The sequence below is a fragment of the Dasypus novemcinctus genome, chromosome 1, assembly GCF_030445035.2.
Source record: "Dasypus novemcinctus isolate mDasNov1 chromosome 1, mDasNov1.1.hap2, whole genome shotgun sequence".
NCBI classification, from domain to species: Eukaryota; Metazoa; Chordata; class Mammalia; order Cingulata; family Dasypodidae; genus Dasypus; species Dasypus novemcinctus.
The window spans coordinates 161,153,776-161,297,954 of NC_080673.1; the positions used below are offsets into that span (position 1 = coordinate 161,153,776).

The 144,179-nt window shown below is 35.5% G+C and overlaps 4 protein-coding genes, 1 long non-coding RNA gene and 1 pseudogene across 11 annotated transcripts; 4 read left to right on the forward strand and 2 right to left on the reverse strand.

Moving 5' to 3' along the window:
* Window positions 1-15,579: 15,579 nt before the first annotated feature.
* GNPDA2 (glucosamine-6-phosphate deaminase 2) lies at window positions 15,580-52,792 on the forward strand. 4 transcript variants are annotated; one of them, XM_004481335.4, is made up of 7 exons: window positions 15,584-15,719; window positions 17,763-17,924; window positions 21,592-21,693; window positions 22,690-22,872; window positions 27,927-28,111; window positions 33,773-33,947; window positions 49,049-52,792. In XM_004481335.4, the coding sequence occupies exons 2-7, from the start codon at window positions 17,801-17,803 to the stop codon at window positions 49,108-49,110; spliced, it is 831 nt and encodes a 276-aa protein (XP_004481392.1). In that variant the 5' UTR covers window positions 15,584-15,719; window positions 17,763-17,800; the 3' UTR covers window positions 49,111-52,792. The 4 variants fall into 4 exon arrangements, with proteins under 4 accessions (XP_004481393.1, XP_004481392.1, XP_012376213.1 ...); XM_012520759.4 differs by having other exon boundaries at window positions 15,630-15,741; window positions 49,049-50,052; XM_058299159.2 differs by lacking the exon at window positions 15,584-15,719 and adding an exon at window positions 15,969-16,087 and having other exon boundaries at window positions 49,049-50,052.
* On the reverse strand, window positions 49,128-71,644 carry GUF1 (GTP binding elongation factor GUF1). 4 transcript variants are annotated; one of them, XM_071216665.1, is made up of 18 exons: window positions 71,262-71,642; window positions 69,082-69,193; window positions 68,823-68,971; window positions 68,508-68,588; window positions 67,211-67,288; window positions 66,587-66,670; window positions 63,155-63,219; window positions 62,425-62,562; window positions 60,896-61,035; window positions 59,374-59,497; window positions 58,885-59,017; window positions 57,941-58,084; window positions 56,910-57,043; window positions 55,148-55,249; window positions 54,260-54,379; window positions 52,876-52,912; window positions 51,961-52,121; window positions 49,128-49,376 (listed from the first exon to the last, which is right to left on the reverse strand). In XM_071216665.1, exons 1-17 carry the CDS (start codon window positions 71,421-71,423, stop codon window positions 51,987-51,989), a joined length of 1,938 nt encoding a protein of 645 aa, XP_071072766.1. In that variant the 5' UTR covers window positions 71,424-71,642; the 3' UTR covers window positions 49,128-49,376; window positions 51,961-51,986. The 4 variants fall into 4 exon arrangements, with proteins under 4 accessions (XP_071072766.1, XP_058155120.1, XP_058155125.1 ...); XM_058299137.2 differs by having other exon boundaries at window positions 62,425-62,628; XM_058299142.1 differs by lacking the exon at window positions 49,128-49,376 and having other exon boundaries at window positions 50,203-52,121; window positions 71,262-71,644.
* Window positions 71,645-82,864: 11,220 nt separating this feature from the next.
* Window positions 82,865-89,246, forward strand: LOC139439490 (uncharacterized). The gene is made up of 3 exons (XR_011649382.1): window positions 82,865-82,992; window positions 85,317-85,400; window positions 89,123-89,246. It is a non-coding gene; the product is annotated as an uncharacterized lncRNA (long non-coding RNA).
* A 4,496-nt stretch (window positions 89,247-93,742) lies between these two features.
* LOC111761347 (U2 spliceosomal RNA) lies at window positions 93,743-93,872 on the reverse strand (annotated as a pseudogene).
* An 8,357-nt stretch (window positions 93,873-102,229) lies between these two features.
* LOC139439491 (protein YIPF7-like) lies at window positions 102,230-117,317 on the forward strand. Its single transcript, XM_071216672.1, has 3 exons — window positions 102,230-102,337; window positions 103,516-103,632; window positions 116,129-117,317. Exons 2-3 carry the CDS (start codon window positions 103,517-103,519, stop codon window positions 116,301-116,303), a joined length of 291 nt encoding a protein of 96 aa, XP_071072773.1. The 5' UTR covers window positions 102,230-102,337; window position 103,516; the 3' UTR covers window positions 116,304-117,317.
* A 4,706-nt stretch (window positions 117,318-122,023) lies between these two features.
* LOC101443256 (protein YIPF7) lies at window positions 122,024-134,685 on the forward strand. The gene is made up of 5 exons (XM_071213270.1): window positions 122,024-122,051; window positions 124,699-124,926; window positions 125,681-125,826; window positions 131,395-131,576; window positions 134,273-134,685. The coding sequence occupies exons 1-5, from the start codon at window positions 122,024-122,026 to the stop codon at window positions 134,433-134,435; spliced, it is 747 nt and encodes a 248-aa protein (XP_071069371.1). The 3' UTR covers window positions 134,436-134,685.
* Window positions 134,686-144,179: the final 9,494 nt, after the last annotated feature.

Genomic DNA, 144,179 nt, shown 5'->3' on the forward strand with positions numbered 1-144,179 from the left:
TGGCTGAGGTGGAGATGGAAATTCTCTCCTGACTGCTGAAATCATCACTTCTCTTCATAAAGCCTTCGCCTGACTGGATAAGACATCTCAAATTGCTGAAGGCAAACTCTCAGTTGATTATAGATGTATTCAGCCATAGATAAAACCAACTTTTTGATAACTTAGGAAGAGGCCATACATGTGGGCTGGGAAAGAGATGGTAATATGGTGAAAGTGGGGGCAATGGGCATTTGGACCACTTCCTCATGTAATGTACTCATGCCTTCAGAAATTACTTGAGCCTTATCTCATATATACCACTTCCTTTATTTATTTATTTACTTTTAATTCTTTTTTTAAAAGATATATAGATCACAAAAAATGTTACATTAAAAAATACAAGAGGTTCCCATATACCTTACACCCCACCGCGAGCAGCAAAAGAAAAAACAGATAAATGGGACCTGTTGGGGTTCAGAAGCGGGAAGAGTCTTGTCCAGCAAGACTCAGACACATGAAGAGAGCACACACATACACGCTGTTGTATGCTCAAAGAAGAAGCCTCCTTTTATTAGTTTTTACCCAGTATATATACTTCTCAGATTCTTAGCTATGATGTAGAATTGACAAGTGATTATGACTTAGCAATTTGTTTTCCTGGTTAATCATAAGTATTTCTGACCTAGCACAGCTCATGATTAAATGTCTCATTGTATGTTTATAGCAGGCTATGTTCTGAATATTACAGTTGCTTTCACGCCCTTGCATACTCAACAAATTTTCCTGGGTACTATGTGACTTACAAGGCTTCCTATGATGGCACCAGTATGCTCTAGGCTTTACCGACAGCCAGGATTAGCTATCTCAGCCAAGGTTAGGGCCTTACAGAGGCAGCCTGGTAGGCCACAGGGACTACAACTGTTGGAGAGGATGTGGAGGAATGGAAACACTTATCCACTGCTGGTGGAAATGGAGAAGGATCCAGTCATTCTGGAAGACAGTTTGGCAGTTCCTCAAAACACTAGACATAGATTTGCCATATGACCTAGCAATTCCACTGCTGGGTATATACCCAGAAGAACTGAAAACAAGGACAAAAATCAATATATGCCTACCAATGTTCATAGCGGCATTATTCACTATTGCCAAAAGTTGGAATCAACCCAAATGCCCATACCACTTTCTTTTGATGATGAAGTGCTGCTTGCATGACCAACTTGATGGTTTGGTGGGTCAGACATCACCCAGTTCATGATAGGCAATTCAGGTCTCATGATAACTTTGAGGCCCATGATCAAGTATTCAGTCTCTACTAAGGCCCAGTAGCAGGCCAAAAGCTGTTTCTCAAAAGAATTGTTTTCTGCAGAGGATGGAAAAGCTGTGCTACAAAATCCTAAAGGTTTGCATTGTGCTTCTCATATAGGGGCCTGCTAAAGCCTCCAGACAACTTCTGGTACTTCTAGCATCACTGAATCTGAAGTAGCAGAGCAGCTTGAACAGCAGCCCAGACCTATTGCCAAGTCTCCTTTTATGCCAGTGCCCCCTCAAAAGTAGCAGCTTTTCAGGTCACTCAGTAAAGGAATTAGAGTATCACATCCAAATGAGGAATATGCTACCTCCAAAATCCAAAGAAGCCAACTAGGCACTCTGCCATTTTTTGGTTATAGGAGAGGCCAGATGCAACATTTTATTCTTTACCTTAGAAGGTATATCTCATCATGCCCACCCCATTGGACACCTAGAAATTTCACTGAGGTGAAAGGCCATTTTGGATTTTATCTTTCACCCTCTGATACACAAATACCTTTCCAACAAATCTAGAGTACTTGTTATTTCTTTCTCACTAGGTTAAATCAACCTAATATCATAATATAATGAACCAGTGTGTTATCTACTGGGAGGAAGAGATAATCAAGGTCCCTAGAGACTAGATTGACTTGGGCTATGCTAGAGAGTGATATACCCATGAGGAAGGCCAGCTGAAAGCAAATTGTTTCTGGTGGTTTTTTACCAACAGCAATTGAGAAAAAGGCATTTGCCAGATCAATAGCCATGTACCCATACCAGGGTATGTGTTGATTTGTTCAAACAATGATACCACATCTGGAACCGGTATGATTAGAGTCAATACCTGGTTAAGTTTATGATAATCTACCAAGATCCATCTGTTTTCTACACAGGACAAATATGAAAATTGACAGGAGATGTGTTTGGAACCAACAACCCTGCATATATCTACAATCAACTGAGGAGATTACCTTCAACAATGAGAGAAGTCTGATCCAAATGGTTGATGGCTTTTAAAGGAGAAGTGATTTCAGCAGGCAGAAGAGAGAATTTTCATCTCCACTTCAACCAGCCAGCTTCACCTGGGGAATTCACTGAAAACCTTCATCGGAGTTCCTAGATTATGACCTGCCTTATGGAATTTGGACTTGCCCATTTCCATAGTCATGTGAGATAATTCTTACAAAACTTTAATAATATTTTCAGATACCTTGTATATAGGGTTCTGTTTCCTTGAGAACCCTGACTAATCCAGCTTTGGTACTAGAAGAGAAACGGAATGTAAGGATTAATTTTCTGAACTGGTTCTGGGTTTTTCTTTTTTAATTGATTTATCTGATTAGATTTAAAGGCACTAATGACTCTGTTTCCAACAGTCAAATAGCACTGGTAGCTGACCTTAAAATAAGGAATTTATTCTGGATTACCCAGGTATGTCCAATATAATCATAAGGGTTCCTTAAATGTGGATGAGGCAGGCAGGAGAGTTAGAGCCAGGAAGATGGCATCACAAGAAAGACTCAACCAGCCACTTCAGGCATTGAAGATGAAAGGGGACATATTCAAAAGAATTCAAACAGGGTCTATAAACTGAAAAAGGCAAGAAATCAGATTCTCCCCTAGAAGCTCCAGGAAGGAACAGAGCCATGTCCACCCCTTGATTTTAGTCCAGTGAAATTCATTTCAGACTTCTAACCTCCAGACCTGTAAGATAATAAAATTATATTATTTGAAGCCCTAAATGTGTGTTAATTTGTTAGAGAAGGAATGAAACTAATACACCCACCAAAATTATTCTAATCTTCCCCAAAGGCCCAGAAACTGCAACCTCCTTTCCAAATATCTTTCCTATTGCAGTCACCTGTCATTACCCCAAACTTACTTTATTTGGAAAGATTATAATTTGATAAGATACTGATGTTTTCTATAAATTGCTATGTCAAAACAATTACTAGGAAAGATATTAGCAAAGACTTAATGAATATTTAAGTCATGATTATACAGTTATTTTTATTAATGTCATTTCAGACACCAATTTAGAAGCAAAATTTATTTTTAAATCCTCAATTTGCAAGTAATAATTTTATAAGACTTTTTTTAATTTTTGAGAAAACAAATTTGCTGTATTGTCAGTTGATCTCTCTTTCAAAAACAGACTATTTCAGAAAACCAGGCATTGTTTGTTTGCTCTTCCTATAATAGGTATGTAAGTAAAGCATAAGGGAATGAGGAGAATAAAGGTGCATAATTTCTTATGCAATTTCACCAAGATATTAAGAATATATTTAAAGGACCAAGGTCAACACAATTGGAAATTAAAGAACTCAAATTAATGTTAATGGCTATATAGATTGTTTCTGTTTCTAACATGTTTTTATCTTAGTACCTTTTAGAAAATATGAAACATTTTAATCTAAACACAAAAAAGTCATCAACAGAAAAGATATGCCAGTGTATTGAGAAAAGCTTAGAGTGTGAGTTCCTGTAAATTTCCATTTTCTCTTTATGTAACAGAAAGATGATTTTACCCAGCCTAGTTCCTATATTGGTGGATTCTGATGATCAAATGAGATAGTGTGTTCAAAGTAACTTGTAATCTGCCAAGTCACTCTTTTACCCAGCTCCTAAATACATGCCAAACACCAAGCTAGGCACGTAAACAAGAACAGACAAGTTGCTGTTCAAACAACAAAATCAACAACTAATGTACAGTATGACATACAATGCCATGATAGTCCACTGCCAATGCAAATTGGAAAAGGGTGGTGAGATACTCCAGTATCTAGGGAATAAGAGTGCCTACCATGGGTCAGGTACCATACATACTATGTATTCTACATACATTGCATCATTCCACACTTACAGTAATCCGGTGACATAGTTTTACTGTGTTTCCTTTTCTACCAATGAGAAAAATGAGGACTAGAAGGTTAACTAACTTTTCCGAGGTCTGATAGCAATAAGTGGTGGAGCCAAGGCTCACTCATTTATTTATTCACTTAACATATAATTATTAGGCAACTACTTGTATACTAGACATTGTTCTAGATGCTGGGGTGATTACAGTGAACAAAATAGATAAAATTACCTGCCTTCAATGAACATATTCAGAAAATAAATAGGATAAAAGCAAAATAAAATGTGTAGGATGATAGATAGTAACAAATGCCCAATAAATTAATGAAGAATGGAAAGAGAAGAGGGATGGAGACTGAAATTTTAAATAAGATGATCAGAGACAACCTCATGTTGAATGTTATGTTTGACATGCCTATCAGACAAGCAAATGAACTTGTCAATTAGGCAGTGAATAGATGGGAGAAGGCAACATTTGAGAAATGGCCTGAAGGCAGTGAGAGGGTTGACCTTGCAGACATTTAAGGGGAAAGCATTTCAGGGAGAGTACAAAGCAAAGGTCCTAAGAAAGGAGGCTGGTATGGTTGGAGATAAGTGAGAGAAGGGGAGGGCATCAGAAGATGAAGTCAGGATGGCAATGGGAGAGGAGAGCAGATTATGTAGGGCCTTGTAGATTGAAGTCAACTCTTTTTTGCTTCTAATAAGAAAGTGCGGTTTTGATCCCAAGAGGACAAATTTAAACAGGATCACTTTGGTTACTATACTGAGAACAATCTGAAGGAAGACAAGAGAGGAAGCAGATAAACTGGTTAGAACACATCTTCAATAATCCAGAGAGCAGAAAATGGCAGTTTACATGAGTGTGATAACTAAAAAGGAATGACAAATTGTCAGATTCTTAATATATTTGGAAATAGAGCCAACAGGATTTGCAGATGGATTGAATATGGGTATAACAGAAAGAAAAGAGTCAAAAATAATAGCAAGTTTCAGAAGCTGAGCACCAGAAAGAAAAGTTGTCATTAATATTTGGCAGAAAAAGTTTGGTGGAAAATACAAAGGGGCTTATATCTAGACATGGCAAATTGAATATTCTTATTAGATGTCCAAGTATATTTGGCAAATAAGAAGTTGAATATATCAGACTGTTTGAGAGAAAAGCCATGACTGGAGAAATATATTTGGAAGCCACATACATATAAACGCAATTCCAGATCTGTTTGATTCCCATACCTACCTTCTAACTATGAGAGAAATTGTCATTTCCATTTCTACATGTATTAGATTGTCTTTTCAAGAGTGTTTGTATGGCAAACATCCTAGGAAACTAGAGAGTGACTCCCTCCAACCAGAGACAAGATTTGTTTCCTAATAAGGATAATAAAGATAATGCCTCCTGAGGGGAAAAGATTGCACATGTTGGCTTATAGCCCCTTTAAAAGACTGGTTTCCTAAACATCATGTTTCTCTTCTATCACACAAACCTATAATGGCAGGTTGAATTATGTACCCTAACAAATGCATGTTCTTCATCTTAATCCGCATTCCTTTGGATATGAATCCATTGTAAATAGAACATTTTGCAGATGTTATTATTAGTCAAGGTGTGGAGAACTGAACCAGAGTGGGATTTAATCCAGATTACTGGGGGCCTTATAAAGAAAATTTGGAAGTCAAAGAACCAGAAAGGAAAGGACATAGCCAAGAGATGGCTGAGACAGAGATACAAGCCAAAGAACTTCAAGGATTACCACACCCAGCACCAGAATGTTACAGGCTCTGGGAGAAAGCAGGCCCTACCAGTATCTTGATTTTGGACTTCTTGTAGCTGGAAAACTGTGAGACAATAAAATCCTGTTATTTAAGTCAACACATTGTATGGTATTTGTCATAGCACATTGGCAAACTAAGAAAACTATTGTGTATGTAGTATGTAACATCCACCTGAGCCCACTTTGCATCAACCCCATGAGACTGGTGGGCAGGGGACAATAAAACTATGATGCTCACGCTGCTGCGCATGAGTAATGAATTGTCTAAATTCTTTAGTTTCATTGTTTTCTTCCTGATAAAATTCATGGAAGTGTGTGGGAAGTGAGGTAACCTTGCAGCTGAAATAGTAGCTTTTGCTTAGGGCTGCTTAATTGTATTGCAATAACCACTACTCTTTTATGCTACCTAGAAGACAAAACTGAATATTGAGGGATTAGAAAATGATCAGAAGGGTGCAGGGAGAGAATGGAAAGAACATTCCAAACAGAAAAAACAGCATACATAAAGACCTGGAGAAAATTGAGAGGTTTAAAAAAAAATCACAACTATCATTCCTAAGGCCTTCATCCAAGATCTTTATATACTCCAAATTATATCATGTAATTCTATTTGGCGCTAAGACCAAACTTTATCTCCCTATATGATTTTTGCTTACATTAAAACTATCTAAGAATAAATAATCTTTTTGAGAGCAAATGCTAGGCATGCGAATTGACTCAGGTAATAGGATTGCAAATTTCAGCTTCAAGTGTAATGAAAATTATCTCATTAAAACTACAGTTAGTGCACATCTGATGGCTAAAATGAGAAATGTTAAACAGAGTAGCTCAGTATGGCCAGTACATATTGAGGCTAAAAGAGATAGGCAGGAAGAAATTCAGGATGGGACCTTTTATGTCCTACTGTTAAAGAAGTTGAATTTTCTCCTGGAGATTAAGAGGAACCATTGAAATATTTATAACAAAGGCAGATATATGATCTGATTTTGAGGTTTGATTATGAGGTTTGAAAATAAAACCTTTCTGATACCAGAGGGAACTTTGGACTGGAGAAAAAGAAACAAGAGTAGAATAAGATAAATCAGCCAGATAAGCCATGCAGGCAATGATAAAGGCCTTAGCAAAGGAGATTGAAAGGAGACAGATTTAAGAGAGAATTAGGAGCTAAAATTAATTGACCTTAAAGTTAAAGTTGTATTTTTACAACTTTAAGTTAGAATAATTTCAATTATAAGTAACAGAACAATTTTGGGTCATTTTCTCAAATAAGAAATATGGAGATAGGCAAGGTAGCAACAGGGCCTTAGGGATGTCAGAACTCTGTGTTGACTTCTCCATGATGCTGTCTCTCTTCCATGGTCTCACAGGACTTCCCCTCAGGCCCATTGACCAGGATTGGTCAATGCTGACACCATAGAGGCAAGAAAAATTGAATAAGATCTGGCCCCTTTAGTCTCTCTAATATGATGTAGACTCCAACAGTAAGGAAAAGAAGGCTGGGACTGGCTATTAAAGAAGCAACCAGTTGTGTCTGCCAGGGTAGTTATTAGATTGCAGGGAGCCCGAGAATGAAGAAGTCAAACGACTTCTTAAATACCTGGCTTGGGCCATTGGCCCAATGGTATTGGCATTCACTGAACTAAACAATGCAAGAGGAACCAGGTTGGAATAGGGAGTGATAAGTTCTCTTTGAACATGTTTGAACTGTCAGTTGGAAAGCCCAGAGCTCAGTTTGATAAGGAGTCTAGAGTTCAAGAGTGAGAGCTAAACTGGAGCTATAAGTTTGAGACAATTATATCTGAAGCCAAAGAGCAGACATGTTTGTTCAGAGGCAATGTGTAAAGTGATAAGCAAAGACAGCCAAAGAAGTACTCCTAGAAAGAGAAACCCATTTAAGACATAAAAAGAAAAGTCTATAGAGGTAAGAAGGGAGGCAGTAGAGAGCAAATTTTTCTTTTTTAAAGATTTATTTTTTATTTATTTCTCTCCTCTTCCCCCCAGCCACCCCCCACCCCCAGTTGTCTGCTCTCTGTGCCCATTTGCTATGTGTTCTTCTGTGTCTGCTTGTATTCTTGTCAGCAGCACCAGGAATCTGTGTCTCTTTTTGTTGCATCATCTTGCTGCGTCAGCTCTCCAGGTGTGTGGCACCACTCCTGGGCAGGCTGCACTTTTTTCATATGGGGCGGCTCTCCTTACGGGCTGCACTGCTTGCGCATGGGGGCTCCCCTACACGGGGGACACCCCTGCATGGCAGGGCACTCCTTGCACGCATCAGCATTGTGCATGGGCCAGCTCATCACACGGGTCAGGAGGCACTGGGTTTGAACCTTGGACCTCCCATGTAGTAGGTGGACACCCCATCTGTTAAGTCGAATCCACTTCCTAAGTTAGCAATTTTTAATATGGAAGAGTGATCAGTGGTATTAACATACTCCCAGGAGTGGAGTGGGTGTAGCTCAGTGGTTGGGTATATGCTTCACATGTTCGAGGTCCCAGGTTCAATCTCTGGTACCTCCTCAAAAAAAAAAAAAAAAAAAAAGTGCTTCCAGGAGATCAAATTAGAAGAAAATGAAGAATGTCCATCACTTTTAGCACAAATGTGACTGGGTAACCATTGCCAAGAAAGAAAATATCTAGGAACATAGTTACAGAGAAAGAATTTTTGGTTGTTTGTTACGTTCCTTATTTTTGGAGGTGAGCAAAGTGAGCTCATAGGGAGAGACATGGTAGACAGGAGGAAAAGTATGTGCAACAGCTCCAGTAACATTTAATTGTCAGAAAGTGTCTGTGTCTTGGATCTTTGTAGAACCAACACAGTCACCTACTGACTATCCAAGATGGTCACTAAAGTTGCCTCCACCTCCCCAATATATAACAAATTAGAAGCAATTTCTAATTTCATAACTTCCTCATTATTGCTGTTTCCTTCTTTTAAGAATACGTGTTATCTATCAAGGCTAAGTTTTTGACGCTTATTTGCTTTATTGTTTTACTTGTTACAATGGGAAAAAATGAAATTTAATGGATATAGTATCTAAAGAAAAGAACGTATCTTGTGGCAGTGACCTAAGGCAGGGTCCCAGTTGGTGTGGAAGAGTCCCTATTAAAGAAAAATTCCCAAACTTTTTTATCACTCTATTTTGTATTTTTCTTTTTCAGTTATATCAAAATTTTAAATGAAATTTAAATGAAATTTTTAAATGGAAGTAGATGCTGATTTACATTGTAGTATATTTCAGGTTAATGTATTTTTTATTGTCTTTGCTGTCTGTTACATCTATTCTATAGGTCAGCCAGAGTGACCCACTTTCCATAAAGAACTATTGGGAAAAAACAAAATCCACATTCTAAAGAAAATACAGTACATGCAGTGTAGCCTATCTTACAGTTCAGGTTAAATTCTGCCATCTTGTGTTTGAATGTAGCATAGCAGCTCTCATTTTAAACTTAAATACTATACAATGAACAAAACTAAGCACCCACTGTGTGCCAAGATCTACCCTATGTGCTCAGCAGATAGCTGGGGACAAGACCACCAAAGTCCCTAATCTCATGGGGATTATAAAATACTTACTTTAATTATTATAGACATTTAAATCCATTTCAAAACCTCTCTTTATAAAGATTACACATTTCATTAAGTGGTACAACTTATTTTTTATTGGTAAAAAAGATTGTCAATAACTTCTTTAGTCTATCACCTTAAATTATTGATCTATTTGCTCCTAAACTTTTCTCCCTAATTTTCAATGGCAAAAATTTTAGAATGCAATGATTCAGTTTTACAGCTACTATTGACAAAATGTATTTTTCAATGGTACACATTGTAATGTTTAACTCTAAATCTCTTACTTAGTGTTGTCATTTGAGAAGCCTCTGAAGCTATAATTTCATAGTTTATGATCCCAGGAAACTTTCTTTTTTAAATTACAGATGAGACAGTGCTTTATTCTAAGCTACTAAAATTGAAATTCCCTAAATCTCATTATATCGTCTTACCATCTACATTTTAAAATTTCTTATCTAAAGAAATATGAAAATCTCAGTGCTGCTATAAATTCCTCAAATTTCACTGTCTGACTTTTGTAGCTTCCAAAAAGTTTTTGTTTTAATTTAAGGGAACAGTGATTCAACTGTAACTGCTGCGTACAGGTGATGTGTTAGTGGTCCAGAATGAGCCTTCCTATAATGAATGCAAATATGATAAGATGTAAATCATGGGGGGCAGCTATAAGAAAATTTGCTTTTAAAGAAACTTTTAGGTTAATAATCATCCATTCCAGCTTTTGATTATACTAGACTATTGTTTTACCCTTGACAACCTGTGTCAAGAGATTGTCTCCACATTCCTATGTGTGAAGACCACTGCAAGTTTCTCATTTAATAAATTGCCTCCTCTCTTTCAGTAAGCTAATATTGTAAACTTACCATGATAAGTTTTAATGTTTTTGGAGTTAGAGGTAGCTGGTAAAATAGGGCATTAGCCACAATCCCCAACTTTATCAGCCTCCAATGACCCCAAATAAACCCAAATCTAATTAAAAACAATGAGGATGCTATGTAAATGTAGCTTCAAACCAAGTTCCCTGGTCTCTACTTAAAACCAGATGGCTCACTTGAAGCCCCACTTACATTAAAAAACTTAATGTTCCCACTTCCCTACTCAGATTATATATTGTATTTTCTTTCAGAAATGGATGCTGTGAGCATATTCCACTTTCCCCCACGAAGGCATTTACCCCATCTGATTACATATTTGAATATCTGGATAAAATTATGAATAAATCTTATCACACATTTAGGCACCCTGCATTGCCTATACGGAATGCAAAAGCCAAAGACCCTTTTCTTAGCAATGTTTGCTCCTGCGTGATGAAAAAGATGGGCAACACCTTTACTCAGAAGTCATGAAATGCACCTCAGCAAATATATCCAACATCTCTGAGGGCCTTCTCATTCTGCTGGAGGATGGAATATAGCAAATGATTACACCTTTCCCCCTATGCATTACAACATCTATGTACTAGCTAGCAATTATTACAAAAATAGTATGGAATAAACTACCCAAAGTCTCAATCATATTAGAAAGGGTGTGGATACAAGAAGTGATAGAGAATTTTGCCATCAGTATACCCACAAGTCATCTAGTAATGATGGCTATAAAATTATCTGCAGTCTGAGTCTAATCTGACATTACTTTTGCTTTTATTATACATTCTGACCAAGGAAAGCTAAAACATACACATTTATACACAGTTTCCTTTTTTTTTTTTTTTTTTAAAAGATTTATTTATTTATTTATTTCCCCCCCTCCCCTGGTTGTCTGTTCTTGGTGTCTATTTGCTGCGTCTTGTTTCTTTGTCCGCTTCTGTTGTCGTCAGCGGCACGGGAAGTGTGGGCGGCGCCATTCCTGGGCAGGCTGCTCTTTCTTTTCACGCTGGGCGGCTTTCCTCATGGGCGGCACTCCTTGCGCGTGGGGCTCCCCCACGGGGGGACACCCTTGCGTGGCACAGCACTCCTTGCGCGCATCAGCACTGCACATGGCCAGCTCCACACGGGTCAAGGAGGTCCGGGGTTTGAACCGCGGACCTCCCATATGGTAGACGGACGCCCTAACCACTGGGCCAAAGTCCGTTTCCCAATATACACAGTTTCTTGATGCCCCCTATCAATACTCATGAGCTTACTCACTCACACCAATATATATCACTAGTTCCCCCTTCTGGCTGACTGCACAAGAGTCCTCCAAGACTTAGACTTACTTCCAGTTGAGTGCTTACAAATATTTTTTATATTTCAGAAAATATCATATGTATACAGCACACTAAGGTAAACCAGAGGAGTCTTATTTTTTAGGAGGTACCAGGATTGAATCAGGACCTTGAACATATGATGCAGGTACTCAACTACTAAGCTACACCTGCTCCATGAAACCAGAGGAGTTTTGAGAGCATCTACATCAAGCATCTATGTCAGTGGTTATATGTCAGGCTAGTTTATTAATTTCACCCTATTACCTAACTAAGACAAAAAATGAAATTCAAGGTATTAAGAAATATAATACATTCTAAATTTCTATGAAATTTCCAAATTAAATATTTTAAATTTTTTTCCTGCGGAATTTGAATTTGATTCATGAACATACCACTATTTTCTAATAGATTTTATACTTGACATGGCAATAAGCAATTCCTGATAATGCTCTTTTTAATGGAGATCCCTCAGGAAGTTTTAGTCACATTCTATAAAAAGCAAATAAGTTATAACAACAGGGAGAGGAAAATTTATTGGTTTTCCACCAACTACAACAACTCACTTTATAGTATTAAACAGAATTTGGATAATAAGATTTCATTAAATTGTATTTCATGGATTTAACTATTCTCTAAATCTAGCTGATATGCAGTAAGAAGGATCTGATTTACCACTTTGGTTGAAATAACTGAAATACTGTCCCAATAATGTCCTTGCAAGCCTTTTTTCCTCCTTGGTAGATCTCATCGAGGATCCTAGTATATGTGGGGACCCAGGCCCCCTTAAGCCCTCACCATGTAGCCACCTGTGTGACCTAGGAGGCATAAGTTAAAGGATAACAACACTCCCCACAGCAGAGAGAATGTATAGATGTTACTATAAACTATAATCCTCCCAAAGCAGTAAATGTCCTTGGTAAATGTAATGAAAATATCACTACACCCCATTTGTTCACTTCCCCTGACCCTAGCAGGAACTCTGTTCTTATATCCTGTGGAATGGCCTTGTTCTAAAACCCTTTATACATCACCCCTCATTTACTCATCTCTTTGCAGAGCGCTATCTTCATTCTTTGACCAGCTGCCATAAAATAAGTCTCTACTGTTTATAAGTCCCAATAAAGCTTATGTCTGATCCTCTGCCCATTGCATTCTTTCCTCTCGTGGCCTCACCAACTGGTGCCCTTCAGGAGTTGGGTTGTTACAATATGCAACATTGTACTACAAGTTCTAGACAATTCAATTCCAGAAGACAAAGAAATAAAAAGCATCCAAATTGGAAAACAATTCCATATACAAAAGCAAATAAAATATTCCTATGTCTAGGCATAAATTTAAACAAGTATATGAAGGACATGTACACGGAAAACTATATAACATTGCTGAAAAAAATTTTAAAAGCCTAAATAAATGGAAAGGCATTCCATGTTCATGTATTGGAAAATGACTAAATATTGTTAAGATGTCAATATATGCAAAACAATTTACCGATTCAATGCAATCCCAATCAAAATTCCAACTACAAAAGGCAAGTATCCCCATATATCCAAAACAAGAACAAAGTGAGAGGACTCATAGTTCCCTATCTTAAAATTTATTACAATGATATAGTATTCAAAAGTGTGGCACTGGCACAATGGCAGAAATTTAGACCCATAGACTAGAAATGAAAATTCAGAAATAAAACTTTCTTATCTCTGGAAATACGGTTTTGATAAGGGGTTGAATTCACTCAGTGGGGAAAGAATAGTGTCTTCAACAAATGGTGCTAGGAAAACCAGATGGCCACAGGCAAACGAATGAAAGCAGATCTCTACTGCACACTATATACAAAAATTAATTCAAAATGGTTCATACCTAAATATAAGAACTAAAACTATAAAATTCCTATAAGAAAATATAAGGGAATATCTTCAGGACCTCATATTGGGCAAAAGAAAATACAGATAGATTAGATTTGAAGTACTTGATGGTCATGATGGTAGCATAACACTGCAATTAGCTAAACTGTATACATGAAAGTGGTTATTTTGAGAAATTTTATCTTGTATATATGATACCAAAAAACAAATTTTATAAATAACTTATAGAACTGTACAACACAGAGTGACACCTAATATAAACTATGGCCTATAGTTAGTAATACAATTATAATAATAATAGTTTATCAATTTTAACAAAGGTATCACAGTAATGCAGAATGTTAATAATAGGGAAAACTGTGTGTGAGGGGGTGTATTTGGGAATCTTGTATTTTCTGTATGATTTTTCTGTAAACTTAAAACTGCTCTAATAAATATATTTTTTTTTAAATCTCTTCTACCAAACCTTCAACCAAAACGCTGATTCAGAACTTTTCTGTTAATCTTGCCACTTCTTGGGCCTTTATTTGGAGGACAAGACATGGGTCCTTTCTATGTTCAGGTCATCCCTAAATATAAGGGAAATATCTCTATTGGAGTCTCGTGACTAGGAATACTTTATTAGGATTCACTGGGTGATAGGGGAGGGTGATTTACATCTGTATCCCACAATACACTTAATTCACTGAGGCCAGGATATTTGTTCTACTCATATTGGTGTATAGAGCATAATATAGGCTCTGAGTAAATGTTTATTAAATGAACAAACAACTGACTCAGCTTACATATCCCTCACTTTGTGAAAAGCATTTTTTCTGTCTAGTATTAAAGATTTTGCTTTTGACTACATTACCTTCTTGGTTAAACTGACACTGAGTGTCAGATGGATTGCAAAAGGTGGGAAACACCAATTTAAGAGGGAAGAGAAGACAGAACATGATACACTGCAATTAAAGTAGAATTAACCATGGTCAGTATTTATAGCAAGGCCAGAACTTATTTTCCTAGTTTTAGAAACACATAAAGAAGTAACACCATTGAGAAAGTACACATTTCACAAAAGTCCCTCTGTGCTCCAGTACTATTCTCTGAAAAGTTGGTTTTGTTATTCTCAGTTCATTTTTTTTTTTAATCACAGTAGGTGCACTCTAGATGTTTACTAGATAAGTGATAGTACTGGGAAGGTGTTAAAAACTACTTTTGTAAAACTAAGTCAAGGGTGCAGTGCTTAGCCACCTTATAGACTATGAAAAACTCTGCTGTTTGAAGTCCTTTAGTGATACTGAAACATCCCCCTCTTACCTAAAGGATCCAAGCCGTGGAGGTCGATTGAGCCAGAGAAGCAGCCTGGATTTATAACCCAGGTGCAAAACTTCAGATAAGAGATTTGGGAACAAAGCATTTCACATTTCTCTTAACTTTATAGTTTCTAAGGAACAGGACCATGAGTCTGCTTCTTCAACGTGCTGGTTATCTGGCTGAATTGTAACAGAATCTTAAAGAATGTTTCTGATAGGATATGGTCTAAGCCTCACAACCCTCGTCCTTTTGAGTGATTGCTACTTCATTAACAATAACCTCTCCAGTCCGGTTTTCTTCCTCCCACCTACTGAGCAAAGGCTTGGGGAATTCAGGGATGATTCTCCCTTCCTTTATCCCTTTACTAGAATCATTCAACATAGCCCATACCCCACAAAAAGCCCCTCTCGATATCCCCATATTGAGACGTACCAAGGTTCCCTATGGTATTCGGTTTGTCCTTCTCCAATACGTTAACAATCTTTGATGAGCTTTATTGATTCAAAGCACTTGTTGCCATCATGCTTGCAAAGTAGGCGGTCAATAACTCGCCATTATAAGCAACAAAGTAATGATTTGTTGTGGTCACTGCATTTCCTACATGCTAAATCTCATAAAAGTGTCTACCGCAATTCAACCTTTGAGAGGTGAATAAGAGAGTAACTGCAGGGCGATGCCGCAGAAACTGGAAACTCTGGGTTTCCGGAGGCGCGAACTTCTTCTCCTGCGCTTCGCTTTTCATCCAGAACCACTGAGCGTCAACGCGCATGCGCAGCGCCGCAGGCTTCGCTTCTGTCCCTTCCTGCACCTCGGTTTCCATCCGGGTCCCTGGGCTTCGCGCTCTCCGGTGCCTGCCCGGGTAGTTCCAGGGTTGCTTAATGCTGGTTGTTCCCGCTGGCCCAGCGTCGGAAGTACGTATTGAACTTTGAGCCGGTGAGCCTAAGGGGACAGCGAGGAGATAAGGTGTCGGGCGGAGACCCGCCTGGCAGTTGCTCCAGAGCTTTGTGCAATAACGGGGACGGAGTACCGGACGGGATTAGGGTTCCGGAAGCATCGGGGAGGGAGGTGGGAGGTGTCACTGATCTTTCTCCCCAAACCTTCCTGGTCGACCTCTCCGGAATTGGAGCTTCATGGTTTCCCTGTCCCTTCTTCTCTAAGCACCTTTCTCCTGAACCTCTCCCCACACTTCTTAAGAATTCGTAACAATCATCCTTATTTGCCCCGCGATTGGGCCTGGAAGCCATGCAGATGAAGTGGGTCAGCAGCCCCCGCGGAGCGGGTAGGGATTGCAGTCTTCTCTGCTGCTTCCCAACCCTCCTCCGGGTCAGCCATCCACATGAGCGGCCTGACCACCCCTGCCCCGCGCGCCCCTTCCACATCCGAGCCCCAGAGATTTTCAAGGTTATGTGCATAGTGTAGGGGAAAAGCTCAGAGCAGGGATTCGGGACGTCCTGGTCCTACCACTAACTAGGTTTGTGACCTAAGCGGTGTAGAAGTTCCCATCCGGCTCTGAAGTTCTGAAATTTTTGTTTCCGCAAGCGATGCTCATCCAGAATGAATCAGCACCAGCAGGAAGAATGAGGAAAGTGCTCTGTCATTTTTTTTAATACTATTTGAGCGTGATGCCATCGTCCAAAGCAGTTTGGATCTATGAGGAATGATCAAAATTGGAAAGGGCAAAATATTTTTATATGAGTAAATGTAATGAAGATATTTCTTTTCCTCTGGGTGAGGTGATCCATTTGGGACTTCTGGATTTGAAATCTGAATCCTGTAAAGAGTTTTGTTTTGTCTAAGAGTTGCTTGAATGTCCTTGCAATGAAGTCACCATATTTGGAGTTCTTTTTCAAATTTAACCTGATTGTAAGAATCACCAAAATCTGTAATTTAATTGGTTTTTAGTCGGAAATGGCCACATGCAAAAGGTGAAGTCACTCTAGCTAGTTTCAGTAATTTCGGGTATTAACCCTTTTGGCTAATTTTAAAAGCATCTATATAATACTTCAATCAACATAATTATTTGTTAATTCTTAACCTTTAGTTACACTTTTTTGAGCAGTGAGCTAGGCCATTTACTAATCCTTTATATAGGAAATATATATAGGTAAATATAATGTTTAGGTAAATATAATGCCCAGTTTTCAATGAGGGAAAGTGTAACGAGGTATAAGAATTAACAAATAATAATGATTATTTAACCATTCCATTACAGAGATGACTTTATATTATAAAATAGTAAAAGGTTAATTCCTGAAATTACTGAAGCTGGGTAGGGTAGTCCCACCCCTGTTTATGGTTACTCTAGACTTAACCTCACTCCTGTGTATGCTTACTATTGGGATGGTAACCACTCCACCTACCTTGTAACTGACCTTAGCTCTGTATATCTTTATCCCAAATCCTTGTGACTGACCCTGGTTTGGTATCCCACCCCTATCCGTCCTGTTCAGTACCTTAATGTTTATTAATGAAGGAACCTCTGTTCAGCTCCAGCCACCCCAGTTATTCATTAGTACCCCAATGTTATAAAATATTAGAATGTCTGCAAATCTGGGAGACAGTTTAGGGACATGAGGCCAATGTGCTCCATTGTTTCCACAACCAATGAAACTCTTTCTCTTTGAGACCCCGGTGTCTCAAGAATTGGCTTTAAAAAGGCGTTGAGCGGGGAGCCAGTTGTGGCTCAGCGGTTGAGTGCCCACTTCCCACATATAGGTCCCATATTCAATGTGCAACCCTGGTACCTCGAAAAAAAAAATCCATCAGGAGGAAGAAACCTGCCTTTGCTTAGTATCAACAGCGTTACTACTGTTGAAGTACAGGTGTGACTGAATGTATTTGTATATATACATGTCCTTTTTTAAGTAATGCCCTTTTTAAAGTCATCAGTATATTACACTACTGTTTGAGTGACTGTAAATTACTTAAAGTGCTCTACAATGGAATTTTCTCAGGTTTGAACTTCTTGTCTTGGAAGCGGTTCATCGCCATAATGAGGCTTGTAATTCTTGATAACTATGACTTGGCTAGTGAATGGGCAGCCAAATACATCTGCAATTGCATCATTCAGTTCAAACCAGGACAGGACAGATATTTTACACTGGGTTTACCAACAGGTAATAAATTACTTTTACCCTTTCAGATAGTCAACGTTGTGGGATTATAGGGTTTCGTCTTAAAATATTTCTCCCACTTATTTTTTGCCATATCACTGATTGACCATATGATAAAAAAAAATAAAAAATAAATACACATTTATTATCTAATTTAGTTACTATTTTCATGTGTTAAGATTCTATTTCACCTTCCACTCCAAAATGCAATAGGAAATATCCTAATTTAAGTGATAACCTACTTGATTTCTCTAGTGGTCTTTTGTTTGTTTTTAGGGACATCACTATCTCTATTCATATAATTTCTTAGTAGATTACCCTTCTTATTAATCATTAAGAAGCACCTAAAATATGTACTGTTGCTTCTTAATTTTACTTCATATACCTCATATTCTCTGATTAGCCCTGTACTATTTCTGTGATTATTTTCCTTCTGGAAGTATTGCAAGTGAAAAATGTGAAGACTTACCAGTCTTCAAATTATGTTTTTATCAGAATAAACATGAGCATTAATTACATATTTGCTGGATTTAATTGTCATTGGCCTTGTGGCATTTTATTTGATATTGCTGGTGACCGCAAGGCACTTATGCTACATTTAACCTTAGTTTCCTTGTTTATAAGAAAGATAAGGATAGTAATAATTTACAGTGCTGTTTTGAGGCTTAAATATGATAGGGTATGTACAAGTCCAATTCTGTAAATACCATATAAGTTTAAGGTTCCTATAAATGTGTTTTATTTAACCAGAATATTTTCTCCTCCTGCTGCTCCTCCCATACATGCCAGCATATGAAAGTTACAAAATCATAATTTCTTTCAACTTAATTGAAAAGAAGTAATTTCCATGAATGGCGCAGTTTAGGTCACCAAATTGTTTCCTGGTTTGGGTTTTGTTTTTTGATACTGGGTAGTAGATCTTGGTGAGAGGAGTACAGGGAGATTTTTAAAAATTATGCACATTAGTACTCTACCCTCTCACCATTCTCATGTCCTAGTATCAGTTGGTGTACTGTAAACCTGACTTATACTCAAGATAGCTCCTCTGATTACTCCCATCTTAATTATGATGTGGAGATCAGAATTATAAATGTCCATAGCATTTAACATGCTTTAATGGAAAGCTGCAACTTATGCTTTCTTTTAAATAATATAACTGCCTAGTAATATAACTGTCAAAGGAAAAATCTCTATGAAACCTTTCTTGATATTCTCCTCTACTCTTCTTCATTGATGACTGATAGTTAAATAACCTCTCCCTCACTTTGAATCTTGAGCATGCATATCTGTAACAGCAAGGAGCAGCCTATGTTTATTTATCCCCACCACCACCAAGCACAATTTCTGGGAAATGTCTGTTCAATATATATTAATTTAATTGATCTTAACAAGCCTGGCATTTAAAGGCCTCCATTTTGTAGGCCTAATGTGCCTTTCTTCCCACCAATCCCTTACACTGACTCTTGCAAGGCAAATTGGACTGCTTGCAATTCAAAGAGTAGGTCTTAACTTGTTGAAATTCTTTATTTCGACTCCTGTTATGTAGTAGAAACTATGTGAGGTCTGGAATTAAGCAGATCTAGATTTGAATCCTAAGCTTCATTGCCCAATTAGCAGTGGCCCAATTCTTCTGTCTTCAAAATGGGAGAGAGAATGCCATTTTCCCCTAGGTTTTGTGAAGTTTACATGAAATAATATATAAAAACGTACCCACATAGCATCTAGCTCATGGTAGGCATGGAAATGTCATCTTTGAACTCACACATCTCTTCCGTATTCTCAATTACATCTTATCCCATCATTGACTTTTGAAATTCCACCCCTTCTTCAAGACTCAATTGTAATGCCGTCTACTTTGATCCTTCCTGAAATAAGCAAGTATAGTTTTTTTCTACTTTGATATACAACAGTACTCCAGACTGTTTTTGGGTTATTTATGTTTTTCCTTGTGTCATGGTTATTTTGTACTTGCTTTATCCTTGTATTGTGAGTTCTTCTAGGTCAGAAACAGTCTTAATAATCTTTGTTTCATTTGAATCACATTAATTATTGGCTTAATGTTGATTATGTTAGTAAATGAGATTGCAAAGCAAATATTAAAATGAAATTTCTTTAACAAGTTTACCAACTACCATATTGTTCGTTTTTTCTTTAACATAGTGATTAAAAAGTAGAAAATGAAACTGTTCTTTATTACATTCATTGTGTCAGTTTTTAACTTTTTAAATTCATGTATCCTTAAATTGAGGTATTCCTGAAACTGTTTTCTTGACACTGAAAGAGAGACGTAAGATTCATTTATTAAGGACGACAGAAAAGCTTACTTATAATATAGCTGTGTTTCATGTAAGCGGGCTATAATTCTTGGAGAAGGAATTATAAAATTTGACCACATAAGTTTTAAATTATTAATTGTGGTTTAAAGCAACATATGTGCTCAGCTTTGTTCACTAAATCTATCTATGTCGTAATTGATATTGATAGACACTTTTGTAACTCAGTTCAAATGAGAAGTCCTCTTTTTACTGCTCTTGAATGTTCTTTTTGTTTTTGTTTTTGCCAGAGACTGTTTAGTTCTGTCAGATTTCTGCCTGCTATTTCAGTAGAAATTTTTTTGTGCAGGCTATTTTCTGTTTTTGTTTTGTTTTTTCGATTTTGAGATGGTATATGAAATAGCAATCAAAACTTGAAATTTATAACATTAATAAAATATCCCATGTAGTCCAGAGAGGATTGTGAGAGCCAGGTTGCTTGTTATTAAGAGTAAAGTCTGTCTAGCCTCCCAGTGTGGAGATGAAGTGAGAAGATATAGCAAATTTATAAAACAAAAGGGAAATCCGTTTCCAAATGACTAAATTCATTTATTTTTATTGTGCCATATTAGCACCAATAAACAAGTATTGTTTCAAAAATTTATTAAACATATAAATGAATCACATTATAAAACAGTAAAACCAAGAACCCAGATGAAGTATCCAAAGCCAAGATCCTGTTTCCTAGAAGTCATTTCTATCTTTAAACAAATCATACTTCTCTTTCTCAGTTTACATTATACATTTTAGCTGATATATGCTGAAGATAACACAAACTGAGATATAGGAGCTCCAGTTAAAAAGCTGTAAAGGCTAATAAAGTTCCTCACTCAATCCTGGCCAGTTTCAGAATCTATTTTGAAAGAAGAAAGAGTATTTAAATTTAGCTCTGATTTCCCTTTTGATTTCATTCAAAAGTCAGCACTTGACCTATTTATTTATCCATTTATGCTAGAAATCCTTCTCTAAATAATATTTTCTCAAAAGATTGCATCTATTTTTCTTTTAATTCAGATCTGTTCTCTAGAAATTTCTAATCTTGGAATTTGCAATAGTAATTACAAATACCCAACAACTCAGGAATAATTTTCCAAGCTGTCATTTCCTTTGACAGATTTCCAAGTTTCTTCAGCAAATTCTAGTTTATTGACATTTCACGGTACCTTGTAAAGAGAAAAATTTGTTCAACATATACTTGTTAATCATATATTTAAATTAATAACTGCCTAATGAATTAAAAATGTAGACATTAATATATAATATATAAATATATAATTGCATGAGAATGAAGTTAATATAAACATTTAAAAAACAGATTTTCAAGTGATTTTAGAAAATGGAATCTTTATCTCTTTTAGGGAGTACACCTTTAGGATGCTATAAAAAACTAATAGAATATCACAAAAGTGGAGACCTTTCTTTTAAATATGTGAAGACATTTAACATGGATGAATACGTAGGTAAGCTCTTTGATTTGAAAGGGTTGCCTATATTATTTGGATATAGATAGTATATATTTCAAAATATGAATGTATTTTTAGAATATTGATGTATTTTTAAATTTGTTATATTTTGAATTTTAATATAAACATTTCTAGAATATGATGTACTGCTTTGTGATGAGGTTAGGAGTTGATATAAAAAATCTGTATTGTGTTGACAACATGGTATAATAGAAGGAATGTTGGACTAGGAATCAGAAGATCTGCAGTCATCTTTTGTTGTGCCACTTAAAAATCTAACTTTGAACCAATCCATACACCTTTCTTCCTCTTGCTCTTTTTTTTTTTGGTGTTGTTTCTTAAGGCCAGGTGTAAAACCAGTGTTGTTGTGAGGATAATTTAAGGAATTTGTATTTAAAAGTCATTAGTAAAATCAAGACTTTTAAAAATTTAAGGTTGTTGTTTTTATTTATACCCATATAGCTTTTCTAATTCTTTGAGTGTTAACTTGCTTAACTGGAACAGACCTGTAATGTGTAGAAACTCTGTGTTAAAATTTAAATAAAATACGTTTTCAGTTTGTATGCTGGGAGGATTGTTGACAAGAAAAATATACTAACATACATTAAGTGATAAATGCTTATAGGCATTGTTAGTGTAAATGATAGCTGAAGAACTGTTTGTGATTTAGTACAATGTATATGTATGTAGGAAGAGTAGAGGGAGAACATGGACCAATATTTCCATTGATTGGCTACTTAATTTATATTGGGCTTAACACATGAATTGTTGTGTTAATATCTCCATAACTGTTATGCAAAATAAATCACATGTAATGTGATTAAAGAATGCCTGGCATGTAAGAAGTATATATTCCCTATAAAAATCCTTTTATATTGAATATGGTATAGAAAGATTTGTATATTTTAAAGCATTTGTGACTTAATCATAAAAATAAACTTTAGATTTATTCCTGGAAATAGTTACATCTTTATTTATTAACTTCATGTTTAGGACTTCCAAGAAATCATCCTGAAAGCTACCATTCTTATATGTGGAATAACTTTTTTAAGCACATTGATATAGATCCTAATAATGCCCATATCCTTGATGGGAATGCTGCAGATTTACAAGCAGAATGTGATGCGTTTGAAAAGAAAATAAAAGAAGCTGGAGGGATAGATCTTTTTGTTGGAGGTATGTAAAATATTTTTCGTTAATATTTAGTTAATGTTTGAATTAGGTGTTTTAAAATAAAAAAAAAAATCTTACCATTACGTGAGTATAAACAGCACTTGTAACAGTCTAAAATACCCATTTAATTAACTATTGATTTCCATTTTATTTTCATCAGAAATAATCGTAAGATTGTAACAGTTAAAATTGTTTAAATCATAACTTGAGAGGAAGGTCCCAATCCCTCCTAAATTATTCTAATTATATCTTTAGTATTGATAGTTTAGCACATCTTTCATAAAGAATGATCTGTTTCCTTTCCTCAATGGGAGTCTTATCCTTTTAATGTTTCTTTAAAACTCCACAGCCTTCTTATCAAATTACAGGATTATCTAACATTTTGCACGTGGAAGAGGAGGATTTTAGCACTTTTCTAGTGATGACTTAAATAGCGTCATCTCACTGAGAAATAATTAAGAAAAGCATAAGGCTATCATCAGCCTTTGGTTAACATGAATTCCAAAGTGAATATATATTTAATTGTCCAAATTTCACTTGTAAATATTATATTTATATGTATATATTGATTGATCATTTATATTTTAGATGAGTTAGGTATGTGAGCCATCACTGAAAATGGGAGGAAGAATTTCTTCCTTTATGTTTACAACATAGTTTCTTGTTATCAGTATGAAGCAGATGAAGCAGCTAGCTAATATACATCAGAATAGTACAATATCAACTAAGCCAAAGCCAAATTTTTTTTTGATTGATTCTTTAGTGTTCAACTAAAAATACTAAAACTCTAAGTTATCTAGCTAAATTTATAATTTATTTATTAGGAGACTGCCGTTTAATAGAGCTGCATTGAAGCTAATTTATGGTTGAGGTGGCCAAGTAGAAATGGCTTTTTTGGGGGAAAAATAGGGCTCTGCAGTCATATAATTTTGCATCTTGTTTTGGCCATTTAACTATCTGTATCACCTTGAGAAATGTAATCAGTATAATTAACTCATCTGTAAAACAGGGTTAATATTTACCAAGCCAGAACTGTGAGAATTAACTGAGGTATAATATGTATAAAATGTCTTGCATAGTTCTTAGTATATAGGTGCTAGTCCGTAAGTGTTACCTCAACCTCCTCTTAGAAATATGGATACTGGAATAATCTTTCCTTGCTTTAAGGAATTTTCTCCTGGGGTTTTGACTGAATTACCTCTCAGGGCATTCCAGTGAGACTGAAATCTTCTCTTTGAGGAAGTTTTTATTCCTGCCAAGTAAAACCAATGCCATTTATTCCCCTGTGTGGATGAAATAATTATTTATCTGAGCAAAACATGAAGTGAGACTCTTTTCCATTCGAGGTAAAAAGTTATCTGATGTTTTAAATTAAATTTACTAAAATTTCTTCAATATTCCTAGAGAACCAGTGTTGTCCAGATAGCTCAATTTTACCATTTTGCACCTGCCAAAATCAAGGCTAAGAAAACAGATGTTTGAGAACATTTAAGAAGTGCACAAACCATTCTTTAGATTTTCTACACTCTGTGCTGGAATCTGATAGAATTGAGGGAATATAATATAGACTATTGATAATATAAGAATTACTTTCACTGATTTACCATTAGGCAAAGAGCTGTGTGGACATTTTTTTTTAAGGTCTTCAATTAGTAACTTTTTCTGTTAATTTATTGACCTTATGTAAGGATCTTTGTGGCCTTCCATGCCAGGAAATAGACTTTACTGGAAAAAGCCAAACTAATGACTGTAACTCCATTTTGTTTGTTTGCCTGTTTCCAGAAAACGTCCATAGCTTTATGTAATGTCTAAGGTTATTACTTTCTTATCCACAATTTCTATTAGAACTGCGTTCTTTCTTCATAGCTTTAATAAATCATTTCTCATTTCTCTTTTTAAATACTTTTGGTATGTTTGCTCATGATAAGTCATCCCAGTTTTCCCTTTGAAGTAGTTGGAGCATAAAATATAATTGTTTGTGTTTATCGCTGACTCATAGACTAAAATGAACTTGATTTTATTTTTTAACAAATTTTTGGTTTAAGTTTCCTGGAGTTTTTTCCCAAAAACAAATAAGTTTTAAGAAGATTCCTTTGCCTGCTCCGTTAGCATCTTCGCTGTAGTCGTATGATGATCTAGGATCAGAAATTTTTCTATGTACCGTCTAAAGGACATAATTATTTTGTGCATAGGGAGAGAGGCATTAACTTACTGAATTTTCCCTTCAGCTTTTTCCTATTTGTGTTACCTTATTTTTGCACTTGTACTCATAAAAGAATCTCATTTGATTCTTTGTGTTTGTTGGTATAGGTTTGGTATCATTGGATATTCAAGATGAGGCTTGGTATCTGGGTCTTACTACTTACCCTTCTTTTGTTCCAGGGTTTGGTTAATAAAAACAGTAAGAACCAAGCCAAATGGGATCAAAATTTCAGCTCTATTAAAGGTAAAGTTGGATTAGAGAATGAGGGTTGGGCTTAAGGCCAGAATGAGGTGTCATACTCCATCCCTCTGAATTAGAAACAGTAGAGTGAAAAAGAAAAAGAGCTTAAAAATGTTAATCCACTATTGCTTACTCCTGGGAAATGGAACAGGATTTTCCTTCCCTCTGAGGAAAAGAGGAAATACTACTCTGAAAATTCTCACTCCTCACTGATGCCAGAAGTAATTAGGGAAAGGGTAAGGAGTATCGTGCAATCCCCCCACCCACCACCAACAATAAAGTATACAAACATAAAATTTATAGATAGAATCTAAAGGCATTATTAACTTAAAAATTATCTTTAAGTATTGGTTTTTTAAAAATAAAAATATTAATAAACAGTGGAGAAAACTTTAGCCTTCAGATTCAATTACATGATTGGATTTTTTGATTTGCAAATAACAGAAACCAACCAACAAAGGAAGAAGACTAAGTTTATTGGAATGATTCTGTAGTAACTCAGAACTGAAGGAAGGAGTAGTTAAAACAACTAAGTTTTTGGAAGGAAAAGAACCAGGAAACCTCAGATCTCAGAAATAGGAACTCATCAATCTTCCTCTAGTGTTATCAGTAAATGTCTCCATTATAGTTGCCTTCTTTCTTTCTATATATTTGGTCAAGTTTCAGAGTTGATCTTAGTACAGTTTCTGGAACTTTGATTTTCCTGGTTCTGTATTTTCCTCTTTATAAATATGTATAGTAATACAAATAAATGTGTTTTGACAGATGTATGCTTGAGAAACAGAACACTTTTACAAATCTAGGCAGAAATGCATAGCTATAATTTAAAACTTTTATTTATAAGTGAGAACATACTTAATAGTGGAAACAGAACATCCATATGTATTAGTCACATGTAGGTCTGGCTTTATGTCCCCATATTAAAAATTCCTAGATTGTTGTGCTTTGGTCATCTGTATTTGCTTCACAGGTTTTCCTTTCTTCCTTCAAATGTAGTGTATTGTTTGCCATATTTCACTTTGGTGTAGCCTAAGGAAAATTTGTTAGAATTGTATGTTAAGAGTCAGTAAAATACAAATATTTTATCATTAAGGCAAATATGCAGAGTGTAACTGTAAGAGATATTTTAATGACTCTGAAAGAACTTGGAGATGTTTTTTGATTGATGTTGCCAGAAATCTGACAGATGAATAGGGTACATGTATATAAAACGTTATTTATTTATGTCATAGAAAGATTCTTGACTTTAAGAAGATTTACTTCCATTTCCTTTAAATAAAGAATGCCATGTTCTTATCTATGTTTTAGAGGCAATCCTAGAAAATTAGAGCTGACAATAAGTAGGTCTTTTAAAGTAGTGTTTTTCAAACGGCGGGTTGTCACCCATTACTACGTCATGAAATCAGTATCCATCCAGCATTTCCTTTTTCTTTTGTTAATGAAATTGAATGTAATAAAAAATAACTTTTATTGTTCTTAGTATGGATAAGTATTGCTTTATGCAACCTTTCTTTTCATTGTATTTATATGTGTATTTATATACTAGATTTCAATATTAAATGAACTTCTTACAATAGATTATATTTCAAAAATTTGGGAAAGAACACTTTTCTAGATATTGTCCAATCTGCATATGTTTAAGTGAGAAAACTGCAGTATAGCGAGATCTACTAATTAATTGTCCCATCATCACTAGAGCCAAGCAAGTTAAAATGTGAGTATCAAGACCACTGAATTAGGAATCAGAAGATTTTAGATTTGAATCCTGTAATAGTGTCTTAATTTGCCGTAACAAAGTAACATGAACTAGATTCTCAAAACAATAGAAATTTATTGTTGCACAGTTCTGGATGTTAGAAGTTCTAAATCAAAGTGTGAGCAGGGACACACCTCTGAAATCTGTAGGGGAGAATCCTTTGCCTCTCTGGCTTCTGGTATTTGCTTGCAATCATTCATGTTCCTTGACTTGTTGACTGCTTCTTCACCTGACTGCCTTCTGTCTGTCTCCTGTACTTGTAAGGACACCAGTTATATTGGATTAGGGCCCTCTCTAACCCAGTTTGGCCTCATTTGAACCAATCACATCTTCATAGACTCTATTTCAAAATAGTCACTCTCCTAGGACTGGGAGTTAAGACGTCAACATATCTTTTGGGGGTATAAAATTCAACTCATAACAAGTCTGTCTTGGTATTTACTAACTTGTGATCTTGAACAAGTTACTTCTTATCCTTGAACATCAACGTTTCCTTTGATAAGGGGAGTAGATATACCTAACTTGACCAAGGTTATTAAATATATCTGTTGTTGCAATGATGTATGTGAAAGTGTTTTATAAATTTTCTAATATAGTGATACATATTTTTACTGTTATTGTTAGAAATGGTAACCCAAATGCTAAGCATATAGAAAACATTGTAGTAATTCTTGAATCAATTATAAGAACAAATATTTTAATGCAAAATTAGGAACCCAGCTATTAAATAAAATAAGGTAAGTGTCTTATTTCTTTGCTGTTAAAACTATGTTGAACTTTAAGAAATCTTATTTTCTTGACATGAGAAATCTTATTTACTTTATGTGTGTATGTGTATATATATATTTCTTTTTAAAGGAATTGGTCCAGATGGTCATATTGCTTTCAATGAGCCAGGATCCAGTTTAGTATCAAGGACAAGATTAAAGACACTAGCAATGGACACCATTTTGGCAAATGCTAAATATTTTGATGGAGATTTATCAAAAGTACCAACTATGGCTCTTACAGTTGGTGTGGGGACAGTGATGGATGCTAGAGAAGTAAGAATTAAATGTTCTTTAATGTTTATATGTTTTAGAGGGTTTATGTTGTTATGTAAGTGATATTTTGATTATGTCCTGTTCATAATATAATTTTTTTCCAGCTTTCAGCAAATAACTTCTCTCAGTCTCATTGACTTCTTTAGGATTCAACTAAATTAAGTCTAGTCTTTTGGAGTTACAAATTAAGATTCATGTACCACCTCCTTTGGGTATTGCTTTGCTTTCCTAGTCCTGCTTTGTAGTTTGAACTGAGGTTCTAAAATCATACTGATCAGATGGTCTGTTTTTAAGTAAAATAGTCTTTATAAAAGGCCTTCTGGACAAAGATAACAATGCTAGTTACACTAGTTTTGGATCCCTCAGGTAATTTAGTATGAAGTGCTTTTTGATTGCAGAAGGATAGCCCAGTTGGTTCCCAGCAGAAAAGGAACTATTCTAGAGCTGGATCTATTCTAAATTTGGCATGTTTAAAAAACAAGAGCTTTGACTGTTGGCCTTGCCTCGTTTTAAAAATTTTAATTGGGTCATCTATTCCTTCCCTGTAATAACAAAACAAATTATAATCAGTTCATGATTGAAAGTTGTTAAAATATATGGAAACCTGGAATTCCATTCCTTTCTGGTGATAGAACTGAACAGATTCAGAGGAAAAAGCACATGGTAAATAAGTAAGTGATCTTGACATTAATATATCCAGACTTGAATGTACAAGTAGAACTGTCATTCAAAATATAGTCGTTCTTCATTGTCTAAAAATCATCAGTATCTAAAAAAAGACCTTTCAAGGACTGAAATACCATAGTAGTTAATAGATTGAGAAAAAGATTTCTAAAATATGGAAGTGAAAGTTATACAGATAAATTTACTTTTAATAGGATTTAAGTTTTATAATGTAACCATATAGCTAATCCTTAAAATTTTTCAAATATTGATTTTTCTTTTGGTCAATTTTTCCATCAAAATTACAAGATGCCCTTCATCTCACACTATTCATTTGCAACATGAGTATAAAGAAAATCATCATGGCAAAACTCTTCTAGGATTACATTGTTTCCCAAGGGCCTTAGTGCTTTGATTTTTCACAGCATTCTTTGAAACAAGTATTAAGATATCATCCTTAATAATTTTCTTATCTTCAGTTGTAATGGGGTAAATTTGGATTCTCATTTGCTGATGGTTTTATCTGTGATGTGAGCTATTCTTCATTATCATTTGATTAATAATAAATATAAATTTCAAATCCATGTGTGGACCAAGTGCTACTGTTAAATGGAAAGAAGGCTTGAGTGGGGAACTCAATTTTTAAATAGTGATTTAGTTTATCAGTAAACATTTTTGCATTTTGGCAACTCAGATAATTAGGACCTTCTGTACACACCTTGGAACTTATTACAGGTTTTCTTAAGACTTGGGAATTTTCCACTAAATGAGGAACCAAGCAGGTCATTAACCTCAGTTATCAAATTCTTTCCTTGAGATGAGGCCTTCATATTCATGGTATTTCTGCAATGCTCTATTATTTTCACTTCTTTATTGGCTAAAACTACACTATTTAGTTTTCAGTTTTAAGAGTGTCCTTTCCTGACCATCAGCCTCCTAATCAAAATTCTTTCCCACTTTCATGTCACTCTGTTCTTTCCTTTTTAGCACTTGTCATAATTTATAATTACTTTTGTATACTTACCATCAGTTTCCTCATTAATTTATAATTTCCATGAGTTTATGGATCATTTATATCTACACCTAACAATGCCTGTCACATAACAGATCCTCAACAACTGTTGGAAATTCCTTCATAAAACTCCCATTATTTTTCGTTTCTGAGCAATCCTTCTTAGTCTACTTCCTTGACTCTTCTTCCTCCATATGCCTTTTGAACATTGGTGTTCCCTAGACTTTCATCCTACCACTGGTTATTCACTATGCATACTCTTCTTGGGCAGTATTCTCCATGACCACTTTTTAAAAATTAACTGTGACAGTCAATACCAGTTAACACTTTGGAACATTCTTTTCAATAGATTTAACACTTTAAAAAGTCAACTACTATCAATACAGTAGTAACTACCAATGCATATCTTAAGCCCAGTCCTCTTTCTGAAGTCCAGGCTTCATATTTCAAACTGCCTGTTGATAATCCTTATACTTACACTATCCAAAATTTAAATTCATTTTTTCTACCAAAATTGCCTTTCTTATAAATATTTGTTCCCTTGGTGAATAGCTAATCTCTCCATGAAAATATTCTGAGCTTGAAACTTGTGTATCACTCATTCTTAGCTTCTTCCTCTTCCTTTTCTCCCCATTCAATCAGTCACTAAGTACCACCCATTTAAAAAATAACTTATTATTTATATGCATCCATTTAACAATAACTTATTTATATATATATGTGTGTGTGTATATAAATATATATATATGTATCCACCTCCCCCCAACACTATTGCCTTAATCCAAGTTTACATTTTTTTAAATTTTCTCAAGTATTGCAAACTCATCCTATATCTTGGCTATCTTCATTCTTTACCTGTCCCATTCTCCATGCTACTGTCTGAATTATTTTTCAAAAAACCTTGTTTGGTTTATGACTTATATAAGTAAGAGCCTCTCAGTCCCTATTACTCCATCACAAGACAAGGTCTAGCCTCTTAGCTTGGCATACAAGACTTTGTATTATTACCCTTCAGCCAAATTCCAAATATCCATGTACCTTATGCTCCAGATTTTCAAAACTTCTTTTTTATTAACTACCCTATACCTGGGGACTTTTCTGCTTATTCTTAAGACTTGGCTTCAAATAGGAGCCACTCTATAAGCCTTTTTCCAACTCCTCCAGAGAGTGGATCTACCTTCATGACATCATTATATTTGATTATTTTGTATGTGTTGTATATATTTTGTATATTTTTGTGCAACAATTTTTATACATGTCTGTTATTTTACTGTACTTGGCATCTTAAAGCTGTATCATGGTAAGAGCTCTGATACTTGGAGCTGAAAATCCTATATACTTCACATGCTAGCTTTATGACCTATGACAAGTCATTCAACTTCTCTAAGATATAATTTCCTCATTTATAAAATGATTAAAATATATCTACCAGGAAGGGATGTTGAGGATTAATAATGTGGTTATAGATTTTTGGGATTCATTCACATCTGTTTGTTTATGGAATGGTTAATGAAGTGTTGATTGCTACACTTTCAAATCAGCTTATTCCATTACTTTTTTTTAAAGTAGTGGTATTATTGCTTAACATTTATGTATTTATTTACGTAGCAGAAAACTATTATATCCCAGCAACATTTTCCTGACAACTGGTTCTCAAACAGCAGTGTACATAAGAATCACCTGGTCTCCATACCTAGCGACTGAGTCTTTACATTTAGAGTTTCTGCAGTTTGAACAAGCATCACAGATTATTTTGATGCATGTCATCCTTTTCCAAAATATAAGTCATGTTCTCCTTGAGAATAGTGGGGCAGGCATATTAGAACTAAAGAATATCAGTGTGAAATTGTTTTCTGGTGGCTTTTTTTTCCCCCCAGTTGGCTACTTTTGTAGGTATTCTTAATTATCAATGAAATATTGTTACCTGTGCACTAGCCATAGAGAAACGTAAGTAATCCTTTATGTGACCCCAAGTTTCCACTAGCATCTTCCTTCCATTCCCCTCAAAATGCTACTGCCAACATCAATATGTACTTTCCCTTTCTCTTCAGTAAAAGTTGGGTTGTCTTTTCATTGTTTTTTCTCAGGATACATTTGATGTTGAGGTTTGTTGCCATTTTTCCCATTACTTTTTGTTGTTTGCTTCAGTAGTGAAAGGCTCTTAGCCCATGGTGTCCATTTTGTAGATCTTTTAGAGTGTCCCTGTCTCTGAAGAGATAGCATAATGTAGTATTTAAGAGTGTAGACCCTGGCATCAAATCACTTGTTCATTCTTAGCTCTACCTAGATCTTGGGCAAGATAATCTCTCTATGGCTTAGTTTCCTTATCTGTAATTAGGAATAAAGTTAGTATTTATCTTATAGTGTTGTTTTGAGGATTAAATGAGATAATTCAAAGAAAGTGCTTTGTTCAGTATTTATCTTTTGAACTATCAAATTTTATTTTAAAACTGTCCTGATATAAATTAAGCTTAAGAAAATATCCTGCAGTAGGTATTCTTAGTTTAATGTGGTATGTGCTAAAGTAGCGTTATAGAGATTCTTCAAATGCTGATCCAAGGACTTCTGCCAGATTGACTGCAGATAAACGTGCAAGGGGTCCTGATTCCTATATCCTAATTCCAAAGATTCTGCATTAGAAGATCTGGGATTGAGCCATGAACCTGTATGTTTAAAAAGCAAAACAAAACAAAAAGGCTTCTCCTCCTGGAACACATATATCTTAAGGAAAAATCTAATTAATAATGTTCAGCAAGGAAAAATAATTAGCAAATTCGTCAGTCAATGTTTTGCTTACTTTATTACATCAAACATAGTTAATTTTTGTTTTAAACTATGAATGTTTTTAATTACGGGTGATAGCATATTAAATTCTTCATTGAACCTAGATCCCTATAATTAAGAACAAGAAGTATCAGTAAAAATGCTAGTGAAAATGTATACTTATATTAATTCATTATTGGCTTTGAATTCAATCAAGATGTAATTTCAACATGAAAATGAAAAGGTAAATCTTAATAAAAGAAATGTACTACTATACTGATTTCATTTTTTCCCTGACAGACGGTATAGTTATAAAATATGCAATATGTTATAGATGTTTAAACTTAAACAAACATTTTAACATTCATTTTTTACTCAACAGTTGTGATGAGCAAAAAAATCATGTTCAGAGGTCTATTATTTTACATAAAATGTGTATCCATAAGTTGAGTTGTAAAATAGAATTGATTTACTTCTAAGAGATGATAAAGAACATTTTCATTCTGACATAGACGTACCTATATTCGCACATATTCTTTGAATTATATAAGTTAAAGAGCCTGAGGTTTCTGGAATTTATAAGCATTTTTTCAGTAATATGTTCTTATATGACAGATCCCATATTTGAATAGATCCCTAATTATTTAAGTACAGTTTGGTTCCAAGACAACTTTAGACTGCACATGTTAGTAAAACAATCTTCAGGTTTCTTTCTCTAAGATGGCTCTTTCAATATCTGATTTTTTAAAGAATCTTTTGCTTTTCTAAAGTAATATCTGTTGCTTCTCTGGACTGAGGCAACTTGATGTATCGTTCCAGATTATATAAATTACTTGTCTGTTGACTTGTAACTGTGTTTTTTCAAAACAGCCTTTTTGTAATTTTTTTTTTTCTTTCTTCTAGATATCTTCTCCACATCAGTATTTACTGTGTTAATCAGGATAAGGATAGGCATTATGGCATATTCACTAATACCCCATAAGATATTTTGCTTTATTAAACCAGGAGAAGGCATATGCTTGTCTTTTACCTTAAAAGGTAGAAATAACCCAAACTGTGAAAAAGTGTGGAGCTATTTGTTTTCATTTTACTCTTTGAAGAATATTATGCTAAAGTCCTCATTTATTAAAAAAAACAGAAGGAAAGAGGAAGAGAGAAAAAGAGCATCTTAGTCATTTGGAACATGTTTTAATTATTAACAGGTGATGTTCCTGGTTTTTCAGGTAATGATCCTCATAACAGGTGCACACAAAGCATTTGCCCTGTACAAAGCAATAGAAGAAGGAGTTAATCACATGTGGACTGTTTCAGCTTTTCAGCAGCATCCCAGAACTATTTTTGTATGTGACGAAGATGCTACTTTAGAATTAAGAGTTAAAACTGTGAAATACTTTAAAGGTGAGCATTGAAATTCAAAAAAAGACTGTAAGAATGTTCCATTATAGATGGTAATTAAAACTTAATATGACTGTGGAGTTAGATTCAGCACTATGGCCTCTTGAGAACTGGCATTGTGCTGACACAGTAGCCAGTTCTTTCAAGGAATAGAAATTTCTCACCTTAGAAAATAATAGCCGTCAAAGTAGTGTCCTGTTTTTCTTTTCATGAAGAGAATCTCTTCAATCTGTATTGCCAGTAAACACAATTTTTCTTGAAACCTATAATTTAGTAAAATATATTCTTTTCATCTTGAATATGCAAGATTGAATAACCCAAAAAGAAATGTTTATAGGTCATTTCTGGTTTTTTTTGCATTGTTTACCTACTTCATTCTCATCCCCCAAGCAAATTTAGATATACTCAGTGGATAAAATGGATTTCCTACTATCTCATTTAATCCTCACAATTTCAGACAAATCTGTTTCTATATATTAAGGTTATAATGGCTAAATATTAAAACAGAATGGGATAAGCTCTACAAGTAAGCATGAGCCTGTCTCCTGTTCAAATTAAGTATAAAATAAGCATCCAGGTTATTTTTAAAGCATAATAGTTTGCCCATACATCTGCACATAGGCTGTTCTTTTGCTTCTTCCTCCATTTCAATAAAACTTCTTACTGTACCAGGTTGTATATAGAAAACCACATATGGTGACTTATGAGATTTCCAAGGGATATTTTGGTTATGCTCAATTTAAAAACTATTCCTTTCTTGACTGAAGTCCACTAATACAATACGTATGTACACATGAATAAGCTTTATAAAGCACCTATAGTTATATAAAAACACTATCACTTTTTGGCCATACCTATAGGTCAGTGATTCACAAGGTATGTAGTATGTGTACCACTGGTATTACATGACTGAATATAGTTAAGTTTTTTATTCTGGTAACCAGCTGCTTATCTGTATTTTGGGAAAAAAATACTGAACAAGTCAAATCTGTATTTATGGATATCATTGCTTAAGACAAGGCTAAAGAAGCTATTCTATTTGTTGCTTCTAAAACATCTTCACATTTATCATGTCTGGAAATTAATATGTGTATTAAAATTGGTGTCATGTCATAGCATATCAGGTAGTATTTTTTTTGGTTGTACATTAAATAATGGTGTGTCTTGGAGTCCACAGTATTTCATATTTATGAAATATAGTATATTAAACTTAAAAATTATAAGTCAAAGGAAACCATTAACTCATGGTTGATGTAAATATGTGAATATAGCAAAATTTTTGAAGTGAAATACAAATAATTCATATTTGGGAAACACTGAAAATGTTCTTTTTTTTAAACAGGCTGTAGGTTTACAGAAAAATCTTGCAGGAAATACAGACATAAGCTTCCCATATATGCCTCCTCACATACACAGTTTTCTCAGTTATTAACCCTTTGCATTAGTGTGGTAATTGATCAAACAATATTATTATATTATTAGCCATAGTCTGTACTTTACAGTAGGGTTCACATCTGTGTTGTTTGTGTGTGTTTTTAAACTTTTATTCTAGTAAAATATGTACAACCTAAAATTTCCCCTTTTTACCATGTTCAAATATATAATTCAGTGGTGTTAATTACATTCACAAGGTTGTGAATGTTGCGAATCACCAACATCTGTACCAATTAACCATTAATTCTCCATTAACATGTCTATCCCTGGTAGCTTGCATTCTAGTTTGACTCTTTGAATTTGCTTATTGTAATTATTTCTTATCAGTGAGAGCATGCGTTGAAGTTTGTCATTTTGTGTCTTATTTGTCATTTTGTGCCTTATTTCACTCAAAGTGATGTCTTCAGTTTTCATCCATGTTGTTGCATGTATCAGAATTTCATTCCTTTAATAGAGATGAGTAATATTTCTTGTATCTATAAACCACATTTTGTTTTTCCATTCATCTGTTGATGGACACTTGGGTTGCTTCCATCTTTTGGCAATTGTGAATAATGCCACTATGAACCATCAGAGTTCAAATACCTGTTTGAGTACCTGCTTTCAATTCTTTTGGGTATATACCTTGAAGTAGGATTGCCAGGCTAGATGGTAATTTTATGCTTAAATTTCTGGGGAAATATCAAACTGTTTTCCACAATGGCTGCACCATTCTACATTCCCACAAACAATGAAGGTATGTTCTTATTCATCCACATCCTCTCCAACACTGACTATTTTCCATATTTGGAATCCTAGCCTTTCTAGTGAGTATGAAATGGTAGCATCTCATTGTTATTTTTTTTCCCTTTATTAGAGAAATTGTGGGTTTACAGAACTACCATGCATAAAATACCAGATTCCTATATACCACCCTATTATTAACATCTTGAATTGTTTTGGAAAAATTGGAACAATTGATGATAGCACGTTTTTTAAATTGTGCTGTTAACTATAGTCCATGATTTAACTTAGGATTCGCTGTATGCAGATCCATTGATTTTTATTCTGTTACCATATATACAATCTAACATTTCCTCTTTTAATCACATTCAGATCTGTCTGTCCATGCTGTTAATTACCTTCACAATGTTCTTTTTTTAAATATATTTTTTTACTGAATTATATCATTTATACGTGAGCATGCATAAACAGTAAGTATATAGTAAAGATTGTAAACTTACACAGTAAACATATATAACATACAGGGGTTTTATACATCACCCCTCCACCAACACTTGCATTATTGTGAAACATTTATTATATAAACTATGCAAGAGCATTGTCAAAATATTACTAACTATAGTCCCTATCTTACATTTGGTGTATTTTTCCCCCAACCCACCTATTTTTAAAAATGTGTTTTTATTACAGAGGTTGTGAACTTACAAAATAATCATGCACATGTATAGAATTGCCAGAGAACACCCCATCACCAACACATCACACCGTGGCAGAACATTTGTTACAGATTATAAGATAATATCATCAAAATATTATCATCCATGATGGTCCATAGTGTTCATTTGGCCCACTTTTTCTGTACATATCCATTATCAACACAGTACATCTTTGGCATTGATGCTAGAATATTATATTGCTGTTAACCACTGTCTATAGGTCACACCAACTGTAGTTTTCCCATGCTTCTCCATATTCCCACCACCCTGCAATACTGATGTACATCTGCTCCAGCCCACAGGATACTCTTGCATTTGTACCCTCAGTTTAACCACAATTCTCATCCACCTCTGGGTTCACTTTGTTATTCAGTCCTTAGATTATTCTTTGCCTTTCTTTCCATTGACATTTACTTCCCCATACTACCTTTTTCAGCCACAATCCCATTTATAAACAAGATGCTATCACTATAATATGTTACCATAAACTCTATACATTTCCACACTTTTACAGTCTACATACATTAAGCATCAGTTCCTCTCAACCATCTTATCTCCTTATATCCTATACTCTAGGTTTTAACTCCATGTGTTTATTCTTCATATTTAGTTCATATTAATGAGACTATACAATATTTATCCTTTTGTATCTGGCTTACTTTGCTTAGTATAATATCTTCAAGATTTATCCATGTTATCATATGTGTCCCAATTTTATTTATTATTGCATCATAGTATTCCATTGTATGTATATAGCACATTTTATTTATCCATTCATGGTTGATGGACACTTGGATTGTTTCTGTCTTTTGGCAGTTGGAAATAATGCCACTGTGAACATCAGTGTGCAGATACCTGTTCATGTCACAGTTTTTAGTTCTTCTGGATATACTTCTAGTAGAGGAATTGCTGGGTCATACAGTTTAGCTTCCTGAGGAACCGCCAGACTGTCTTCCACAGAGGCTGCACCATTTTACAATCCCACCAATAGTGAAGGAGTGTTCCTATTTCTCCACATCCTCTCTAGCAGTTATTGTTGACTGTTTTTTAAATCATGGCCGTTCTATGTGGTGTTAGATGGTATCTCATCGTTGGTTTGATTTGCATTTCAAATCAAATGGCTAGTGATATTGAAAATTTATTCATGTGCTTTTTGGCCATTTGTATTTCCTCTTTAAAGGAATGTATATTTAAGTCTTTTGTCTGTTTTTTAATTGGATTGCTTGCTCTTTTATTTTTGAGTTTTATGATCTCTTTATGAGCATAAAAATCAAACCCTTGTCAGATATGTGGTTTTTAAATATATTCTCCCATTGAGTGGGCTGCCTTTTCACCTAGATGAAGTCCTTTGAATCACAGAATTGTTTTAAGTTTGAGGAGATCCCATTTATCCATGTTTTCTTTCATTGCTCATGCTTTCGGTGTAAGGTATAAGAATCTACCACCTACCACCAGGTCTTGAAAATGTTTCCCTACATATTCTTCTAGGAGCTTTATGGTATTTGCTTATATTTAGGTCTTTGATCCATTTTGAGTTGATTTTTGTATAAGGTCTGAGATAGGGATCTTATTTCTTTCTTTCAGTTATGAATATCCAGTTTTCCCAGCATCATTTGTTGAATAGACTGTTCTGTCCCAGCTGGGTGGGTTTGACAGGCTTGTCAGAAATAAAAAATCACAGATGTGAGGATCTATTTCTGAACCATCGGTTCATTTCCTTTGGTCTATGTGTCTTTCTTTACGTCAATACCTTTCTGTTTTTACCACTGTAGGTAGGTAATATGATTTAAAATCTGGAAGTGAGAGGCCTTCAACTTCACTTTTCCTTTTTAAGATGTTTCTGGCAATTCAGGACCTCTTACCCTTCCATATAAATTTGATAATTGTACTTTTTTCCATTTGCTTAAAAAATGCTGTTGCAAGTTTTATTGGGATTGCATTGATTCTGTATATCAATTTGGGTAGTGTTGACATCTTAATGATATTTAGTCTTCCAACCCATGAACATGGAATGTTCTTCCAATTATTTAGGTCTTTTTTTGATTCATTTAGCAATGCATTATAGTTTTCTGAATACAGGTGCTTTACTTCCTTGGTTAAGTTTATTCCTAAATATTTGATTCTTTTACTTGCTAATATAAATGGGAATTTTTTCCCTGACTTCCTCCTCAGATTGCACATTATAATTGTACAGAAGCACCACTGTTTTTGCATATTGATCTTGTGTCCTGGCACTACTGAAACCATTTATTAGCAAATAGTAAAAGTTTTACTTCTGATTTGGATGCCTTTTATTTCTTTTTCTTGCCTGATTGTCTAGCTAGAACCCCTAAGACTATACTGAACAACAATTGTGACAGTGGGCATCCTTGTCTTGTCCCTGATCTCAACTAGAAAGCTTTCAGTCTTTCACCGTTGAGTAAAGTGTTAGCTATGGGTTTTTCATATATGACCTTTATCATGTTGAGAAAGTTACCTTCAAGTCCTATCTTTTGTAGTATTTTTATCAAAAAAGGGTGATGTATTTTGTCAAATGCCTTTTCTGCGTCAATCAGTAAAATCATGTGCTTTTTCCTCTTTATTAGTGTGGTGTATAATGCGGATTGATTTTATTATGTTGAATCAATCTTGCGTGCCTGGTATAAAACCCACTTGATCATGATAAATAATTCTTTTATGTGTTGTTGGATTCAGTTAGCAAGTATTTTATTGAGGAGTTTTGTATCTATATTCATTAGAGAAATGGGTCTGTAATTTTCTTTTTTCATAATATATTTATTTGGCTTTGGTATTAGGGTGATATAGTCTTCATAGGATGAGTTTGGTAGCATTGTTTAATTTTTTGGAAGAGCTTGTGTAAGATTGGTATTAAATCTTCTTTGAATGCTTGGTAGAACTCACCTGTGAAACTGTCTGGTCATGGGCTTTTCATTTTGGGGAGCTGTTTGATGACTGTTTCAATCTCTTTACTTGTGATTGGTTTTTTGAGGTCTTTCATTTCTTCTAGGGTCAGTGTAGGTTGTTTGTATGTTGCTAGGAATTTTTCCATTTCATCTACATTGTCTAGTTTTTTGGCATAAAGTCATTCATAGTATACTCTTATGATTTCTCTTAATTTCAGTGGGGACAGTAATGTTACCAGTTTCATTTTTTAATTCAATTTTTTGCATCTTTCTTTTTTTCTTAGCTAGCTAAGGGTTTGTTAGTTTTGTTAGTCTTCTCGAAGAACCAACTTTTGGTTTTGTTCATTCTATTTTTTGTTCTCAATTTCATTTATTTCTGCTCTGATCTTTGTTAAAATTCCTTCTCCTTGCTTTGGGATTAGTTTGCTGTTCTTTTTCTAGTTCCTCTAGCTGTATATTTAGGTCATTGATTTTAGCTCTTTTAATATTAGCATTGAAGGCTATACATTTTCCTCTCAATACTGCCTTTGCTGCATCTGATAGGTTCTGAGATGTTGTGTTCTCATCGTTATTTGTCTTGCAGTATTTATTGATTTCTCTTGAAATTTCTTCTTTGATCCACTGATTATTTAAGAGTGTATTGTTTAATCTCTCTATATATGTGCATTTTCCCTTTTTCTGCCACTTGTTGATTTCTAGCTTTATTCCATTATGATCAGAGAAAGTGCTTTGTATAATTTCAGTTTTGTTGAATTTATTGAGATCTGCTTTGTGACCCTACATAAGGTCTTTTCCTGGAGAAAGATCCATGTGCACTTGAAAAGAATGTATATCCTGCTGTTTTGGGCTGCAGTGTTCTGTATGTGTCTATTAGGTTTAGTCCATTTATCATATTATTCAATCTATCTTTCTTTATTGATCCTCTGCCCAGATGTTCTAAACAGTGCTGAGAGTAGTGTGTTGAAGTTTCCAACTGTTATTGCAGAGATGTTTGTTTCTCCCTTCAACTTTGCCAGTGTTTGCCGCATGTACTTTGGGCCATCCTGGTGAGTCTCTTGCAGACAGCATATGGATGGCTCATATTTTCCTATCCATTCCACCAATCTGTGTCTTTTGATTGGGGAGTTTAATCATTAACATTTAATATTATTACTATAAAGGCAGTTCTTATTTCACCCATTTTGTCTTTGGGTTTTATCTGTCATTTATTTTTACCATATTTCTTTGACACTTTTAGTTACTGTTACTGATATAGTCATCATTTCTAGACTGTCTTCCAAGCCTCTCTCTCCTGTCTTTTTAGGCTGTAACACTCCCCTCCCTTTAGTATTTCCTGCAAAGCCAGGCTTTTTGTTATAAACTCTGTAAGTTTCTGTATATCTGCGAATAATCTCACCATCATGTTTGAAAGCCTATCTTGCCGGATATAAAATTCTTTGCTAATAGTTTTTCTCTTGCAGTATCTTAAATATATCATACCTGCCTTTTGCCTCCATGGTTTCTAATGAGAAATCAGCACTTAATCTTATTTGGTATCCCTTATATGTTATGCATTACTTTTACTCTTGCTGCTTTTAAAATTCTTTGTTTTTGGCATTTGACATTCTGATTGGTATATTTCAATTATTGTGGTCTTTAACCCTAGTAGTGTTGGTTTGTATTTAAAATTTCTGTCTCTTTGAGGCTATCATATCGCTTGTTTTTCTTGTATTTTTTAGTTCTTACTGTTTTCCTTTGTCTCCTTGAGCATATTGAAGATCCTTTTTTTTAATGTTTTATTTTTAAGATAATCTTTGCCCAGTTTTTCCAAAGTTGTCTTCATTAATTGTTTCCTGGTTGTTATCTTGTACCTTTGGATGGACATCAGACATCAGTGCCTGTTTTTTATTTTTTTTGTGTTTTTTTTGTCTTGTAATATTTTGTTGCATACTGTAATTTTTAATATTTTATATTGTTTACTCTGGGATTTAGTCTCTGACCTGTCTGTTCATTAAGTTTGTATCTGCCTAGCTATAGAACAGTGCAAAAATTGCCTTTCACCATCTTTGCAAATTGGTACTCTGCATTGGGTGGTACTTTTCTTCAGAATTTAGCCAAGAAGATTCAGCTTGAGGCAAATGTGTAGTGCAAGGTCCTCTCTGTCTTTTCAGAGCCTGTCTTGTCCTGGACTTGTACTTGCTCCTGGCCTCATGAATTCCCACGTTTACAGGAATTCAGATGCCCCCTGTACTCCCAATGAAATAGATTTTCTCCACCTCCTGGATGCTTTATTATATGACTTAAAGCAAGTAGTTCTTTGCCTCAGGCTGCTCTGATTCATTTGTTTCTTATGCTGCTTTAGGTGTCAACAAGCTGCTTCTGCCTACAGGGCAAGTTCTGGGACGCCAAGCCAGAGAAAAATTTCCTGGTTCTGTCTTTCATACTGCTACCTGATATATTTGTACAGACTTACGGCCATTCCAGTATGTGCATAGGGATTACTCTGCATCTCTGGAATAAGGCTAGGAACCCATGATGGGCATGCAGGCCTGCCCTACACTGTGGGGGAAGGGATGAGGGAGGAGCAATAAGAGCATTAATAGCATCTCCTACCATTTTTTTAAAGCTGTGTTGTCTTGATTTGGCGCACACCCAGTTATTGCAACCCTTTATCTGTGTTCTGGATTTCTGAGGAATACTTCTGTCTCCTTTTGCTAGTTCACAGATTCTGGAGGGAAATGTTACCCTGGAGAGTCTTATAGCACCATCTTGGTCTACTGTAAACCAGCCTTCATATTTATAAAACAAAATTTTATAATGATATATATGTAGTTTTGCTTTTTCACTTATGTATTACAAGTATTTTCACATTTTACTAAACATTCTTTTAAAACAATTTTAATGGTTACATAATCAAGTAGATATATCATAATTTAAATATATTCCTATTGTTGAAGCACATTATTTCCAGTCATTTATATTTTTTTCAGTTTACTCTATTTTTGCCAACCCACAAATACAACAACAAATTAAACTGAAAAATGTTAGTCTCTTTATAATTTAATGAATAGCGGAAGGGGAATACTACAGTGATGAGTTGTAAATCAGACCTCTTGTAGTTTTCCCTATATTTTTCTATGTGGTCCTTACTATTTCATGACAAATATTAGATTTCTTGAAAAATTAATAAAAGGAATCCTCATCCATAAATTTAACACCACTTTTAAGGAAATTGATTAACATGGCCATTTTTTGATATCTGTAATACCCAGATTAACTCCTGTGTTAGACTGATTTTTGGCAGCTTGCTTTTAATCATAACATTTTTACATTTTAGTGAAGTAAATATTTAATAATAACAGCCAATATTTATATGGCCAGCTGTTATTTTAAGTGCATTATACTTACTGACTGACTTAAATAAGTCACTGAGCCAGATTCACACAGCTAACATGTGAGCAGAGCTGGGTAACTGAAACCAGGCTTGTCAGGAGTCTGGGTTTTTGACCACTTTGTTATACTGCCTCCCAGAAGAAGACTAAATTCTCATATTTTCATTCTGTGCTATATGTAGACCTCATTTTTTCCCATACCAAAAGGTATAGGCATGTTGAAGATAATTTAAAACAAAGAAAGTAGATGCTTATGTGTATTTCTTTGTTTCATCTGTCCAGATTCTAAGCTCAAACATTTTGAAGTGCAGACTTTTCTCATTGCTGCATTGTCTTTTTGAGGACACTGTATTTTCCACTTAAAAAAAAAAGGTTCAGGATAATAGGCTTTCATCAGGATGCCTTCTTTAAAATGGAAGAACATGGAATTGAGATATCATTCTGGACTACATGTAGGCTTCATTTTACAGTATAAAGTTATACATGTTTTAAATGTAGTTTTACATATTTCCCATATCCTCTTGAGTTATATGACTTAAAAATGTACTTGAGGGTAATTCATTAGGTGCCATTTGTAATTCTTCAAATTCCACCCATCACTACCCATTTTTCTGCCATGCCTAAAAAGTGCCATTAGAAATCTTAAAAGGATTCTAATTATTTAACTAAAGTAAAATATAGATTAAATAGGTTCAAAAAGAAGAGTCATTAGTAACTGGAAGTTTATTTCAGTATATATCATTTGAAAGATGTAAGTACATTACAGGAAAAGAAGTTTAATACTTGGGAGTTTGTTTTATTTGGTTTATTTTTGCTTTTTAAATAAATCTTTCCATCCTTGAGTTAGTATATCATCGAAACAGAAACATCATGATCAATGTTTTTTTGTTTCATCCTCTTTTCGGCCTCACCTTGAAAGAGGTTGAATGAATTCAGATTGAGCCAAAACAATGTTATTTTAAAAAGACATTGACATTTAGAATCTGTAGTTAACTCTTCTTTTGGCAACATGTCAGGAAGTCTGATGCAATTTTATCAATACTCTTTAAAAGAGCATTCTTATCACTGTTTCTGACTTTAGTGGCAATGAAGAATTTTCATCAAATTATTGTAGAAAGTCATCACTTTCTACTTTGTCATAGTGTATTCTTGGTTTCTTATCCAAGGATCAATTAATAGCATTTTAAAGGTAAATTATAGTTTGGAAACAACCTTATCTTACATATAAAAGTCATGTCCAATGTTTATGGGGAAAAAACTTAGTAAAGGGAGTTAAATTTTTACTATTTTCCAGATGTTTTAACTTGTGTTATTAAAAGCTCTCTAATATATTTTCTTTGGTTGCGGTTAGCAAATGATGAATTGTATCAAGTAGAAAAATGATCTTCTAAAAATTCTTTCAATGATATTACATCTCCTAAATAACGTGACTGAAATTACTTTCTTCTTTGTCCTTTCTCCTCCTGGGTCTCTTTTTGTTTCCATTTTATTGTTTATTACATAGTGGTTGTTGAAAGTGGATTAAATTTATTTAAAATGGAATTTGTTCTGTTTGCAGAAATTATCTGGTAAATCTTCATTAGCAAATATTTCTTTTGCATTACAAAAATCCTTAGTAATTGGGTATTTTCCAGTTAGTGTTATCAGCCTATAATCATTGGTTAAGGTGCCTTCAAGCAGCGTTTCACACTGAGTCAAAAGAAATATTAGAAATATCCCTGTCTGAAAGTAGTTGATATATGCTTGATAAAAATTTGGCTTATTAACATGAACTGATTTGAGAAAATAAAATGCAATAAATTACATTAAAATGAAGGTAGGGAATTTAGTTTTGTTTGTTACATTATTTCAGCATTTAAAAGTGTGCCTGGCACATTGATAAATTGGTTGGGCTGGCCGATGGATGAATACATGATTATCAAGTCTAAAGGAAATTAAATAAGGAAGAGATTAGTTGAAGTAAACTTTAATTGAGCTAATGAGATTGAGAACCCTGGAAGTAGCATTTAGATTAAAAGGTAACAGCATTCAGAATAGCACTGATATAAGGATGAGATCAGCATAGGGGCAGAAAAGTTTTCTTTTTATAGAGGATAGTTAACTGTATTGATAAAATGGGGCTAAATTTTTTATTAAAAACAAAAGGGAATTTATAGATGAAAAGAAAATGGTAAAACAGGGTTAATATGTGTCATTACACATTTTTTGGGTAACAGACCACTTTAAGGATCTGGTGAAGAGAACTTCAAAAAATTAAACGTATACATATGCAAGCACAGACACACATATATGTGCATACACATAAATGTGCATATTAATTTGGGGGATCCAGGGATTCCTTGAGCCTTCTTTAACTCTAGTATATCCATGAATTCTGTTAGAAGATGGTGCTGTACCTAATTTCTACCAGGTGCACAGGTTCCAAGTGTCATCTGTCTTAAAATCAAGAGATGACTGGTGGTGAATGCTTGGCTTTTTATTGTATTCTAGTTTAATTCATTTGTCAGGTTTAAATAAACGAGTACTGTTTAACTTTTTAAATGATAGTGCTTAGGTTTTTTTTTTAGCCTGGAAATATCAATATTAGAATGTAGGCCAGGGACAGAAGACTCAAAAGTTAGTGTAATTTAAAACTAGCCTCCATGAAGAAAATGAAGAATGCTCACTGACAGAATGCTCATGGATTAATTCTGCTCCAGCTTCCCTCAGAATCCTTGCACTTGAACATCCAAGAGCTGTGCTTTTCTATGAGGGTTTGAAATTAATTACAGCAGCCTTTGTATAGCACCAAAATGGTATAGGGAAATTTATTAGTCTTGTGAAAAATATTTTTGCATGTTAACATTTTGAGCAAAGAACAGATGTCAATAAGCCAGATAACAAATCTAGCCACAGCAACAGCTCTGCGTAAAATCTAGTGAGTAAAATATTCATTGGTTTGTCCATTATTCATGGATTTTTATCATAAGTACACTGTATTCCACAGTGTGAGGGGGTATATAACTATAGGAAGTATCATTATAGAAACATTCAAGTATTGGAAATTAATTATCTGAGGTATATTATAGCAGTTTGATACTAATGAATTCCAAAAAGAAATATTTGATTATGTTTGTAAACTGATCTTTTCCTCTGGGCTTATTAGAGTGTATTGGAACACAGCAGCTGAGCTTGGAGAGAAATGGAGCCCCACAGAGAGAGGAACCCAAGAACCCTTAACTCTTGGTAGACATAGGCAGCCATCTTGCCCCAACACATGGCAATAGACTTTGGTGAGGGAAGTAACTTATGCTTCATGGCTTGGTAACTGTAAGCTACTGTTCCAGATAAATAAATACCCTTTAGAAAAGCCCACAGATTTCTGGTATTTTCCACCAGCACCCCTTTGGCTAATATACATATATAAACGAAATGGTGTAAAACTAAAGAGACTATTAGGCAATATTTTGAGTTAAGTTGCTTTGTTTTGAATTATACAATTTTTGATCTGAGATTCCTCCATTCTACAGGTAAATGCCAGAAATTAAGTGGCTGCTATACATCCAAGGTGTCACTAGAACGCTCAAGTGCATTTGTGTTCAATTTGAAATTTTTATACATAAGTCCTTTTTTTCTCCAGGTCAGCTATTTTCATACTTTTCCCATTACCAACATCAACCCTTTAACCCTCTTTTCCTATAAGGGAGGCTTAATCTCTGTTCCTCCAGTCCTACCAGCAGTTAGTCTTTTCTTCTCCTTTAAGGTCCTGGCCAGTCGTGTGATACCTTTGACTCCTTTTTGTTCTATCTTGAAGACCTTGAGTGACAAGTTTCTTTCCTGTTTCCCTCTTCTCCTCCTTTCTTTCTCTTTCCTTTCAACATATGATCTACATATCCCATTTTTGGCTGCTGTGTTGAAACTGAATTATGGGGGAAGGCAAAAGAGTGAAAGTAGGATTACTGAGTCACGCGAGTAGTCAGGTTAGAGATCACTGTGACTTGGACTATTGTGGTAGCAGTGGAGATGAACTATGGCCATTTTGGTATACATATTGATACTGAAAAGTAGTACCTAACAGTTAAGAGCCAGCTGGTCTTGCTGCTGAATAAAATGAGGAAACATGAAAAAAAAAAATCTACCTTGGCTTTAGCAGCTCAGTGAATGGTGACAATCACGTATAGATCTTCAAAGAAATTGTTTGAAGGGGCAAAAAATGAGTCTTGACCTTAAGTTTGAGGTGCCATTAAGTGTTGTAGGGTGTAGTTAGCATTTTTTCACTTTTAGTTTCATAAGTTTGTTTCCCCACCCCACCCCCTCCTTTTCAACTTATTCTGTTTTTATTTCTCCTGCACTAACACTTACCACCGTTTGCATGTTCTTTTCCCTCTTATCCCGTGAAAGTGGGTTTTCCTCTGGGTTTGGATTTTAGAATGCTTTCGCAGGCTTTCTGACAATCCAGAAATCCCATGTTCTTAAATACCTGGAACATTTTCCTGATTGAATTCTGTATTAGTTAGCCAGAGGGGTGCCGATGCAAAGTACCAGAAATCTGTTGGCTTTTATAAATGTTATTTGGGGTAGAAGCTCACAGTTACCAGGTCATAAAGTAAGTTATTTCTCCCACCAAAGTCTGTTGCCACATGTTGGAGTAAGATGGGTGCCAGTGTCTGCAAGGGTTCAAGCTTCCTTTTCTTCTTAAGGCTCCACGATCCCAGCTTCTTCCAATATTACCTGTAGGCTGGGATAAGCCTAGTCTCTTCCGAGTCTTCTCTCCAGGCTCAGCTGCTCTGCTCTCTCCACAAGGCCAGCTGTAAACTATCAGGCGAATAGTTCATCTCTCTAGCCATGTCTCTCCAGGGGCCTCTGCCATGTCTAATGGAGCTTTCTCTTTATCCACATATCTCCTTCTCTGTTTACTTCCTGGGACTTCATCATTAAAACTCCAACCTCCCTTCTTTGCAGTGATGTTTCTCTGTGAGTCCCACCACACTTGGTGGGGGACCCACCAAGTCCCCACCACGTCCTACAGATGTGGCCCAATCAAAGCCTTAATCATTATTTAATCAAGTAAAAGTGAAACCTCTGAATCTAATTTAATCTAAGTGTTTCACTAGCCCAGAGGAACAGACTAGTTTACATACATAATCAGTATTTCTTTTTGGAATTTATAAACTATCAAACTGCCACAATTTCTTTTACTTCCAAAATATAAAATCTTTAGTTCAATAACTGCTTCAAATAAAAATATTTTTTAGAATCACCCCCCCCAGTACTTACCATTGAGACATATGAAAACAAGAAGGTAATTATTTCCCAAGGAAGAGCTAATTAATAGGTAAGAATGATTTACAAGCAAGCTACCCAATTATAAAGCAAAATTTAAATCTACTGGGAAATTGAGGCTGTCTTCTGTATTGTTCTATTAAACCTCCTTCAATGTAGATGGGTAATCTTGTAATCACCCCTATAATACAATTGAGAAACAGTGAAAAAGTTTACCAGATGAATTGGTAGGGAGAACTATCAATTTAGTTTTGAAGAACTAAAGTTATCCTAGTCTAACAGCATCCTAGTGTAACAGCAGATCTGAGCCCCTCACTGGTATATGGTAGAACTGACATACAGGATCAAAATCAACAGATTTCTAGATCTAATTACAATGTATTAATAACCACATCAGTATTCAAATGTTATTTTGTCATACTCTGAAGTTCTTTGAGGCAAAAACTGCACCTTGTTCTGCTTATTCTTAGAGTAGCTGTATAAATCCTAGATGTACACTGCTTTGTAAATTATTTGCCAGGTTGTTAAAACTAAAGATACTGAAATTTTTCTATTTGTATTTTTCCAACAAATAAACTGTTTTGTATCAGATGGGAACCAATATACTTACTGAGCTTATAAAAGTGTTAGTTTTCTAAAGTAAATAATATGTAGCTCAAAAAAATACAACTAGAATTGTGTTTTTTTTCTTTAAGGTTTAATGCATGTGCATAATAAACTTGTGGATCCACTGTACAGTATGAAAGAAGGAAATTGAAGGACATTGGAGCAAAGTTCTACTTGAATGAACAGAATACTTTTTATAAGTAATAGATGACTTTTCAGCTATGCAATATGATTAAACATGGGAAATTTTGAAGACTATCATTTTAAAAGTCCAATATATATGCTAAACATTCCATATTTAGAATATGTGTTGTATCCTAGGGCTTAAGAAAAGTTAGCTCTCACAATGGATCAGCTGTGTATAATAAAGTACAGAAGCTACATAGCCAGCATAGAAAACAGAGAAATGATGTCTACCTGTTAAAAAAAAAAAAAAAGTCATTTAAAGGTAAAGATTTGCACATTAATTACCATTCATGGTATAATTTCAGTGGCATAATATGCATAGATTATTCTTTTCAATTACATGAAGACACAGACCGAACAAATATCATTGTAAACCTTTAGTTTTGGAATACTATCTTTATATTTTCTGTGCATTACAAAAAAGTTTTTTTTGCACGGGGTTGCCTTAGTCATCTTCCCACAGTAGGATCTGAGCATTAAAAGTCTTGCTATGTTGTTGGTAAAGGAAATCTGAAGAGATAACAGTGCCTAAAAGTACATTTTATGCCCTTTTGAATAGCACTTACAAGTGCATGTTTTTAATGCACCTTCTTAGCACTTTTTAAAAATGTGCTTATTTTTATTTAATAACTGGGGTATATGTCCTTAATATAAGTATGTTGGCATTTATGAGCTTTATACTTAGCAACACACTTCAGGAAATTGGTTAGGGAAAACAAAAATGTCTGATTATTGTTAAACTTCATAAATGGTTAGCTTTATCCCTTAAATATAAAATGTCTAAAAGGGTATGAGTATGGATAAAAGGAATTACTGTAAAACTATTTTAGATTACTATAGCAACATGCATCATTAAATGTTTTAAGTTTTCTACTTTTAACTCAAATAAAGCTTATAAGTAAACAAATGTTATCTACACTTTTATTCCCAGAATTGAAAGAACACATGCACTTAATAGATTTAGCACTTGTGAGCCTGCAATTACTTTTTGCTTGTTGCCATCAGCAGTAAGGCGATTTAAAATATTTAAATAACAAAAATGAAATAGATACAACTGTCAGGGTTAAATATGCTGCTTTATTTTAATTCCAGATGATGAAGTTGTAATAGTCAAGGATGTTATGGTTTTTAAATGACTAGTGAATCAATAGCATGTTCTAGTCACACTTGTGCTGATAAAGAATTGGTTACTACACACTGCCTTAATTTGTTTTGGGTAACTGTTACCCTAATTGTTGAGCAACTGCCTGTACCTACACCTCACTTGTTACTATAAATTAGGAAATACCTGTGGAGCTCAGCACAGTGACTTGCACAATAAATGGTGGCTCATACTATTCCCTAGATAATGTTTGCTAAAATCGTAGTAATAAAAAGCCCTCTGGGGTATACACTGAAAACACACATGGTGCCAAATCACCAATCATATGATTAAGAGTGGCAATTTAAGTGCACATTACAAAATTTGGAAAATACTTTTTTGTCCTATTATTAGTACAAGTAAAATTATTTTCTTAAGAGGCACAGGTTAAAGGAGGGTACAATTTGCTGAACTTGAAAGAATACTAAGAAGAAAAGCATAAATGTTAATAGCAGACATTTATGTAGTATGTACTATGTGCCAAGTACCAACTTGTCACTTTCTCCTCCTGGCAAAAATGGATGAAAAAGAATATTTGTGTTAAAATTACATTAAATTGCTTTTCAAGCTAAACTCCTGCCATTTTTTCAAAATACTACTATCATAGGGTTTTATATTTCATCTGTGTTCTATCCCTAAAAGGGATATATGGAAGTATCTGAGTGATAGCTTATATAACGAGCACTAAATCACATATTAAATAACCTTAGCATAAAAACTCGTCATTGATAGTCTAATCCCAAAAGATACTGACCTCATTTAGTTGATTCAAAGTAGAGAACAAAAATGAATGGCTAGAATTTATCTTATGTAATACTAACTGGGTTTGCTCATTAATAGTATAAACATAGGAGTTAAGAGCACATGCTCTGAAGCCAGCCATTTACTGTCTTGTGCGACCTCAGGTTACTATCTCCATTACTCTAAACTTAAGTCTCAATTATGGATTCTAGACAATAATCTGTCATTAACAACAGGCATTGCTAAGACCAAACACCTATCACTTTGCACAGATGTATTTTGAGTACAGAAATGAGTAAGAAAGCCCTGCCTTCATTCTAACTTAGATATATTTATAAAACATCAAATTTCAAAACAACTTTTCAAAAAATTTACCAGAGCAAATGTCTATTGAATTTACTTTAATTACTGATTTAAGATATCACCTAAAGTGATCCATCTAATAAGAAATTTGAAACATACATGATACTGAAACTAACTTTAACTTGGGCTTAAACTACAAAGAATTTAATCATGGGGCCTTGGAAAAATACTTATGAAATAAAAAGTTAATATGCATTGAGCACTTACTATATGCCCTATGGTCTTCTGAATATTTTAAATGTGTATCTTTAGTCCCCATAACAACCTTAGAGAGTTTAGTGAAATTGGTATCATAACCTTGATTTTACTAAAGTGGAAACAAAGGAGGGTAATTTAGTCAAAATCCCATTGTTCCTGCCTGGTGAAACAAGAATTTGTAATCAGGTAACATGGCTTCAAAAGCTAGGCTCTTAACCATCACACTACTCTCTTTCAAAGAAAAATCAGTCAATTATTTAAACCTGAAAACCTTGAAAACAACAAGCATACTTAAACTGAAGGGTGAGAGTATTCTTTATAATTTTCCTTCTGTTAACATACAAATTAAAAGATATATGGTTTTTAACTTACGAAAATTCCCTGTATTTTCCTACCCATTATTTAACAGATTTTTTTAGGACTTTTATAAAAGCATCTTTTGGAACTTCAATGTTGCCAACTTTCCTCAGTTTTTTCTTTCCTTCTGCTTGTCTCTTCAAAAGTTTCATTTTTCGGGTAATATCACCACCATACTGAAAAATATTTTTAAAAATGTAAATTCCAAATCACTCCATAGAAATAAAATCATAAAATACAATCCTAACCTTATCAAATTATCCACAAAGTAAACTTCTGCAATATCATCTCTAATTCTATTCCTTGCAGATACTAATTTTACTAACTTAAAGCATAATAGACATATTTTAGGTATGGGGATGTAGACACTTAAGGAAATTCAGTATTAGAGAATGCATGTCCAGGATGAATTATCAATCTCCTTACTAATTAGTAAGAAATAGTCTGATATAGAAAATCTTAATCACATAGGTATAAAAAGTGGCAAGCACTATCCTAAGTATATAATTCTCATAACTGAGTTAGGAATTTATTTATTTTTTTATAGATTAGAAAACAAATTTGGCAAAGCAATATAGGAAGTATAATTTTCAATTCCCATATTCTTCCTACAATAAGATTGTCTTCAAAATCTTTCCTTAGAAATTACATCAACAAAACATGTTGCCTTGATCATAAAAAAACTTATATAATTCTTTAGTAGTACTGTATATAAGGAAATGTTTTATAAACAAGTTAAAAATTAAGAATGTGGTGAAAATGAACATACTATCATGGTCAAATGGAAATTTACATATTTATAAAGGAAACTTGGAGATGAAATAAAGACTACTAATGGAAACCAGTATATTTATACCCCCCTTTGATTTTAAGACAAAAATAGAGATATATTATTTATAAAGTAGAATAAATAAACAGCTAGATACATACACATTTTGCCAAAACATTCTTCCTATAGGCTTTCACACTAAAAGAGAAAATTTCGTATCAGTATATAATTTATTACGTTGTTTAAAAGTACTTTATTTCCAAAAGAAATCTTTTTCTGAAGGTTTTTAAGTACAGTGCCATTCCTATTTAAAAGTGCCTAATCAAATAATTAAATAGCTCAAATGCTCCTGTATGTGTTTTCATGTACTTCGCATAAAACAGCACATGGTTTCTATATGAATAGCAACATAAATTATGAACAAAAAAGGTCAAGGCTTATGATAATCTGGCCTGATTACCCAAATTTGAACATGATGTGATCTTGTTTACAAGAACTGTATAAACTTATAAGCTATTTTCCTCATCTAAAAACATAGTACTACCCCAAAAAAATTAATAAAAATGGTTCTTATTTCTGACTCCACTGAATATGGGTCAAAAGCAGTGAGGGATATAAAGAACAATCTATCAACAGACTTAGACCTTTAAAAAACCCATTTCAAGATCAACTAATTGGTTATCAGCTCCACTCTGCCTAATCTTTGGGTATGTAAACAAAATATCTGAAACAAAATGGTGTTAAGAAATGAAATTCATTGTAAATAGAAGCATGAAATTTATCCCAGTATTATCTGAAAATGATGGTTGTATTTCACCACTACTGATATTACAGGTTTGTTGTAAGCTAGAATTGAATAACAATTTCCAACTGTTTATAACTCAGGAGTTACTTCTGAGTTCCCCAAAGTCATACTATCATTAAAGAAAAGAAATAGGAAGTTCTGCAAAATACAGCTTATTCAGTGTTCTGAATTATATATTGCATTTCATGGAAAAGACTAGTTTCCTACAGAATTAGCTTATCTTCCATGTCTACTATATCCTATATATGGCCCCCAATAGACTGCAATGCATAACATACTAGCATTCTTTTGCTCTCTTTCTGATTTAAAACCTCGCTAGCTTTTAAGTAGTAATATTAAATACTTCGGGTAAAAAAAATCATAATTCAGTCTTTCTTTTGGAATTATATCTCTAAAATCTCTTTCAGTTCCTTTTATCTTATAAATTAATCTACCTGAAAAGTAAAACCATAAAAACTTTACAAAAATTCCTTCAGAGAATAGTCAAATAATAATTCCTCAAATCTGTATATATTATACATTAATAACTATTAATAACATTATCCAATAGTGTTATATAAGTAATTCAAAGTAAGAATCTTCACTTAGATTCATGGGAGTAAGAGTCATGTAGCTCTATCATAGTGTTTTCTACAAGTAGGAATAAAGCTTAGGCCAATGTTAATATTTTAAATTTTCTTTAGTTTTCAAGGTATATCATTCTTAAACTAATCCAGGAACAAAAGTGAATCTCAACTCACGTTTCTCTTGCAATGATTTTACTTCCAATAGCAGCCTGGATTGCTATTTCAAACAACTGCCTAGGAAGAGAATCCTTTAGACGTTCACATATGACTTTGCCAACAGAGTGTGCTTTGTCTCTGAGACAGAAAAAATACAATCCTAAATAAGAATATTTAAAGTAGCTTTCTTGTCCACATCTTAAGGAAGTTAAATGGAAGTCTTTTACCATATACATTTCTTCTTTGGATCATGTATGACATTTTTGATGGCAAAAATAATACATGATCCAGTACAGAAAATTTAGGAAAAACACATCAGAAAATAAAAGCCACTCTTGATGCCCACCATTTCACTCAGAGAAAAGCAGTTAACATTTTAGAATTTTTATTTTAAACATATATCCTTCCAGTAATTTTTCTGTACACATGTATTTTAATTTTTTTAGGTTGATCAGAGTGCATATGCTGTATCCTTTCTTATTTAATATAGACATTTTTCCATGTCACTAAATATTACTCCACAACAGTTTTAATGGCTTAAAATAATAGATTATATTAGTACTCCATAATTTATTTTAACAAATTTCATTTTTTCATTATAACTCGATTTTTACGAATATAAGATATATTTTTCTCAAATCTAAGGCTATCATAAAGTTTAAAAAACATTTTTATTTTACATGATAAAGAACACATCTATTACATCATTCTTTTTGGCTATTGCAATCCTATCCCCCTTTTATATTTTAACAGCAAGAAAAACATGGAAAAAGAATGTAGGGAAAAACCCATAGAGGGAAATTTATATTAATTACATTTAAAAGGTTTTAAAATAATAACTAAGAAAACATAACAAAACATTACTTTCACATATTATGATTAATGCTTAGTTTCCATCCCACTTACTTGTGGACAACAGCTACTAACTCCTCTACAATATTGCCATTCAGTAGAATGTCCATTTTTACAAGGTCTGCAGTCTGGTAGCCTGCATCTTCATAATCAAAACTAGCAAGGGAAAAAAAGTCCAAGTGCTATTATATTTCCCAGTTTTCTTTTCAAAACATCTTTTTCTATCCCTTGCATATCCCCAAAGAATAACCTAGGTAAGTGGACCTAAACGTCCAGAGCAAGGAACAAACTTCCTCATCTTTTTGTGTTTATGAAATGAAGGGCAAAATAATGACTGCTGTTACAAGGGTACAGAGGGCAGGAGAAAATCAAAGAGATTATGATCTAGGGAAAGAGAGAAAAAGAAAAAAATTATAAACCAGACTAGGAAAATGGATTGGGAAAAAAAGACAAACTGCACACAAAAATGTTCCTAACAGCTGTGTGGCTATGAACAACACTATAATTACAGGGTCATTCTCAGATTCATGAGTTAAATTTCTGTTTAGTTTTCTATTATTTTAATGTGCCTGGTACACCTTAAGTTTTTAGAACACAGCCTATCCTAGCACATATAAGCAAAAATAGTTTATTAATATTGCAAACTTATAATTCTAAACAGGTATGTCCAAATATGTAATTTATAGAAGGTCTAAATGAGAAAGAAAATTTCATTTTGCAAGGCCATGAAATATGATGAATTTTTAAGCTATGAACTGACTAGAGATGAAAAATGTCCATCTTAATATAAGAATTTTAAGAGGTACTAGGGATTGAACCTAGGACCTTGTACATGAAAAGCAGACACTCAACCACTGAGCTACACCCACTCTCTAAGAATTAGCTAAACTTTAAATGTGCAATTGTTTATTTTTACATAGTTAAAGATAAACAATGTATTAACTTCCCAAGCTAAAGGATACTTTTAAGATTATTTCACTCAAAAAGTGGAACCCAAATGCAAACTGTGATAGCAGACTTGTTAAAAAGTTTATAAATCCTTAGCCTAGTAATTATTCTTTTAACTACAGTAATTGTTTTACAACTTGTTGCCTCAATTCATTTTACTTTAAATTCCATTGCTACTTGTTTGCTCAAGGTCTTGTCTGAAAAAAGCCCCAGAAGAAGGGAAAAATCTGGTGACAAAGCAGAAAAATAAATTCTCAGTACAAACTAACATAAAGATGATTCCTTGCTAATAAGAATACTCCTCAAATGCTAGGCACTGAGTTGTTATTTATTTGTTACTCTCTCCTCACCTTTACCAGGCTGTTCTTTCACGTGCTCCTATAGGATAAGAAAATGGTTTTCATGTTATAGACAACTTATTCCTGGGCAGACCAAACTAAAAGAGTTTACAAAATGTACACCTAGCACTTTTCACAAACTGAATGTGTACTTCTATTTTCAAATGTATATAGCTCCAGGGTTTCCATAACATACTGGCCACTGAGGTCACAAGTAGTTTTTTGAAATTATGTATAATTCTTAAAAGTTCAAGTATACAACTGTTATCATGAAGGGGGTACTAAAAATGCTTTCATCATTAAAAAAGAGAAAATAGTTTGATGAAGAATTGAAGGGACTCATTCTCCCTCCCATAAACAAATTACAAATATTCTGTGACACATATAAGGTGGCCCCAAGCCTTAAAGTGTGATTCTCAACTGTCTTCAAGGTAAGTTGAAATGGTTAAACAAATGAAATATTAGTATATTTTTGTTGGTCAATATTTCAAAAAATTGCCTGGCATCTGAGTTTCCCATTAAGTTTTTACCTAGCGTATCCAGAAGACAGGGATTTCAAAGAGTCATAAAAATCCACCACAATTTCACTCAAAGGGAAGAGATATTTAAGCATAACTCTATTTTGATCAATAAACATCATATTTTTCTGAACTGCTCTTCGAGCCTAAAAAGGGAGGAAAAGATGCATTTCATGAAAACCTACTCAAATATTTATTTGAATATAGACAGGTGTCAATTATTGAATTACAAATTTCCTTAGAAATCCTAATAGTAAACAGTGAGCAAAATGGAATAAATCTTTTGATGGTCTAGAAAAAAACTTATGACTTCTATTTATAAAACAAAACCACCTTGTATTTTATTTATATTATGCTTGCTACCAAAACTTTTAATCCTTTTTTATCTAACAGTTTTACCTTTTTTAAAAATTACAGCTTTTCATTGAGCAACAGATCAATATAATTACAGATAGTCTTTTTTGGCTTACAAAAAGGAAATTTAGGTCCACTGTTCTTTACTGACCAAAGTTACAGTCCAGTTTATGACAAAAGAATTAGAACTCAAGTCCCCTAGTGCCCAACTGAAAGTTCTTTTCAACATATCAGAAAATTTCAAATAGGTATTTCTCAAGGGATGTGACTATATCCAATTTGTGGATTAAGTCATTTATAACAATGTGACAAAAACTAAAGCAAAATGGAGAATACTTTACAAATCTGAGCTCCCTGAAGTGTTATAATTTGTAAGAAACTATATTCAATTTCAGGGACTCAAAAAGGCTTATTTAAAAAATTATACTCTTAGCTACTAAATAAAGCAACACATTTCTTTCATTTGGGCTAAAACAGCAATTCAGAATATTAACAGATAAAAGTAATGATTTTTATTAAAATGCAAATAAGTTCCTTCCCCCACTGTCTTTATATATGTATATATATATATGAAAATTTCTTATTCAGTTCAATATGCTTAGCAATGAAAAATATTTAAAAACTGGGCTGGAAACCACTGTTGCATAGACTAAAACCTACACTTATATTAAACTGGATTACATTTGTACCTCACAAAGCATCATTATTTTTCCAATGTATTCATCTGGTGTGATAATGGTGCCCAAAACAATTGGCTCCAAATATTCTGTTACTTTTGATTTATCAGGGAATTGTGCAGGATTTATGATTGTAATTTCTTTTTCTCTATATTCCTAAAAATTAGAAAAACCACAAATAGTAAAAAAGAAATCTTATTAATGCCTACATTTCTTAAAAGTTCACTTTTAATTTACAGTATATAATGGAAATTATTTTGTTGTAAAATTTGTTGTAATTAACAAAAACATAAAAGAATTCCTAAAGGTCAAAATATTATCTTAATATGCTTTAGATATAGAGATATAAATAATATATACTTGTTGACATTTACTAAACATATTTCATGTACCGTTTAGAAAAAGTATGACATAATACATTTCAATCTGCCCCAAATAAAGCATTATAATTACAGTTTACTAAGTTAATTTTGTTGGAAATATTTACATATGTCAAAGTTAATATTTCTTTAAAATCGATTGCCACTTGGATGGAATTCAATATTTCTATCTTTATCTCTATCATTAATTTCAAATCTAAAATTTCTCACTGCCATATAGGAATGCTTTACTTTTTAGAAGATAAATTACCTATGACCAAAATTATACTTTTCATCTTAGTCCTGAATTTACAACATTATTTTTCATCACTAATTCCAGTTTTTACTCCCAGTAACAACTTATCATGTAGACATTAGGTGAAGAAAAATATTACAGAAATTTATTTCCAAATAACTTCTCCATCATTTGCCATAGTTAATTCAATTTTTATTATTACTAATCAAGAAGTAAATATCATTTTAATAGCTCATTTGCTACCAATAAACTAAAATGTTTCTCTTCCATTCTGCATATGCACACATTTATTTAGTTTTCCCTTCTATGCAGGTTCACAACAATATTAAATATTATAGTACCTTTATCAATTTTGCTGATGAAAGAACAGCTTTAAAAGGAACAGTGGGGGTTGTCAAAATAACAGAAGCATTATATTCTTGTTCCAGTCGCTGGTTGAAAACTTCCATATGCAAGAGTCCAAGAAATCCCAACCTGGTGGAAAAAAGCCAAACTCCAAAATGTTTATGTCGCATGGCCTCTATTTTCTTTGACGAATATATTGTTATTTTGGAAGGTAGGGATGGAATCAAATGAGTCGTTCAAGCAATTTACTTCATAAGTGCTGGCAAAATTTTATTAAATAAGATTCAAGTCTTCCATTAGTATTCTATTTGGAATTGCTGTCAAATACCCATAGAATGTCAATCATAGTGTGAAACAGTCAATCAATTTGTTCTAGTTCATTTTACACTAATAGGAATTTATCTTCAGAAATGATCAAGTGTAATACACCATTTAAACTTTACTTTCTTATAAAAATGGGAGTCTACAATGTGAATGAATCTTACCTCCAGCCAGCACCCAGGGCAAGGCTACTATCCCGATGAACTGTTACACTGGAGTCATTTAAAGTCAGTTTTTCTATAGCACTCTTCAGGTTATTATATTCAGACTGGTCTATAGGATACATTCCTAGGGACACAATGAATTCTAATTACCCATTTAAGTTACCCATAGACCTAACCTAATATGCAATGCTGCCAAATTCAATATTAATAATTTAGCTTTTAAATTACTTTCTTGTATTTCAGTGACCAAAATATTGGTTTGCTAAGAGACTATGAATATTAAGTTACAGTAGCTCAAAGGATCTTGCAAGTCATGAGCCTTAATGAATTTTTTTACAACTGGAATCACAATCTAAATGTTTTCTTGCATTTGAAAATATACAGGGAAAAAAAAACAAAAAAAAGAATCATGGGAATTAGAGGCCTATTAGGAAAATGTACTTGTATTTATTACCAAAAAATTAAGGTGTAAGACATTCCACAATCAATATCTAAGTTACAAGAACAGAAATGAAAACTGCACTGAACTCTTTAATTCTATAGGGCAGGTTGTATCTTAAAATCAAGATAAATCTTGCTTTTTTCAATTCACTGACAGGAACTTTGGCAGTTGCTACTGATTTATCTTCTCTTTTCTGACACCTCTGAAGTCCACACCTCAAATCCTCAAAACCTCCAAAATCCTCCAAAACATGGGGGAAAACAAAGTTCATTATTCCCAATGAGAAATGCTATATGAAAGAAAGATGCCGAGCACAGAGTAACTTGATGGCCCTTCAATCAGGTCTTTTTAAAATGTCTTTAATATCACACAGTGATAATAAAAGATTCTGAAGTTACACATATGTGAGGTGGCACTACTCTCTGCCACTTCTACACTTGTGAAATTCACTTTATTTTTTTAATGGTACCAGGGCCAGGACATAAGCTCAGGACATCATATGTGGGAAGCTGGCACTCAACCATTGAGCCACATTGGCTGCCATGAGATGTTTTTTTTTTTTCATTTGTTCACTTGTTTTTTTTGTTTTTAAGAGGCATGGGGGATTGAACCCAGGACCTCCCACGTTTCAGGCACTCAGCCACTTGAGCCACATCCACTCCCTGCAATACACTTTTAATGAAAGGCCAGCTCAAATGTAAGGCAATAAATATCTGCTGATAAGCAGTAATAAAATTCCCTAATGAGGAAAATGTTTCATATATAATAATGGACTAACTCTAGAGAAATAAGGAAATTCATATTCTGATTGTTGGTCTATATTTCAAAGGCGCTTACATCTTACAGCGTCCTAATGGAATTTAAAAAATAGTTGACTAAAGTTTCATCATTACATATGAAATTATACTGATATATATAACATAAAAACATGAACAGTGGCCTACCATTTTCAGTTATTTAAAATAATCAGAATATTCATTTTCTAATGATATTCATCTTCTTATAATTTTTGTTTCACTGCACAGACTTTTATTTTCAAAATATACTGACCCTCATTCTTTGAATTTGGGGTCTCCTCACCTGCAAATACCATTGGTTTCGCTGATTTAAACCCAGGCAAGGGTTCCACTGGTTGTTTATGTAAATATAATGTATCTCCTATTTGTGCGTCAGTGACATCTTTCATCCCAGCAATCAGATAGCCCACCTGTCCTGCATATCTAAATAAAATTATTAAATGGAAATAATATTTACTGTTTCAAGTGCATACTCATAATTAGTTCTACCTTCCCAGGAAACTACCACACTTTCCAAACAAAATCTCATCAAATTGAAAATAAGCACTACATATCAATTCTCAAACTTTAAGGACTGTAAGCAAGAGTATATCATGCCTTACAACCCATTAACTAAGGGCCTTTGCACTACAAGCATAAGGCCTTCTTCATGACTCTGCACAACTTGACAAATAAAACAACAGCTTCTAAATATAATGTAAAGATAGTGAAACTGCTAAGTTCAGAAGCACACAACACTTTCTATACTAATCATGCTAGAAATTATTTTAAAGAAAAATAAAAGGTAAATTTTTAACCAAATAGAAAAATGTGAAGTCTAAATAAACCTGACATTAAATCATGGTTTCTCTTTGTAAGAAAAGAGCAAATTCTAAGATTTCTGGGTTTTAGCTTATTTTTTTTTTTTAAAAAGCAAATTCCTGAGCCTATCTTGGCTTGGAAAATATTCAACCAATTCCCTTCACCTTTGATTCTATATCTTAAATAACAAACTTACTTATATTTAAATGACGTTCAATATTTTATATGTATGCAAGGATACAGACAGACCTTAGAAATATTTGGGTAAAATTAAATAAATAAAATATGTTTTCTAACTGTCAAATAAAAAATGTAATCGGAAAAAGTACATTAGTTTTAGACAATCAACAAAAACATTCAAATGTGACCTGTATAGTTATCTGGGTCATACTTCAATTTTTATGTTGAGGAAACAAAGACCTTTAGAAAGCTTCAGCTATGTCCCAAGGCCCTTTATCTAATCAGTGTTTGATATAGAGTAGGCACTCAATATTTGTATGAACTCAGAACTCTATTTTCCTAATGCACTCTGCCATGCTAACCCCACTTCCTAGGAAATCTAGTAAATCAAGGTTTTAACATGAATTCTCAAAAAAAAAAAAAGAAATTATCAAAGTTTCCTTACTAACTTTATGTTGAAAAACCCAACTGGGTTTTTATAAAGAAATTAAATGTCAAAAATACCAGATAAGGACATGAGTGGGGAACTCTCTTTCACTGTCCCATCAAATACATCAATATAAGACCATATCTATACTGGGTCAAAAAATTAGCTATGACTAGTGATTAGAGATAAAAATATATCAAGAATATTTTATATTCATAGAATTTCTATCATCCTTCACACGAGATTCCTTTTGACAGAGCTTTCACGGTACAGTTGAATTACATCATCAGTTTTGTTTCTCTGGTTACCAAATTGGGATCTTTATATGTATACCAAGTTGAGAAAGAGGGAGAGATAGAGAAACGCATACAAATTTACTCTAATTACTAATACAGATTACTTACAATTTATGAGTTGGCTGCTCATTAGGATTCAGAATCCCTACTTCATTAACTTCATATGTCTTCTGATTATGTGCAGATACAATTTTATCTCCTTTGGAAACCACTCCGTCAAATAATGCTACATTGGTTATCACACCCCTATACTGGTCAAAGGTAGAGTCAAATACCAAAGCTTTCAGGGGATTTTTGCGATGCACTTTAGGACTATTAAAAATAAGTAGAAGTAAATACACAATACTAAATTAAAATCCTAATAAAATACTACTCAAATATTATGCTTAATTTATTCTAGTACTTGAGAAAGGTTGATATCAAACATCCAAAATAACAACCTTTCTATAAATGTTACAAACATAACATTTGTTACAAATACAAAAATAATGCCTATTTTTATATTAAATTTAATTCAAATTCCAATTTTAAATAAATGTTTTAAAATTATTTATGAAACTGATGAAATAAATATATTTATTGGATATTAAAGTAAATTAATTACCAATGTACTGAAGTCTCTATTATAATGACAGTTAAGCAGAGTCCTATCTTTGATTTTTCTTTTATTTTACTATATTTACATTCTGTATAATTCTAAAAATAAATTTAAAAAATTATTCTCACTGACCACAAGAGTATATCTGCCATATCCACTAAGCTAAAATAATGGACCATACTGATGTCTTTAGTCTATTAAATATATAAGTAAATAGTATAAAAATAAGAAAATACTTACGGGGGAATTCTTTTAATGACTGCCTGAAGAACACTTTCAACATTTGTTCCAAGTTTAGCAGAAATCTAAAAATACATATGAGAAAAATAAGCATTCAAAGTTAAGGCTATACTTTTCTATCTAATGACTGTGATTTATGATCAAAAGGAAGAACAGTTTTCAGTTTGTTTGAGCAACATATATTTAAAGGATAAGCAAAAAAAAAAAAACAAAAACAATTAGTATATTTACAAATATCCTGTGTTACAGTTACAAAGCTCTGTGGTTCTGGAATTAAATTACAAGATTATTATGATTATAGTATTGAAAGAGAAATGGAGTTCAAAATATCTGGGTAACAATCCTGACTTTGCATGGAACTTATGACTGACAAATACATTTATCTTTGAGCTTAAATATCCTCATCTGAAAAAAGGAAATGTTTATTCATATTTTGCCTAAATATCAAGGTTGTTGTGTGAATAAATAAATACAAATGGCATACAACTATAAGGCATATTATTTACTATTTTATTGTTCTTACACCAAAAAAGCAAGCCAGTAGACTCAAACCACATGCACATGGACTGACCCCTGTCACCACCAGTAATTGGACAGTCTCTGAAATCTTGATGTCAAATATCCACTCCCTGAAAACCAACTCTGACCTTTCAAACTCACTTTAAACTAGGGTTACTTAAATTCAGCCCTACTGAAATTTTGGGCTAGACAGTTCTATGTTGTGGGAGAAGTCCTGTGCACCTGAGGATGGCAAACAGCATCCCTGGTACCTATGCATAGATGCCAGTAGCATCCAATCCCAAGTTGTGACAACCAACAATGTCTCCAGTGTGTGCAAAATTGCTCCACACTGAGAATCACGGCTCTACACTCTAGTACCTTCTCTCCAACAGTCCTTTACAATCACAACTTTTAATTCATTGGATGTACTACTGTTTTCTATGATTCATTAGCCTCTCACCCTCTTCCAGCCTTTCCCAGCTGAGACTCCAAGGTCCAAAATTTACAAGTACTCTGTTCAACCACCTTGTATTTTCTCCCAATTATAAGCAGCTGTCAAAACCACAGCATCCAACTATATGCCTTTTCCATGTTTATATATAGAGCAGCTGAACATTACTGGAGAAAAACCAAACAACTCGTCTAGTTGGTTTCTCATGAATTTATAACCACAGCTCTCAATGTGCATTTATTAACACTTCCTAGAAGTCCCAGGATACTTCCCTTAGTAAAGTTACAGTACCATTCAATAAGAAGATTATTTTACATTATCTTCCTTTCAACCCGCACATGTCCACTCAGGCCAATTTTCTCTCAGCTCATAATTTCACCTATTTCATTAAGGAAACAAAACATCAAAAAAACTCTCATCCTAATACATAAACCTATATCCATAACCCTACCTTCTGGCATTACAATCTGAGACTTACTCTCACTTCTCTGCAAAGCCAATCCTTCCACATCACACTTTTGTTCTGGATCCTACCTTCTGCACCTCTTCTCAAGTTCTTACAGTACTTCTTACATTATAAAAACAGACAATAATGTTGTCTGACTTCTAGAACTTCTCTACCTAAACCGTTTCCAAGGCTTTTAAATACTAGATATGTGTTGATGACTCCTATATATTGATCTTTGACCCAAACATCCCCATGAATGTCAGATGTGTATATTTATGCACTATTTCTACTTGCATGTCTTAACAGAAACTTCAAACTATGTTCAAAACAGAGTGCTTTATTTCTCCCCACATCTGTTCCTCCTCCATCCTGTCCATCTTAATAAATGCTACCACTATTCAGCCAGAGGCTCAAACCCAAAGCCTCCAAGTCATCCTCAATTCTTTCCTTTCTACACTTCTTTACATGTAACCCATCAGCAAATCTATTATACCTACAAAATATACATCAAATCACTCACTCCAACACCACCACCAGATTTATTCACAATTGTTTTCATTGGGGTTATTACTTCTAGCTGATTTCCCTGTATTTCTTGCCCCTCTCCAATCCATTCTGTACAAGGCAGCCTAAATGATCAGTTTATAACACTCCTTACTTTAAAATCCTTTCACTATCTTAGAATAATTTTCAAACTCTAGCACAGCAAGAGTCTCAGCATGACTTATTCCTGCCTATCTCTACAAAACCATCTCATCCAATCTGCCTTCTTTCCATTCTTTAAACATGCCAAACCATTTCCTAATTTAGGACTTTGCACTTGCTTTTTCCTTTTCCTAGAATGCTTTTCTCTCAACTCTTCATTTCTTCAGGTCTCAGTTCAACTGTCCACTCATCTGAAAGCACTTCCTTAAATTGCTCCATATCATAGCATCTCTGAGAAAAAAAGATTTTGCTGTTTGTTAGTTATGGTATTCCACACCTAGAACAATACAATTTATTGAATGACTTTCCTTTACATCTGCCCCATGAAATACTATGCTTGCTTCTTAACTTATTTGCTGACTGCCTCCCTAAGTAGAATATAAACACTATGAGGCAGTGGTCTTCCATGTCCTGTTAAATGCTGTGCTTCTAGCTGGGACATACCACATTTCTGAATGAATTTTGTACAGATTTATTAATGCCAGAATAGTTTATCATACTTTAATGTAATACAGTCTTAAGTTATGAAAGCATAATTCCAGTGACTGCCTTATTATAGGGTTTATAAAAGCCATTCAATTTTATATATACATTGAAGGAAAAAAATTATCAGTTATTACCAGGTTGTATATAACCATCCATCATGGTAAGGTTAAAAAAAAACCAAAAAAAAAAAAAAACTTCACCACCTGAAACTTGCTTTTTTAAAAACCAAATGAGATTGAGAATGAATGTTAAACACTGTATTCTTGCACTCACACACACTACATACACTAGCATGTACCACAGTACAGTTTGGATGTAGCTTTTTAAGACCCAATTTATTATATTAAAGGGTAAAAAAAATTTAAAATGATATTACCTTTGATATAAACAAAGCTATTGTTTCCTAACATTACTACTACAGCTAGCTCTATTATAAAGTAGCTAATTGTCAATTCAAGAATGATACATTCAAAGGCCCTGAAATTAGTTTGAAATTTGAAACAGCTCTTCAGGGAGAATATTTTCATAAGAGATAAATAATATACAAGAATAATTTTGCAATGAGTCTTAGAAGGCCTCCTTTTTAGTTCTGACACACTGGCTAACTAGATCTGTGATGTTAAGAAAGCGATAAAGCCTTTGAGCTTTAGTTCCTTTCACTGTAACAAGAAAAATTCCTACTTAGGTTTTTGGTGAGGATCAGAAGAAATGTTTTAATAAAAAGAACTTTGTAAAATGATAAAATTACTCACAATGCTGGGCTATTAAATGCTATGAAATTTCACTTAGGCCAATTACCTGAGATTAGTATAATCGATTATCTTCAAAATAAATATTTTACCTTAAGACATTCATCACTTGGAATATCAAACACCTTTTCAATTTGTTTTTCAACCCTTTCAGGATCAGCATTCTTCAGATCTATCTTTAAAAAAAAAAAAGTCAATACAATAAAAATAAACTGTATTATGCAGTAACAGTATTTGAAGATCGTTAAATGCTTACCTATTTGAATCTAACTAACCCTTCTGTGATTATTCTCCAAAGTATAAAATTAATCTAGACATAATCTATATAATTTTGTTAAGTATGATCACTGAAAAACAGATATCAGACAGCAGAGCTGTCAAATATTTAGGCAAACTACTCAAGGTAGTAGAAGAGTTCAATACTAATTTATCAGTTAGCACCATGTGAACTGATTTTATAGTAGACATATACCAGATTATAACATTAAGTCTGACAACAACCAAGTTATCTATTGGGAAACTTTGCTCCCCTTAAACTTAACTCCAATATCACCTATCACATGCAGCTAAGCAGCTAAAATAAATAAATCCCACCAATATTCTTAGTAAAGAATTGGAGATCCCTCAAATAAAAAATAGTACACTTGACATTCAAACACTAAATATACTTTTAGAAAGTGAAATAATAAATATCATTGTTGTCTCATTGTATTTACCTTGTTTATAACTGGAATTACTGATAGTTGTGCTTCAAAAGCAAGAAAGAAGTTTGCTACAGTTTGGGCTTGAATACCCTGAAAATATAAAGACACAAGATACCAAGATGACCATCTACCATCTATCACAAAATTTATCACCCCTACATCTTTACCAAAACTGAGGCTTTTTATGACTTTATAATGAAATTCAACACAATGCTAAATAATGGCCACTGCTACTTTTCTCTCCAGCTTACTTCCCTGGGATCAAATTGAAGAAAGCTCATGACACAGCAATAACATCAAGCAGAGTGAGCCACAACCATCTACTAAGCTTGAGGAGACCCTCACACAGAGATACAGACTATGGTACTCATACTTTCATACACCTGGATCATTCCCTGTGATAATTCCTTTCAGTTAAGGAAGCATTTATTAGAGGACCATCTCTGTGGCAAGCACAAGCACCATCAGGCACTGGAGACACACAAATGAAACATGGACCTCCAAGGAAAGAGTCATGCAAGGCAGTTTACAAAGCCCAGTACTATTCACATAAGGTAGAGACTGACATTCTGTGGCATGATTGGAAGGCTTAATACAGAAAACAAACCAAAAATCCTTTGGATTTTGAATGAAAAGTCAAGGAAAACTAAAATATACTAAAAACGTACTTACATTTAATAGTACATTGTAACTCTTAGCTCGTATTTTAAGGTCATCTGCGTAATATGTTCTTATGGTTTTATGTTTATATCCTGAAAGAACTTGGTAAAGCTATTGACAAGCATTTTTAAACACAACACCTCCCAAGTTATTACCTGAAATAACCCAAAATGATTTGAAAAGTAAAAGATTTATTTTCAACCTCTATTTTGATATGGAAAACTCAGATTAAGAACTCCTAAAATTATTTTTTTGGTGCAAGATATTTACGAACATGACATGATACTTCAACAAAAAAAATGTATCAATTTCTTGAACAATTTGAGTATTTTCATCTTAAAAGTGAACTAACTAGTCTGGGGAGCGGGTATAGCTCAGTGGTTCAGCACCTGCTTCCCATGTTTGAGGTCCCGGGTTCAATCTCCGGTACCTCCTGGGAAAAACAAAAAGAAGCAAACTAGTCAATTTCATAGAATGCTTTAGTGAACAATAACTTCAAATTAACAGCCCCAAAACTTATGGCTTTAAATAACACAATAAATCTATTTTTTGCAAACACAAAAATTACATTTCCAAAACAAAGTTTAAGGAAAACCTCTTAAAACAACCAAAGCCATATCACATCATATAAAATGAAAAAAATACCTACCTCATTTGCATCGACCACAAGTAAAACACCCTGGCAGGCAGAGAGTGACCTGGATACTTCATAATTAAAATCAACATGGCCCTGAGAAACAAAAATTATTAATAACTTTAAATGTTACCTATAGTATTTTTTAGGGAGGTGTATCATGGGAAGTCTATTGATTCTACTTGATAAAAAGTTGTTAAGTATAGGTTTCTTTTTTCTAGCTTGTACTTGTGAAATATTACATCAACATAAGAAAACAAAGAGCATAGCTAAGTATATAATATTCAGTTAAAAAAATAGCTATACATACAAAATTGATGTTACTCTTACCGGAGTATCAATGAGATTGAAAAGGTACTGCTTTCCCTCACAATTATAAAAGAGAGATGCTGTTTGTGCTTTAACAGTAATTCCTCTTTCTCGTTCCACTTGCAATTTATCAAGAACTTGCTTATTATTCTTTGTTTTATCAATTGTCCCTATAAACAGAAACACTTATTGAGACTTAAATTTAAAAAAAGAGCATGTTACAAGAAATTACCAATTACCCATCGCCATCAATTAACTCTATAACATAAAATGAAAATACCTGTTAGTTCCAGAAGCCTATCAGCTAAAGTACTTTTGCCATGATCCACATGTGCAATGATACTGAAATTTCTAATATTTTCAACAGGAAATGTAGACATGTCCATTTTTTCCTAGAAAGTGTGAGAAATACTACATTTACGAGTAGAAATTCTCCATAACATGAAACAAGCATACTAATTCAAAAATATTATTTTATTCTTCTTTGAGGAATTTTATTTCTAACATTTATATTGTTTATATAGTTCTTACAACAAAGAGACATATGACTAAACTATTACAAGGAACACATTACAATAGAACTCAAATTTATCAGTTTCATAGTCACAGCTAAATAAAATTTCCTTAATATTTCCATCACTGTAAAAATCAGGAATTGAATTTATTTTCATGAATAGAGAATACAAGATACCTGGAAGTACCCAACAGCTGAGAGTGTCTTGTCCAGCAATATCTCTGTAGGCAAAGAAGCCACAGAAAAGCTCAAATATTGAATGAGGGAAGCAGATGTAGCTCAAAGGACTGGGCTCCCATCTACCATATGGGAGGTCCAGGGTTCAATTCCCCCGGCCTCCTCATGAAGGCAAGGTGGCTTGCACAGAGCTGGCCCACATGGAGTGCTGGTGCAGCCATATGATGCAGCAAAAAAGAGACAGAGGAGAAACAATAAGACATGCAACAGACCAGGGAGCTGAGGTGGCACAAGAGATTGAGCACCTCTCTCCTACTACAGAAGGTACCAGGATCAGTTCTCAGTACGAACCAAAGAGAAAACAAGCAAACACAGAAGAAAACACAGCAAATGGACACAGAAAGCAGACAACTGGGAGGGTGGGTGGGAATAAATAAATAAATCTTTGGGGTAAAAAAAGAATGAAATCCTCTGCCCCTATAACATTTAATCATCAGTCAAGTCTATTTAAGATTCTATTCATCTAATAATCTCCAAAGGTGTAATTTAAATATAATTTTACTTGACTACTTTACTGAAGAGTGAAAACAATCACATTGGAAGGCTTTTTTTTTCCTTGTCACTTAAAATTTTTAAGTATTTTAAAATGAAAATTCCTGATTTTTAGTGCACACATTTTTTAAAATGTTATTCCTGATTTTTAGTGCACATTTTAAAAAATGGTACTAAGATTTATCACAACCGCTAAGAATTGGTATTAAGGTAATATATGTCATTTTTGTACTCTAAACATTTTATACCTATCAAATCTGTATCTCAGAGACATACACAAAAGGTGAAATTATAATGAAATAAAAAATTCGTATAAGCTTTAACTTTCCTCTTTATAAGTGCCCCAATACAAGAACGACAATAAAAGTGCATCTATGTTGGAAAGAAATTCTGAAAAAAAAAACAAAAAAAAAACAAAATCTGATTCGATGCCCTGTGGATCTATTTTTTTTATTTTTTTTGCTATTCAATTCAAAAAGTATAACAGGACTGCATATTTTTAAGAGGAACTTATTTTTTTCAGTTATTCAAATCTGCATTCAATCAGTTCACTTTTGTGCCAAAACTGTATTTCTTCAGTTATCAGAGATAACTAGTCTAAGTGTCTAGAATTGCTGAATTTTCACCTTCTCCAATTACAAGAACAAGAAGGAATTAGGCAGGTTCCTATTGGCTCGAGGTAAAATGAAATAAATAAATAAAAGCTTACATCCTGCACTGCTTAAATCCTAGGTATTGGACTAAAACGTTCCATGCCTTACATCATGACATGTTCACAAATAGCCATTCGATGTTTTATTAGTATCCCCTTTAACAATGAATACAGTCACAGAAAGGTCAAGTAACTTCCCAGGGCACAGTTAACATAACGCAGGAAAAAGGATTGAAGTCCGCCTCAGCAGGCTTTTAGGAGATTCAAATAAATTAATATACGCAAAGTGCTTAGACCAGTGTTTCGCATACACAATGAGTTAGTTATTGACATTACAAATGAGGAAATTTAGGAAGTTGTGGCTGGCTCAAGATCACACTAGTTAGTGATCAGTAAAGAGATTCATAAACCCGGGCAGAGCCCGCGCTCTCGGCTCTGCCTCTCTTTATAGGATCGCAAGCTACGTTCACAGCTAGTCCCGGGAAGCCCTTCGCACTTCTAAGTTCCCGTGGAGCACCTTCCAAAGTTTTAAAACGTTGCTTATCTTTGACCAAGGGATAGTCACCTTGCGGTCTGCAGCGCTGTAAAGCCTGGTGGGAACCCAGGATTCGGCAGGAGCCAAGAGGCGCAGCGATGCACATGCAGGCAGCCTCCGGCGCGAGGTCCCAGTGGCCCACAGCACGACAGCCTGTCCGCGCCGCCAGCCCCGGCCCGCGAAGGACCACATACCCTCAGTGGCAGGGACGTCAGGAAGGACCCCCGAGGCGCAACAGTGCCATAATCAGAGGGCTCCCTTTCCCGAAGGCGAACCCTAGGACTCAAAGGCTTCAGTTAAAGCATTCCCTCGGGAAACACAGGAAACAATGTGCGGAGTTCAGCGCTGCCCAATCAGACGCTCCGGTGGCACGACGTGGCGCCGCTCGTCCAGGGCCGTACGTCATCGCCCCCGCGCAGGCGTGACGTCAGTGCGCCACTTGCTGGGGTATGAGGAAACCACGTGAGTGAAAGTTGGCTGTCAGGTTTCCAATTCGCGGAGCGCGCGGTGGAAGTTTTGCTTTTCTTATGCTCTGTGTATAGTGCCATTTGCTTTTAACTCTCAGTTCCCTTCTTCCTACAGTCCTATGGTGTAGGTACTGTCAATTCTTTCAAGCCTCTTTAGGAAATCCATTGAGTGACTTGCCGGAGAGCTCACAGGTGTGGCTGAGTTGAGCCCGAGGAGTCTCGATTCCCGGTCCCGCAGTGCCCATCACTTCTTCATAGATAGATATCCTTAAGGGAGAGGTGGATGAGGATTCCAGCTCTAAGTCATAGACTGTAAAAATGTTCTTATTAGCAGAACGTTGGCACTTAACGGCAAAATAATGTAACTTTTTCAAATCTGGAAGTCAAAATATATTCCCCATGTTTTGAGTTAAGTGCATCTGAAAGGTAAAATTGCTTGCAATAGTGTATCCAAGGCAAGTTTTAGCCAGAAGTAAAGGTGGAGAAAGGTTACATACTGAATGCCCTAGTGGACCCATCATCTTCAAGTTAACCACTTGAAAGTATGTTTACCACTGGAGAAAGCAGAGACAGCTAAAGGGCAAGAGATAAATGACACCTGGATACCACATCCAAAGCCTTTCTTTTATGTCTTTAAGGATTTGATTCTAGGTTTCTTGATTAGTTGTGGATCAGATTGTTAGTCACTGATTTTGCTCCTTCAAAAATTTATAAGTCAGAGAATTTGTTTTAATGGTCTCTAGGGTACTCAGAATAGACTTAAAGAGTAATACTAATTTCAAAAGTCCAAAAAGTCTATCAGGATTCTTTTTTAAAAGCAAAAGCACACACACACAAAAAATTATATTCCTGAAATCTTCTTCCAGACTTATATTTAGCCCTTTTTCATCCTCTATCAAAACAACTGTACATTAAGGTTTCTGTTTATTTTTTCCATTCAAATTTTTAAATCCCCACTAGAACACTATAATTTTTTGTTTCTTTGAAGTAGATCTAGTTCATCCAGCCGTTTATTTTCTGAATAGCATTCCTATATGTGCATGTACTTTTTAAAAATCAATTTTCCTGTGCGATTAGATAGTCTCTACTTCATGTTATTATATACATTGTTATAATGATATTCTTGCAAATGTCCCTTTTGGCCCCTATAAAAGACTCTCTTAGATACATATGCTCAGGGGTAGAGTTGCTAGGTCTTGCAAAATTAACCTAAGTATTTCCAAATCACTACATAGAGGGCCCTGCCAGTTTACACTCCCTTCAGCAGTAAATGATGGTTTCTGATTTTTCATATCCCCATCAGCACTTGATATTACTCAAAGTGCAATTATGCCAATAGTAAAGTGGTATCTTACTGTTACTTTAATTTGCATTCCACAGGTTGCAACTGAGGTTAAACACTTTTTTGAATGCTTACTAGCCATTTGTGTTTCTTTTTTGAATTGCATAGTCATATTCTTTGCCCATTTCTCTATAAAGTATCTGTTTATTTTTCTTGCCGCTTTCCAAAATTTTCTCACATAATCTGGATGTACATGCTTTATTGATTATATTCATTGCAAATAGCTTCATTCATCTATCAATTGAAGTTAGAAGACACTGGATTCCTTTAGGTTCTTGGCTATATTGCATAAAAGAATTTAAGAACATACCAGTTTAGTTAGGGTTGTAAAAAGAGTTTATTAAGAAATGAGAGAAAAGAAGTACATACCCAGGTGTGGCTGCGGGCTCCTCTATGCAAAGAGGAGCATTTGAGGTTGGGGGACTGCCTTTATTAAGGCCATTCTTCACTCCGCCTCTTTCCTGGTGTTGGGGGAAGGCCCCCAGCTGTTTGCTGTTCTGATTGGTTGCCTCACTTGTTAGTTCTTAGAGGACCAATGATAACACCTTTCATTTGGAGTTATCGGGAACTCATAGGGAGGCCTCTTTGGAGTTATCTGGGGCCTCCCTTGACCCAGGAAGAGTTCCAAATGTGACCTTGTGGCCAGGGTCTTGTCAGGGTCTTTTCGACTTTGTTCTTTGTAGCAGCCTTCCCTTAGGGGTTTCCAGGTGGGGTCTCACGGCCATGTTCTCTGCCAGGTCCTCACTGTGACATGTCCTTTCCTCTTTTCACTATACTAACCTGCCTCACAACATCTGCAACTTTGATCTGTTCTTCATCACACAGATTTTTTTCTTTAAAAACAATTTTTTTGACATTGCCATATACATGAGTATGTTCCTTCTCAATTTGTGCTTTTTGACTCGTTTAAGAAATTCTTCCTCAACTTGAGTCATCAAGACAATCACCAAAGCCTTTTTCTAATAGTTTTATTGTTTTATCTTTCACAAAATTGGTTCCTTTTTGTTTACATTTTCCAATCTTTTTATTGCATTCAACTTTTAAAAAGTATTTTGAAAGTTGTTTCTTGTTTTATGGTTATTTGTTTTTCATAGCATCTGTATTAGCATTCTCTAGGGAAACTGAACCAACAGAAGATATCTATAAATAGTATGAGATTTTATAGAATTGTCTTATGCAACCCTGGGGATGCGTGAGTCCAAATTCCATAGGTCAGGCTACAAGCCAGGGATTCCAGTGAAGGTCCTCATTGAATTCCCTAGGAGATGCCAGCAATCTGAAGTAAAGATGGGGATCCTCCCTCGGAATGTTGAAATCACTTGCCTATTTAAGGCTTCCAACTGACTGGATGAGACATCACTTATTGCTGATGGCAATTTCCTCATTGATTGTAGATATAACCAGCCATCTATGCAATCAACTCACTGATGATTAAAGTCCATGAAATGTCTTTGTATTACATTTAGCCTAGTGCATGCTTGACAAACAATTGGGCACTATTACCTCGCCAAGTTGACACACTTAGCCTAATCATCACAGCATCCTATTCTTGTTTTTTTTGGATTCATTTTCTCTTACCGCTTTGAAGATGATAATTTTAATGTGTTTGTTAGAAGACGTTCTTCTCTGTGTTATTTCTCTTTTACATAAGTTCCTTCTTGTTCTTTGTTTTGGTCTGTCTTGTTTATTAAATATTTGGGGCTTCAAATATTTGGTGATCCTTGGTTATCTTTTCCATTCTTAGGGTGAAATGCTAAAAAACAGTTTAGAATCTGTGTGTGTGTGTGTGCATATGCATATGCACTTACATTCACAATACTTGTCTCCTGGTGGATTTCGCCTTAGTTTGATCACACAGCAAACCAGTCTTTTCCTTGAATGACCACCAAATTTCAGTAAAAGAATTTTCAGCATCCTTAGAGAATTGTTCTTGAATCTTATACCACTGATGAGTATGTTGGGGGATTGTGATATGGCAAATGTGAGATATTTGGAAGCAGAATGGGGAAGGAGGTTGGGGATCCTGTAATGAATCCCACTGTTTTCAGACACTCAATCCCCTCCCCCCAGTCCTCCTTGTGCTTGGTAGCTGTGGAATAACATCACAATAGTTATCAAAAGCACATGTACAATTTTATGACATGTTCTTGCCATTTTAACAAAGGATTTCCAATACTACTGTTAGAAAGCTAAAATGGTGCCACCAAGTGTCTACAGTGTAAAATACAGCTTAGAAATTCTGTAGGCCAGTTTTGAAATTCTATGTTTTTTTAACTTTTGCATTATTTCAGATTTTGGACATAAAATAAGGCTTTATAAGTATTTTTATATTGCAAGGTAAAAAGTACTTTGGGGAGAAGAGGAGAAAACTGGCAAGAGTTAAAAATGAAATAACAGTTTCAGCCAGTTGGTGAAGTCTTGAAAAGGAACTTGCTAGTTAGCGTTTCACCAATATCCTGTGCATAAGTCCTTGTAAGCTAGGAAATAGCACATCAGATTTTTGCTTTAGGAAACTCAGAGAGTGGTATGTAAAATGGATCAATGAGGAAAGCAAATGAGGTGAGAATTGAGAGAGAGGACAGTCTTCTATTTGAATGATATAGGTAACGCAGAGTAAGAACATATATGAGGCACTGCCAGGGAACAAAGGGGTGATTGGAAGACATTTTGGAGATAGAATTAACATGGTTAATTTGCTGAAGGAGAGGAGTCAAGGCAATTACAAACTGTGTAACTCTGGTAGATTGAGGAATGACATTCATTGCTGTTTGCTATGTGAGACTTAAATGTCTGATACCCAATAAGTATTTCTAAATGGAACTTGGGGGAAAGTTCAGACCTAAAATTTTGGAAGCTATTTGTAAAATGATAATAACAAAAACTGAAATGTTCAATAACTTTCAAGTCAGACAGTAAGAAATAACATAGTTGAGAGAAGAAGAAAAAGGAAGTCGCCACAACCTTTTTGTGAAATAAGAGAAATAAGTCTCAAGGACACAGAATAGCATGGATAGCTGTATATTATGGGTTAAATTGTGTCCCTCCAAAAAAAGATATGTTGAAAATATAACCTCCAGTATCTCAGAATATGATCTTATTTGGAAATCAGATCGTGTTGTTTTAGATATAATTAGTTAAGATGACGGTGTACTGAAGTCGGGTGGGTCCTTAATCTTGTGTGGCAGGTGTCCTTACAAGAAAAGGGGAAGAGATATTGAGACACAGATATAGAGAGAAGAAATCCTTGTGAAGATGGAAGCAGAAATTGTAGTGATGTATCTACAAGCTAAGAATACCCGAGGCTACCAGAATGTAGAAGAGGCAAGGGAAGAGGCTTCCAAGAGAGCATGGCTCTGTCAACACCTTGTTTTCAGACTTCTAGCCTGAAGAACTATGGGAGAATAAATATCTGTTGTTTTAAGCCACCCAGTTTAGGGAACCTTGTTATAATATCTCCAGGAAACTAATACAGTGTATGTTTACTTTTGTCAGAAATTGCCCCTAAGAATTTAACAGCTGGGCTCCAGCAACTCAAGTTCAAAAATTTTTTTTTCAAAGACTTTTTTATTTATTTACTTCTCCCCCCTTCCTCCACTCTCTGCTCCCTGTGTCCATTCGCTGTGTGTTCTTCTATGTCTGCATGAATTCTCATTAAGGGGCTCTGGGAAACAATCCTGCGACCTTCCAGAGTGGGAGAGAGGCAATCATTCTCTTGTGCCACCTCAGCTCCCTGGTCTGCTGTGTCTCTTATTATGTCTCCTCTGTGTCTGTTTTTGTTGCATCATCTTGCTGCACAAGCTCTCCACTTGGGCCAGCACTTCTGTGCAGGGCAGCACACCACGTGGGCCAGCACTGTGCATGGGCCAGCTTGCCTTCACCAGGAGACTCTGGGTATCCGACCCTGGACCTCCAATACGGTAGATGGGAGCCCAACTGCTTGAGCCATATCCGCTTCCTTCCAAACCTTGATACTGGTTAAGAATCTAGTTGAATTTCCTATTCCTAAGACTCAAAAATGAAACAATTGAAACATTCTGCTTTCTTATACAAATACAGAGAAAGATCATTTGTTCTCACAACCACTGAATACAAAACTTTTTGAGATAAGGATCTGAACCTAATGCTGGAGAAGAGGTCATTCTGGTCTGAACCAGGAGACTCTTAAACCATGTCGGCAAAACAGCAATCTAAGGGGCAGGCGGTGATGCTGGGTAGCAATAAATGTCCCTTACGAGGATTAAAGTGTTCATAAACAGTTCAGGAGAGTGCATTTCTAAGTGCACAAATGCCAGGGAAACAGATCTTTATTCCTTAAGGAAATTAATTTCCCTGTAACTTGTCTTTTAAAAATTTACGTTAGCAACGACTTCTTACCTGCTTTGTTTTTTGCTTCTCTAACATTTTTTATTGTTTTTATGTGAATCATTTTTTGTATAGCACTGCTTAACCTTTGTTCCAAATCCTCTGATTTTTGTCACTAGTTTTAGTTTCATTAAATACCTCCTGTTAGGATTCATTTATTTGAAAGAAGGGAATCCTTTCTTTTTGTGCTTATTTCATTTTGCAGTTTTGGGAATTTCTTGCTTGCTTTCTCCCAAGGAAGGGAATTGTCACGTCTTGAGTAAAGAATGGGAGAAATAAACACTTTTATAGTTGCACTAGGAACATGAAAAAAGTAAACTGTAAAAAAAAAGAAAGAAAAAAAAGCCTTGAGGTCCTACTCAAAAAATCCCTGCAGATTGCAATAGATACAAGTTTGGGATAAGATGTGTTAGCAGTAATTGTTGGCATATTCAGGCAGTACATCCAGTGACTTTGCATCACAGGTAATAGTTTCCTGTCAGAAGCTTCTGTGGCCACATTAAAATGTAGCATTTACTTAGATATACTCATTTGCAATATTTCATAGTTATAAGAACTGTTATATATCATTTAGTCCAACAACTTCATTGTGTTGATGAGAAAACTGCAGTTGAGGGAAAGCTATGTGAATTGCCTTAGATCACACAGGAAGAAAAAGGCAGTTCACATAATTATAGAAATATTATGCTAGCCAGTAAATATGCAGGAAAAGTTGATTAGGGAAATCTCTGAAACAAAACTCTGACACTGACTTAGTGTGAAGCTTGATACTGTTTTTGCCACGTGAAAAAAAAAAAAGAGCTGTAGACCCTTTGGTGTTATATACGGGAACCTCATATTTTTTAATGTAATATTTGTTTTTGTGATGTATATATCTTCAAAAAAATTACAATTTACAGAAATGATGGGTGGAGGGGTGGGGAGTGGGGTATATATTTTATGTTTTTTATGTTTCTTAATGTAAAGTTCTTTGTGATCTATTAACTTTAATTTAAAAAGTATTAAAAAAAGTCCTCGTATTAATCTATTGTCTCCCATTTTCTTTTAACATAGTAAATGATCATCAGATTTCAATCAAAGAGCATTAAACTGCTTATTGGTTTGATTTGTCAGGAGAGTTGCATGATACTGGCATGATATTGTAAAGATGTTTTTAACTGACAGTGAGTTAAAAAAAAGAAAGAACTTAATATTGAGGCATAATTACACTTGTCAATTTTACTGACAAGGTCATGGTATTAGGTATCTATTGCTGCAGAACAACTCACATTCATTATCTCATAGTTTCTGTGGGTCAGGAATCCAGGCATGTCCTAGCTGGGACTTCCACTTCGTGGCCTATTGCAAAACTGTAATTAAAGTGTTGGTGGAGGATCTAATCTCATCTGAGAATTCTACTGGAGAAGGATCCCCTTCCACGTTTACTCAGTGATTGTTGAGAGCACAGTTCTTGTGTTCTGTAGCACTTAACAACCAACCTCCTTTCCTAGCTGTTTGCCAGAGGTTGTGCTCAATTTCAAGCTGCCACAATGCAATAGAGCATAGCTAGCAAGATGGAAGTCAAAAATCTTTTCTCACCTAATCACAAACATTACATCCATCACATTTGCGATATTTAATTGGTTAGAAGCAAGTTACTAGTCCAGACTATACTTTAGGAGAGGGAATTACACAAAGTCATAAAGACCAGGGGACCCAGATGATTGGGAGCCATATCAGAAGCTGCCTTCCACAATTAGAAAACAACCTTTCCAATGAAGCTTGTCAGTATAGCAATTATTCTATGGGATCCACAACAGGATATCCACAGAATAAAATTTGCAGCCTAAAAACCTGCTTAGAAGTAAATGTCCTTTTGGAAACATTAATGCAATAGACAGTAAAAGCAAGATTTTAAAGATAGTTTTTACTTTTTTGCATAAGACAATATCAGAAATCTCTATTCTAAGAATATTTTCCCCAAACAAAAAGTTAATCATAGCTCATTTATTAATGAGATTTTAAATGCATCTATTTTTAACAGAAATGTTTGTCTTTAATATTTGGCAAGCAGTTTATCAGTTTTGCTAATTCTGTGAGTTGTCATTGTTTCTAGCTCCATGCTATATATTTTTAAGTTAAAACTATCTCATATAAGTTACATAAATGCTAATAATACATGACTTAAGAGATATATTTTTAAATGGTAGTCCTAAAAATCAGTTGTACCAAGTGATTTTGCAGGTATGTTTCTTATTAGTCAATTGCATTTGTTGAATGTCTGTGATGAATAGAATACCATATGTTCTATTTTTCATTTTATCAGTTAATCAGAAGCACAAAGAAATAAACTTGAGGTGGGTTTTATATGTTAATAAACTGCTAATTGGAAATGGCTATGAAAAGAGAAAAATTATTGTTGATGAGCATTTTACTATATTATATTTTAGAGTATATTGCCATATTAGCCAGGATTCTCTAGAGAAACAGAATGGCAGGATATTTATGTATATACATATAATGTAAAATATTATGAGGTTTTTTTTTTATAGGAATGATCCCACATGACTGTGGAGATGGGTAAGACCAAATTCCATAGGGCTGGCTGCAAGCTTTTTTAAAAGATTAATTTATTTATTTCTCCTCACCTCCTTGTTTGTATTTGCTGTGGCTGCTTGTTGTGTGCTGGTCTTCTTTTCAGGAGGCATCTGGAATTGAACTTGTGTCCTCCGATGTGGGAGGGAGACACCTAATCACTTGGCCCACCTCAGCTCCCTGCTGTGTCTATTGTGTCTCTCATTGTGTTTTCCTTGTGTCTCTTGTTGCATCATCTTGGCAAGTCAGCTTGCCTTGCCTGCCCATTGGGTCAACTTGCTGTCTTGCTCATCTTCTTTAGGAGGCACTGGGCACCGAACCTGGGATCTCCCATGTGGTAGGTGGGAGCTCAATTGCTTGAGCCACATCTACTTCCCTATGAAGGTTTTCCCCAGAAGAAGCTAGCTGGATGAAGTATAGATGGAAAATTCTCCCTTCTGACTGCTGAAATCATCACTTCTATTTTTAAGGCCTTCAACTGATTGGATGAGACAGTGCTCATTATTGGAGGCAATCTCCTCAGTTGCTTGCAGATGTTATCAGCCATAGATGCATTTAATACTGATGATTTAAATCCACAAAATGCACTAACAGTAGTAACAATCAGGCCAGTATTTACTTGACCAAACAACTGACTACCAGCCTAGCCAAGTTGACACATTAATTTAACCATCACAGTTGCTATGTAAAAATGTTAAGAAAAGCTGTAATTCAGATAACCTTGATAAAATAACAAAAAAAGGAGATAAAATATTTTTAGTTGCTTTATTTGGGTATTCTTTAATTCAGCATTTTTTGGACAACTACCACATCCCAGGCACTATGCTAGATGCATGAAGGAAATTTCAATGAAAATCAGCTCTCAAGTGTATTCCTGGGATGGAAGATAAGCTTGGGCATAGTTATAGTAGGTGGGAAATGATCACAACAATGAAATATGTAAAAGGAAGATTTTGAACTTACAAGTGTAATTGCCTATGATATATTTGGACTAAATACTGAGTTTCAACACAACTGATTCTACCCAACTGAAGTTGTTAAGCCATCATCAATGTTGAACATTCACCAGATGTTGCTGATAAATGAGAACTTTGAGTGACCCCAGGATATCTGACCATTAAGGGAAAATTGGGACTTGTTTTGAACTAAACTTGTACAAACTTGTGCACACTCCAGAAAGCAAACATCACTCCTTAATTAGCAAAATTACCATGAACTCCCACCAGTTCCCTAGCTCTTAAAGCTCCCTGAAGTTTTCCTCTCCGAAAACTACTTGGTGACTTTCTGACTGGTGTGTGCTCTTTTGCCGGGCAAGTCAATAAACTGCACTCACTTTGTTGATCACAATAGTGGTTCTGGTCTTTCCTTTATTACTCACCCTCAAAAGTTTGGCAATCAGAGTGAAAACATTGATGTCTTAAAGCCTAAAATTTACCTGTAAGAGATGAGATCAAAAATATCCAAAACCAAGACCAATAAAAAAAAAGAGAAGGTATACAGGCCAGAACAACACTTGGTATAACTTAATAAAGTTTTCAGTATAAATGAAGAAAATTTCATGTCTGTAGTGGTTAGGCCCAGTAGTGGTGTCCACTTGTTTGGTTGAGCAAGCACTGGGCTAATTGGGCTTTAATCATCAATGAATTAGTTGTGTATATGGCTAATTACATTCCCAGTCAACTGAGATTGCCATCAGCAATGAGTGACATCTCATCCAATCAGTTGAAAGCCTTAAAAGAAGTGATTTCAGCATTCAGAGAGAGACTCCCCATCTCTACTTCAGACAGCCCATGTCTTCTGGAGAACTCATCGAAGATCTTGAATGGAGTCCCTGGCTTGCATCCTGCCCTACAGAATTTGGACTTGTGCATCGCCATGTTCGCCTGGGACATTTTATAAAATATCATACTACTTATAGATATCTTCTGTCAGTTCTGTTTCCCTAGAAGACTGACTAATATATTATAGCTTGGGCCAGGAATGGTTCTTGAGAAACAGAATCTTAAAAATAGGATTTCTGAATTGGTTCTGGGATGTTTGCAATTGGCTCTCTACTCTGGTTAGAGTAGAGCACTTATGTCTCTGTTTCCAATAATCAAGAAGCCACTGACAGTCCAAGGTATGAGTTGGTGATAGAGATATGCAAAATCTCACCACTGGATACAACTACTCCCATAAGAGGCAAAGTTCTGGTTGAGAGCATTTTTAACACCTTAACAAAGTTTTGTGGAATTAAAAGGTACAATGATATTGGCTGGCTGTTCCTAAATATGCTGGATACAGTTACAAAAGAAAGGATGAACTGAAGGCTTCAATTTGCAACTTAAGTTCTACATGAATGAGGAAAAAGTTTCTATATGTGCCCTAAAGAAAATCTTGTTTCATACAGCTGCAGACTTGAAATCTCTGAAATCCAGACTCTCATTGTATATGTAGCAAAGCTACAAGAGAAACTAAAATCTCAACCTTGCAGAGTGTCTGCTGTTAAAGTAAGGGCATTTTTTAGAGAGGAGTGGAATCCTGATGTTTGGGATGGAGACTTACAGGTTGATGATGATGGCAGGGGGGACATGGAAACTCTAAATTCAGCAGACCTGTAATGGTCTGCCCTGAGAATATGACCACCCAACCCCAAGCTTGCACCACCCCAACTCCAGCCTGCCTTAAGGATTCCAGAATTCCTCCCTACCCTGAAGAGAAACGACCCAATCACCACATTGCTCAGAGGAGTCTGACATCCAACTTCCACCTGAAGCAATTAATCCTGTCTCATCAGATGAAACTACCATGAAATGCCCTGAGGTAATTGGCTTGCAAAAAAAGACATTTATAAGCCTCCTTATGCACTTTTCTTTTCTTCCAGATCTATAATAGACTAAAGTCCCAATAAACCCCCAAAGGTGAACTTCAAAGTGTGATCTTTGAGGAAGTACACTGTACGCCAAAAGAACTGAATGAGATTTCCAATTTATATGGACAGAAATCAGGGGAATGTGAATGGAAACGGATATTAAAGGTATGAGATAATGGTAGAAGGAATATAAAGTTGGATCAGGTTGTATTTATTCATATAGGTCCACTTAGCAGAGATCTGGATTCAACGTTGTAGCTTAAGAGGTTAGAAAGGACTCTAACAGTTTGGGTGGCTGACTGAAATATGAACCAGAAGAAGGCTGACAATGCCTGACATTGAGATGCCAGAATTGCCCTGGTATACTGTAGATGAGGGATCCAAAGACTTAGAGAGATAGGAATCTTAGAACGGATTTACCATCTAAGACCAGCCAACCCACCCCAGGAATTGTCCAGAGGACACACCTTTCACCAGGACTGTGAGGAATACATTTGAGACTTAGTCTCACAAATAACAAATTTATTCTCTTCCTGAAGAGCTCTGTGGTTGTTCTCTGTAGGTCAGCTACTACTGTGAAAACTGATGACATAGATCTAGGACCCTTCAACACTAAGGGGATGATCTGATCCCAGTCCAGCAGAAGCCAAGTGGCAGCACTTAATTGCAAAAACCAAGGCAGGCGTGGCTGCCAAAATGAAAAGCAGATTCAAATCAGCACTCAAAATAGTCTGAGTCATGTAGACCTGTGACATTGGCATACAGATCATGGGATATCTAGAAGTAAAATAGGTTGGCAGTCTACTAAATTTCTACTTGATCTTTATAAGCAGAAGAGTTCTAGGTCCAGTGAACAAAAGCCTAACTCAAATAACAGAAACAAAGAATCATGGTACTTCAATTAATTCCCAGACTTGAGACATTTTACAGACCCAGAGGCAGTTTATTAAGGGGAAGGCTGGGACCACTTGGGGAAGGATCCTGTTACACTGCCAAAAATGTATACTGTTAATCTTCCAGTTTTCTCTAAAGAGAACTATGGCCTTTCACCAGGGTAACTTTGCAATGGGGAAAAGGAAATGATCAGATATATTGGGGCTTATTAGACACTGTCTCAGAAATGACATTAATTCCAGGGAAACCAAAATGTCACTGTGGTCCACCACAGTGGTTAGAGTAGGGGCTTATGGAGGTCAGGTGATAAACACAATTTTAGCTTTACTTCATCTCACAGTGAGTCCAGTGGGTCCCCAGATCCATTCTGTGGTTATTTCCTCAGTTCCAGAATCCATAATTGGAATAGACCTATTAAGCAACGGGCAGAATCCCCACATTGGTTCCCTGACTTGTGGACTGAGGGCTATTAAGGTAATAAAGGCCAAGTGGAAACCATTAGAACTGCCTCTACCTAGCAAAATAGTAAATCATAAGCAATACTGGATTCCTGGAGGGATTGCAGAGATTGGTGCCACCATCAAGGATATGAAGGATGCAGGTGAAGCAGGCTAGTAAAATAGGAAATCAATAGATGGATCTGGAACCTAGCAAGAATTCTACTTGAACATCAAGAACCCCAAGATGGTTGCTAGAAGACCTTCCCTAAGATTCTATCACTCAGAAGACTTCCTGTGGAGGCCAGGAGAGTCTCCAGATATTCCCCAAGGACTTTATCATTGGGCCCTCCTGGGAGAATGATGGAAGAAATAAGCAATCAAAACTGTAAACAACTGGAACTCCTCCCCTGCTATTAGCAAAGGTGTGGGATAATCAACGGTTCAAAAAGGCAGGAATGATACCTAAACTCTCTCTCATGCGCTCTCTCTCCTGTGGACCAATCCCTGCCCTCTGTACTCTGCTCTTGCCGTTTTTCCTCTGTCATGTGACCATGCAAGTAAACCTGGGGATTTATAACCTATAATGGGGAATTGTAGCCTATAAATCAGCCTGCTTTATAACTTTTCAACCCCTTCCTCTCTACCTGGGCCCCCTGATCTGTTATTTTCTCCCATTTCTCTTCCCTCCCTACCTGAGTAAATTACTGGCCAAACTCACCTGACATGCTCTTGAAATTCATTTCTGCAGCACAGTCAAGAACCTAAATAAAATCCAGTAACACAGGGATGATGATTTCTACCACATCCCCATTCAGCTCTCCTATTTGGCCTGTGCAGAAAAGCAGATTGATCTGAGGGAATGACAGTGAATTATCATAAACTTAACCAGGCAGTGATTCCAAATGCTACTACTATTTCAGATGTGGTATCATTGCTTGAGCAAATCAACACAACCTCTGGTACCTGGTATGCAGCTATTGATCTGGCAGAAGCTTTTTTCTCAACTACCATTAGTAAGGACCACCAGAAGCAATTTGTTTTCAGCTGATAAGGCAACAATATACCTTCATTGTCCTACCTCAGAGGAATATGAACTTTCCAGCCCTATGTTATCATATTGTTCACAGGAAACTTGATCATCTTTCCTTCCCACAGGACATCACACTGGTCCATTATATTGATGATATCATGCTGTTCGGACCTAGGGAGCAAGAAGTAGCAACTACTCTACACTTATTGGTAAGGCATTTCTGTGAAAGAGGATGAGAAATAAACACAGCAAAAATACAGGGGCCTTCTACCATATTGCAATTTCTACATGTCCAGTGGTATGGGGCATGGTGAGATATCCCTTCTAAAGGGAAAGATAAACTTTTGCATCTGACCCTTCCTATGATCAAAAAAGAGGCACAATGCCTAGTTGGACTCCAGATTTTGGAAATAACACATTACTCATTTGGGTGTGGTACTTATTCCCATTTACCAAGTAACAAAAAAACAAAACAAAACAAAAAAAACTGCTAGTTTTGAGTAGAAACCAGAATGAGAGGAGGCTCTGAGACAGGACCAGTCTTGGGCCATATGATCCAGCAGATCCAATGGTGCTGGAAGCATCCATGGCAAATAGAGATACTATCTGAAGCCTTTGGCAAGTCCTATAGGAGAATCATAATCAGAGCCTTAGAATTTTGGAGCAAAACTCTGCTATCCTCTGCAGATAACTACTCCTTTTTTTTGAGAAACAGCTTTTGGTCTGCTACTGGATTTTGGTAGAGACTGAATGCTTAACCATGTGTCACCAAGTTACCATGAGACCTGAGTTACCTTTCATGAGCTGAGTATTGTCTGACCTGCCAAACCATAAAGCTGGGCATGCATAACGGCATGCCATCATAAAGTGGAAGTGGTGCATTAGAGATAGGGCTGAACTGGGTCCTGCAAGCACAGGTAAGTTACATGAGGAAGAGGTCCAAATGTCCGTGGTCCACACTCCTGCCGTGTTACCTTCTCTTTCCCAGCCTACAGCTATGACCTCTTGAAGAGTTCCTTATGATCAATTGACAGAGGAAGAGAAAACTTGGGGCTGGTTTCCAAATGTTACTGTATGATATGCAGATACCACTGAACATGGACAGCAGCAGAACTGCTGACCCTCTCTGGGACATCCCTGAAGGACAGTGGTGAAGGAAATACCTCCCAGTGGGCAGAACTTAGACAAGTGCACCTGGTTTTTCATTTTCCTTGGAAGGAGAAATGGCTGGAGGCACACTTGTAATTTGATTCACGGGCTATTGCCAATGGTTAGGCTGGATGGACAGGGACATGGAAGGAACTTAATTGGAAAATTGGTGACAAATATGTCTGAAGAAAACAGATGTCAATAAATCTTTCTGATTGGGAAAAAAATGTTAAAACATTTGTGTCCCACGTGAATGCTCACCAGACAGTGACTTTAGCGAGGAAAATTTTAATGGTCAAGTGGGTAAGATGACCCATTCTGTGGATAGCTGTCAGCCTCTTTCCCCAGCCATTCCTGTCATTGCCCAATGGGCTCATGAACGAAGTGGCCATGGTGGTAAGGATGGCAGTTATGCACGGGCTCAGCAATATGAACTTCCCCTCTCCAAGGCCAACCTGGCAATAGCCACTGCCAAATTCCCAATCTGCCAGCAGTAGAGACTCCCCCATTCAGTCTCTGATATAGCACTATTCCCTGAGGTGATCAGCCTGCTACCTGGTGGCAGCAGATGATTTGTGGTAATGGGCACATATTCATGGGATTCACTGGTCTTACCATGCTCCCCATCATCTTGAAACAGCTTGTGGCAGTTTGATATTTATGAATTCCAAAAAAGATACTTGATTATGTTTGTAAACTGGTCTGTTCCTCTGGGTGTGATCCCCTTTGATTGTATTCTATTCAGCTGAGATGTCTTTGATTAAATGTTAAGATTAGGCTTTGATTTCACCATGTCAGTAGAGTGTACTTGCCCCCATTGTGAGCTATATAAACAGACAATCAAGGAGACACATAGAAGTAGATGCATAGGAGAACACAGAAAAAGACATGGCAGAGGAGAGAACTTAATTTTGATGCTCAAGCCCCAGGGAGAGATGAGTCATTCACCTGACGGTTTGTAGCTGAAAAGAACAGAGCAGCTTGAGCCCTGTACCAAATTACAGCTAAGATTGGAAAAAGCTGGGCCCAGGGAGCCTTAAGAGAAAGAGGAAGGCTGAACTCTTGCAGATATCACCTGCAATCTTGCTTCAACACATGGCAACAGAGTTTGGTGAGGAGGCAACCTTGAGTTGGACTCTTTAGGCCTTGTAACTAAGATTTAAACCCAAATAAATACCCTTTATAATATATTTTGCATCAAGCACCCCTTTGACTGGCTAATAAGCTGGATTGATAGAAATCTGGAATGGCCATTTGATGACTCAATTACAGTGTCAGCTATGTTGCAATAACTTGCAGTGCTGGGGAAATATTCTCCAAGAGGTTGTGTATGCTTTAAATCAGCATTCACTGTATGGTGCTATTTCTCCCATAGCCAGGATTTATGAGTCCGGGAATCAAGGTGTGGATATGGGAGTAGCACCACTCACTATTACCCCTAGTGATGCACTAGGAAAATTTTTGCTTCCTGTCTCTGCAGCCTTAAGCTCTGCTGGTCTACAGGTCTTAGTTTCAAAAGAAGTGTTTCCACCAGGGAACACAACAACAACTCACTTTGACTGGAAATTAATACTGCCACTTTGAGCTCCTCATACCGCTGAATAAACAGGCACAGAAGGGAATTCCTATCCTAGCTGGGTTGTTTGATCTTGTATCAAGAGGAAATAGAACTGCACCTACACAATGAAGTAAAGAAGAGTTTTTCTAGAATACAGAAGATCCCCTACGGTGTCTCGTAGTACCACCATGCACTGTGATTAAAGTCAATGGAAAATTGCCACAACCCAATCCTGGCCAGGCTAACAATGGTCCAGAATCTTCAGGGATGGAAGTTTGGGTCACCCCACTAGGGAAAAAACACGGCCAGTTGAGGTGCTTGCTGAGGGTAAAGGGAACATGGAATGGGTAGTGGAAGAAGGTAGTCATAAATATGAACTTGGGCCATGTGACCAATTACAGAAATAAGGACTGTAATTGCCAAGAATATTTCTTCTTTGTTTATATTAGTATATGTACATAAAATAAATATCTTTGTTTTCTTCCCTAACCTTTCCCCTTATTATATAACATAATTTGTGTTTGTTTCATGTTGTAGTATTTAAGGATATCAAGTTTAAGAGTGAATATTACCCAAGGATTTGCATACTATTCTGGAGGGATTTATTGTATTTCTGGTTGTATGGAGGATGATTGAGTATCATTAGGTGGAGATATATATATATATATATATATATATATATATATATATATATAAACACATGTATGGATATATATAGAGAGATATATAGCAGTTTTTATTTAGACATTAAGTATGGTTTAAGGTGATGTGTATGGTTGCCAAGTTGACAAGGAGCGGACTGTGATGGTTAGGCTTATGTGTCAACTTAGACAGGTAATAGTGCCCAGTTGCTTGGTAAAGGAAGCTCTGGGCTAATTATAATACAAGGGCATTTCATGGATTTTAATCTTAAGGGAGCTGATTGCATAGATGACCAATTACATCTACAATCAACTGAGGAGTTTGCCATCAGCAGTGAGTGATATCTCACCCAATCAGTTGAAGGCCTTAAAAAAAAGTGATTTCAGCATTCAAGAAAAGAATTCCTGTCTCTCCTTCAGACAGCCAGTGTCTCCTGAGGAACTCATTGAGCACCTTCATTGGCATCCCTGGCTTGCAGTCTGCCCTGTGTAATTTGGATTTGTGTATTTCCAGGGTCTCATGGAATAATTTTATAAAATCTCATATTATTTACATATATCTCCTTTCTGTTCTGTTTCCCAGAGAACACTGGCTAATACCATGTCTATCAGAAGGAAGATAAATCAGAAACAAACAAGGAAGAAAGAAAGAATGGAAAGGTTGACAGTGCCTTTACAAGATCCATACTTGAAAATACGTTGAAGCCAAGAACTTGAAGGCCAGAACTGCAGGCTCAGGAAATTACAATACCATGTCCCCATGCTCTGACTCCACCCTCACTAATCTTAGTATTAGTTTCTTTCATACAGATTTCTTATAACACTCTTGACCATATGTACCTTTTTAGATTTGAAGCCCAATAATTCTCACCCCTCCATGAATGATGTCTCCTCTTTGGTGGAATATATATAGGCTTAGCAAATTATGTTACTTGCTATTGTTTTTAAAAAGATATGTGTGCACATATCTTAAAACTATGTGTTTTAGTTTGCTAGGCTGCTGAAAGCAGATACCATGAAATGGGTTGGCTTAAAATGGAAATATATTCACTTACAGTTTTGAGGCTGAAAAAAATGTCCAAATCAAGGCATCGTCAAAGTGATGCTTTCTTCCTCAAGACCAGCTGCCAGTGATCCCTGACTCCTCTGCCACATGACAAGGCACATAGCAGATACGCTGGTCCCTCCCTTCTCTTTTAGGTATTATTGCTTTAAACTCTTCCTTTGTGACTCCCTCTCTGTCTGAGTTTCATTCTCTTATAAAGGACTCCAGTAAAAGGATTAAGACCCACACTGGGCCACTTCTTAACTGAAATAACATCACCAAAACGTCTTACCTACAATAGGTTTATACCCACAAGAATGGATTAGCTTTAAGAACGTGATTTTCTGGGGTACATAGAGTTCCAAACCACCACATCCTTTCACAAGAAACTACAAATACATATTGCAACAAATGGAATGTGTAATATTTGCAAAGTTTGCATAAGAATTCTTATTGTCCAAAAATTGTATTAGTATCCATCTAAAGAACAGAGATATATTTGCTCATTGTATCTGCTGCCCCCTTTGTGGAATTCTCATGGGTCAATTTATAATCAACTTCAAAATTAATATCTCTTTCTAAGACCAGCCCTTTTCTACCTTGGGCTACCTGTGAGGCTGCTATGTAATGTTAATATTCCTAAAATCTTTATTTTTTAACTGAGAGGATCTATAAGGCATGCCCTTAATATGCTTAGAAAGCATACTCTTAATTTGAGGTCTTAAAAAAGGTTTTACAGCCACACCCTTGATATTGTCACCTTGTAGTTGACCATAAATTTAAAAATAGGTTTTAACCCACTAAATTGTATTTTAGGTACTTACTAACCCTCTGATATAGTCTTAATGTAAGCTAAACTTTTAAATAGCCACAAGTAGATTATCTGTAACTGTTGTGACTCACTGAACTACACCCGAGATGCCTTTGATTCTTTGATTCTGGTGCTGTTTTGTAAATTGAACAGTAACAAAACAGCTCATAACATCCCCCCTTGCATTCCCTTCTCTTGTTTTGCAATCCTGAAGTATGATACTTCTGCACTAGCCCCTCAATGTTTATTAATGACATAACATGAGTCAGCCCAGAACTGAACAAACCAGTTCTAATCAGTAAGCTCACTTGACATGCCAATAACCTAAACCTTAAACTTCAAATGACTTGAGCATGTAATCAATCTGCACATACTCAGAGATTAGACTATGTCTAATGCTGTCATCCCAAACTACCCACTCATCATGCTCAAACATTCACTTTCTAGTCCTTCACTTTCTAATAATTCTTTCTAGTCATTCACTTTCTAGCTCAAAATATTCACTTTCTAGTTCTCTATGAGACATCATGATGCCTATCTGTCATGTTCCCCACTATCACTCTGTCTTCCCTTCAACCATCACAACCCCACCTCCCTTTTTGTTCAATCCCATAAAAACCCTAAATGCTTCCAACTTGGGGAGACAGATTTGAAGGACTGCCCTGCTTTCTGCACAAGGCTAGGCTCAGCTGTGTAAACTTTCTCTTCTTAAAATCCTGATATCACTTAATTGATTCTCCAGTATGGATGAGGCAAGGATTCCCTTCTGAGCTATGACAAGCTGAGTCTATGCTTTAATGTTGACATCCTCAATTTTTCTGTGCTCTGAAGCCATTTCTTTCTTTGACAAACTTTTGCTGAGATAAACTAAGGTTGACAGTTATATTTTCAAACCAAACAATTTCTGGCTCATAAATTCCCTTTAAATTCTGTTTAGAATCTTAACAGTTCCTTCTTTAGCTCATCTCTCTCTTCTGTTTTCCATGGGCAACTACAAGACGCCGGTTGACATTTTCTGTTATTTTGCCTGATTTGTTATCTTTTCTGTTTTTCACATTAACTTAAGCAACAGTATTGCCAAATTTTGTGATAGTACATGAATGGGTCCACTTTTCCCATCCTCCAATAACATTTTTTTCTCACCATCTTTCAAACCCTTATTTACCTTTGGACCTTTTAAGTCCACTAATAGTCTTCTTGAGGCACTTCGAGCTTTTCTCATACTCCCTGGTCCCAAAGCCAACACACATTAGAAAAAATAATTCCATATACCTAATTGCATTCCAATTACTTAACACTATAGTACAACCATTCCAAAATGTATATAGCTTAAAACAATTCCACATGAATCTGCAATTTGGGCAGCACTTGGCACGGATGGCTCACTTCTGTTCCATGCTGTCTGTGGCTTTGACTGGAATTGGTAGACAAGCTGGAGACTTTAAGGGCCCAGGTATCTCTTTTTCTCTCTTCTTGTAGTCCAAGGGCCTCTCCATGTGATGGTCTGTTCTGCATGATTAAAGTTCAAAATGAGACCCAGTACAAAGCTGAATGGCTTGTTATTACACAGCCTGAAAAATCTGAGAATATCACTTCCACAACATTGTATTGATCAACCAAGTCACTAAGAACAGAGCATATTCAATTAGAAGGTACTTACATCCCATTTCTTCATAAAGACTTTGCAGTATTTTTACTATGCCTTAAATTATTTCCAAGTATTCAGTTGTATAGATGTATCATGATTGATTTTACTAATGTTAGACATTTACCAGAATATTTTACTTTTGTGTTTGTCACTGATTATAGCCTTAGTATAAATTCTTTCAATTCAGCTTGCTAAATTAGAGGAATACACAAATTTTATAATGCTTTTCAATGTCTAATTACCCACTAGGAGTTTTTTTTAAACAATATATATTCAAATTGTATAAAGTTCTAGTTGCCTTCAGTCTTACTAAAACTAGATACTTTACTTTCATCTTTATTAACTTGATAGGATAAAACTTACATCTTGTTTAATTTAAAATTATCAATAGTGTGCTTAAATATTTTTTCAAATATTTTTGCCTATTATGAATTTATCATTTTATTGTTCTTTCTTCTCCTTCATTTCAGTTTCCTTGTGTTTTTATTATTCTGTTCTAAGAAAGTTTCTCCAGTTCTGAACTTCTTTCCAATTTGATGAAGCTAAATTTACTTTAACAGATAGTCCCAAAAGAAACATACTGACTTGAATACAAGAAATATGTATATCTCACTTACCTTGGTTTGGTTTTCTGCTCTTTATCCTCTTTTATAATATTATCATTCGTTATTTTAATATCCTTGTCCTTTTCTTCTAATTTAGAAGATACTATTTTAAGTTAGTTCTCAATAGCTCTAATTAAATTTTCTGTATATCATTATTACTCTCTGTGTCTCCATTGTCAATTTAAATTCTTCTATTTTACTAAGTGGCTTTCTTACAATCCTTCCTAAACTAACCTAACTCCTTTTTAATGTCAGCTTGTTATCTTTGTTTCCTACTGCCTTGTTTTATTCTAATCCATTGTCTTCTCATTTAATTTGTTCTCTGCTTTTGACTTTCTCCTTTTTAATTTTCAGTTGTGTCCATATTTTGATGGCAAGTTTAGATTAAAAAAGTACAATCCATAACTCCATTTAATGGGCACGTTGAATCATGATACATTGCTCCTATAAAAGTGAAGGAATTTAAATGTCACTGTCTCCCAGTCCAGGTTGTGGTCTCCCACTCAGGACCCTCCAACTTTGCACATGAATGCTGACAAACAAGGAGGAAACAGTAGCAATTTGTATAATAAATAGTAGAAAAACTAAAAGCCATATGTTTGTAGATAAATACATATAATAGTTCTATTGTTTTCTATATACCAATGGATCCTGTTACACATCTTTCACTAGAAAATTGGATGAAAGTAGTGTGGTACATGAAAAGCTCTGTTCCTTCAATATACATTGTCAGGGGACACATATTGTCTCTGCCCTACCTACCCTGCTAGTGAGGAGACTGTAGTTACTAGGATGCTCTGAACCATTATCAATGGTTTTGTAGAAATTCCTTCCAGATTCTGTTGACAAGTTGACTCAAAGCATTAGTTTTTTAGATCATGGAGTATTTATCATTTCTAAATCCCCCTTAGCTAATTGGCTGGGAATTATGAGACAACTTTCTAGCCTAGTGCCATTTTTAAACCAGAGACCAAAAACCTTTAAAAAAAAATGAAATTTTATTCAAATAGTATTTGTTATTCTGTATATAACTTTCACTAGCTCAGGTTTATGAGTGAAAATATAACCACTACAAGTCAAAGAATCATTCTGTAAAGGGCTCCTCTAAATGGTGAAGTTCTAGTGCCAAAAGAAGGTAGACAAAAAATTTGTATATTAACAATTTCATTTAACAGATAAGAACAGATACTACACTTGATCTTAGCCAAAAGGCCAAGAAGCGATTGACAATTTCATTTAGATACGTAACTTATCTGGTTGTTTTCCTCAAACTACCTTACTTTCACTCACTAACATAATAATAAATTATTCAAATTGATCTTGGAATACCTTGAAATAATTGTAACAGTGTTGTAGTCCCATAGGCCATGAAACAACAATGTTGTCATGAAAAGGTATAAATATGGCAGAGCATTGGGAAGCCTTCTCCCTTTCACTGCAAAAGAAAATATGGTCAATATAATCTTGCCCACGTGATTTTAGTCAAATTATTAAGTGATATTTTGGTAATAAATTCTATTCTTAACCTTGCTTATCACTGGAAATTTTATTTCTTTATTATAAATAATGAGATGAGCGTTAGAAATACTTTATCTCTAATCACGATCTGTTTACATAACTGAGCATTTGCAAATAACATCCCCCTATGTTTTTTGTAAAATAGATTTTTCAGACAGATTTATGAAATATCAAAATAGTTAAATAAGTTTTGTTTATGGGTGGTGTGGCTGGACATTATATGGACAGATAAATACAGATACTGTTATTGGTCCAGTTGTGCTTCAACCTGGAAGCATAATCATAATAGGTAACATTTGCCAGCTATTGTGTTAAGTGCTCCTCTTGCATTATCCATTTAATCCTAATATTTTATCCACAGATTTACTTATAAACACATATATATGTTGTCTATATATGCATATATATAGAGGTTTATAATTTGGATATATTATAAAATATGGAGAAATAAAACTGAGTGGATAAGATAAACATGAAATATACCCTCCTACAATGTAAGTATGATTTTATTCCTGTTTTACAGATTAGAAAACTGAGACTTTATGAGATTAGATAATTTGTGGAGGAATTTAGGCAATTCCTAGGAAAGACTTCCTGTGATAATTAATTATATCAGACTGCTAAATGTGTGTAAATTTGAACTATGCTATTTTTATTAAAATCATACTTAAACCTCAGCTATTCACATAAAACTTTCATCATTTCAGGTAAAAATTATGTTTTTGCTAACATTTAGTTCTTACCAAACTAAGATTGTAAAAAGCGTTCAGTAATAATTCTGCTAGATTCCCATTTTTTTTCTACTAAAACAAAGTGGAAACTAACCAGAAAAAGCTAAATGCAAACTCAAAAATAATTATGATAGTGTTAAAGGGGCAAACCCTGAAATTTTCTTTTCTTTTCTTCCTATCGAACATACTGAGCTCTTTAAAATTCATACATAGAAATAGAATTTTATGCCCATTTTCATGTGACTATGCAATATCCAGGCCTGTAGTTCCAGGCTTGTAAAATAGAAGCATCATTGTCTTTGAAGGGTGGATGATCAGGAACAAATCAGAACAAATCTTAAAAGTAGCTTGTAGAGAATAGTGACCAAATGCATAAAAATAAATAATGGAAAATAGAATGTTTTGTATTCTTTTTTGCATTAATAAAAGTACTAATTTATAGGGAAAATGTAGACAAAGTACATTAAATTACAATTCAGATAGCCAAAATAAAGTAATTAATTGATAATCACTGGTAACAACTCAATTTTCTGTCAGTAAAGGTAGAAAATCATGGGATGTTTTTTTCTTGGTTGATTGGCAAAGCTCTGTTCAGTTGAAAAATATTTTTTGTGTGTGAATAAATATTTCATTTTTCCTAACAGATAAGTTCTTAACACCGGAATTTTGGATGGTCATAGATTCTTTTGGGGAAAACAGCCAGAGTAATGAAAAGGAAACTGGGCTGAGTTAAAGAATTTATGGTCCAGACTTAGTGCTGTCACATATTAGGTGTGTGAATTTCATGTCACTTAGCCTCCCTGAGCTCCTGTTTTTATTAAGGCGGCAGTGATGATGTCATGATCTCATATGATACTTAGATTAATAGATGTCAATGGAAATAGTGGTCTCTGAATATGCAAAATTAATAGTATTAGTCATTCATCTATCTGCTCAACTATTAATCCTTTAATCCAACAAATATATATGGATAATTGACAAGTAGAGGTAAGGTTTTATAGATACAACTATTGAGCAGAACACAGTCTTTTTAACAGTTGGCATATCACCCTTGTGATAGTAAAAAGTTGTGGATGGAGATGCTTCTCATTGGATCTCACTGCTAATTGCAGTTACCGCAATTTTTAAATTTTATTTTGCCAAGTCATTGTGTCATTGGAGGTATAATTTTTCCAGTCTTTATTATGAAACTTTTATTCCTTCCTACTAATCTGCTACTTTAAAGGTGATATTTCACTTTAAGTTTGGTATTTGAATAAATTAGAGCCAGTAGTCTTAAGTAGGAGAACATGGTAGCATAAATCAGAATGATAGCAGAGAAGATGGAGAAAAGTAGTTAGTGGGAAATTATATTTTGGAGATGGAATTGATAAGAATTTTTTGAAGGATTAGATGTTTCCTATTTAATGAGTTTGTGGTGTGTAACATTTACTGAAATGGGGAAGAGGGAAGTTAGAGTGGGAATAGTAGAGTTAAAAAATCAAGGAATTGTTAAGTTTGCTATGTCTATGAGATATCAAATAGACAGGCAGGAGTTGAGAAGAAAGGTCTGGGCTGTGTTTGTGACTTTGGGAATTTTCTATATAGAGCTAGTATATAAAACCAAGAGAATGGATGAGATTACCTTAAGAGAGAGTTCAATGAGAGAACAGAAGGCAGGATGAAGGGAGGGAAGAGGGCAAGAAGAGAAAAGAAAAAGCTGTGAGTCGAACATGGTGGCCTTTGAATCAGGTGAGAATCTTTGTTCAGAGTATGCAGTCTTTTTGGTCATTCAGAACCCAAAAATAACTATTTGAGTAGATTAACTAAAATAATCAGTTAATGAAGCTATGACTGCATATATACCTAAAGGACAGTTTCAATGATTTAAACTACACTATAACATTTGTATGATTCATTAATGTAGAAAACACTTAAATTCATATTTATATGTATTTCTAATACAGTGCTACATTGTAAGATTAGCTTTAAATTATCCTGGCATATGTATTAATGGTTCATTGATGCACCTCTCAGAAGACTGCAATCATTTGGTCTTCAAGGTTTCATGGCTCATACTTCCCTTGAGATTTAAATTAATGTTTCATATTTATGTGTATTCTCAGTCCATACATTTTTGCAATTCATTTAATCAAGATGGTTTTTCATGAAAGATTAAAAGGACAGAATTACCAAATAAGTGAAAATTTTATCTAAATGGGCTAAGATTTAAAATACTATCTTTGTAAGCTTTATAATGAACTTATCCATTGGAAACAAGAATGTATCCTGAGTTTCTGCTGTCACAGAAAGGACCTGTGTTCTCACATAAAGAAATTTAAAGGAAGGTATAGAAAAGATGATGATCTAAGTTTGACTTTTATGTAATAATCTGGCCTTCTTCTATGGTACTAGTACATTAGGACAAGGAAGTTGTCAAATTCTGGAAGTCGTCCTCAATATTGCTCCAATCTTATCCCTCCCATTCAATAGAAATGAAATCCTATAAAATCTTTTAAATGTCTTTTCTATCCATTTAGTCCAATCTATCTCCACTGGCTCTGTGCCAGTTCAGACAATTCATCATCATTTACCTAGACTGTGGTAACAATCTTACTATTTATATGCCTGTTCCAGTCTTGACTCCTTTAGTTCATCTTTCTTTTGGCTGCCATGATTTTTCTGCCAGTTTGCACTACTTCCTCTGCTACTCGAATCCAAGTGCCTGCATCTCATAACTATTATTACAATACTTCCTCCTAACCAGTCTCCTTTCTTTCATTCCTGCATAAAACTTATCTTATCATCTCTGGCCGTTTGACATTGTTTATGAATTCCCAAAATAGATAATGGATTGTGTTTGTGAACTGGTTTGTTCCTCTGGATGTATTAGATTGTATTAAATTCAGAGGTTTCACTTTTACTTGATTAAATTATGATTAAGGTGTTGATTTGGCCACCTCAGTAGGATGTTGAGTCCTGGAGACTACAGAGAAAATGACGTACAAAAGGCAAACACAGAGTTCAGTTTTGGATGCCAGATCCTCAGGGAGAGTCAAGCCATTTGCTGATCGTTTGCTGCTGAAGAGACCACAGCCCTAAACAGCTGAGAAAGCCCAGAAAGAAATAAACCCTGGAGAGAGAGACAAGCGTTATGCTAACCTGTAGCTCAGAACAGAAGGAACTGGCACCATAGAGCCTTAGGAGGAAGAGGAAGGCTGAACCCTTGGAGAGACTGGCAGCCATTTTGTTCCAACATGTGGCAACAGACCTTGGTGAGGGAAGTAACTTCCACTTTATGCCCTTGTGACTATAAGCTTCTACTGCAAATAAATACCCTCTATGAATGTCAACAGATTTCTGGTACTTTGCATCAGCAACCCTGTGGCTGACTAATAAATCATCACATGCTTAAACCCTTTAGTGGCATCTCCTTTCAATTATAATAGAATCTAAAGCCCTCACCCACAAGTTCTTATGATCTGGCCTCTGCCTACCTTCTTATTTACTTCAATTTTTACTTGATTTAAAAATCACGTTGGCTCTTTTTTTTTTTTCCAGTTTCCTTGGCTGCTCAAGCAAACACTACTCAATGGGCTTGTGTAAACAATAGGAATTTATTTGTTTATGGTTTTGAGGATAGGAAAAACCCAAATCAAGGCATCATCAAGGCAGTGTTTTCTTCCTGATGACTGTGGTGTTCTGGGGCTGGCTGCTAGTGATTTTTGGTCCTTGACTCCTCTGTCACATGGCAATGCTCATGCTGGCCTCTCCCTTCTCTTCCAGTTTCCATTAACCTTCAGCTTCTTGCTTCCCATGGATTTCTCTCTATCTGAATTTCATTCTGCTTTTAAAAGATTCCAATAATAGGGTTAAGATACATCCTAAATGGGCTGGGCTGTACCTTAACTGAAGGAACCTCATCAAAAGGTCTTATTTACAATGGGTTTACACCCATGGGCATGAATTAAGTTTAAGAACTTGTTTTTTCTGGGACACATAACTCCAAACCACCACAGCTTTCTTTCTGAAACACAAATACACGTTCTTGCCCTCTAAGAGCCTTTGTATGAAATTCTCCTCATATAATCATTTAAGTGAGTTCTTTTTCTCATACATCGGGCCTCAATCCAATAGTCCCTTTTAAGTGGTTTTCACTGAATATTTAGATTAACACACAATCCTTTCCCCTTGCCACTTTCCATCTTCATAGTGTATTCCATCTTCTTGGTAATACTTGAAATTAACTCAGCTAACAGTATAGGCTCTGAAACCAGTCTACAAAGATGCAGTTTTTCCACTCACTGGCCTTAGGCAAATTATTTAATCACATTAGCTTCTTCACTTATTAACCTTGGGAAATTTATTTAGTCTCTGTTTTTCTGTACAGTGGATAATACCTCATAGGAAGTGACTTAATAAAGTTCAAGAACAATTCCTGGCTATTCATTGTTAATATAGTAAACTCTCTACTAAAACGTAACTTTTTTGTTGTTTTTAATAACATTTTTTTTTGAGGTACTGGGGCCAGGGATTAAACTCAGGACCTAATATTTGGGAAGTCAGTGCTCAACCACATCAGCTCCCTTGAGTTGGTTTTATTGTTTGTTTGTTTTCTTCTGTTTTTTTTTTTTGAAGTAGGCACTGGGAACCAAACCCAGGACCTCACATGTGGGAAGCAGGTACTCAACTGCTTGAGCCACATCCATTCCCTAAAATATAACTCTTTAAGTATAAATCTGCTTATTTCGTCCACTTCTGCAACTACAGCATGTGGATTAGAGTCTGGTACTCCAATAGTGAATCCTCAATAAATGTTAATAAATATCACAGTTATGATTAAAGGCATTCACATTCGAAATATTTTTCAGCGTTGTGAAAAAAAATTTACTCTGTCATTCTCTTCTTGGCTGCAGTTTTCAGTCTCTAAATGCAAAGTAATTTACCCTTGAATAGCAGAATTTCAGTTACTGAGATCTAGCTACATAAGTAGAATAGAGGGTTTAAGTTCTAGAAAGGAGACTCAGTGTAATATGGACTAGGAAATTTGACTTCCAATCATGAGGTTGCTTTTAGGGGCAAAACCAAAGCTCCAGATAGGAATTGGAGTGTTAGCCAAGTTAACTGGTTCAGAACAAGGGAAAAGGCTCTAGGCAGTGACTCTGTGATGTAGAAAGACCCAACTCTGATAGCATACTGGGGAGGGGAGAGGGAACACCTGAGAAAATGATATTTCTAAATTCCATCTAATGATGGATCTGATGCCATAATATATTTCCTTCAAATGCTCAGGATTGTCTCAGAAAGGAGACAAAACTGGTCCTGTATAACATTAGTATACCCATTTTATACTCTGCTGGAGAAGTAAGAAGCAGGGGGAAAGGCAGAAGTAGATAACAGTTTTCCTAAATATGGTTCATGTAAGTTAAATATTCAGATTTGAAAAAAATTGAAAAACACCCCATTTCCAGATGTGCTTTGAGATATCCACATTAAGATCATGCACCAAACATTGATTTTCATTGTATATTACTAGGGAATCTTGTCTATGTTCAATACATTTTTTTTTTTTACTTTTAATGTAGTTTTTTTTTATTGACTTTGTAATAATATTACATTAAAAAAATATATATATGAGGTCCCATTGAACCCTACCACCCCCACCCCACCTCTCCCCCCCCCAGCAACACTCCCTCCCATCATCATGACAGATCCATTGCATTTGGCAAGTACATCTCTGGGCACCCCCGCACCCCATGGTCAATGGTCCACACCATGGCCCACACTCTCCCCCATTCCATCCAGTGGGCCCTGTGAGGATTTACAATGTCCGGTGATTGCCCCTGAAGCACCATCCAGGGCAGCTCCATGTCCCAAAGACGCCTCCACCTCTCATCTCTTCCTGCCTTTCCCCATACCCATCAGCCATCATGTCCACTTTTCTCAATCCAATGCCACCTCTTCTATGTGGACATTGGATTGGTTGTGTCCATTGCACCTCTATGTCAAGAGGAGGCTCAGATTCCACATGGATGCTGGATGCAATCCTCCCACTTTCAGTTGTAATCACTCTAGGCTCCATGGTGTGGTGGTTGTCCTTCTTCAACTCCATCTTAGCTGAGTGTGGTGAGCCCAATAAGTCAGATTGTAGGTGCTGGAGTCTGTTGAGGCTCAGGACCTGGCTATCACATTGTCAGTCCAGAGATTCAAATCCCCTAAATATATCTTAAACCCCGACACTAACTGCACCTCCAGCACATTAGCATGAAAGTCTTATGAAGAGAGATCCCATCTGAGTCCAGATTCGTCACATATAAACACCAGTTCCAAAGAGGGGCCATCTGACCTGGTAGTTAACCTCATCGGCCATGACCATAACTCCCATGGGTCTCTTTAGCCCTCGAAGGAACCGATATCTGGGGGTTGTATCTGCTTTATCTGTCTCTCAGACTCTGCTCAGTTGTGTCAATACATTTTTTAAATTAATTTTTTGTCTTTTTTTAAAAAAGATACATAGATCACAAAAATGTTACATTAAAAAATATAAGAGGTTCCTTCCCATGTATCCCACATCTCCCCCCCCCCCCGCCCCCAACTCCTCTCACATCAACAATGTCTTTCATCATTGTGGCACATTCATTGCATTTGTTGAATATGTTTTGGAGCACTGCTGCACTGCATGGATTATAGTTTACATTGTGGTTTACACTCTCCGCAGTCCATTCAGTGGGATATGGCAGGAAATACAAAGCCCAGTATCCGACCCTGCAGTATCACTCAGGACAACTCCAAGTCCAGAAAATGCCCCCACATCACATCTCTTTTTCCCTCTCCTTGCCCTCAGCAACTACTGTGGTCATTGTCTCCACATCAATGATAAAATTTCTACCATTCCTAGAATCACAATAGTTCTATAGTGAAATACCAGTAAGTCCACTCTAATCCATATTTTTATTCCTCCATCCTGTGGACCCTGGGATGGTGATGTCCACTCCACCTCTAAATCAATAGGGGGCTTAGATCCCACATGTTTGATGGATGTGATTCTCCTGCTTGCAGTTCTAATACATTCTTATGGGCTATGAAGTGCAAGAGATATTAAGACCTGTTTACATTGCTTGTCTCAAATAAATGATCTAATCTCTGAAGTAAATGGGGCATGCACACAAGGAAACTGAATTCTAAGATTTACCATCCATTCTAGGAAATCATATGACTGTACACTGTTCTCTGTGTTTGTAAACATTAACAAATGTTATAAGAAATATTATAAGATACTGTATTTGGTTATTTGGCAAAGTTGTTTTTTTTTCTGTAACACTTGTTCAGAGTGTCACAGGAATACAAATTTAGAAACATATAAATAGCCAGGAGGTCATCTTTTCACTAACGGATTAGTTTTACATTTCTCAAGTAAAGCTACTTTTGTTGGAGAATCTTTCCACATACAACATTATAAAGGTACGTATCTGAACCTTCTAAAAGATTTGACATTCAAACAAAATAAGAAGCTGTGTTACATAAGGCCTCTAATACTAAAAATAAGAGTTATATCACACAAAGCTTTGCATATTATGAAAACTTAGTGTATTCTCTAGGGGAATTACTTTCTATGCTTTATAATAACATATAAAGGGATATGGGATAGGAAAAGTTATATTATTAAATTTTAAGTTATTTAAATTATAGGTTGTTAAAAGATTTATCACTAAGTCCTGATTTTAATTTACATAATTCATAGCTACTTTCAGATGTATTACTGATGAAAAATCATGATTTATTCAATCAACTGCATCTAATTTTAGAAAAGCTTTCTGTATTTTTACTGAACTGAACAATTGATATATGTGACAATTGTTGCTTGAATGTTTCTGATTAATGAATCTGGCTTTGATAGTTAAGGCTGTTTATGTAATACAAAATTTATTGTAAGTAGTATTCCATAGATTACTAAATCACATGCATTACTCCTAGTGTTTTTAAAATTCACTCTTTTGAAATAAAACATTTTTCAAAGAAAAATAAAGATTAAAATGTGAAGCTGAATAACCCTATCTGCCCAATCGAAAGATTCTCAGCTGCATTCTTTAATTTTCATCCTACTTTCCACTATTTCCTTGCTATCATCTTCCTTGTCTTCTCTATCTCTTCTTAACATCTTCCTTATCTCCTCCTTCTTTCAAATCTTTCTTCTCCCCTCTGGAAGAATCCTGCATTCCACTTCACTCCCAGGAGTGAGTGGAAACTATGTAGAACATGTGTAAAGAGAAAGACTTTTTCCTTAGCAGCATTGAGCTTGCTGCCTCTGACTCAGCACAAAGCCCATAGTGCACATCTGGGGCAAGAGAAGAAGGAAAGTGTTCCAAATATTTTTTTAGACTTGCCAAATAAAACTGGGAAATTGTTTTTTAGGATTTGGGGAAACAGGGAGGCTGTTAGCAAACTTTAAAGTATAGGAAAGTCCAACTTAAATAATAATATTATCAACCATGCATTTCCACCTCCTTACCCCACTAATTAAATTTTCCCTGATAGAAATCCAGCCATAATCACATCACCAACTAATCTTTGTAAATATCTGAAAAGAAATTTTCTTGGCTCATGAATTTTCAGGGAAAACCACTCTTCTTATTTTTCAGGATGTCAAACTTGGGACAATTTGACCCCGAATTTTATCAATCTAATTATACTATTGATAATCAGGAGCAGATATGTAGTGATCCTAATGCATATGGAAATCTTTATGGATCTGGAAAGTAAGTACTTTATATCAAGAAAATATGTTCTCATTTTAAGAAATCATAATATCATGGCAAGGGGTTCCCATAGAGAGGTTTCCTTGGGGGCAGCAAAAGCTCTCCCCAGCATTCTTCAGGTAAGTGTCCAAGAAGAAATGTCAGGAAGGGGCAGAGAAATTAATTGAGTTCTCCAAGAACATTGTTTATCTCCTAGGATCATTAAGAGGTAAATTGCTTGTCTTCCTCTTTTGAAAATATCACTCAATAGGGAGCCTGGGAATGTTGGCCCTGGAAAAACAGAAAGCATTTTCCTTTTACTTGATATTCTGCAGGACAGTGCTCAAGAAAATATTTAATTTAATTTAATATGCATTTGTTGAGTGCCTGTGTGGGTATAAGAAATTGGAAGACACTAAAAACCCAAAGATAAAGGAGAAATTCATGTTCCTTTTCCTGAAAAAGTTGAGGAATGTATGTTGAGGAGATGGACAATTAAATATGCAAGTATTATACTGTGCAAAAGAGCTATAATAGAATCAAGAAAAACATATCCAAAATATGTGAGTTCTTTGAGTTGAAAATTCAACTTGAGTTGAAAACAAAATGATTAAGAATTTACTATTTGCCCTGTGCTATTGGCAAAAATATGAGGTTTAAGGTGAGAAGAATTTGGTTGACGTTCTGGACCTTGTATATGTTGTCTTTGTGGCACTGGGAAAGAATTTCTTGACTGAGTGTCTTGATCTAAGAAATAAGGGCATTAATAATACCCTTTTCATGGAATTGTCATGAAGAACAAATGTGATAATTTACTTTCATAAAATTCGACTTTCATAATTAACATTTACTGAGCTCTTACTATGTGTTAGGAAAATGTTCTGAATTTTATATAAATTAAAATGTTGGATCCCCTAAACAACCCTCTGAGGTAGTACTTTTTGTATGAGAAACTTGAGACACGGAGAAATTAAGAACTTCCCAAGATCATGTAGCTAGTAAGAAATGGGGTTAGGATTTTAGCATTAAGTTGTTTGATTAGGCCCATAACTAGTGTATACATATAATATGTCAAACCAAGATAGTTTTGAGAGTAAAATAGGTGCTATTAATAATAATGGTGAGACAATAGGAATAAACTGGACCATTTTGGGCAAACTCGATATACAGTCTGTGTATCATCCCAACAAGTTATATAATAAATATTTCAAATTTAATAATTCTTAAAGGTTTTTGTTTGTTGGTTTGGTTTGGTTTGGTCTGGTTTTTTAACACAGAAAAGTACCTTAAGCTCCAGGTGGAAAGATGAAAAGACACAATAAATACATTAGGCAGTGGGAGTCTTTTGTTCCAACTATTCTCAGGAAACTATGGATACAGTTTTCATTGACTGATCACTTCTACAGACATAAGCAGATAGATGCTGCATTCACAAACTGCTTTCTAGGTACTCCTGCTGAACCACTACTCTTGGGAGATAAGGAAAGGGATTGGTGTGCAATGTTTTTAAAACTGGCAAAGTTAAATAATCTTGAATTTTATTTCATTCTTGTCCCCATTCTTTTTTTTCCAACATCAGTCAGGCTGCCTTCAATACTTAAATATTTCTTGAAGTGGAAAACAATCTCTCTCTCTCTCACAGTAAGATGCTTATATATATATCTGTAAACAAATTAAAATGTTTTCAAATTTTTTTATAAGAAAAATGGGGGAAAAATAAGACTGTTTAGAAATAGCTCAAACATTGTGGAATCCAAGAACAGAAAGAGAACTTGATTTTGCTTCATTTATGATTTATATTTTGGAAGTAGTTATCTAGGTCAAGAAGCAAAAGGAAAGTGTTTTAGGTAGAGGAAGTAGTGAGAACATTATGGTATTTATTACAGGATGGTCATTCAAAATATACCACCCACTTGAGAGCTATCTAATATAATTTTTCAACTGTTCTGTTCTGTAGAAATGAACCAGCTGCCCTGAACCTTCTGTTTCTTTCCTTCATTCTCTTCTCCAGAAGGGATAAGCACTTGGGTAGCATCTGTGGTCTACATTTTTCAGACTAAATTGATGAAAGTCCAATAAGAGAGACAAAGATTTCTTCTTAAGCAGGAATTCATGGACCATAACTTCTCTCCCTACTCCACTGGCCTCAATTTTCTTTCTCCATTTGATTAAACATATCAGCAATAGCCAGTAATCAAGAAAGCAAATATATGGAAATTAATAGCCAAATGAGGAAAATTCTTGATTATATTGTATCAAATTGATGGCCTAGCCTGCTTCAGATGCTTAGCATTTAATTCCAAGTCCTGATTTGAATGTGGTAACATTTAAATTCCAACCCACACTGCAAGTCTTAGGAATTGGGAAAGAGCACATTAGCTGTTGTAGTTTTATGAGGTACATAAAATATGGAGTCAGGTCAATGATTTACCAGTGTACATCAAATGAACTCCAGAGATTTGATCTTTTATTTATACAGTGAATAATGTCAATTAAAATATACTCCAAATTAGAGTAAGATGCTGATCATCTTAGCAGAACACATAGGATATTCCAGAGGACAGCTATACTCAATTTCTCTCTCTCTCTTTTCTCCTACATATATTGAAGCATGTTTTAAAAGGCTCATTCAGTTCAGTGACACACAGATCTGAAAGCTAGTTGTGCTTACCAAGAAAATGAAGATATATGTGTGTGTGTATGTTTCTATATGTTTAATAAAACAAAAACAAGGTTTTATTTTTGAATGAATAAAGAAGAAATTTCCTGTTTTAAAAAGTCTTAACTATCCAATCATTCAGATAGGGAATATTTCCAACCATCTGTAGCCAGAAGCTATATATTTCCACTATATTTTCCAGTTTTTTAAAGTAGGAAATATATTTAAATTATTTGGAGAAAGAAACAGATCTTGTAAACAGATAAGAACAACTGAAAAACTCCTTTTGACTATTTTAGCAGGAATTTGACAGAACTACTGAATCATTAGCTTTTCTGAACCTCCATACCTCATCTTTCTCTGGTATTTCAAATGAAGTACAGGGCATTTCTGTACTCCCAGATGAACCAGCTAGGACTTGGGGGTGCTGCACAAGCCAAAACCTCATTGCCCAATCCCCTGACCAAGGCTGCAATAGAAATGACCCCATATATAAAGTTTGGTCTTGCCAAGGGCAGTTAGAATGCCTGATTTTACTGTCTTGATTTGAGACTAACATTGATAAAATGTTTTTGTGAGTCTAGACAAATTTTTCTTTTTTTTTTTTTAACCAACAGGACGTTTTTGTTGTGAAACCTGTCATTCTATGTTCTTATGCTGTTTCAGGTGGGGGTATTACAAATGCTGAAAACTTTTGTAGCCTCACCTCAGGTTCCTTGAGGGATACAATTGTCACCTGATTGAAAGAAGTATAGATACACTTGAATATGAGTTCAAATATATGAATAGACTTAAAATGAATTTTACTTATTTGGTGGTTAATTCCTTATTACCTGAATTACACTCTTTCTATGACACGGGGTTGAGCTCACATCCTGTACTCCCCCAGAGTCAGTTGAAAAGGGAAAACAGTTTGAGCTGACTATCATGATATATGACCAAACCTACATTTTTGGAAAAAACAAACTCTAATAAAATCTGCGAATACAATCTGTAGTTACTAATTATGCATCAGGACACCTAAGGTTGTCTTTGTGCAACAAACTTATCTCTATTCATAAGAATAATTATAACTTTGTCTCCTAACAAGACATCTTCCATATTTACATTGGAAGGAGGACGTTAAGTTTAGTAACCCAGATACAGGGAAAGAATATTTTCCTGTCTTGAGCCTGTGCTGTATCTTAATACAATACTTATAAGAAAAGATGAGCCTCTGAGACTTAGCTAGAGTTTTATAACCCTAGGTATGAGTGGTGAATAGGAGAATATTGAAGAATTAATGAACATACAGAAGATTTTATATGGGTCAGGTTTTGGCCATTGCTTTATGGCTCTAAGATAGCAATCCTTGTATGAGTATGGTGGGGACTATACATGTAGGATGACACAGGACTGGTGGGATGCTGTGGAAAAGGGTTTGGGTATTGAGGGAAAACCAAAATCAGAAAAAGCTAAAGATCATTGGTACAGAAGAAGTTAGAAACAATAGGCCCCCTATTAATGTTGGTTTTCCTTGAGGAAGTGTTAGATTTGGAGAAAACTATTATAAACATGGAAGATACTACCCCACTCTGTGTGTGTGTGTGTGTGTGTGTGTGTGGAAGGTGTCTAGAGTTTTTCAGTGTGATTCTTAGGAAGGAAAGAGCATGCAAATATTTACTTAATGCCCAACACTGTTCTATGTGTTTTACCAATTTTAGCAAATTTAATACACAACAATCCTATGGGTCCAGGCTGCTTATGAAAGCTTCCCTACCACTTGGGCCATATGATCCAGCAGATCCAATGGTGCTGGAAGTTTCAGTGACAAATAGAGATGCTGTCTGGATCCTTTGGCAGACCCCTATAGAAAAATCACAATGCAGACCCTTAGGATTTTGGAGCAAGGCCCTGCCATCCTCTGCAGATAACTACTCTCCTTTTGAAAAACAACTTTTGGCCTGCTACTGGGCTTCAATAGAGATTGAATTCTTAACCATGGGTCATCAAGTTACCATGAGATCTGAGTTGCCTGTCATGAATTGGGTGTTGTCTGACCCACCAAACCATAATGTTGGGTGTGTACAGCAGCACTCTATAATAAAGTGGAAGTGGAAAATACGAGATAGGGCTTGAGCAGGTCATGAAGGCACAATTAAGTTACACGAGGAAGTAGCCCAAATGCCCATGGTCATCACCCCTGCCATGTTACCTTCTCTTTTCCAGCCCACAACTTTGTCCTCTTAAGGAGTCCCTTACAATTAGTTGACTGAGGAAGAGAAAACTCAGGCCTAGTTTGCAGGTGGTTCTGCCCTATATGTAGGTACCACCCCAAAGTGAGCAGCTGCAATACTGCTGCCCTTTTCTGGGACATCCCTGAAGGACAGTGGTGAGGGCAAATCCTCCTAGTGGGCAGAATTTCGAGCAGTGTGCCTTGTTATTCATTTTGCTTGGAAGAAGAAATGGCCAGAGGTGCATTGGTACACAGATTCACGGGCTGTTGCCAATGTTTTGGATGGATGGTTGGACTTGGAAGGAACATGATTTGAAAATTGGTGACAAAGAGGTCTGGGGAAGAGGTATGTGGATAGACCTTTCTGAGTGGGCAAAAAACATGAAAATATTTGTGGCCCATGTGAATGCTTACAAGAGGGTGACTTCAGCAAAGGAAAATTTTAAGAATCAAGTGGATAAGATGATCCCCTCAGTGGCTAATGCTCAGCCTCTTTCCCCAGCCCTCACATTGCCCAATGGGCTCATGAACAAAGTGACCATGGAGGTAGGGATGGAGGTTATATGTGGGCTCAGCAACATGAACTTCCCCTCACCACAGCTGACTTGGCAACAGCCACTGCTGAGTAACCAATCTGCCAGCAGCAGAGACCCTCACTCTGCCTCTGATGTGGTGCCAGTTCCCTGAGGTGGTCACTTTGCTACCTGGTGCCAGGTGGATTACATTGGACCACTTCCACCATGGAAGGGGCAGCAATTTTTAAAAACTGGATATCGGTTTGATTCCCTGCATGGAATGCCTTTTTCAAAACTACCATCTGTGGACTTAACAAATATCTCATATACCCCCATGGCACTTCACACAGCATTGCTTCTGATTAAGGAACCCATTTAACAGCAAATGATATGGAAGGAATTGGCACATGCCCAGGAAATTTCCAGGACTTACCATGTTCCCCATCATCCTGAAGCAGCGAGATTGATAGAATGGTGGAATGGCCTTTTGAAGACTCAATTCCAGTGCCAACTAGGTAGCAATACCTTGCAGGGATGAAGCAATGTTTTCCAGGAAGTTGTGTATGCTCTAAATCAGCACCCACTCTATAGTGCTGTTTCTCCCATAGCCAGGATTCATGGGTCCAGGAATCAAGGGGTGGATATGGGAGTGACACCACTCACTATTACCTCTAGTGACCCACTAGGAAAATTTTTGCTTCCTGTCCCTGCAACCTTAAGCTCTGCTGGTCTACAGGTCTTAATTCCAAAAGAAGGAGTGCAGCCACCAGGGAATACAACAATGATTCCACTGAACTGGAAGTTAAGACTGCTACCTGCCCACTTTGGGCTCCTCTTACCTCTGAATCGATAGACAAAGAAGGGAATTACTGTACTGGCTTGAGTGGTTAATCCTGGCTATCAAGGGGAAATAGGACTGCATCTACATATTGAGGGTAAAGAAGAGTTTGCCTGGAAAACATGAGATCCTCAAGGGTGTCTCCTAGTTCTGCCATGCCCTGTGATTAAAGTCAGTGGAGAATTGCAAAACCCCAATCCAAGCAGGACTAACAATGGCCCAGATACTTCAGAAATGAAAGTTTGGGTCACCCCATCAGGAAAGAACCATGGCCAACTGAAGTGCTTGCTGAGGATAACAGGAACATGGAATGGGTAGTGGAAGAAGGTAGTGATAAATATGAACTTTGATCATGTGGCCAGTTACAGAAATGAGGACTGTAATAGTCATAAATCTTTCTTCCTTATTTCATTATGAGTATGATTATGTATGTGTTGAAATGAATTTTTTTGTTTTCTTCCCCAACATTTCCCCTTATCATATGGCAAGTTGTATAAGTTTCATGTCATGATATTTAAGGATGTCAAGTTTAAGAGTGAATATTACCCAAGGACCTGAATGCTATTTGGAAGGGAATTAATGCATTTCCAGTTTTACGCAGAAGAGTTGAACATAGTTAGGCAGATACATACATATATGTATATATAAACACACATACATACATACTCACACACACATATACATACATACATACTATTGTTTTTACCTAGAGACTAAGTATGGTTTAAGGTAATGTGTATCATTGCTGAGTTGACAAGGGGTGGACTGTGATGGTTAGGCTAATGTGTCAACTTGGCCAGGTAACTGAGCCCAGTTGTTTGGTCAAGCAAGCACTGGCCTAATTGTAATACAAGGACATTTATGGGCTTTAGTCATCAGTGAATTTACTGCATAGATGACTGATTATGTCTACGATCAACCAGAGAGATTACCATCAGCAATAAGTGACATGTTATCCAATCAGTTAAATGCCTTAAAAGGGGAAATGATTTCAGCATTCAGAGACAATTTTCCAGCTTGTCTTTGGACAACCAATGTCTCCCAGAAACTCATCAAGGACTTTCACTGGACTTTCGTCAGAGCCCCTGGATTGTAACTTGCCTGCCGAACCTGGATTTGTGCATCCCCATGACCATGTAAAAGATTCTTACAAAATATCATACTTTTTACAGATACTTCCTGTTAATTCTGTTCCCTAGAGAACCCTGACTAATACAGTCCTATTATTTTCATTCTACAAATGAGAAAACTGAGGCACTGAGCATGAATTAATTTGCATGAAATTTAATTTGCATTAAAAACCCAGATTTGAATTCAGGTTTTCTGATTCCAGAGGTCAGTTATCTAATCAAGTTCTCTACTTCCTTCAGGATAAACTCTAATGGGTTATCATTGCAGACAGGAATGTAACTCCTCAGAGATGAGAAGTGAAAGAAGGAAAATATAACCAAAAATGTTGCTGATTGTTTTTAAGGAGACTTTCATAGATTCCCCACAGTTGCTTGAAGTGGAAGAAGAGGTGTTCACTTAACTTAAACTAGTGTTTAAGTCCTACCAGTCAGGAGCCCAGTGTTTCTTTCAGTGTAATTGAGTTGGTATTTGTTCCATCTGGACTAATGTGCAGAGTTAGAAATCATCACATCAGTATTTACCTCTTCATAGAGCTAACTAAGATGTGATCTGTGGCACTTTAAGATTATTTATGAATTCCTTGAAGATTATGTTTGTTAACTGGTCTGTTCCTGTGGATGTGATACCCTTTGATTGTATTAGATTCTGCTGAGATGTCTTTGATTAAATTGTGTTAAGATTAGAGCTTTGATTCAACCACATCAGTAGGGCATGACTCAGGGGTGAGTCCTTGCACCCTTGGTGGGCTGATATAAATGGACACTTAAGTCAATGATATAAAGATAATAATAATCGGATTGGTTAGGGAAAAAATACTTTGTTTAGTAGTAATATTTTGACAATGCTCTTTAATCATTAGTTAAAAAGGTTTAAAAACAATGCAAGTTACTGGTGGTAAGGTGAGATGTTATATATGTTTGTTTGATGTTATATATGTTTGTTTTGTAAGTTCACAACTATTATACATTTATTGTTTATGTATGAGTGATGTATTTCAATAAATTTAAAAATTAAAAAAAAAAGATACACAGAAGAAGATACAGAAGAAGAGAGAACTTGGTCATTTTGGTCCTGCCATGTGGCAGAAAAGAGAAGGCTCAAACAGCTTGTCTCTCTGGGAAGAGAGACAAACCCTATACCAGCCTTCAGCTGAGATCAGAAGAAGCTGGGCCCATGGAGCCTTAAGAGGAAGAAGGAAGTGGAGACCAGGCAGAGGTTGCTCACCATCTTGCTCCAACACATGACACAGATTTTGATGAGGAAGTAACCTTGAGTTGGACTCTTTAGGGCCTTGTAACTATAAGCTTCTACCCCTAATAAATAACCTTTATAAAAACCAACAGATTTCTGGTACTTTGCATTAATACTTCTTTGGCTGACTAATACATGATCCATGAGAGGAGGAATACTTATTAGTAAACTTCTATTTACTATATAGATATGATAAAACGTTTAACATCCTCACTGTTGGACACCAATCTGACTCATGCAATTGCCTTTAATATGTTATTAATTCAGGGTTACATGTTTATGAGAGCAATTATTAAAGTTTCCAGTCCCATTCACTCTGAATTTTTTTCATCATAGGCTATTGTAGGTTTGATAGATGTTGAAAGATATTTAGTAAAAAATAAGACCACAGGACATGGAGTTAAGAATAGGTTCTAGAAATATAGCTAAAATTATGTTTACATATAGAAAGTTTGGGGAAAAGACCTAAAACAAGGGGGTTGGGTTCTTCACCGCACTTGATATGTGGGACTGTGGACTAATAATGTGATTATTTTGGTACTGTATGGGTTTTGTTCACTGAGATGTAGTGTTAAATGATATGGCCAATACATTCAAAGTCAAAGATGATGAGATTTTTTTTTTAAAGCTGATTTTATTTTAGATAGTCACAGAGGGCGTTTTAGTCTGCTAGGCTGTCAAAGGCAACATACCAAAAAATGGGTTGGCTTTTACAATGTGATTTATTAGCTTATAGGCTTACATTTTTGAAGTTGAGAAAAATGCCCAAATCAAGGCATCACTAGGAGATACTTTCTCCCCAAATACTAGCTGCTGGCAATCCTGGAGTCCTCTGTCACATGGCAAGGTACATGGCAGCATCTGCTGGTGTCTGCCTTCTCTTCCAGGTTTCATTGCTTTCAGCTTCTGGCTTCCATGGCTTTCTCACTGTCACTCTCTCTCTATTCATCTCATTTATAAAGGACTCCAGTAAAAGGATTAAAACCCACCCTGGGCCATGCCCTAACTGAAGCAACCTAATCAAAATGTCTATGCATAATAGTTTTATACCCACAGTAATGGACTAGCTTCAAGAACATGATTTTCTGGGATCCATACAGCTTCAAGCCATCACAGAGGGTGAACAAAGTAATTTTTATAAAAAGAATTTTGGGGTTTCCTTTAAAGGATACAATTAAAAATTTTTTCTTTCTTAGATAGATAAATGGGGCAATTTTAATATTTTGCCCCATTATAACAAGAGTGACTGTCGGCATAGGTCAAGATCCCAATGAGGAAGTATTGCTAAGTGAGGGAGCAAAAAGGGGTGGAGAAGCTTTAAAGGATGGAATTTAAAGGTGATGGGCAGCTGTTTTTTTTTTTTTCCTTATTTGTAAAAATGTGTCTTTTTTCATGGTGAGGGGGGCTTATTCAAATTAGCCACCCATGCTAAGTCCCTTCAGCAAGGTTGATTTGCAAGGAATACTTGTAAAACCTGATTCTTCATTATGTTTCCTCAAGCCTGGTTAGTAGTAACTGGGTATGGGTAATGGAGAGGCCAGACCAATATATCAATAACACTGTCTTGTTTAGACACTAGTCCTTTGAGTCATCTCTATTTACCCCTTTTATTATTTTACAAATGCTTATATGAAAAATATGTATTTGGGGGATTTTATCAACCAACATATTCAGATATTTCTTTATAATTTTTTCTCCCAGCACCCACTTTGCTGGGAAAAAAAACACAACTAGTAATATGCCACAAGGCTTAAAGAACAATAACAGTAATTAGTCGTGTGTTGTGTAGGGTTCAAGAAGTATTATACTAGGTGTCTGGTCTAAGTGAGGTTATGGTTGAATGATTGCTTGTATAAATCTCTCCCTATCTCTCTAGCTTTATTTTATAAAATTGATTATTTTCTTGTCAGGATTACTCAAATATAAGAATTTGAGTATGTTATCATTCTTAGTCTGTCTTAGTTTGCCAGGGTTGTTATAACAAATAACACAGAATGAGTTGGCTTAAAGAACAGCAATTTATAGCTCATGGTTTTGGAAGCTAGAAGTCCAAACTCAAGGTATTGGCAAGCCATGCTTTTCTGAAGTCGATAAGTGTTCTGGAGGTGGCTTGCTGGCAATCGATCTCCGCCTTCATCACTGGTGGTCCATCTCCTTTGATCTTCTGTAGTTTCTACTTCTGTGCTCCTATTCCCTTTGCTCATAATGACTCCAGTCATAGAGGAGTAAGGCCCACTATAACTCAAGTTGAGCTTATCTTGCTAGAATTGTCAAAGTGCCTAGTCACAAATGAGTTCACTTCCACAGGACCAAGAGTTAGGGCATGAGCATGATTTGGATATGATCTACTCCCCAATAGACTCATATTAAGATTAAGGTTGGAAGGAAAATATGAAAATCCCTTTTGTAAATATTTTAGGATAAAAAGATGGCAGGGAGGTACAATGTACAGAAGCTTGGACTGTACTTTTAGCTTAATCTAAGTAGTTTTAATAGAAGAAACCTAATCATGTTAACGGGCAACTCCTTATGTCTCTTCCCCTTCCTCCTGGTAAAAACAATTCAAAATGAACAATTAACTTCATATACTTTATCATCCATTTTTCTTCTTTCATTTCTCTAGCTCTAGCAAGAAGTTATTTACAATTTTCCCCCAATTTTCTCACAAAATGGTAAAACAAAACAAAAACATGGTATAGGAGGAGTTGAAACATCAGGCACATTTCAAAAGTGAAATACTAAAGTCAGCTACAGAATACGTTTAGCTAGGTACTCAAAGATCATTTGAAAGGCAACAATTCTCTAGAAATGTCCAGAATTAGAAAGTCTCTTTATTTAAGGACAACAGTTTATGTGTTTATTTTTTCCTATGAATTGACTATAATATTAAAAATGTGATTTTTATTTGCTGATTCCATATATGTATAGAAATTTCAAAATTGTGATTGTCCCTGAAAGACATTGAAAAGGGATCATTGAAAACAGGTAGAAGACTGCTCAGAAAATTTCAGTTTGACACCCAATATGAACAATTTTATCATATGATATTGAGCAAGTCAGCAAGTCATTTGATCTCTATGAAACTATTTCTTTTTGTAAAATGGAATTAAAAATACAGTTTTTACATTACAGTGTTTTGACTAAGTGAGAAAATATGAGGGAAAGTGTCTGGTACATTGTACTTGCTCAATAAATATTAGTTTATGGATCATTCATACTCATAAACACTAGGTGATTTCATAAAATGCAAATTCTATTTTCATTCCTTCATTTGCCCTGATATTCCTTTGTTAGATGTTGTCTTAATTTGCCACAGGGCTGTTGATGCAAAGTACCAGAAATGGGTTGACTTTTATAAAGGAGATTTATTTGGGATAAAAGCTTACAGTTTTGAGGCCATGAAATGCCCAAATAAAAGCACAATTAGAGATACTTTCTCACCAATATCAGCTACTGATAATTCTAGCATCCTGCCACATAATGATTAGGCATATAGCAGGGCTCATCTCTTGAGCTGCCCTGTGGGTCCAGTGTCTTGGGGTCTTTGTGCTTAAGCCTTGGCTGCTAGTGATCCTAAGTCCTTTCTAACATTGCAAGGCCAAAAAAATGGCAGCTTCCTTTCTTACTGTGTGTCCTCTCTTTCCGTGTCTCCATCTATATCAGACCCAGTGACACAGTAAGAAGAAGGAGACCTAAGCTGGCTCATGCTTAAAAGACATAGTCCAATCATAACTCCTAAATCTATCATATCAAGTAATCTAATCAAAGGCCCCTCAGGCTGAATTTGATGCAGTCAAAGGGCCCTACATCCATAGGAATGGATTAGCTCAAGAACATAATCTTTTTTGAGATTCATGAAATTCAAATTTTCACAGATGTATGACTACCAATATTTTTCTTTTTTCTAGCCAACAAGCAAGTGAGCAGCCACAGCCTGCCTCTTTTGTTCCACCAGGGATGCTTATGTCATCAGGTTACACAGGACAATTTTTTCAGCCAGAAACCAACTCAGATTCTTATTCACAATCTTCTTACATTGACAGTTTTGATGAAGAGCCTCCTTTGCTAGAAGATAAGTTATGAAAGTGTTATTAATGTGTTTATAGCCTGAAGAATCATAACAATAATCAGTCCCTAATGTGTGCTGTCAGCATGCTATGTACCATGCTTTACATGTCATTACTCCACATATAAATAAGGTTCTGCCAGATCAGGAAATCCAAACCATTGGAAGTTTTTGCATGTTTCTGTGGGGGAAATTGGTAGTAGATATATATAACTGCTGTAATATTGCTGCTGTTACAAAGTGTGTCTTCACTGTTTCTTAAATTTGAACTTCCTGGCTATGCCTACACAATGGGGAAGATAACTTTTAGCAGAGTGGTCATATCAAAGTTTACCCCATCCCACCTCAGTTTATGAAGTATCTTGTAACAGCATGTTTCAAGTCAGAATTTTCAGCTGTTTGTCTAGGGGTATAAAGTAAGCGAGAGTGGGTAGTTTCTCAACTTAATTTTGTTTTGTTGTTGTTGTCATGGAGGTAAGTTTTTTTCTTCCCTGACTCATATGAGCTCTCTCATCTCAGCAAGACATGACTCTGTGGGAAAGAATATGATTCCATTTATTAGCACTACTGGTGACAAGAAAATCTGGGATCCTGGGAATAGAAGGTCCTTAGGTGATTTCTGGGATGTCCCATTCATTGATTTTTGTATTTCCAGACACTCTATCTCTGCTGGTGCAAAAGATTAGGTGCTAGAAAACTAAAACGTAAGTAGATTTAAATTTGAAAGGCAAGGAGAAGTATTCACAAGTTAACTACTCTCCCAGTTACTTTCTAGGAAGTCAAGTGAAAAAGACTAGATTAAAATTCTCAGTATTTTACATCTAAAGTTCATTGTTTGCCTTGTGTGAACACAGCCAGCTACCTCACATTAAAATAGTCTTCTTCCCTTTTCTTAAGCATTTTTTAAATGACAGCTATAAATCAGTCAAAGAAAGACAGGATATAATATAATAGATTTCTTGGTTCTTTAGAAGCCGTTAAGTTTTTGGACCAATTATGTTTAACTAATTCATTTTATTTTTCATCTGAAGTTAATGGCCAACACCTAAAGTTATAAACTATTATCATATATTTTCCTTGAATCCATTCCACTAACATCTCTGTGTTTTAAAACAATTACATATTGTTAGTTATAAAATATTATAAAATTACTTTTATAATTAGAAGCCATATTGTTATCTAATTATAAAAGTAATTGATATTCAGTATAGAAAATATGGAAAATATAGAAACATAAATAAAAATATAAAAGTATATAAAATATATTAAAAAAAAACCCTAAAATCCTGTCTCCAAGATATGACCACCTTTAACAATTTTATATATTTCCTTCTAGCCTTTATTTTTCTATGAATGTATATATTTACACAAACATATGTATTAAACATTAAATAATATTTTTATGCACATGTATATTACAAACAAAAGTAGGCTCATCTATACATGTAAAGTTTTGGATTTTTTCAATTACATTATTTCATGATCTTTTCTATATATGCATTCTTTGTAGTCATTGACTATTATTTGAAAACATGATATACAATGACTTCATAAGAGCTTGTCATATTTATAAAGTACCATAAATTAAACACACTCTGAAGATTATTCCTTATAATAAGCAATGTAAGCAATGTTTTAGTGAACATTGCAATAAATATGTGCCACGTCTGTCCTTAGGATGGATCTATAACTTTGATTATTGGATCAAATGTACTTACGGTGTCAATTTTTTTTAGGAAGTACCAGGGATTGAACCCAGGACCTTGCACATGGGAAGCAGGCCTTCAACCACTGAGCTACATCCACTCCCCAATGAGAGCTGGCTTTTTTTTCTTTTATCATAGTCTTTTTTAAAAATCACATTTAAATAAATTTTAAGATACTTTAGTTTACATAAATGTTACATAAAAAATATAGGAGTTTCTCATATGCCCCATTTCCTACCCCTCCCATACTTTCCCACATTAACAAAATCCTTCATTGGTGTGGTACATTTGTTACAGTTGCTGAACACATATTAAAGCATTGCCACTAACTGTGGATTATAGTTTACATTATAGTTTGCTTTGTCCTGTGCAATTTTGTACGTTATGGCAGAAAATATATAATGGCCTGTATCCATCAGTGCAGCATCATGCAGGATAATTCCAATGTCCTGAAAATGCCCTCACGTTACACCTATTTTTCCCTCTCCCTGCCTTTAGAACCTAAGGTGGTCATTGCCTTCGCATCAATGGTAAAAGTTCTTCCATTGCTATAATAACAATTAGTCTCTAGTAGAATAATAGAAGTCTACTTTAGTCCATTGTTCATTCCCCAATCATGAGGATTTGGGGATGATGATGCCCACTCTGGCCCTAATTGAGAGGAGGCTTAGATCCCATAGGGTAGATGAATGGAACTATCTTGCTTGCAGTTGCAGACTCTCTCTGTTCCTTGGAATGGCCGTTGTCCATCATCTCCTTGTTTGTTGTCCTAGGTGAGTCTAATGAACTGGAGAGTAGGTGTTGCAACTCTTCCAAGATTCAGGGCCCAACTGGCACAGGGACAGAGCAAAGATTTAAATCTCTTGGACATACATGGTTTTCCTTTGGCATCTTTATCTGTCTAGTTCCCTCCTGGATGATGCATAGCACTTTCCCATTCTATGTATCTCCAAAGCACCTCCCTCAGATAGGTTTTTTTTTAAGATTTATTTTTATTTATTTAATTCCCCTCCCCTCCCCCGGTTGTCTGTTTTCTGTGTCTTTTTGCTGCGTCTTGTTTCTTTGTCCGCTTCTGTTGTCGTCAGCGGCACGGGAAGTGTGGGCGGCACCATTCCTAGGCAGGCTGCACTTTTCTTTCGCGCTGGGCGGCTCTCCTTATGGGGCGCACTCCTTGTGCATGGGGCTCCCCTACGCGGGGGACACCCCTGCGTGGCGCGGCACTCCTTGTGCACATCAGCACTGCGCAGGGGCCAGCTCCACATGGGTCAAGGAGGCCCGGGGTTTGAACCGCAGACCTCCCATGTGGTAGACGGACGCCCTAACCACTGGGCCAAAGACCGTTTCTCTCAGATAGGTTTTTGCCCTTCCTCCATTCTTTTTTGTGAGAGAGGTGGGCTCTGCCTACCTACTTTGACATCATCTTCCCAGAAATGTTCAGGTTGGCATTTTTGTTTGTTTATTTTGTTTTTAAAAGGTGCTGGGGATCGAACCCAGGATCTTGTACATGGGAGGCAGGCACTCAACCCCTTGAGCTTCATCCACTTCCTTATATTGTCAAACTGATCTGAAAAAGGGTGTTCGACTACACCGCCACTGTAGATTATATGAGATGTCTTTGTCAATTTGAAGGGCAAAAAGGAATACTTTTTTATTTCTTTGGTTAGGAGAAAAGCTAGATTCTTTAATGTTTATTGACTGTTTCTACATCTTCCTATTCTTCATTTTCTTTGTCAAATTTCCTATTGAAATCAAGAGTTTTTCTTTTCTTGTTAATTTTTAGAAATATTTTTATAGTAAAGATTTTAAATATGTATTTCAAATATTTTTTCCTGAGATTTTGTCATCTAATTCATTTATAGGACTTTGGCCATCTAGAAATTTTAATATTTATGCTCTCAGATTCACAATATTTTTCTTTCCAGTTGCTCTTTTGTTTAGAATCTATTTCTTTAGTTCCAGATAGCTTATATGCCTTTATAGATTCTTAAATTTTTTGATTATCTTTTCATTTTGTATTAAACTTTAATTCATTAGAAGTTGCTTTAGTTTAGGATGTGAAGTGGGCTCTAACTTAGATTTTTCTTCAAATATTAATATTTGACTATTTTCTTGCACCATTTATTGAAAATAACTTTACCTTTTCTACTGATTTAAAATGTCTCTATTATTGTATTTTAAACTCATATATTCTTCCCTAATGTCTCTCTAAATTTGAATACAAATACACCAGAATTTTTACAGCTCAGAGTGAATTTCTAGATTATGTTATTCTACTTTGTTATTAGCCCCTATATATTTGGAGCTTTTAAATCTATGAAATATCTAGACTTCTGGTCCAATATATTCTTAAAAGTCTGGGTGACTTTGTAAAAGTCTCAGTCCTCATCTATCTAAAACATATGAAAAAAAAACATAGGCAGGACTTCTAGGATAAGCTGGCAAATGACATTTTTTTAGTTTTTATTGAGCACACATTAAAATGGCCTATAAAATTATGAAACTATAATAATTAACATCCTTTGTACAAAAGCATGCTATTTGAATACGTGCTTATTTGCTCCTTAAATACTTTATAGTCTAAAATACTTGTTTGGTTTTCTGTAAGGATGGTAACTTTTGCTATTTGATAATGTATAGTCAATATGTTAACAAATGAATCTTGAAGAATAATAGTCAATTCAAATCTGTCAGACCAGAAAAATTTCTGTGATATTTGGTATTTTTTATTAGCATAGTCTGATGTTTACATTTGAAAGGTCAATGTCACAATTTGCATAGAAAATAAAGATAATTCATTTTTATAGCATATGTGTCATATACTTTACTACCACTAGATGACAGCAGAACAATAAATTTTGTATTCAAATTTCACGACAGTTTCATTTTTTATTTTGTGTAATAAGGTATTATATTAGGGTACCCCAAATTAGTAAATACTTCTAATCTCAATTGCATGTCTTGTCATCAATTTAAAACAAAATATTATGGAAATGTATTTCTGTAGAGAATAAGTAAAAACTTTTTTCTTATAAAAATATTTAGTAAGCCTTATATTCATTCTATGTTGAAACGTAAGCAGGAGTTAATTATGCCATCAAATCAATGTTGGAATTAGTAATAATGTCCCATTAAAGCATTTTTTTATCTTAGATACTTGAGAAATAATTATACTTTCTGAGGAAAAAAAATTAATTACAGGGTGCTTTGTTGTTGTAGCAAATACTAAAAATATTGTTAACATAAATATTAAAACTGAAAACATTTGAAACAACATAAGCTTTAGGTGAAATTAAACTACAGCATTTGTCAATTTTTTAAAACTTTAGGTATCTTAAAATTTTCATTAGCTATTCCAACCTCATTTTAAGCTTAGTGCACTTCTCATATTCCCCAAAGTGTCTATCCATTAAGGAAAATATAAATGCTTTGAGGGAATAAAAGATAAAATATGGAAGTTAAAATTTAAATGATTTGATCACTATTAATGTGAGTAAAATTCATTTTTTTCAAGCTTGGGAAAGCAAAGTTAAGGTGGGTGTGAAAGAATTCCCTTTCTATCATAGTCCATATTGAGATCTTGTGTTTTCTTCTTCTTGAGTCAGTGTAGGTACTGTGTGTTTTTCCAGATATTTGCCCATTTCATTCTGGTGATCTAATTTATTGGAATACAGTTGTTCATAGTATCCTTATAGTCCTTTTTATTGCAGTGGGGTTGGTATTAATGTCCCCCTTTTCATTTCTGATTTTAGTCATTGTTTCCTCTCTCTTTCTTCTTTGTTTTATAGCTAAAGTTTTGTCAATTTAATTATCTTTTCAAAGAACCAACTTTTGGTTTTTTTTAATTTTCTCTACTGTTTACTGTTTTGTAATGCTCTGTTTAACTTTATCTTTGCTCTAATCTTTATTTCCTTCCTTCTGCTCACTTTGTGTTTTGTTTGCTCTTCTTTTTTCTATCTCTTCCTGGTTTGAGGTTAAGTTTCTGATTTGAAATCGTTCTTCTTTTTTAGCATAATAATTTAGAGCTATAAGAAATGTCTTTTCAGCATCCCATAAGTTTTGGTATGTTTTATTTTCATTTTCATTTGCCTCAAGATATTTTCTTACTTCCTTTGATTTTCTCTTTAACCCATTGGTTGTTTAAGAGTTCATTGCTTAATTTCCACATAGTTGTGATTTATCATTTCTCCCTCTGTTTTTCATTTCTAGCTTCATTCCTGCATGCTCAGAGAAGATACATTGTATAATTTCAATTTTTAAAAATTTATTGAGACTGGCTTTGTGACCTAAGATATGGTCTCTCTCTGAGAATTGTCCATATGCACTAGAGAAGAATGTGTATTCTGTTGTTTTTGGGTGAAGTGTTTTATATATGTCTATTAGGTCTAATTGGTTTAGAGTATCATTCAATCTCTTCTGTCTAGATGTTCTCTACATTATTGAAAGTGGTGTATAAAGTTCATTACTATTTTTAAAATGTAGAATAATTTATTTTTCCCTTCATATCTGTTAGTATTTGCTTCATCTGTTGTGGGGATCTGCTGTTAGATGCATACAAATTTTCTTTCTTTTTTTTTTTTTGACTGGATTTCAGAGTGTGGTTTAAGCTCAAAGTTTAATATACAAATTTTAATTGCTATGTCTTCTTGTTGAATTTACTCCTTTATAAGTATATAGTGATCATCTTGGCCCTTATAACTGTTTTTGACTAAAAACAGTTACTCTAATCTCCGCCTTTTGACTGGAGAGTTTAATCCATTTACATTTAATTACTAGTGATAATTCAGGACTTTCTTCTGCCATTTTGCTATTTAAACTGTGTAGGCTTTACACATTTTTTGTCCATCAATTATTCTGTTAATGCTATTTTATTATTTATTTGATTTGTGTGTGAGAGCTGTATCATATTGAGTACCTTCTTATTTCTATCAGGATATATTTTTCTTTCTTTTATTTTTTTAAAGATTATTTTATTTTATTTCTCCCCCACCCCACCCCAGTTGTCTGTTCTCTGTGTCTATTTGCTGCACGTTATTCTTTGTCCACTTCTGTTGTTGTCAGCAGCACAGCAATCTGTGTTTCTTTTTTTGCATCATCTTGTTTTATCAGCTCTCCGTGTGTGCGGCACCATTCCTGGGCAGGCTGAACTTTCTTTCATGCTAGGTGGCTCTCCTTATGGGGCACATTTCTTGCACATGGGACTCCCCTACACAGGGACACCCCTGTGTGGCAGGGCACTCCTTGCACGCATCAGCACTGCGCGTGGGCCAGCTCCACATGGGTCAAGGAAGCCCAGGGTTTGAACTGCGGACCTCCCAGGTGGTAGACGGATGCCCTAACCACTGGACCAAGTCCGCTTTCCTGGATATATTTTTCATATATTTTCCTTGTGTCTACCATGGGGTAAAATTTAACATCCTAAATATATAACAATCATATGTGATTTAATACCAACTTGATTTCAATAACATACACATACCTTGTTTCTATACCAGTCTATCATCCACCCTTTTTTTACTTATTACGCATTATGTCTCTGTACATGGTATGTCCAAAACCATAGATATATCATTACTTTTAAGTATTTACATTTTGCAAATGTAAGAAATAAGTGGAATTACAAAGCAAAAAGTACAAGAAAATATAACTGACATTTATATTTACCCAAATGGTTACCTTTACAAGTCTTTATTTCTGTATGCTGCTTTGAATCATTATGTGTCCTTTCCTTTCAATCTGAAGAACTCCCATTAGCATTGTTTGCAGGGCAGGTCTAATAGTGATGAACTCTTTCAATTTATGTTTAACTAAGAATGTCTTAATTTCTCCCTCATTTTTGATCATGTCTCTGAGGTCTCTTAGGCAAGTTTTGTTTTTTTAGTTCTTTTTTCCTTTTTCCTCTCTAGCCTGATGCATTTCAATTGTCTTGTGTTTAAGTTCACTGCTTTCTTCTAACAGCTCCAATCTGCTATTGAAACCCACCTGAGAATTTTTTATTTCAGTTATTTTGGTTTTCAACTTTATTTGTTCTGTTTGGTTCTTTCTTAAAATTTCTATCTGTTTATTGATATTTTCATATTCGTTCCATGTTTTCTTGATTTTCTTTAATTCTTTCTATTTTCCTTCATCTCCTTGAACATATCAAAGATTATTTTTTAAAGTCTTTGTGCAGCATCCACAGTATCACCCTTTACATTGGTATTTTCTGATTTTTTTCCCTCTTCTTTTTGATGAGCCATCATTTCCTGTTCCTATTTTTTGTCTCATAATCTTTTTTTGCTCACTGTTTATTTAACATTTTAAAATACTAACTCTGGATTTTAATTTCTGAGATGTCTGTTTCTTGAGCTTGTCCTCTGCTGGTGATATGAAAGAAATTTTCTTGAATGTCAGCCCTTTTATCAAGAATGTCCATTCTAGGCAAATGCAAAGTACAGGATCCTCCCTGTCTTTTCTGGGCCTATGTCTTGACATAGGTTTGTCCTGGTTAGTGGCTTAGGAGTTCTGCCATTTATAAAAGTTTGAGTGCCCCCTGTACTTCCTAGGAAACAAACCTTCTCTCTCACATTTTCCATTGCAGGATGTAAAGCAGGTTTGCCTTTACCTAGGGTCACCTGCCTCAGTAGTTTCTTATACTGTTTTCATTGTCTCAAGCTTGTTTTGTCTGGAGGGCAAATTTTGGATGTGTGGGAGGCATGACAGAGATGAGTTTCCCAAATCTGTCTTTTCCAGCCAGAACAAGGCCATGGACCTACAAATGAAGTACTGGTTACCTCCAAACTGCCCAGGAGGGGGGATAATGGAGGGAATAAGGAGGGGACCAGGAACTACTTCCATACTCCCCAAAGCCTGCTCACTAAATGCAGCCCTTCAACTGTCCTTCTCAGCTCTGAGGAAGTGTACCATCTTTCAGTTTCCTCAGCTACCTTTGCCTGGGGTAGGTTGGCACAATGGCTACTGTCAAGAGTTGTGGCCTCATCACTCTGAAGTCACTAATCAAAAGCAATGTTCAGCAGTTGGCCTGACTCGACCACATAATAAATTGACATAAAAAATGTCTACAAGTAATGATTACTTTTACATGGTGAAAGAGCTCCCCTTTCTTTCCACTGTTGAGTTTCAGGCAGTTAGCATAAAATTGCTCTTCTCATTAGGCAGAGTTGGAAGTAAACTCCCAGACCTAGGCTAAGTATGTTTAGATTAAAAATGTTGTTAATCGCAAAATTATGCCATGTTTGAGATTAAAAGATTTCACAAGTGTTAACAACTGAAAATACAAGAAAAGGAATTAAATAAGTAGGCAAGAAGATAGGACTTCTGGTCTGTTAACTAAAATTTTATTTTTTACTCTATTATATATATCCATTTCCTAATTTTCCCAGTTATATTTTCTCACTTAGATATCAAGTTTGTATTTGCTATGAAAGACAGGGAAATTTTTCCTTGATGGGATCATTCCACTAAGATTTCTCTTAGCTCATTGTTTGGGAAGAAACACAATGGTTTTATTTTGTTTTGTTGTTTGTTTATTCAGGTTATAATACACTACATAATTTTAGATTATGAGGGATAAGACAATCAGATTAAACTGCTAAATAGATTAATCAGGTATGTAAACCTTAGATTTACAAATATTATTCATGTTTGTTTTATGTATTTATATTATCTCTTTTTTTTTTTCGCCTTTGCAGAACTTGGAATCAATTTTGATCACATTTGGCAGAAAACCTTGACTGTGTTAAACCCACTGAAGCCAGCAGATGGCAGCATTATGAATGAAACAGATCTCACTGGACCCATCCTTTTTTGCATGGCTCTGGGAGCCAACCTGCTTCTGGTAATGCATGGAAGCAGACACCAGATTTTAATTCCTGTCTTTTTTGGTTTCAGGTTGGAAAAGATTTTTGTAAATACAATAGGAATCATGTCCCTTTACATAGTGAAAGGTGTCCACTAAACTCCTAAACTCCCGTTTTTTTTTTCTTGGTGAGAGGACATATTTAATGGAACCAGAGTGACAAAAAGAAACTGCCATCATGAATTACAATAGATAAAAACATATATATTGAAAACCCCACCAAGTCAAATTAGATCATTCATGTCTTACTCATCATCTTGTTATTAAGAATACTATCAACATGGAATAGTTGATGGAAGTATAAAGACTTGGGAAATATAAGGCCTGTTTCAGTACCTGTTTTCTGGGAGATTTCTGCTGTGACACTTAAGTTCTCTCTCCTCTTTAATATTCATTTCCTTTGCTGGGATATATCTCAACAATATTTCTAATAGCCTGTGAAATCTAAGATGAGTCTCCTTTTTGCTGATTGGTTACTATGAGTAAATTAACTTGCAGTGATAGCACGTGGTTTATTTATTCAACCTATATATTTTCCTGGTTCTTTTAATTTTCTGTTTCATGAAGCTATTGCTTCCTGACATCAGTATTTGTCTTGCGTATGGGTCCCTTTCATTCCTATGTCAGGAGTAATGATATTGAGAGTAACCAAAAGAGTAAAGAAAAACATATTTCCACCTAAATCAAGTTAAGAACACATGCTAGCTTATACGTTAGAAAAGAGTTTCACAAAAAAAAAGAAGAGGAGGAGAAGAAGATGGTTGAGAAGAAGAAAGACAAACAGGAAAGTTTGTGAGTTTAGACCAAGGAGTAAATGGCAGCACATTAAACACAGAAGATGCAAAAGATGCTTGAGACAGTCCAAAAAGTATAGGTTCATTAAAGTATAAAGAGAAAAACTTGGCAGGAGAAATAATACAGGAATTCAAAGATTCTAGAAAAAAACATAACTCACAGTCCCTTCTGCCCTTTTACTGATATCCACTTCCCATGAAAATAAATTATATTTTCAAGTGTAGCTACAATATTCAAGTAGCTATAAAATTTATTTGCAACTAGATAAATTTCACTCTTCATTTATTAATTACATAATGTCAATCAAAATACTGACAGCAGTTTAATTTCTGTAGGCTAAAATGGTCAAGAATCATATCAGATTTATCCAAAATAATAGGATTTAGTAATAACATCTTATTTTACTTTCAAGTGCAGCAAATGCATATTCTCTGTAAATTAAACACTGTATCAACCTATCAACCAGACTTTTAATTTAGTCTCTAACCTCTGTTCTTCTGTCTTTGTCTCAGAAATTTGATATGCTTAGATTAAGATGCTAAGTAAGACTGTGCCAATTAATCAAATAGTCAGAAACACTCAATTTAATATATTACCTTGTCTTTCTTTCAAGTCATTTGTACTATCATAGCTGCTTGTTTTTCTGTAGAAAATATAACCTTCACCACCCTTTAAAGAAAAGTATTAATACCACTAAAATCTTTCTTAGATATATAATGTTAGCTAAAGTTATTTAAATATCCTCTTTTTTTAAAAATTTAATTTAATTTTTTATTTCTCTCCCCTTCCCCCCAAGTTGTCTGTTCTCTGTGTCCATTTACTCATGTCCTTCTTTGTCCACTTCTGTTGTCAGCGGCACTGGAATCTGTGTCTCTTTTTGTTGCATTATCTTGCTGTATCAGCTCTCCGTGTTTGTGGCACCATTCCTGGGCAGGCTGCACTTTCTTTCACGCTGGTGGCTCTCCTTACAGAGCACACTCCTTGCGCTTGGGGCTCCCCTATGCAGCAGACACCCCTGTCTGTGTGACAAGGCATTCCTTGCGCGCATCAGCACTGCACATGGGCCAGCTCCACATGGGTCAAGGAGGTCCGGGGTTTGAACAGCAGACCTCCCATGTGGTAGATTGATGCCCTATCCATTGGGCCAAGTCTGCCTCCCTCTCTTTTGTTTTATATACAAATAAGATAGGCAAAGAACTCTTAATTGGAAGTGAAAAAATTGAATCTACTCCTAACATTGCCAATCTGCTGTGATCTTGAACCTGTTGCTTCTCATTTCTGGGCCTTCATTTCTTCATTTTGAGAACAAAAAGGGTTTATTTAAATTGTTCTTAAGATTACTTTCAGTTATGAAATTTGTGGGAATGTGTGAAAATGCACATTTTCTGAATGGATGTCAATATTGCCAGTTGGATTTTATCATTAGATTTGGTAACATCAGAATTGATCCTGATGAATATAAAGCAATAAGGATAAGGATAAAAAAAAAAAAAAAACCTTGAAGGGAGTGGATGGGCTCAATCAGTTGAACACCTGCCTCCCACATGGGAGGTCCCGGGTTTGATTCTCTGTGCCTTCTGAAAGAAACAAAAACAAACAACAAGCGAAATAATTGCAAACACCAATTCAGGGACACCAATGTGACTCAGTGGTTGAGTGCTGGCTTCCCACTTACAAGGTCCTGGGTTCAGTCTCTGGCCCCTGGTACCTTTGTAAATCAAACACTGTATCAACCTGGTAAAACAATAACAAAAACAAAAAACAAAAAAACAAAAAAAAAGCCCTAGAGGTCAATTAAAGTAATGTTTAACTCAGAATGCATTTGCCCTGACCCAGATATCTAGAATTAAAATGTAATGTGGCTATTTTACAGACATTGTGCAATCGAAAGCCAAACTAAATATAGAAACTATATCCAAATCTATTCATTATCTTAGGAGGTGTAAGGTTCATAGTCACATATTCATCATTGTTATGATTTATATTCATAGAAGGCACATTATCTTTTAGTGTGCTTTCTTCAGGTTAAAGGAGGCAAATCTGAGAGAATAGCTTCAAATATTTAACATAAATTTTGTTTTCCTCATATTGCCCACCAAAACTATTTCTACTCCTAACACCACACAGGCAAGTGGTTTAAAGCTATGACTCCTTTAGATTTTTGGGGTAGAGCAAAGTGTGCTCTGGAAAGGAACACTTATGACCAATATAATCAGAAGAATCAGTGTTTTGAATCAAGATGTGGTAATGAGGATAGTTAGGGGAAGGTCCTGAGAAATTCTGAGGTTAAAAAATTGAATATTTATTTTCTATTTAAATTACAAGCTCTTGAGAATTTGAAACAAATTTAAAAATGGCAGTGGCCTCTGCCAAACGGAATTGAAACTAAAATTGGATAACCTAACAAAAGAAGGCGATGAAGAGAGAGGTCATTCATGGATTTGGAAAGGCACAATTTTACTGCTAAATGATTTCTATTATTCCCTAATCGTCCCATTCCATTCACAAAACTGACTTTTGGGGTCAGAAAGGTCCAGTTATGCATCCCTTGAGTATAAGGAAGAGTTGCCCTTTACCATTATAACTAGTCTTTCCTCAGAATTTTTCCATCCAATTAAAATATTAAGTATCTCTCTAATCATGAAAGTGACTTTGAAAATTGTCACTGTTTTCAAGGTAGTACAAGCCAGCCCACCTGAGCAGTTCATAACTGTTGTGTTTCTTTTAGCATGATGAGCATTATTTCATAGAATCAACATAAGAATACAAAAGATACTCAATGACAACTTATCAGTGGCTAATGCAAGACAGAATTCTGATAGCATAGCCCAGGGTATTTTCTAGAAGAACTTAGTAGTTACCAACCTTTGAACTACTGAGGAAGAAGAGTACAAAAACCTGGGCAATTTTGAGCATTAAAAGAGTCATAACATTCTCCATTACCCTCAGTTAATTGTGAAATAAACATCTCTCTAATTCTCTAAGGCAAAAGAGCTTCCTAGATAACAGCCAAGGAGAAGAAAAAATGACACTTAAAAAGCTCTCCTTCTGAATCAATTTGAAAACCAGGGACAGACTGCTCAAACTTTAACTTAAATTTCTAATCAGCTTAAAGTAAACATAAAATACAAATGCATTTTTTTAACTGGCGCTCTGGCAATCTCAAGTAACAACATTAAAATATCACTTGAACTAAGAGTATGTTGTGTCATTCACTGGTTAACTTTATTGGGGTTACTTTAGCTCCTATTTCCCAGTGCCTTGTGGGTTATGTTTATTATTTATGATTGCTCCACAGGTATTAGTGGTGTACTCTCAACACTTAAATTTACCCCAATTTTGTTACCACGGGATTTACATAAATCAACTTTTCCTAAAGTGTGTTCAATAAAATTAGTAATAGCAATTATGAAAACCAAAAGGATTTTGTGGTCAAATAAGTTGTATTATGCTGGGTTAAATAAGGTTAAATAAGTCCCATGATTTAAGACTTGCTAGAATTCCTGTAGATGTTAAGGTCCTAAATTTCAGAGCCAGATTGCTTGGATTTAAATCTGAGTTCTACCATTTGGCATTACATGACCCCAGGCAAGTTGCTTAACCCTTTGGACCAGTTTCCTCATGTGTAAAATTGGTAAAATTGTACCTATCTCATGAAATTGGTGGATTAAATAAGTTAATACATGTAGAGCACTTAGAATAGGACCTGACATAGCAAATCCTGCAGGTTTTTGCTAATATTACTAACACGCATTATAAATCTCCATGACTAAATAAGAATGATTTTTCATTCATTCATTCATTCATGCATGCATTCATTTATTCATTCAGCAAATATGGGGAGCAAATATTTTCTCACTTATGTTTCATACACCTAATAAATAATCTGTGGTAAAAAATATGAATCTAGTTGTAATCAGGAGTTACAAGACTTCAGTGATTTATCAGAAGGACTCCCAAATCTCAGCAAAGCTATTTTACCCATGGTTATGGTTTATTACAGTGCAAAGATACAAATTAAAATAGGCAGCTGAAAAGGGTTCAAAAGGTAGAGTCCAGGTGAGATTAGTCTCAAATTTCTAATTATCTCCAGTGGAGTCCAAGAAACAGCTCTTAATACTCCAAGAAATCACATGTGACAATATGTACAAAATACTGACAATCAGGGAAGCTCACTCAACCATTGGTTTCCAGAGTCTTTATTGGGATTTGCTCGCATAGGCATGGGGGGTGCGGTTCACGTGACTGATCTTAGTTACTCAATCTGCAGCCCTTCTTGGTCAAACGGATACTGCCCAAGGTTCCCATCCTAAATAGCAAAGTTAGCACAGACTATCTGGAAGTCCCAAGGCTCAAGGTAAACAAAGACTCTCTTATCAGGAAGCAAAGTCCAAGGTTTTAGAGGCTATCTCCCAAGAGTTAGTCAAGGACTAACCTCTACTTTGAAATGAGCAGGGTTTAGACAAACCAGACCTCCTGATTTAATCTTTTACTGAATACTAGCAATTTTTCATCTTTTGTCTACCATTCTGGCCCTGTCCAAAGTATAGCATGTAGGTGTTTATTTTCGGGTCCTGAATTCATTTTGTAGCCAGTGTATTTTCCAGAGCCCCGGTATCCTGATGATAGGTAGTATTACAAAGATGTGGAACAGCATTGAGCTGACTCTAAAAGCTTCGTCGTCTTTGTTCACATCCTAATTTACTCTTGCTGTTTGTGGCATGTTCAAACTGTTTCTTCTCATTGTTTCAGGCAGGAAAAGTTCAGTTTGGTTATGTATATGGCATGAGCGCCATTGGCTGCCTTGGGATTCACGCCTTACTGAACCTGATGAGCTCCTCTGGGGTGTCCTATGGCTGTGTGGCAAGTGTGCTGGGTTACTGCCTGCTCCCCATGGTCATCCTGTCCAGCTGCGCCATCTTCTTTTCACTACAGTAAGTGACTGTGTGCCCTAATTAATCCACATGTACAAGCATGGCTAAGCCTTGTCAGAGCAAAAGCTAACCTCTTTTAATTATTTTGGTAGTAGAATTGGGGAAAACATGGCTAGCAGAAGCTATATACAGATTCAGGAAAGTAGGTCAGATTTTGTGGAAGTTGCTGTTCCTATTTCAATGGTTTAAAAAACAAATTAAGCCAAGTTATCTTTAAAACTGGCATTTTTTAAAGATGTCACATTCTTCAATGTGAATTATTGTCCTGCATAATATAACAACTACAGAAAATGCACTTGTTTGATTTTGGAAGAATAAGTGCCTGGTGAACACTGACAAATTGCTTCAGCTCCCAGGCTTTCTGCCTTCCAGGCTGGAAGCAACTGTTCTTTCTCTGATGAGGTTCCTTGCAATGCAGAATTCCCAGGAACTCTAATGAGTATAGTAATGCGTAAGCACTTTATAGCATATATTCTCAGTCAATAAATCTGTTTTTTTCCCCTTCACTTATGAGGTTCATATTTGCAATTCAAAACTATTAATAAGGGTACATTAGATAAAAGTTTGTTAGGCAGTTTCCCAGGGCATTTGCATGCCACTACCATTTAGGCTTGGGGAGGGGAGGAACAAGTGATTACATAGACCTTTGTCACCCAAAACACTTTAAACACAGTTAGAAATAAATGTTTGCCATCCATTCTTGCACATCCATCGGAGACATAGTTAGAATCTTAGGTCATTACCATTTGGATAGAACACTAGATGAAAGAGTTACCAATGGCAGGGATAAATGTCTTAGAAGAGACTTAAAAAATATTTTTGTTTTGGTATAATCTCACATAATTTTCTCCATAACATTCTTAAGAATGACTTAGTTGGAAATGTTTTTCACTTTGGTTTTACTATGGTCTCATTTTATAAACAGCATTCTTTCCCTTTATTTTTTTAATGTAACATTTTGTGTGATCTATGTATCTTTTCAAAATAAATACAAAATATATTTTAAAAAATGACTTAGAGCAAACTCTTATGTTATTGGCATGTATTCCACTTTTTAAAAAGAGGAATAAGACAGGAAATGGACACCTTGAATGTATAAATATAACATGAGTTATCAGTATATTTATTGAGATTTATCCATGAAGTACTCCACATTTTATGTATCATGTTCTTAAACATACTGTTCCATTTATTATATTATTTAGTATGGATAGGTGGCATGTTAGTGCAAAGTTCAGACTCTACAGCTTCTATTTCATCAGATGCTTTTGACAAAGAATAATATTATAATCCACCTTTTTAAAAAATTCTAAGTTTTAAGCATTATTTCAGTAAAGTTGAGATTTGTGGCATTTTAAATGACTCCAGATTATTAGGGAAAGAAAATAAAAGCTGAAACTCTTAGATTTTGAGAGTCATTAGAATTCTCGCCCCTTTTCATTAGATTTTCATTATTAAATTGTAAAGGATGATTTCTAAAAGGGGAATAAGCTACCTAATCTCTAAGATCATTAATCAGACGTTACCTTTTAGGGCATAGTAATATATAATTCATACTAATCACATATAGTTTTACATTTTTAGTCACAAAAATCTGCAAATTAATTCACTCTAAAAATTATTACTAATAGATGTTAATTAAACCAATGTATGAAACATTTATTAGAATACCTTTTAAATATTTTTGGTTTATTTATAACCAAAAGGCATTATAAGGAATATTGTATAATTTGTCACTTGTTTTGTTTTATTTTGATTATTAAAAGTAGGTATTCTGCCATTCCCATACACAAATAATAAACATAGTTCTTAACTTCAGATTCAAAGTAGGATCAAGTGAGGCAGTGTGGTTTGATGGTGGAAAGAGTAATATGCTAGAAGATAGGGGATCTTGACCCAACACTTACTTTGCTATGTGATTTTTAAGTCACTTCCTTGCTTTAAAGCTGTGCATTAGATGGTCTCCTGAGGCCTCTTTTAGCTCTTTAGATTTTACTTTCTTAAATAATACATTCTGTCTTGCACATAAGGAAATTCACCCATTCCTCCCTCTTTTTTTCCCATGGGGGCTAGATTTACTACTTTATTTGCCTATTTGTTCTTAAAGTACCAATTGCCTCCACAATTATCTCTTCGATGAGCCAAATCCGTTGTAATGTCCACATATACAAAATGGATCTTCAAGGATGAAGTTGGAGAACACACACGTATATGTTTTCCTGTTCCATGTGATTCCTACTTGAGCTGTGCCAGACTTTGTTACTTAAGATAAAACCTGGGAAGTAGACCTGAAAGCAGTGGGGATAAAATCATCCTACAGGAATAACAAGTTCTGTAACCTTTTTGTCCAACTCTGGGTCAATTTAGGAGGAAAGTAGGGGAAAGGAAATCTCTTACTGTTGTAAGAGAAGGCTCTAAAAACAGTTTATAGAAGAAAATTAAGGCGTTGGGATTTTAAGGCTGAAGGATAAGAATGGCCACGGGTGAATTTTTCTGATTCTAATGAAGTTCTACTGAAGTGTAAAATGTTTAGTCTCAGATGGCGAATTTGACTCAAACGTTGTCTAACTGGCAGCCTTTGAGTTCATATGGCTCATCACCCTCATTTTACAAATGGAGAATGTGGTTATAAATATTGTATTGAGAACATTTCAGAGGCCGCTCTGACTCAATAATCTCCTTTGTCTTTGCTATAGAGGAACCTTCGGAACTGTGGCAGCACTGGCCATCATCAGCTGGTGTAGTCTCTCAGCTTCCAAAATCTTCACTTCAGCTTTGGCCATGGAAGGACAGCAGCTTCTCATTGCCTATCCTTGTGCTTTACTTTATGGGCTTTTTGCCCTCCTAACTGTTTTCTAAAAGTGTTTTAGATAGAATTGCAAATTTCTATTTGCTTGCTGTTCATGTTATCTTGGAAATGTATTAGCATTGAAATTTGGTGATATGGTTTCTGTTTGATTGCTGTTAAGAGAACGATAAGTAGAGAAACAAAACAGCACTTAAGGCTGGTGCTCTAATAGTCCATTTGAGTTGAAAGATGTTTTGCCGTTTGGCTTTGATGTATTAAAGCATTTTTAAAAACTTTAAAATAAAATGTAATTAAAATATATTTTTCCCTCATAACTCTTTTAAAGTAGGAATAGAGTTGTTGGACCCCACTTTTCTCAACAGATGCTTTTCTGAGAAATTGTAAATAAAGTCATAAGATCACTGTTTAAAGGAAACTTATAGTGAGTCTTGAGAAACTTTCAGGCTTCAGATGCACACTCATTGTTAATATCAAGATGTCCAGACCCTTTGGAGAGTTGCAGGTGTGGGCTATATAGGGTTTTATTTTCCTTGATCATTCAATGAACCTTCTGTCTTTCAATTCACTACTTTAACTGCTCCAACTGTTCGATTACGACAGGGCATTGACTCACCACTGTTTCAAGCCTGCATGTCCCCTTTCTCTGTTTAGTTGCCATAGCCCATTAGTATGACTTCTTGCTTGTGTATGTCTTCAGCATTCTTGGCAATTGCCCCCTATGCAGTTGAATATGATTACAGAAAATCTCACTTGTTCCATTTTAGTTATATTACCATATCTTCAATGGTTCCTCAGTGTTGCACTGAATCCTACTACATTCTCTGAGTAAATTTACTTTCACAATTTCTGAGATGATTATGTAATACAATTTCTTTACTCCTCAAATTTCCAACATGCCTTCCTCATGCCTCACTATTAGTTGATGACCTGGCTTCTTATTTATTAAAAAAATAGAAACATTCAGAAAAGAACTTCCTTGTCTTCCCATCATTAGGTCAGTACACCTGCATCTACTCCATATATGCTGCCTTCCTTCTTGTTACTGTCCCTCCTCCTATTCCTAGTCAGCACCACTATCTAAATATCCAGTGTTTCCTCTCAACCTATCATTTATTTCAGCACATAAACATGTTTCAATACATCCTTAAAATATTCCTTTGATTAACATCACTCTCCAGTTATGGCCCATTTCTCTGTTACTCTTTATAGAAAAATTCCTTGAAAAAGTTGTCTATTATCTCTACCTTCACTTTATCACTTCCCATTCTCTCTTTCCTATAGTCTAGTCCGGTTTTATCCCTTGATTCATCAAGACTGCATTTGTCAAATCAGCAACAGCCTCCATACATTTCCAAATCCAATGGTCAATGATCGTCATTAATTTTATTTGAACTCTCAGAATATTTGATAAACCTCCCCTCCATTCTGCCCAAGCCCCTTCACTTGAAGCATTTACTTCTTTATTTGGCTTCTGAAGCATCTCATGCTCTTGTTTTTTCCCCCTACTTCATTGTTCGCTGCTTCTGAGTCTGCTTAGCTAGTCTCTCTTCTTTTTCCTCCCCTCATACCTCTTCTATGGACACTCATTTCCCATTTGAGCTCATTCAATTCTATAGCTTTAAAATGTAATGACAGTAAAATTTACATTTTCCATCTGAGGGTTTCCCCTGACACATAAATCCAACTTATACTTAATTTCATTTGTTTTCACCATGAAAAAATAGCTCAAATATAGTATGTCTGAAACCAATCCCTGCTTTCTACCTGTAGCTCTTCCAAACTTCTCCAACTTTATAGAAGGAACCACAAATCATCCAGTTGCTTAGTCCAAAAATTAGTAGTCAGTCTTGATTACTCTTTTACTTTCACTCCCAACATCTAATCCATCAGAAGTCTTATTGACACTATATTCAAATGTGTCCCACATTTGACTGCCTCATGAGCTCCTTCAGTGGTGACACTGTACTCCAAGCCACTATCATCTATTGCCGAAGATGTAATCTCCTAACTGGTTTCCTGCTTCCACTTTTTCTTCCCAGTTGTAATTTCTCCACACAGCAGCCAGTACCATCCTTTAACAATGTAAATAAACTTTCTTCTCAAGCCCTTGGCCATTTAATGGTTTTTATTTACATTTAGAATAAAACTCAATCTTTTCCACATCTAAGAAGATTGCCATTCAAATAGTGGCTCTCAGAAGAGCAGCACTTGCATCATCTGGAAGCTTGTTAGCAATTTTGAATTTCAGGTCCTGCCCCAGGCCTACTGAATCAGAGTCTGCATTTTAACAAAATCTCTGGATCATTTGTTTGCACACCAAAGTTTGAAAAGAATCCCAAATAAAGTCTTTCTGACCTCATCTCCATCCACTCTCTCCCTTTTTCACTCATGTTAGTTTTGCTTCTCACACCACCAAGTTTATCCACCTTGAGGTCTTGGTACTTGCTGTTGATTCTTCCTAGAATTATCTCCTAAAGATTATCTCCTTAGAATTATCTCCATGTATCTTTCATATTATTCATGTCTTTGTTTAAATTTTCACCTCTTCAGAAAGGCCTTCACTGACTATCTTTCTGAATAGTACATCCTCCCTGCTTTGTTTAGTCCCCATCATTAGCTTGCCCCTCCACCAATAGCAATTACAGTTACCTAAAATTGTGTTATTTATTTAATTCTTTGCCTTCTGCCTCCCCCTCTAGAAAATAAACACTCTGAGGCCAGAGACATTATCTCTATACCATAGTTCCTGACAAAGAATAAGAAATTAATACATATGTAAAAAGAAAGAAAGAATGAATGAGTGAATGGGAAGATGGTGACTCTTTGATGACTGGAGCAAATAAAACAACCAAGTTGCAGCCCTAATGGTAATTACATTGGGAGTGGGGATAAAAGAGACAACCAAAAAGTGAAAAAGTTGTTTTAGTTTCCTAACTTCTAAAACAAATAGTACACAATGGGTTGGCTTAACAACAGAAATTTATTGGCTATGGTTTCAGAGGCTAGAAAGCTTGCTTCCTCCTGGAGTTGGTATCCTCTGGCTGGAATTCTTTGGGGTTCCTTGACTTTTCTGGTTCCAGATTCTGGCTATTCCCAGCGGCTCCTCTGAGTCCAATTTCCTTTTCCTATAAGGACTTCAGTCGTATTGGATTATGGCTCACCCTCACTCAGTTTGGGCACACCATAGCTAATAACATTGGCAGAGGTCCTATTTACAAAAGGGTTCACACCCACAGGACCAGGGATTAGGACCTGACTATGCCTTTTGTGGAGGACACAATTCAATCCCCATCACAAGTAAATACGCTAGATGATATTACAGAAGTATGAGAAGGAAAAGAAGGCATGATTTCAGGAAATATTAGACTTCTATAGTTTAATATCCCATTTATGAACCTGTTAGCTAAGCATACAGTATTCCTATTTAGCCTGAGATGACCTGACTGACTCTTGATTTAAGAAAGGTAAAGCAAGAATGCCATTTATTGTGGTGATTTCTCTATAAAGTCCCCCCCCTCCAAGATGACCCCCTTATCTGTCTGCTTGTCTCCTCACTGTGTCTGCTCATTGTATCTGCTCATTGTCTGCTTGTTGTGTCTGCTTCTTGTCTACTCATCTGCTCACCATGTCCACTTGTCTGCTCCTTGTGTCCGCTCGCTCTCTGCTCACCTTTTTTATGAAGCACTAGGAACTGAACATGGGACTTCCCGTGTGGGAGGTGGATGCCCAACTGCTTGAGCTATATCCATCCCTGCTTGTTGTGTCTATTCATTGTGTCTGTTCATTGTATCAGCTCATCAGCTCATTGTGTCAGTTTGTTGCATCTGCTCATTGCATCTGCTTGTCTTCTTTAGGAGGCCCTAGGAACCAAACTGGAAACTCTTGTGTGGGAGGCAGGTGCCCACTGCTTGAGCCACATCCACTCCCTATAAAATTTCATCTCCTAGCTTAGAGATACATTTGCATTATGGACTTAAGAAAGCACTTTTACTGAGAAAACAAGTTATATATAAAATTATTCTAAATTCAGGGTGTAGATAGACACTTTTCTGTGCATAAAACTAGACATACATAGACAAGTTTTAATATTTTTACTATGAAAATTTAAAACATCTACATAAGAAACCACATAAACAAAAAAACTAAATTTTTCGTAGCAGCAACAAGTAAGAATTCTATTTAATAATTCCTAATAGCAGAATTATGAAATATCTAAGAATTAATGAAAAAAGAAATATAATTACAAAATGTTAGACTCATTTTAAGGAGACTTGGATATTCAGACTGATATACTATATCCCTGGATGACAGGGTTACACTTCATCAGAGGATCTCTTTCAAGTAAATGTATAAGTTTAATATATCTCCAATTAAAATCCAAGTGGTATTTTTTTCTTGGAAGTTAGCAAGGTAGTTTTAAGGTTAATCTGAAGACATAAGCAAACACATTAAGAGAAACTGGAAACAAAAAATTTATTATATAGGTCATGGGTTAAATAATTGTTCATTTCTATAGTTGAAAGCAAGGTAATGATGAAAACGATATTTTGGAGGAATCATAACTTGAGAATATGTAAGGATTAAACTTTTACAATTTTGATATTTGCTGAAGACTAATTTGCTATAACAGGGTGCTTAATTCCAGAGCCCATAATCACTATATAACATTGTCTGTGACTAAGCAAAAATCTTACTGCAACTTTCCCCCTTTTCCTTCTCCTCAAATGCTTTCAACTTCTTTTACCAGAGAATGTAACATTTTTCCAAATTTCTGTCTTTACTGGTTGGATGAAAGTTTCAGATTATGTGTTAAAGGTAAATGGCACATTTGGAGTCAAGAGATGGCCTTCATTTTGACAGGAATGATTGGGGACATGTGCTGAAAATAAGAGTCCTGAATTGCTCAGACTCAAGTGCCCCAGTTCACAACAGTTTAACTAGGTCAGTGGCCTTTGTAACACTTGATGACAGCTGCTTTTCTACTTTGCTCTTACAAGTGAGGGATGTCAACTGTAAAAGCGCCCTGACAATCCCTTGCTCCTCTTTTCCTCAGAGCATAGCAGGTTCTACTCTGTTTCTCAATGACACAATCAATGGTCTATCGCTTTCCAAGTCAGTTTTCATTTCTGAGTGGAAGTCTCAAATGATTTTTTAAAAGTTTAAAAAACCAACCAGGCCGTGTCACAGCAAATTCATGATGAAAATAGAATTCCTTTCCTGAAGGTAAGATTCATGGACTCTTATACTGTTATTTAGAAATGAAGAATGGTGAAAATATTATTAACAAGGGCTTTGAAGTAAAAGAAAGGAAAGGAGAAATAAAAAGAAGGGGGGAAGGAAGGAAGGAAGGAAGGAAGGAAGGAAGGAAGGAAGGAAGGAAGGAAGGAAGGAAGGAAGGAAGGAAGGAAGGAAGGAAGGAAGGAAGGAAGGAAGGAAGGAAGGAAGGAAGGAAGGAAGGAAGGAAGGAAGGAAGGAAGGAAGGAAGGAAGGAAGGAAGGAAGGAAGGAAGGAAGGAAGGAAGGAAGGAAGGAAGGAAGGAAGGAAGGAAGGAAGGAAGGTTCTAATCCTATCTCTGCATATGAACAGATTTGGTGGCTTTAAGACCATTACTACCTTTCTGAATCTCCGTTCCTGCACAGGGAAGGTAAAGTGAGCCATGTAGAATTTGCAAGTCCCTACGAGGATTAATTAAGATGGTGAATATAAATTACCTAGCCCAGTGTTTGGCACATATAAGTACTCAAGAAACGGAAATATGCCACAACTATAAAAGAGCCTTTTTGATGATATTTTAAGGAAGTGTATTTGATTTTCCATTATATCATGAATAAAATTATGGGTAAAAGGATGATGACCTTAATTAATATACATACTATAAAGCTCTTCAAAAACATCTATGGTTTCTACAATACAACTTTTGACACCAACCTTAAATGTTGCAGTAACTCAGTCCGATTCAATTCTGATTCTGCCCAGAGTTGGGCCAGACCCTACAACTTAAAGGAAATGCTCTACAAAGTCACCATTCAGGCCCAAGTTTGGGAGTACCAGGGCCAGCCATGCTTCTAACCAACTGACTACAAATTCAGGGATCCCCATTAATCCCTTGGGTTTGATAATTCACTAGCATGACTTGCAGAATTCACTGAAAGTGCTATACTTACAATTATGGATTTATTATAGTAAAAAGGATAAAAATAAGAAGAAGCCAAAAGAAGAGAGGCATTGGGTGCACTCTTGGAGGGTTTCAAATGCAAGTTTCTGTGCCCTTTCCACATGGAGTCAGAACACATTACCCTCCTGGCACAGCAAGGATATATTTTCTCACAAAGCTCATGGGAGCTTTGAGTGTCCTGTATGTTTAATTGGGCCTCCTTATAAAACCATGATTGATGGAATCAACTATGCAGCACCCCCTCCCTTCCCAGAGGTCAGGGAGGTCTGGTTGTTAGGAGTTGACTTTTAACACCTGGTTGGTCTTTCTGGTGTGGAGAGCCCCCTCTCTAAGACTGCAGTGTGTCTGATCCCTCTCTACCATCTCATTAGCATTTGAACTATCAGTTGTGATCCTGGGCCCACCATGAAGAAAAAAAGGTGTTGCTGTCATAGGAAATTCCAAAGGTTCAGTGGTTGCTTCCCCAGGAACTTAACACAAAGACCAGCCAAGTTTTTCATTATACTACACATACTACAATTATTTTGGCATGGTGTGGGGCTTGGGAGTTGGATCATGTGAGGGACAACCAAATTTTTTCAGTTTTAAGTATTACTGGAGATATTAGTACAATTTCATGAATTGGAAGAACAGTCTTTGTTGAAGTGTCATTATCTAGCTAGCAAGCTTTTGAACATGCGTCCTATTTTGGAGGTACTCCCCATCTCCCCGTGCAAAAACCAAAGCAGGCATTTACACCCTCTCTCTGATCCTTGGCAGCTAGTGGCATATGAATTAGGATTGAATGGCTTATCTTCTTCAATACCTGAAAGACTGATAAAACCAAGCAAAGGAAGACAGTTAGAAACACTCATGGAAGCAGAAGACTACATTCTAACAGTGGAGGTGGCTCTGCATATGTAGGTGGGGTCATACCTGCTCTAGCATTCTAACTAGGCTTTCTCTCTTGTAAGATCTAGACTATCTTCTTTGCCTTGTCTCTTTTGGATTATACTCTTTTCCCAAGCTTGTTCCTCTAGCTTTAAGATTGATAATATGATCTATCCTATATCCATCTTGTAGATCCCTTTTCTTTTCATATTAACCAAAAGTCACTTTCTGGTGTTTGCAATCATGAACCCCTGTAGTATTGATAATCTAGGGAGTGTTTCCTTGTCTTTCTGTCACCACACCTTTGGAGTGAAAATTAGGTTATCATAATATGATTATTGAAATAAATGGTGTTTTTTAAGTTGTCTAAAAAGACATAGCACACATATAGAACACTTACCACTATAGTGGTATTATTACCAAAAAAACAAAAAACAAAAAACTACACATGAAAAAAAGGCCCTTGAAACTGTAATTTGGAGGGGAGTTTTGCTAAGTAAAGTATAATGCCCAGACTCTGGGGATAGATTAAGTACCTAGGCTTCATTCTCCATTTCCATTCTCACCAGTAGTGAATGAGTGTTCCTATTTGTACCAGTTTGATATTATTTATGAATTCCAAAAATAGATATTGGATTATATTTGTAAACTGGTCTGTTCTTCTGGGCTAGTGATACATTAGATTGTATTGGATGCAGAGGTTTCACTCTTACTTGATTAAATTATGAATAAGGTTTTGATTGGGTCATGTCAGCAGAACATTGAGTACTCTCCCTCTTGATGAGCAGGGACTAACAGAGAAAATGACAAGGCAGAGGATTTAGTTAGAGTTTGAGTTGGAGCCTTGGGAAGTAAACACACAGAGAAGCAGATAAGGGAGGAAAGAGAGAAGGGTCCATTAGACATGGCAGAGGTCCTGGGAAGAGCTACAAGCCATTCACCTGATAGTCTACAGCTGACCTTGCTGAAAGAACAGAGCAGTTGAGCTTAGAGAGGAATGAACCTCAGGAGAGAGATGAGACTTAGCCCAGCCTACAGCTAATATTGGAAGAAGCTGGGATCACAGAGCTAAGAGAGAAAGAGAACCGGAATGCTTGCAGATGTTGGCAGCCAACTTGCTCCAACATGAGACAACAGACCTCGGTGAGGGAGTTAACTTAGGCTTTATAGTCTGGTAACTGTAAGCTTCTACCCTAAGTAAATACCCTTTATAAAAACCAACAGATTCCTGGTACTTTGCATCAGTATCCCCTTGGCTGACTAATTACACTATTTCTCCACATCCTCTTCAACACTTATGGTTTTCTGTGTTTTGGTTTTTTTTTTTTTAAATAATGGCCAGTCTGGTAGGTGTGAAAGGACATCTCATTGCAGTTTTGATATTTTCATTTCCCTAATAGCTAGTGATGTTGAGCATCTTTTCATGTGCTTTTTAGCCATCCATATTTCCTCTTTAGAAAAGTGTCTGTTCAAGTGTCTTGCCCATTTTTAAAATGGGTTGGTTTTGTCTTTTTATTATTGAGTTGTAGGATTTATTTATATATGCTGGCTATCAAACCTTTATCAGATATGTGGTTTCCAAATACTTTCTTCCAATGAGTGGGCTCCCTTTTTACCTCTTGACCAGCCCCTTTGAAACACAAAGTTTTTAATTTTGAGTAGGTCTCATTTATCTATTTTTTTTTCATTGTTCACACATATCACAATCATTTTAAAGAAATTCAGTTTGTCTTGGGGCAAAGTTCCATCTGACTGTAGACCTATGAAACCTACAAAACAATTTATCTGCTTCCAATGTATAAAGGGACAGGCAAAGGATAAACATTTTCATTACCAGAAAGAGAAATTGGGAGGAAACATGAGTCACAGGTATCCTACAGATCCATAAACTTGCAGGGCATACTACATTAGATTTCAAAGTCTGAGAGTCATTCTCAAGATGATGATTTATTTCCCCTTGGGCCTTAAGGGGACTCATCCTTTCCATAGGCTTGCCCAATGGCCATTTTCTTGGTTCTACCCTCATCAAGCTTCTGGTTGGGGACTTAGCTCCAGACTGCTCACCCTCCGAGAACATTGTGGTGATGACCACATTTAACCCAGTCTTTGGGGTAGAATCTCATCCCCCTTAGTACAATGACAGGAGGGTAGCATTCTCTCTAATCTCTGGCCTAAACCCTCTCAAAGCCTTAAGTTGGCAAACTGGCCATCTTTAGTCTATGGGGGGCAGACCCACCCCTCTCAGACCTACAGGGTGTCGACCTTACTCTCCCCAATCCTTGGGGAATGTGCTCCACCCTTTCTGTAGCCTGGGGCAGCAAAGTGCTCCTTGAACATCATGATGAAACATCTACCGTCTTCAAATGCTGAGGCAAATTCATCCTTTCTGTACACATGGGTAGGTCCTTCTCTTGGCCCAAGGAGCTGTCTTAATTCCAGATCTTAACCTCCATGATTATTTCTTAAAGCCTTTTTTTCACTTCCATGTCTCCCCTTCATAGCCCTTTTAGTCCAGCTGACAGTGGTTTTGTTCATACAGTTCTCTCAAAAAGTTTATTGGTTTAGTATGTAGGAAGCAGGGGTCCAAGTCATCAGACAGTAAGACTTTCTACAAGTCTTTCCCAGATAACTGCATTTTCAATTCTGACTTACAAGTTCCAAGTTTACTTAAGTCCTCAAATGGACTACTAGCACCTGGGGCTTGATTTTCCAGAGGCTTAGAATTTCTGGAATCAGTTTCTGGTTTCTT

Coding starts and splice junctions, on each gene's coding strand:
- LOC101443256 (XM_071213270.1), top strand. CDS start 122,024: ATGTCTTTTCAGCATCCCATAAGTTTTG. Junction 122,052..124,698: donor TCAGCATCCCATAAGTTTTG/GTATGTTTTATT, acceptor GACAGAGATGAG/TTTCCCAAATCTGTCTTTTC. Junction 125,827..131,394: donor TGGGAGCCAACCTGCTTCTG/GTAATGCATGGA, acceptor TCATTGTTTCAG/GCAGGAAAAGTTCAGTTTGG.
- GNPDA2 (XM_058299159.2), top strand. CDS start 16,051: ATGCAGATGAAGTGGGTCAGCAGCCCCCGCGGAGCGG. Junction 21,694..22,689: donor TAACATGGATGAATACGTAG/GTAAGCTCTTTG, acceptor CTTCATGTTTAG/GACTTCCAAGAAATCATCCT. Junction 28,112..33,772: donor CAGTGATGGATGCTAGAGAA/GTAAGAATTAAA, acceptor CTGGTTTTTCAG/GTAATGATCCTCATAACAGG.
- GUF1 (XM_058299137.2), bottom strand. CDS start 71,423: ATGTGGTCCTTCGCGGGCCGGGGCTGGCGGCGCGGACAGGCTGTCGTG. Junction 68,972..69,081: donor TAGGCTTCTGGAACTAACAG/GTATTTTCATTT, acceptor TTCTGTTTATAG/GGACAATTGATAAAACAAAG. Junction 61,036..62,424: donor GAGCAGCCAACTCATAAATT/GTAAGTAATCTG, acceptor AATTTTATTTAG/ATATGCAGGACAGGTGGGCT.
- LOC139439491 (XM_071216672.1), top strand. CDS start 103,517: ATGTCAAACTTGGGACAATTTGACCCCGAATTTTATCAATCTAATTAT. Junction 103,633..116,128: donor AATCTTTATGGATCTGGAAA/GTAAGTACTTTA, acceptor TCTTTTTTCTAG/CCAACAAGCAAGTGAGCAGC.